The sequence below is a fragment of the Papio anubis genome, chromosome 2, assembly GCF_008728515.1.
Source record: "Papio anubis isolate 15944 chromosome 2, Panubis1.0, whole genome shotgun sequence".
NCBI classification, from domain to species: domain Eukaryota; kingdom Metazoa; phylum Chordata; class Mammalia; order Primates; family Cercopithecidae; genus Papio; species Papio anubis.
The window spans coordinates 141,286,352-141,430,530 of record NC_044977.1 but is presented as its reverse complement, the minus strand read 5'-3'; the positions used below and the strand labels follow the sequence as shown (position 1 = coordinate 141,430,530).

The 144,179-nt window shown below is 39.0% G+C and overlaps 3 protein-coding genes and 1 pseudogene across 4 annotated transcripts; 2 read left to right on the top strand and 2 right to left on the bottom strand.

The window, feature by feature from the left end:
* Positions 1-51,588: 51,588 nt before the first annotated feature.
* Positions 51,589-56,772, bottom strand: SERP1 (stress associated endoplasmic reticulum protein 1). The gene is made up of 3 exons (XM_009201522.3): positions 55,635-56,772; positions 55,293-55,368; positions 51,589-54,083 (listed from the first exon to the last, which is right to left on the bottom strand). Exons 1-3 carry the CDS (start codon positions 55,716-55,718, stop codon positions 54,043-54,045), a joined length of 201 nt encoding a protein of 66 aa, XP_009199786.1. The 5' UTR covers positions 55,719-56,772; the 3' UTR covers positions 51,589-54,042.
* On the top strand, positions 56,292-90,293 carry EIF2A (eukaryotic translation initiation factor 2A). Of its 2 annotated transcripts, XM_003894955.5 has the most exons (14): positions 56,292-56,428; positions 62,298-62,367; positions 65,546-65,620; positions 69,395-69,513; positions 70,662-70,761; positions 71,455-71,537; positions 74,843-74,916; positions 75,049-75,193; positions 75,325-75,441; positions 79,096-79,667; positions 83,111-83,224; positions 87,706-87,834; positions 89,253-89,318; positions 89,900-90,293. In XM_003894955.5, exons 1-14 carry the CDS (start codon positions 56,401-56,403, stop codon positions 89,963-89,965), a joined length of 1,758 nt encoding a protein of 585 aa, XP_003895004.2. In that variant the 5' UTR covers positions 56,292-56,400; the 3' UTR covers positions 89,966-90,293. The 2 variants fall into 2 exon arrangements, with proteins under 2 accessions (XP_003895004.2, XP_017811282.1); XM_017955793.3 differs by lacking the exons at positions 56,292-56,428; positions 62,298-62,367 and adding an exon at positions 63,424-63,467.
* A 19,466-nt stretch (positions 90,294-109,759) lies between these two features.
* On the top strand, positions 109,760-143,311 carry SELENOT (selenoprotein T). Its single transcript, XM_009201521.4, has 6 exons — positions 109,760-109,998; positions 134,275-134,385; positions 135,243-135,369; positions 136,976-137,063; positions 139,466-139,619; positions 140,542-143,311. Exons 1-5 carry the CDS (start codon positions 109,862-109,864, stop codon positions 139,588-139,590), a joined length of 588 nt encoding a protein of 195 aa, XP_009199785.3. The 5' UTR covers positions 109,760-109,861; the 3' UTR covers positions 139,591-139,619; positions 140,542-143,311.
* On the bottom strand, positions 125,551-126,063 carry LOC103882275 (annotated as a pseudogene).
* Positions 143,312-144,179: the final 868 nt, after the last annotated feature.

The following is a 144,179-nucleotide window of genomic DNA, read 5'->3' as shown; positions in this document are numbered from 1 at the left end:
TCTCCAACCACAATGGAATAAAACTAGAAATCAAAAACAAAAGAAAAAATTCACAAATACATAGAAATGAATATGCACAACCATTGGGTCAAAAAAATCCAAAAAGAAATTAGAATATATCTCAAGACAAATAAAAATGAAAACACAACATATGAAAACTTAGGAGATGCAGCAAAAGCAGTACTAAGGGGAATTTCATAGCACCACCATCAATACTTCTATTCAACATAGTACTTAAGTCCTAGCCAGAGCAATCAGGTAAGAAAAAAATAAAAGTCATCCAAGTCAGAAAGGAAGAAGTAAAATTATCTCTGTAGATGACATGATTTTATATGCAGAAAATCCCAAAAATTACACACACACACACACACACACACACACACACACACGAACTGTCAGAACTAATAAACAAATGCAGTAAAGTTGCAGGATACAAAATCAACATACAAAAATTAGTTGAGTGTTTTTTTTTTTTTTGAGATGGAGTCTCGCTCTGTCACCCAGGCTGGAGTGCAATGGTATGATCTCAGCTCACTGCAACCTCCAGCTCCCAGGTTCAAGCAATTCTCCTGCCTCAGCCTCCCGAGTAGCTGGGATTACAGGTGCATACCACCACACCGAGCTAATTTTTGTATTTTTAGTAGAGACAGGGTTTTGCCATGTTGGCCAGGCTAATCTCAAACTCCTGACTTCAGGTGATCCTCCCGCCTCAGCCTCCCAAAGTGCTGGGATTACAGGCATGAGCCACCATACCCAGCCAATTAGTTGAGTTTTTATACACTAACAATGAGCTATCTGAAAAGGAAATAAGTAAACAATCCCATTTGTCATAGCATTAAAAATAATTAAATATTTAGGAATAAGCTTTTCCAAAGAAATGAAAGAATCATATACTGAAAACTACAATTCATTGATTAAAGAAATGTTAAAAGACAGAAATAAATGGAAAGATACACCATGTTCATGAATTGAACCAAAAGTGATCTACAGATTCAGTGCAATTTCTATTAAAATCCTAATGACAGTTTTTACAGAGATAAATAAAAAAATCCTAAAATTTATATAGCACCATAGAAGACACCAAGTAGCCAAACCAATCTTGAGAAAGAAGAACAAAGCTGGAGGCATCATACTTCCTGATTTCAAAATACATGTCAATTTGACACCTAAATGTCCATCAACAGATGAATGGATAAAGAAAGTGTGGCATATACATATAATGTAATATTATTCAGTCTTAAAAAACAAGTAAAATTTGCCATATGTGACAACATGCATGAAACTAGAGGACATTGTGCTAAGTGTAATAAGCCAGTCACAGAAGAAAAACACTGCATGATTTGTTTATATGAGGTATCTAAGATAGTCAAACTCATAGAAACAGAGAGTAGAATGATGGTTGCCTGGGGATGGGTGGAGGCGGAAATAAGTATAAAGTTTCAGTTATGCAAGATGAATAAGTTTTAGAGATCTGCTGTACAACATTGTGTTTATAGTTAACAATAATGTATTGCACACTTAAAAATCTGTTAAGAGGGTAGATCTCACTTTAAGTATTTTTACCACAATAAAGATAAACAAAAATAAATAAATTAAAATAATGGCTAGGTGTCAAATATGTCATTAAATGCAGATAAAAATACAAGGTAAAAATAGTACTGAGATTAACAGAAGATATCATAAATGTAAACTTTCATTATACAATGTTTTTATTATTTATTTATTTATTTTTTGAGCTTTGTCACCAAGGCTGGAGTGCAGTGGTGTGATCTCAGCTCAGTACAACCTCCACCTCCTGGGTTCAAGTGATTCTCCTGCCTCAACCTCCCAAGTAGCTGGGATTACAGGCACCTCCACACCCCCAACATTCAACTAATTTTTTTGTATTTTTAGTAGACATGAGGTTTCACCCTGCTGGCCAGTCTGGTTTTGAACTCCTGACCTCAAGTGATCTGCCCACCTTGGCCTCCCAAAGTGCTAAGATTACAGGTGTGAGCCACGGCACCCGGCCTATTTTTTTTTTATTTTAATTTTAGAGGTGAAAATAGTTGACTAAAATAAAAAAAGAACTACACCAAAAAAAAAAAAAAATTACCTAAGCATTAAATAGCTGTGGACTGATACAGTAAACCTTAGATGGTCCTAGAGATTTGCATTTCTCATAATCTGTTTCTGACACAGTAAATCTTAGATGGTCCTAGAGAATTTGCATTTCTAATAAATGCCCAGGTGATGCTGCTGATAGTCTGAGGACTACACTCTGAGAAACACCGCTCTCATCAATTGCTTTCAATTTTTCAAAAGATAACCCACAATGGGAGATATACTTTACATCAGAACCCAAAGCTCACACATGTGTTCATCTGTAAATTTTCACAGATAACACCTAATTCTTACTATGAGCAATGACATTGATATTTTATTTCACTCTTTAAAAATTCACTAAATTGTTTGCACAACCCATCAAGCAGGTTGTAACTAGCAATCTGAAAAAACACTGAATCAGCTGGGTGCAGTGGCTCATGCCTGTAATCCCAGCACTTTGGAAAGCTGGGGCAGGTGGATCACTTGAGGTCAGAAGTTCGAGACCAGCCTGGCCAACATGGTGAAACCCCGTCTGTACTAAAAAAAATACAAAAATTAGCCAGGTGTGGTGGTGTGTGCCTGTAATCCCAGCTTCTTGGGAGGCCAAGGCATGAGAATCACTTGAACCTGAGAAGTGGAGGTTGCACTGAGCTGAGATTGTACCACTGTACTCCAGCCTGGGCTACAAAGTGAGACTCTGTCTAAAAAAGAAGAAAAAGAAAAAAGAAAGAAAAACACCAAATCTGGCTTAATCTTTGAACGATATAGGTCAGTAATCTCCATATATTTTGGAATCATACACCAGTAACGGGAAAGCATGTTTGAACACACATCCCCTAATGTGTACATGTACAAATTATATACTTGTACTCAGTCAATCCATATATCAAATATTAGTAAACCTTAACATTTTCCCTTACATTTTCGATGGAAAATTATAAGTAAATTCTAACATTTCCTCCAGCTCCTCAGTGGGTCATCTTACCCATGTCCCCGGGACTGCATGCTCCACCTTTGAGACTCAGACACCCAGCGAGGTTGAGTGAGTAGCCCAAGGTCACACAGTGGCTTCCAGTGAGGCAATTTTAATGCTCTTAAAAAGTAAGTAGGTACTTGTTAAATAACAAGACAGTGTTGATTTTATTTTTTTGCTCCAGTTTTTTTTTTTTTTTTGAGACAGAGTCTTGCTGTGTCACCAGGCTGGAGTGCAGTGGTGCAATCTTGGCTCACCACAACCTCCACCTCCCAGGTTCAAGCAATTCCCCTGCCTCAGCCTCCCAAGTATTGGGACTACAGGCACACACCACCACACCCGGCTATTTTTTTGTATTTTAGTAGAGATGGGATTACACCATGTTGGCCAGGATGGTCTCAATCTCCTGACCTCATGATCCGCCTGCCTTGGGCTCCCAAAGTGCTGGGATTACAGGCATGAGCCATGCACCCGGCCTTTGCTCCAATTTTTTAAAAATCCCCAAGTGTTATAGGAAGAAATGTGACATTTTTGTCAAAAGGCTACCAACTTTCATATAATTTTACCAAAGTCTCAAATGTGGTAAATTGTAATGATTCACAATGCCTATGAGATGAGTTTTTCTAAAACAGGCTCGTTCCAATACCCCCCCATTAGTTTGTAGGTACCATGACAAACTGTGCCAGACATTTCATCTGAACAATGAGACTCATGGAGAAGTTCAGCTCCTTACTGGGACCTTGCTCCTAACTTCATTGCATCCAGTTCCTAGTAAATAATGAGAAGTGAGCTGCAAACCCAGGGCCATTTCCTCCTCTTTGTGGTGAGCTATGGAGACTGAAACTCTTGGATCCTTCAATAGGCAGAAAGAAGGGTCTGCTGTTACCTCATCTTCCTGGAGAGGAAATTTTGTCTTTGTTCCTATGGTAGAACATCTTCACAGGGCTCTAATTAGGCACACAGGCATGTGACTGCTAGCATACACACACATGCACACAATAGGTTTGATTGCCAATAAGGTTCAGAACAAGTATATGGCCACTAGAATTATAACTTCCAACTACTAGGAAATGAAAAACCTCTAAATATAAAATAACAGAAATAAAGCTACCTGACCACCTGTGAATATTAACTATATCACCCCCAAATTTCTAAAGTTACAAAGAGGGAACTTTTAGAAACTCGAGTTTTTAAAGGGGTTTTCCTACCCCCTTTACATAGGGTGGGAAAAATCTTTCACTTTTGGTGGAAAGAGAAATCTTCATTTTGAAATTAAACTTTGAAGTTTGAAAATAAAAGCAGAACCAATTCCCAGTTCAGAAAGGGGATGATTGGAGGTTAATCAGCCTTTTAAAGAACTCTGTGGGACTGTTGACCCAGATACCCTCAGTACACTTGGAGAAGAAGGATCAAAACCATGCTGGCCCCATAACAGGCATAGGCCTTGGCCACCTCTGTGTGTCAATCTCACACTCTAGGCCAGCTTCGGCCACTCAGTGTTTCACTCTGTGTGTGCCTGTCTGTGTCTGTGTCTGCTTTTTGCTCTTCCTCTTTCTTTCTTCTCCTCGTTGTTTTGTTTTTTCCTATTTTTCTCTACTTCATCATTCACATTCTCTAACTGGCCATAGTGTCACCTGGAAATTTTATTTTTTATTTTATTTTTTTATCTGGCTCCTGCAGGATGAAAATATATTTACTTTTTAAAAACTTATTTAAAATATACGTATTTCCCAATTTTAATTTTAACAGACTGATTTGAACACATTATGACTCTCTTCAAAAATTGTGCTTGTTTTGAATTTGTATGTGATCTTTGACCTATGAAGTTTTTGGCCCTATGAGGTCAGTGGCTTATTCACAAGAGAAAAGAAAAAAACAAAATTCTCCTTACTCCTGATTTAAAGAATTGCTCAAATTCAATATAAAGCACAAAATATGGGAAATACTTTAGTTTTGTTTTGTCTCCACCTGGTGGTTGTAAATCAGAACACAAGCCCTTAATGGAACTGGAAAAATAATCACTTTAGTGCCTCCCTTATGTACATGAGATCAAATTATTTAATTAGAAAATGTTTTCAAACTGGAAAAAAAGGTAATTATCACAAAAACTTTAAAAACTGATCTACGCTTTTCTTTCTTTGTTTTGCTTCCTCGTAAGAACCAAGAATAGAGAAAGCTTCTCTTTTTTTTTTTTTTTTTTTGAGACGGAGTCTCTCTCTGTTGCCCAGGCTGGAGTGCAGCGGCGCGATCTCGGCTCACTGCAAACTCCGCCTCCTGGGTTCACACCATTCTCCTGCCTCAGCCTCCGGAGTAGCTGGGACTACAGGCGCCCGCCACCGCGGCCAGCTAATTTTTTGTATTTTTAGTACAGACGGGGTTTCACCGTGGTCTTGATCTCCTGACCTTGTGATCCGCCCGCCTCCGCCTCCCAAAGTGCTGGGATTACAGGCATGAGCCACTGCGCCCAGCCTAATATATGTTGTTGATTCATTAGCAATGAAATCATGGCCAGCTCATGCCTGAATGAAGCTTATCTAACATATGTTTTATCTGTAAGACACATCGCACTCTTCTGCTTAGGAACACTAGACAGCACTTCAGCACGATGTTTGGGGCCATTTTAAACAGTGAAATCATCAATAAAAAGCACAAAAATGAGAAAAATATGGGACTAATAGACCACAAAAAGAATACTTGTTTACAATATGGGAGCCGAAATAAGAAGTCAGGGAGTCGCCTCGTTCAGCCTCAGCTAGGAATGTGTGCAATGGACAACACAAATCTCTTGCTGCTCTGCACATGTCTATAAATGACCACAAAGTGCTGCAAGTATTGATTTGGGGGTTACAAGCAAATTTTAGCAGGCAGGCTGTTATAGACTGTCCTGTATCCTCCCAAAATTCATATGTTAAAGCCCTAACCCCCAATGTGACTGTGTTTGGAGATAGGCCTTTAAGAAGGCGATTAAAGTTAAATGCAGTCTTATATAAGAATGGTCCCTAATTTGATAGAACTGGTGCCCTTATAAGAAGATAAAGAGATACCAGAGAGCCCTCCTTCCCTCCTGCTTCCTCTCTTCTCCTGTCTATCTCCCCTGCCTCCATCTCTTTCCTTCCCTCTTCACAATATGACCAATAGTGAGAAGGCAGCCACCTGCAAGCCAGGAAAAGAGGCCTCACTGGAAACCAAATTTTCTAGCACCTCAGTCTTGGATTTATAGCCCCCAGAACTGTGAGAAAATACTTTTCTGTTACTCAAGCGCCCAGTCTGTGGTATTTTGTTATGGCAGCCCTAGTAGACTGACCCAAAGGCGAATTCACAAATATAGAATCCACAAATAATGAGGATTGACTCTATTTCCTTAATGTCAGTCTCCCTGCTGAATTGTAAGGTATCTGAGGGCAGGAGCTGTGGAAGTGCTGTTCATCACTATTATCTCAGCGTGTACTGCCTTACCTATGGTCAATAATCAATAAATATAACATGAATGAACAAATAAATGCAAAGCACTTCATGTAGTTTTGTTTCTTATATCTTTTCTTGCCCTCTTATTGTCTTGCTCTTTTAAATATACTGTCTTTGACAATTCTACTGTCTTCTTATTTTAATACTGCAGAGAAATTGGGATGAGTCATATAATCTGATGGTATCTTGTGTTTGCTGTTAGCCAGGCAGTAGCTGTGATAGAGATGTCATTGCCTGTGATTCATGAACCTGGCCATAGTTGTTTATATTCTATTCATTTTACTATTTTTCTTTTTCTTTTTTGGTTTTAGAGACAAGGGTCTTGCTATGTTGCTCAGGCTGGTCTCAAACTCCTGGCCTCCTGCCTCAGCCTCCCAGTAGCTGGGATTACGGGTGTGAGCCACTGCACCTGACATATTACCTTCACTTCTGTTGAGTCATGTGCATTGTTCCTATTGGATATGTTCAGCTTAATTGCTCTTTAAAATGTCTTCAAAAATTTTACAGTATAATTCAATGCTAAAACAAAAAGGCATACAAAGAAAGACCTAGTAGCAAAGGTGGAAAGTAAGTTTGATTATTTGTAAAGGAAATATTTGTTGTTGGAGGAATTACCATAACCCTGTTTTTCTGTGAAGCAACAAGCAAGTAGTTTATGAGATCTAAGAAAGGAAGAGACCCACAAGTAGATGAAGAGGAGCTACATTTGGTTAGGGAGATGTATGTAAAAGATCACCTGTCACCTTGCTACTCAATGATTGGTCTGCAACCAGCAGCATCCATGTCACCTGGAAACATGTCGGACATGCAGAATTTCAGGTCTATCCCCAGACCTACTCAGTCAGAACCTAACATTTTTTAACAAGACACTCAGGTGATTTATCTGCCCTGTCAAATGTGAGAAACATTGGCATAGCACATGCTATGAAATGCATCCTGAATATATTTGGAGATCTTGTCAAATCCTTCAGAATAGATGAAAGAATTGTTAAAGCAATGAGAGGTTAGTATAATCAATTACTGCATAAGTATTACAGCTAAGACACTGCATCCTAGTTTAATCGGCAACATTCCCTTTTGTTCTTAGTGACATATAAAATAATGGTCCTTCCTACAATCAGTGTCATCTTAGAATTGATGAAATACCATGGTATGGGTTCAAGACCTTTCTTCTGTTCTAAATTGTCATGGTCACAGGTGTGGAGATCCAAGAGGAGCTCGTTTTGTGTCAATGTATACTCATTTAAGCAGCAACCTCTCAATATTTTAGTTTCTGCTCTTGGAAAAGCCTAGATTACAACAGCGGTGGAGCAGAGAAAGAGACAAAGGGCCCTTCTTCAGAGAGAAAAAATAGTAATAAACCACATCTTCATGGGTGATCAGAGTGCATGAAGTAGATACTACTTTGACTGAAGATTGATGGAGGATTCAAAAGAAAGGGAAGTAGAAGATGAAAATATGCAAGAATACTCCTCATGTTGAGAGATGAGTCTTCTTTAAATTTTTTAGTTGAAAAAACTTAGTGATATTCTTCATAATTCTGATCTTCAATGGGGGCCAGTAAATGAAAATAGACATGGGGGTAAAATGCACAATTGGCTTAATATTAACATTTCTTTTTTTCTTAAGCATTCTGAGTTTTTATAACTACAAGAAAATGCAAAATGTATGCAAGCCTACTCACTTCAAATTCTCAAACACATTACTTCATATTATAAACGTTGATTTAAACCCATGGGCTCTGAAATTGACTGCCAAAGTTCATAACCCAGCACCAGCACTTAGTTCCAATGTTACTTTGAGAAAGATACTTAACCTCTCTGTATTAGCCCATTCTCACACTGCTATGAAGAAATACCCAAGACTGGGTAATGTAGAAAGAAAAGAGGTTTAATTGACTCACAGTTCCACATGGCTGGGGAAACCTCAGGAACCTTACAATCATGGCGGAAGGCACCTCTTTACAGGGTGGCAGGAGACAGATTGAGTACCAGCAGGGGGAAATGCCAGACACATAAAACCATCAGATCTTGTGAGAACTCACTCACTACCACCATGAGAACAGCATGGGGAAAACTGCCCTCATGATTCAATTACCTCCCACTGGATCCCTCCCACGATATGTCAGGATTATGGGGATTAAAATTCAAGGTGAGATTAGGGTGGGAACAAAGCCAAACCATATCTTTTGGCCCCTGGCCCCTCCCAAATCTCTTTCTCACATTTCAAAACACAATCATGCCTTTCGAATAGACCCCCAAAGTCTTAACTCATTCTGGCATTAACCCAAAAGTCCAAGTTCCAAAATCTCATCTGAGACAAGGCAAGTCGCTTGCGCTTATGAGCCTGTGAAATCAAAAGCAAGTTAGTTACTTCCTAGATTCAGTGGGGATATAGGCACTGGGTTAATACGCCCATTCAAAATGGGAGAAATTGGCTGGGCATGGCAGCTTACACCTGTAATCCCAGCACTTTGGGAGGTCGAGGTGGGTGGATCACCTGAGGTCAGGAGTTCAAGATCAGCATGGCCAACATGGTGAAACCCTGTCTCTACTAAAAATACAAAAATTAGCTGGGCATGGTGTCAGGTGCCTGTAATCCCAGCTACTTGGGAGGCTGGGGCATGAGAATCGCTTGAACCCAGAGGCAGAGGTTGCAGTGAGCTGAGATTGAGCCACTGCACTCCAGCTTGGGTGACAAAGTAAGACTCTGTCTCAAAAAAAAAAAAAAAAAATTGGTAGAAATTAGCCAAAACAAAGGGGGCTACAGGCCCCATGCAAGTCCAAAATCCAAGAGCACATTCATTAAATCTTAAAGTTCCAAAAAGATCTCCTTTGACTCCATGTCTCACATCCAGGGCATGCTGATGCAAGAGGTGGGCTTCCACAGCCTTGGGCAGCTCCACTTCTGTGACTTTGCAGTGTACAGCCCCCGTCCCAGCTGCTTTCATGGGCTGGCATTGAGTGTCTGCAGCTTTTCCAGATGCACAATGCAAGCTATTGGTGGACCTACCATTCTGGGGTCTGGAGGACAGTGGTCTTCTTCTCACAGCTCCACTAGGCAGGGCTCCTGTGGGGGTACTCTGTGTAGGGGCTCCAACCCAACATTTCTCTTCCTCACTGCCCTAGCAGAGGTTCTCCATGAGAGCTTCCCCCTCATCAGCAAGCTTCTGCCTGGACATCCAGGTGTTTCCATATATCCTCGGAAATCTAGGCAGAGGTTCCCAAACCTCAATTCTCGACATCTCTGCATCCACAGGCTGAATATCATGTGGAAGCTGCCTAGGCTTGGGGCTTGCACCCTGTGAAGCAGTGGTCCAAGCTGTGCCTTGGCCTCTTTTAGCCATGGTTGGGATGTAGGACGGCAAGTCCCAAGGCTGCACAGAGCAGCAGTGGGGCCCTGGGCCGGACCTACAAAACCATTTTTCCCTCCTAGGACTCTGGGCCTGTGATGGGAGGGGCTGTTGTGAAGTTCTCTGACATGTCCTGGAGACATTTTCCCCATTGTCTTGGTGATTAACATTCAGCTCCTCATTATTTATGCAGATTTCTGAAGCTGGCTTGAATTTCTCCCCAGAAAATGGGTTTTCCTTTTCTATTGCTACATTGGGCTGCAAAATTTCCAAACTATTGTGCTCTGCTTCCTCTTGAACGCTTTGTCACTTAGAAATTTCTTTCACCAAATACCCTAAATCATCTCCCTCAAGTTCAAAGTTCCACAGATCTCTAAGGCAGGAGCAAAATGCCACCAGTGTCTTTGCAAAAGCATAGCAAGAGTAACTTTTACTCCAGTTCCCGGCAAGTTCCTCATCTCCATCTGAGAACACCTCAGCCTGGACTTCATTGTCCATGTCACTATCAGCATTTTAGCCAAAGGCATTCAACAAGTCTCTAGGAAGTTCCAAACTTTCCATCTTCCTATCTTCTTCTGAGCCCTCTGAACTGTTCCAACCTCTGCCTGTTGCAGAGTTCCAAATTCACTTCCACATTTTCAGGTATCTTTATAGCAGCACCTCACTCTCTGCAGTACTGTTCTCATATATTAGTCCATTCTCATGCGGCTATGAAGAAATACCCAAGACTGGATAATTTACAAAGAAAAGAGGTTTAATTGACTCACAGATCTGCATGGCTGTGGAGGCCTCAGGAAACTTACAATCATGGCAGAAGGCATCTCTTCACAGGGTGTCAGGAGAGAGAATGAATGCAAGCAGGGGAAATGCCAGACACTTATAAAAGCATCAGATCTTGTGAGACTCACTCACTGCCATGAGAACAGCATAGGAGAAACACCCCCATGATTCAATTACCTCCCACCAGGTCCCTCCCACGAAACGTGGGGATAATGGGGATTACAATTGTGGGTAACACAAGTGATCAGAGTGTCACAAAGACTAACACAATGTACTAGGAGAGACTTTCTTCTAAGACTGTGTAGATGCTTAGAATAAATAAATACCATGAAGTGGCACATAATTCTTTTTTTTTTTTTTTTTTTGAGACAGAGTTTTGCTCTTGTCGCCCAGGCTGGAGTGCAATGGTGTGATCTCGGCTCACTGCAACTTCCGCCTCCCAGGTTCAAGCGATTCTCTTGCCTCAGCCTTCTGAGTAGCTGGGATTACAGGCATGTGCCACCACGCCCAGCAAATTTTGTATTTTTAGTAGAGACATGTTGGTCTCCATGTTGGTCAGGCTGGTCTCAAACTCCCAACCTCAGGTGATCTGCCCGCCTCTGCCTCCCAAAGTGCTGGGATTACAGGTGTGAGCCACCTGCACCCGGCGAAGTCGCCCATAATTCTTTTTCCATGTACTTTTCCTTCAAATGAATGTTGTCCTCAAATCACAAAAGTATTCCTTATAGCAAAAATTATTAAAAAAAAAACAAAAGTATAAGCAACCCTATTATCCATCAATGGATAAATAAAATGTGGTATGTACATGCAATGGAATATGATGTCTTAATATTTTACATATATATAATGTAATATTATTTAGCCATTAAGAAGGAAGGAAATTCTGACACATGCTACGTCACAGGTAAAACCTAAAGACATTATCTACGTTAAACAAGCCAATCACAGAAAGACAAATACTGTATAATTCCACTTACAGGTGATACCTAAAGTATTCAAGTTCACCAAAACAAGGTAGAATGGTGGTTACTAGAGGCTGGGGAGTGGGGAAAGAAGTTGTTTAATGGGTTTCAGTTTGCAAAATGAAAACGTTTTGGAGATCTGTTTCATAATTATGAATATACTTAACCTTACTGAGCAGTACACTTAAAAATGATTATAATGGTACTTTTTTTTTTTGAGATGGAGTCTCACTCTGTGGCCCAGGCTGAAGTTCAGTGGCACGATCTCAGTTCACTGTAACCTCCGCCTCCCGGGTTCAAGCAATTCTCCTGCCTCAGCCTCCTAAGCTGGGATTACAGGTGTCTGCCACCATGCCTGACTAATTTTTTATATTTTTAGTAGAGACGGGGTTTCGCTATGTTGGCCAGGCTGATCTTGAACGCCTGACCTTGTGATCCACCCGCCTCGGCCTCCCAAAGTGTTCGGATTACAGGCGTGAGCCACCATGCCCAGCCTTGTGTGTGTGTGTGTGTGTGTGTTTTAACCACAATTTTTTAAAAATTAGGCTTCCCCTGAAAAATAGTTAAAATGGGATAAAATAGAGTGAAATCCTGACACTCATCCCCACCACAAAGACAGCCAAAATAATGAACAAACAACTACATTTTAGCAATAATAAATAAAGAATAGCACCAGAGAACATCGAAGGAGTGACAAAAACCCAAGTTAGCACTTAAACTGAGGGTAGCCACATACAGAATAGAAGGAAACAAAGGGACTCCACCCTTTGTTTGTATGTACCTCAGGCTGCATCAGCAGAGAACCAGGAGAAACTTCTCCCTATGGCAAAAAGGTAAGCAGGAGGATGCCAGCAGCCCCCATCAACACCCTGGACATGGAAAGTCTTCACCATTGGGATCCCCTGCAGTTCTCACAAGCACTAAGACCAGCTGAGGGAGCCACGTGGAGTCCCCACAGCTGTGCTTCCCACTGAGACAAGGAGTTGACACCGTGCCCTGCCCCTAGTAACCCTCAGGGCTACTGCACTACCTTATCTTGGAGCAAATGAACAAACGTTGGAGTGTGTCTTGCTCTGGGTACAAGTAGCCATGGCACGCCTTCATCCCTGAGACTAAGCCACCAAACCACCTTCACCTGGTGGCCTCACATCCCCAAGTTGAACTGCAAGCAGCTATTACACCCTTTCCTCTGGGGCCAAAGCTGTACAATCCTTCCTGGGAAAACAGTACTTTGTCAGAACCCTCTATCTACCTCTCATAATTGTAGCGGAGCCTGCCCCCTCAGGCTGGAGCTGAAGTAGCACACCCTCTCCTGGAGGAAGGGCGTCTTGGTGGAGCTACTCCAGCCACCCTTCACAGTCACTGCTGCTGCTGCTGCTGCTGCTGCTGCTGCTGCGCCCTACACCTAGGGACCAGAGCTAAAACAACATATGTCCTCCTGGAGAAAAGGTGCTGAGGCAGAGCTGTTTCATCCACCTCCCCTAGTCACTGCTGTGCCCGGCCCCTCAGGGCCAGACCTAAAGCTGAGTCCCCACTCCTGGTGAAATGGTATCTTGGCAGAGTTGTTCCACCTGCCCTTCCCAGTTGATGCTGCACCCTATCCCTAGGGGCATGAGCTGAAGCCATGAACCTCCGCCTGAGAAAATGGTAGATTAGCAGAGCTCCTCCAAAAACTCCTAGTTGCTGCTGTGCCTTGCCCCACAGGATTCAAACTGCAGCTGCGCACTACCTCCTAAGAAATAGTGCTTTGGCAGAGCCACTTCACATAACCCTCCTAGTCACTGCTGCACCCTTCCCCCTTGTACTAGAGCTAAAGCAACACCAGGCAACCCGGGAAAAATGGTGCCTTAGCTTCCCAGAACAGCCACACCTCCCTGGTGCCTAAGTTGAAGCAGCACACTGCCTCTCAAAAAATGGTGCCACCCAGCACAGTCATGTACCCTGGTACCTAAGCTGGGACAGTGCCCTGCATTCCAGGGAAATGGTGCCTGGGCCACCCAGAACAGTCACACTCTCAGGCCTGAGCTGCAGTGGCATATCACTCCCAGAGAATTAGTGCCTTACCTGAACTGAGCAGATGCACATCCTGGAGCTGACCTGACACAGTACCCCATGTTCCAAGGAAATGAAGCAGCGGCTGTGCTGAGACACAGTGCCATCCAGGAAAACCAAATCTAGTAATCTGCTTTTCTGAAGCTGGACTAGCCCCCTAGAGAATGAGTTGCTGAGACACTTCTTTCCCTAGGGAGTGGAGTCCTTGTGATGGTCCCTGGCCCCCAGAGCCCAAAAAACAGCTGTGCTCCACCATTCTGGGGATACTTGTTGCTACTGCACTTGGCCTCATAGAGTCTGGGGTACTGCCAAGCCTTACCACCCCAGGGCCTAGCATCACACCACATGGTGCCTCATCCCCTGGGACCCAAGTTGCTACTGAACCCTATTGGCTCAGGTTCTCAAATTGTTGCTTACCTTATTCCCCAGGCCCAAACCTTCAGAGCACATCTCTCCCAGAAATAGGCCAGTGCTGTGTCCTTCCCTCCAGTGATAGAATCACAGCTATAACCTGGCCCCCTGAACCTGAGCTACTAGGGGGTGTCCCAGAGTCATAGATCCTGGCTCTGTGGGTAACCTATATCCAACACAGCCACAGAGAGAAAACTTGCACCCGAAGACCCACGTACCAGAATAGTTTTGTGAGACTCTGAGCCTAGGACCCTGGCCCCACAGTTCTTCCAAACACCTGCACCTGGAACCCAACACCACTGTGGCTGTTTGTAGGCCACGTCAGACCTGACACCAAGAAGGATCATCTTGGCTATGTCTTTCCATTGTGTCCCCATGAAAAGAGAAAGATTCCCCAAACTCCTTGCTACTAAGGGCATCAACAACCTACACCACCATGGTCTCTGCAACAAACTTCTACAGCCTAGACAACTGAGGTGGCTATAGTTATTGCTGATGTTGCACAGAGCTAAAGAAGTTGAACGGAGTCTATACCACTGCACCTACCTGGATACAAAGTCACCACACCCTTCCCAACCAGCACACTAAGACTCAACTGCAGGTGAAAGTCTTTCTGTATAAAAGCCACTCTAAAAAGTTTGGAAGAGGTGATTGTTCTACCAGATGCATAGGCACTAATGCAAAAAGGCAAGAGACATGAAAAAGGAAATACGACACACCAAAGGAACATAACAACTCTCTAGTAACAGACCCCAAGGAAAAGGAAATCATGAATTTCCAGAAAATGAATTCAACATAATGACTTTTTTGTTTGTTTTAAGACGGGGTCTCACTCTGTTGGTCAGGGTCAGGCTGGAGTGCAAAAATAATGATCTTAAGGAAACTTAACAAGACACAAGAAAATACAGATACAAAATTTAATGAAACCAAGAAAACAATTCACAATATGAATGAGAAATTCAACAAAGATAAATCATAAAAGAGAACTAAAGAAATTGTGTGTCTGAAAAACTTAATAAAATAAAAAACAAAACAGAGAGTTTCAATAACAAACTTGATTATGAAAAAAAAAAAAAATCTCTGAACTTGGTAAGTCATTTGAAATTATCCAGTCAGAAACAAAAGAACAGAAATGAAAAACAGTGAAGAAAGTCTACAGGACTTAAGGGACAACATTAAGTGAACAAATATTCACATTATAGGAATACCAGCAGGAAAAGAAATACAAAAAGTGTAGAAAACATATTTAATGAAATAATAGCTGAGAATTTCCCAAGCCTTGGGAGGGGTATGGACACATAGATTCAGGAAACTCAAAAGTTTCCAAATAGATTCAATCTGAAAATGTCCTCCCCAATGCATATTATAGTCAAAGACAAAGAGACAAAGAGAATTGTTTGTTTCTAAATATTTTTTTAATTATGCTTTAAGTTCTGGGATACATGTGCAGAACGTGCAGATTTGTTACATAAGTATACATGTGCCATGGTGATTTGCTGCACCCATCAACCCATTGTCTACATTAGGTATTTCTCCTACTTCTATCCCTCCCATGGTCCCCCACTCCCTGACAGGCCCCAGTGTGTGATGTTCCTCTCCCTGTGTACGTGTGTTTTCATTGTTCAACTCCCACTGAGTGAGAACATGCGGTGTTTGGTTTTCTGTTCTTGTGTTAGTTTGCTGAGAATTATGGTTTCCAGCTTCATCCGTGTCCCTGCAAAGGAAATGAACTCATCCTTTTTTGTGGCTGCATGGTATTCCATGGTGTATATGTGCCACATTTTCTTTATCCAGTCTATCATTGATGAGCATTTGGGTTGGTTCCAAGTCTTTGCTGTTGTGAACAGTGCTGCAATAAACATACGTGTGCATGTGTCTTTATAGTAGAATGATTTATAATCCTTTGGGTATATACCCAGTAATGGGATTGTTAGGTCAAATGGTATTTCTGGCTCTAGATCCTTGAGAAATTGCCACACTGTCTTCTACAATAGTTGAACTAATTTACACTCCCACCAACAGTGTAAAAGTGTTCCTATTTCCACACATTCTCTCTAGCATCTGTTGTTTCCTTTTTAACGATTGCCATTCTAACTGGCATGAGATGGCATCTCATTGTGGTTTTGATTTGCATTTCTCTAATGATCAGTGATGATGAGCTTTTTTTCATGTTTGTTGCCACATAAATGTCTTCTTTTGAGAAGCATCTGTTCATATCCTTCACCCACTTTTTGATGGGGTTGTTTTTTTCTTGTAAATTTGTTTAAGTTCTTTGTAGATTCTGGATATTAGCCCTTTGTCAGATGGATAGATTGCAAAAATTTTCTCCCATTTTATAGGTTGCCTGTTCACTCTGATGATAGTTTATTTTGCTGTGCAGAAACTCTTTCGTTTAATTAGATCCCTTTGAGACAAACAGAATTCTAAGAACAGCAAGAGAAAAGTGAAAAGTTACACATAAGGGACTCCCCATTGAACTTGTAGCAGATTTCTCAGCAGAAACCTTACAGGCCAGAAGAGAATTGGGATGATATATTCAAAGTACTGAAAGAAAAAAAAATTGCCAGTCAAGAACATTATACCCAGCAAAGCTATCTTTCAGAAAGGAGAAATAAAGTCCTTGCCAGACAAGGGAAAACTGAGGAAATGTATCACCTCTAGACTAGCCTTCCAAGAAATGCTCAAGGGATTCCTATACTTGTAAGCAAAAAGACAATAATCACCATCATGAAAACATTCAAAAGTATAAAACTCCCTGGTAGAGCAGATACGCAAAGGAGAAAGAGAAAAGAATCAAACCTTATCACTACAGAAAACCACTAAACCACAATCATAAATAGTAGGAGAGGAAGAAAGAAATAAAGAATATACAAAACAACCAGAAAACAATTTTTTAATTAAACAAGTAAATCTTCATCTATCAGTAATAACCTTGAATGTAAACCAATTAAATTCTCCACTTAAAAGATATAGACTGACTAAATGGATTAAAAAACATGACCCAACAATATGTTGCCTACCAGAAGCTCACTTCACCTGTAAAAATACATATAGATTGAAAGTTAAGGGATGGAAAAAGATATTCCACGCAAATAGAAATCAAAAACTAGCAGATGTAGCTATACCTATATCAGATAAAATAGACTAAGTCAAAAATTGTTTAAAGAGACAAAGAAAGTCATCATATAATGATAAAAGGATCAAATCAGCAAGAGGATATAACTGTAAATCTATATGCACTCAACATTTGAGCACCCAGATACAAAAACCAAATATTGTTAGATCTACTAGGGGAGAGAGACTCTACTACAGTATTAGTTGAGGACATCAATACCCCATTCTCAGCATTGGACAGATCATCTAGACAGAAAGTCAACAAAGAAACTTTGGATTTAAACTTCACTTTAGACCAAATGAACCTAATAGACACTTATGGAACATTTCATTCAACAGCTGCAGAATATACTTTTTTAAAAAATCAGCACGTGATATATTCCCAAGGATAGACTACATGTTAGGCTACAAAACAAGTCTGAACAAATTTAAAACAACTGAAAGTATATCAAGTATCTTTTCTTACCACAATAGAATAAAACTAGAAATCAATCACAAGTGGAACTTCCAAAATTTTACAAACACATGGAAATTAAACATGCTCCTGAACAACCAAATGGGTCAACAAAGAAACTAAGAAAGGAATTTAAAAATGTCTTGAAACAAATGAAAATAGAAACACAATATACCGAAGCCTATAGGATATAGCAAAGGCAGTATTAAGAGGAAAGTTTACAGCAGTAAATGCCTAAGTCAAAAAAATAGAAAGATTTCAAATAAACCACCTAATTATATATCTCAAAGAACTAGAAAAGCAAGAATAAACCAAACCCCAAACTAGTAGAGAGAATTTAAAAAGAGCAGAAACAAATGAAATTGAGGCTTAAAAAATACAAAAGATCAACAAAACAAAAAGTTCATTTTTTGAAAAGATAACACTGGTAAACAACTAGCTAGATTAACCAAGAAAAAAGAGAAAGAACACAAATAAAATCAGAACTGAAAAAGAGGCATTACAACTGGTACCATGAAATACAAAAAATTATTAGAGACTATTATGAACACTTATATACCAACAAATTGGAAAAATCTAATGGAAATGGATAAATTGTTGAACATGTACAAGATTGAACCAAGAAGGAACAGAAAACCTGAACAGACCAATTATGAGCAATCAGTATTACTAAATCAGTAATAACAACTCTCCTCTCAAAGAAAATTCCAGGACTGGATAGCCTTACTGCTGAATTCTGCCAGAAGTATAAAGAACTAAAACCAATTTTTCTCAAACTATTCCAGAAAATTAAAGAGGAAGAAATTCTTCCTAACACATTCTATAAGCCCAGTATTTCTCTGATACCCAACCAGACAAGGACACAACAAAAAAAGAAAACTACAGGCCAATATCCCTGATGAAAATAGATGCAAAAATTCTCAACAAGATTCTAGCAAACTATATACAACATATCATGTCTCCATGATCACAAGTGATTCATCCCAAGGATGCAAGAATTGTTCAACATATGCAGATAAATAAATATGATACATCACATCAACAAAATAAAAAACAAAAATGATATGGCCATTTCAATAGATGCAGAAAAAAACAAAATTATAAAATTTAACATCCCTTCATAAAAATTCTTCAACAAATTAGGCATAAAAGGAACATACCTAAACACAATAAAGGTCATATATGCGGAAAACCTGAACACCTTTCCCCTAAGAATGGGAACAAACGAAGACACCTGTTTTCAACACTATTATTCAAGACAGTACTGGGAGGCCTAGCCAGAACAATTAGGCAGGAGAAAGATATAGAAGGCATTCACATTGGAAAAGAGGAAGTCAAATTTTCCATCATTGCTAATGACATGATCTTATTTATAGAAAAACCTAAAGACTCCACACATACATACACACACACAAAAAAACGTTTAGAACTGATAAATTCAGTTGCAGGATACAAAAATCAACATGCAACAATCAGGATCTTCTATATACCAATAATGAACTAGCAGAAAAAGAAATCAAGAAAACAATCCCATTTACAATAGCTACAAAAATTAAAATGTCTAGGAATAAATTTGAGCAAGAAGGTGAATGCCTTCTACAATAAAAACTACAGAATACTGACGAAATAAATTTAAGGGAACACAAAAAATGGACAGACATTTCATGTTCATTAATTGGAAGAATTAATATGACCATACGACCAAAAGCAATCTACAGATTCAGTGCAATCTTTAAGAAAATACCAGTAACATTATTCACCAAAATAGAAAAAAAATCCTAAAATTCATATGGAGTTATAAAGACCTCAAATAGCCAAAGCAATACTGAGCAAAAATAACAAAGCAGAGGCATCAAACTACCTGTCTTCAAAAGATACTACAAATCTATAGTAACCAAAACAACGTGCTACTGGCATAAAAATATACATATAGATCAAAGGAACTCAAGAATAAGTTCATGTATTAACAGCCAATTCATTTTCAACAAAGGCACCAAGAACATTCATCAGAGAAAGGACAGTCTCTTCAATAAATCATGCTGGGCAAACTAGATATTGATAGGCAGAAAAATGAAACTAGACTCCTCTGTCTCTCATCATATACAAAAATCGGCACAAAATGGATTACAGACTTAAATGTAAGGCCCAAAACTATGAAAATATTCTAAGAAAACAGGGGAAATATTTCAAGACATTGGTCTAGGCAAAAATCTTATGGAGAAGACCTCACAAACATAGACAACAAAAGCAAAAATAGACAAATGGGGTATCAAACTAAAAACCTCCACCCAGCAAACAGTCAACAAAGTGAAGAGGCAACCTGTAGAATGGGAGAAAACATTTGGACATTATTTATCTAACAAGGGATTAATATCCAGAAAATATAAGGAACTTAATAGCAAAGTAGAAGTAATCTTAATTAAAAAATGAACAAAAGAGCTGAATAAACATTTCTCAAAAAGATGTACAAATGGCCATAGCTATATGAAAAAATGCTCAATGTTACTAATTATCACGGAAATGCAAATCAAAACCACAATGAGATACTATCTCACCCCAGTTAAGGTGGCTAAAAAATAACAAATGCTGGTGAGGATGAGGAGAAATGAGAACTTTTTTTTTTTTTTTTTTTTTTGTGACGGAGTCTCGCTCTGTGGCCCAGGCTGGAGTGCAGTGGCCGGATCTCAGCTCACTGCAAGCTCCGCCTCCCGGGTTCACGCCATTCTCCTGCCTCAGCCTCCCGAGTAGCTGGGACTACAGGCGCCCGCCACCTCGCCCGGCTAGTTTTTTGTATTTTTTAGTAGAGACGGAGTTTCACCGTGTTAGCCAGGATGGTCTCGATCTCCTGACCTCGTGATCCGCCTGTCTCGGCCTCCCAAAGTGCTGGGATTACAGGCGTGAGCCACCGTGCCTGGCGAGAACTCTTAAATACACTGTTGGTGGGAATGTAAATCAGTACAGCCATTATGGAAAAGAGTACAGCGGTTTCTGAAAAAACTAAAAATAGAACTACTATATGATTCAGCAATTCCACTACTGGGTATTTATCCAAAGAAAGGGAAATTAGTATGTCAAAGAGTCTGCATTCCCATGTTAATTACAGCAGTATTCACAATAACCAAGATTTGGAATCCACCTAAGTGTCCATCAACAGATGAATAGGTAAAGAAAATGTAGTATATATACACAACGGAATACTACTTAGTGATTTTTCAGAAAGGAATAATATTCCATTATTCATGGCAACATGGATAACCCTGGAAGGCTTTATGTTAAGCAAAATAAGTCAGGCACAGAAAGATAAATACTGCATGTGCTCACTCTTATGTGGAAGCCAAAAGAGTTGATCTCATACAAGTAGAGGTAGAGGAATGGTTACTAGAGGCCAAGAGCAGGGAAGGAGTAGAGTTGCTTTGTGTAATGGAAACGAAAGTACATATAGATAGGAGGAATAAGATCTAGTGTTTTTATTGCACTATAGGGTGACTACTGTAAAACAACAACTTATATATTTTCAAATAGCTAGAAGGACAGATTTTAAATCTTCTCAACACAAATAAATGATAAATGTTTGAGGGGATGGATATGATAAGTATCCTGGGTCATTCATTACACATTGTACACATGTACGGAAATATCACACTGTACCCCATAAATGTGTATAATTATTACATGTCAATTAAAAATAGTAACAATGACTAATAAAAAGAAAAAATGGTTAAAATGATAAATTTGTGTTATATATTTACCATAATTTTTAAAATGCAAAAAAAATTAATTCAAAAAGCCAAAGTGCCACATAAGAACCCTACACTTTTTTTCTTTATGCTTGGGTCTAAAAACAGTCCTATACCGGCCAGATATCATGGCTCACACCTGTAATCTCAGCACTTGGGGAGGCAGAAGCAGGCAGATCACTTGAAGTCAGGAGTTCAAGACCAGCCGGGCCAACATGATGAAACCCCATCCCTACTAAAAATACAAAAATTAGTCAGGCATGGTGGCTTGTGCCTGTAATCTTAGCTACTTGGGAGGCTGAGGCAGGAGAATCACTTGCATGTGTGAAGTAGAGGTTACAGAGAGCTGAGATCGTGCCACTGCACTCCAGCCTGGGCAACAGAGTGAGACTCTGTCTCAAAATAAATAAATAAAAAATAAAAACAATCCTATTGGACAGTAGATATTAATAATTTTTTATTTTTTATTTTTTCTTCTTTTTTGTTCTGTTTTGTTGTTGAGACAGGGTCTCATTCTGCCGCCCAGGCTGAGGTATGCAGTGCTGCAATCGTGACTCACTGCAGCCTCGACCTCCCAGGCCCAGGTGATTCTCGCACCTCAGCCTCCCAAGTAGCTGAGAGTAGAGGCGCAAGCCACCACGCCTGGCTAATTTTTTCTATTTTTTTGTAGAGGTGGGGTTTTGCCACATTGCCCAGGCTGGTCTCGAACTCCTGGGTTCAAGTGATCCACCTGCCTCAGTCTACCAAAGTGCTAGGATTACAGATGCAAGCCACTGCACCAGGTCAGCAATAATAACTTTTTTATTTTTGTTCAGAGAAAAAAGCCCAGAAAGAGTGGTTGACCGGCCTGAGGCCACGCAAAAATAAAACCTAGATAGTCTGCCTCAGCATCTGCTTTCATAAATGCCAAACTAAATAACATTCTTTCAACAAGGAGAGATGAATTCAATAAGAAAATGCTCCTTGTCAATTCAGGACACCACTGCTGTCTTACAGATAGGAAGATACTCTGCCTCTCTCTGACCCTGTGAATACAGCTAAAGTCTTGAAATACATGCAAGAATGTCCCATGAGAGATAATGAGCAGTGGCTGTGTGTTCGATCTGAGAAAGGGACGAACAATGATAAGCTTACATTTCATCTAAGAAATTTGGGGTGAATGCAAAAGCTCAGAATGAAAGTTTTCTGGAATGTTGTTGATATCATCCTGCACAAGGCCAAAAGGATGAATAGAAAAAAATCATCAAGATCTCCTTTGACTCCATGATTCTTTTGTTAACTAAGATTAGTCACATTCTCAGGAACTTAAACTGAGGTTGGCAGGAGCCCCTGGGGTTACCAATTCACCTGATAACAGGAAAGAAGAGATGAAATTGTGGTCATGGAAAACTACCACAGTGTGCACGTGGAGTACACAGGAGTGGAGCCAGGACTGAGACAAGACTGAAGTAGAGGCAAGTATCATTACCTCATTTTGATGTTAGGTTTTAGATATTTTTATGGTTTCCAAATTTTCTACAATGAACAAATATCGCCACTTTATTCAGGAAAAAAAGCACAACTTCTCTTTTCAAATCTGTAGTAATTATCTCTTAATCAATTTAGTGCAAAGATGCACAGTTCCTGTTAAAGGTAATGAAAACTCACAGACTATTGTATATTTTTTCCATATTAAAGAAAAATAAAACTAAATCCCCAATTCGCACCATGCATTAAAATAAATTTCAGATACATTAAAGAATAAATGTTTAGGCCGGGCACGGTGGCTCACACCTATAATCTCAGCACTTTTGGAGGCTGAGGTGGGCAGATCACTTGAGGTCAGGAGTTTGAGATCAGCCTGGCCAACATGGTGAAGCTCCATCTCTACAAAAAAATACAAAAATTAGCCTGGCATGGTGGCATGTGCCTATAAGTCCAGCTACTCAGGAAGCTGAGGTACGAGAATTGCTTGAGCCCAGGAGGTGGAGGTTGCAGTGAGCCGAGATGAGCCATTGCACTCCACCCTGGGCGACACAGCGAGACTCCTTCTCAAAAAACAGAGAAGAATACTAAGATAAAGATAGAATATTTGTATATTTCTAGATGAGAAAACCTTTCTTAACGTGATACCAATGCCAAAAATCATACAGAGTTGGCAATTTACTGGCAGTTCTACATCCATAAAATAAAACCACCAAAATAAACAAAAGTTCTGGAAAAATATTAATAAAAATGTATAAATGTTACAGATAATAGAACAATGACTTTATTAATAAAGAAGGCTTAAAACCCAATAAAAAATCAAGTATCTTATTTTTTAAAGGCAAGGAACATGAACAAAAAAACTACAGAATACAAAGGACCAAGAAAGCTATGAAAATTTGTTTCATATCATTAATAGTTTTAAAAAATTGGAAAACAAAAATGTGTTATTTTTCACACCTTATATTGGCAAAAGTTAAAACCCTTCATTTTCCCCACCCTACTAACCACTCCCACCAAAGGGCCCATGGAAGTGGTGACTCTGCTACTCCTGCATTTGTGAAAGTATAGGAACCACTGCTCACAGCCATAGTGCTGGCTGCGCATGCAGTTGTCCCCTATTTTTTATGGCAAAGGTGAGCAGATGGTGCCCTTAGCGAGTAGTTTAATAAAGCAGCAACCTGCAAAAACAACTGGAGTCCTCATAAGATGCTGGTAGGAGTGTTCATTAGTACAAGCACTTTAGAAAACTGACAGGTGTGGTGGCTCACACCTGTAATCCCAAGCACTTTGGGAGGCTGAGGTGGGCAGAACACCTGAGCTCAGGAGTTTGAGACCAGCTTGGGCAATATGGTGAAACCACGTCTCTACAAAAAATACAAAAATTAGCTGGGCATGGTGGTGCGTGCCTGTAGTCACATCTACTTGGGAGGCTGAGGTGGGAGGTTGGCTCGAGCTCCAGAGGCAGAGATTGAAGTGAGCCATGATCGAGCCACTGCACTACAGCCTGGGTGACAGATCCCTGTCTCAAAACAAACAAACAAACAAAAACCTGTTTGACAATGTCTGCTAAAGCTAAACTTATTCATACCCTATGACTCAGCATTTCCAGTCCTTGTTATAGCTACAACAGAAATGAGTACTTAATATGTACCCAAAAAGGAATGTACAAGAATATTTACAACTTCAACAGCTCTTCATGGTAAAATCACTCAACAGACTAGGAATAGAAGTGGACTTTCTTCAGCAAGCTAAAGCTGATTATAAACAAAAACAACAACAAACATGAACTTCGTCAACCTGATAAAGGACGTCTACAAAATACCCACAGCTAATATCATTCTTAATGGTGAAGGACAAATGCTGTTTTCCTAAAATCAGGAACAAGACAGAGATGTCCACTCTCAACACTTCTATTCAACACTACACAGAAAGTTCTAGCCAGAGCAGTGAGACAAGAAGTAAAAGGAAGTAAAAGGCATACAGATTGGAAAGAAGTAAACCTCTCTCTATTTGTAGACAATACGATTCTGTAGATAGAAAATGCTACAGATTCCACTAAAAAACTACTGGAACTAATTAAAATTTTCAGTAAAGTAGCAGGACACAAAATCAATATACAAAATCAATTGTATTTCTACAGAGTAGCACTGAGCCAACAGAAAATGAAATTGAGAAAACAATTCCATTTACAAGTACATCAAAAAGAATAAAATACTTGGGAGTAAATTTAACAAAAATATACACTCAACACAAACATTGTTGAAAGAAATTAAAGACTTAGTTAAATGGAAAGTATCCTATTTTCATAGATTGGAAGATTTAATATTTAATTTAAAAGAGCAATGTTTCCACAAACTAATCTATGGATTCAATGCAATCACTGTCAAAATACAAGATGGCTTCTTTGTAGAAACTGAAAAATTCGTATGGAATTACAAGGGACCCAGAATAGCCAAAACAATCTTGATGAAAAGTAAAGTTCGGCCAGCATTTTGGGAGGCTGAGGCGGACAGATCATTTGAGTTCAGGAGTTCAAGACCAGCATGGCTAACATGGTGAAACCCCATCTCTCCTAAAAATACAAAAATTCGCCGTGCGTGGTGGCATGCACTGTAATCCCAGCTACTCAGGAAGCTGAGGCAGGAAAATTACTGAATCCAGGAGACGGAGGTTGCAGTGAGCCAAGATTGTGTCACTGCACTCCAGGCTGGGTGACAGAGCGAGCCTCTGTCTCAAAAAAAAAAAAAAAAAAAAAAAAAAAGTTGGACAACTCAAACTTCCTGATTTCAAAACTTACAACAAAGCTACAAAACTACAGAAATCAAGATAGTGGTACTGGCATAAAACTAGACAGACAGATCGATGGAATTGAAGTCAGAGTCCAGAAACAAACTCTCTCAACTGATTTTGACAGGGTGCCAAGACAATTCAATGGGAAAAGAATAGTCTTCAACAAATGATAAGACAACTGGATAGCCACATGAAGAAGAATGAAATTTTACCCCTACCTTACAATATATACAAAAATTAACTCAAAAATGGAACAAAGATCTAAATGTAAGAACTAAAACTATAAAACTCTTAGAAAAAAAGGCATAAATCTTATCACTTTGGGTTTGTTAGATATGATGCCAAAAGTACAAACAACAAAAGAAAAATTAGAGAAGGTGAACATTATCAAAATTTTAAAATTTGGGGCATCAAAGAACACTATCGAAAAAGTGAAAAGTTAGCCAGGGGTGGTGGTACACACCTGTAGTTCCAGCTACTTGGGAGGCTAAGGCAGGAGGGATCACTTGAGCCCAGGAGTTTGTGGTTGCAGTGAGCTATGATTGTGCCACTGCACTACAGCCTGGGCAACAGAGCAAGACGCTGTCTCTAAATTAATTAATTTAAGTTAAAATAAAATAAAGTGAAGAGAAAATCCACAGAATGAGATAAAAACTTGACAAATTGTATATTTGATAAGGGACTTATATCTAGAATATATAAGAAACTATTACAATTCAATAATAAAAAGGCAAACAACCCATTTTTAAAAAAATAGGCAAATGATCTAAAGAGACATTCTCCAAAGAAAATATGCAAATAACCAATGAGCACACAAAAAGATGCTCAATAGCATTAGCCATCAGGAAAATGTACATCAAAACCACAGAAAGATACCACTCACATCTACTAGGCTGGCTAAAATAGAAAAGACAGATAACAAGCTTTGGTGAAGATGTGGGAAAATTGGAATCCTCATACACTGCTGGTGGGAATGTAAAATGGTGCAGTTGCTTTGGAAAATGGTTTGACAACTCCTGAACCAGTTAAATATAGAGTTACCATATGATCTAGCAATTTCACTCTTACATACATATCCAAGAGAAATGAAAACGTATTTCCACTCTCCACACAAAACCTTGTATACAAATGTCCATTGCAGCCGGGCGCGGTGGCTCACGCCTGTAATCCCAGCACTTTGGGAGGCCGAGGCAGGTGGATCACGAAGTCAGGAGATTGAGACCACCCTGGCTAACACGGTGAAACCCCGTCTCTACTAAAAATACAAAAAATTACCCCAGCGTGGTGGCGGCGCCTGTAGTCCCAGTTACTCAGGAGGCTGAGGCAGGAGAATGGCGTGAACCCGGGAGGCGGAGCTTGCAGTGAGCCGAGATTAAGCCATTGCACTCCATCCAGCCTGGGCGACAGAGGGAGAATCCGTCTCAAAAAAAAAAAAAAAGAAAAGAAAAGTCCATTGCAGCATTATTCATAATTGCCAAAAGGTGGAAACAACCCAAAAGTCCATCAGCTGATGAATGGATAAATAAAATGTGGTATACTCAATATTTTTCAGCAATAAAAGGAAATGAGCTACTAATGTATGCTACAACATGAATGAACCTTGAAAACACGCCAAGAAGCCAGTGACAAGGACAAAATATCGTGGTTCCATTTATACGAAAATTTCAGAATAGGCAAATCTATACAGACAAAGTAGATTAATAGTTTCCTAGGGCTGGGGAAATGGGTGATCAGGGTGGGGGTGAAAAAGAACAAACTCTTGCTACATCCAACAGTATAGATGAATTTAACAGACATAGTGTTGAGTGAAAGAATCCAGACACAAAATAGTACATACTGTATGATTCCATTTATACAAAGTTCAAGAACAGGTAAAATCATTCAATGGCAATAGAGTCAGCAGCTGTTACCTCTGGGGGTAGGAATAAAGCAGCCTTTTGAGGTATTGGGAATGCTCTACTATCTTGATCTTGAAGGTGGGTACAAGAGTGAGTGTGAGTACGTATGTTTGTGAACACATACATGTTAAAGAATTCATTTAGTTGTATACTGAATATTTGTTCACTTTACTATGTAAGTTCAAGCACAGTAACAAAAATTGTGTAGATAAAATAAAAAGCGCTATCCCACCAATCTAGTTAGCTTGGGAACTTCCCTATAACCGAAGCAAACTGGATCAAAATGCTTCTCTCCTCTTCTACAGGGCCACATAGTCCGTATATTTTTAACTTTTCCCCTTCATGGCTGCCTTCGATAGTCACTAACTGATTTCAGAGAAACCTTGAGGCAGAGAAACCTTGCGGCTTCAGGGATTGCCGGAATTTGGACCTTTAGGTCTCAGAACCCCTCTAAGAAAGGTTTTCCTTTATGGCTGAGGCCTCTTTCTCTTTCCAATTGAAGGCTTATCAGGAAGGAGGGTTCCCAGGAAGCAAGCTGGGCAGGCTACATTATTTGAAGTCCCAAAGAGTCATATAATTAACAGTCCTTTGTATTGCCTGGGGTTTCCTCTCATTATTCAGTAACCACACCCTTTTTATCACACCTGTGATGTTACCTGCACTTATACTCACTGGGAAACAATGTGAAGTTAAGCCTAGATCTGTGACTAACACCGTAAAAGCAAAACAAATGCTCTACCTCATGGGAGTGCTGCTAAAAAGACCCAAAGACATATTTTAAAATATTTACATTAAGAGAAATACCATAACCAGATAACACAGATATGAAAGAGGTCACACAAATGACCGAGACATAGTTTTAATTATATCATGGAAATCTCCAAAAATTACGGTCATCTATAAAGTAAGTGAAAGCACTGGAACAGCTTCCTCCAAATGAGCCTTGTAAATGCATCTATTAATAACACACTCTAAATGTTCCACTCTTAAATCTGAAAGTAAACCAAGCCAATATAAAGTGAAAAGTAACCTCTGGTGAAACTGACACACCACTTTAGGTAGCTGCAGCCATGCAAACGTTTGATATCAAATTATCTGAAAAGCATAGCATTCACCAGTTGTGAAAGCACCGTCTCGGGACTTGCAGCATCGGCTTCACTTGAGAACCTGTTAGAGATGCACATTCTCGGGCCCCAACCCAGGCCCACTGAATCAGAAACTCTGGGGATGGGGTCCCCAGCACTCCAGGTGTTTTTTTGTTTGTTTGTTTGTTTTGTTTTTTGAGACGAAGTCTCACTCTGTTGCCCAGGCTGGATCTGGGCTCACTGCAACCTCCGCCTCCCGGGTTCACGCCATTCTCCTGCCTCAGCCTCCGGAGTAGCTGGGACTACAGGCGCCCGCTACCACGCTGGGGTAATTTTTTGTATTTTTAGTAGAGACGGGGTTTCACCGTGTTAGCCAGGATGGTCTCGATCTCCTGACCTCGTGATCCGCCCACCTCGGCCTCCCAAAGTGCACTCCAGGTTTTAATTACTCCTCGGGTGATTGCGGTGCACGCTCGAATTTGAGAACCTCAGCTGCACCCAATTACTTTAGGTGGGCAAGGACTTTCTAGAAGATCAAACATATCAAACACCTGGCTTCAGCTCACTAGCGTGGGACAAAAGCTCTCGGTCCTCCCCCTCGTTCTCCTCGGGGTTTGTTGTATGAATCTCAGGTCACAAACTCGGACTTATTATTACCTTAATTCAGACCCTCCCTCCTGGTGTCATCTAGGTCGTGTGTCATCTCTCCTCCGCTGTTGCAGCACAGATAGAACTGGGTGGGTCTCGCTTGCAGTCTGTCACGACCTCCACTGACTTCTTCAGGGTCGTCGCTCGCGGTGGTCCTAAGGGCGCTCTCATCCTCCACACCTCGCTGGAGGACCGGCGATCTCGTCCAAACGGTCGCCCCAAACCCCGCCGGGCCACCCCCAGCCCCAGGGGACCCGCAGCTCCGCTCTCCCACCCTCCACAACGCCGGGTTTCCTCGCTTCTCCGGCTTTTACAAGAGGTCGGGAGAACGTTTGGATTGTGGTTGCTTCTGCTTTTAATCCTGCAACATTCCTGAAAGCCCTACGGAACCGAAATTTGGAGAGAACACAAATTACCAAGTCCCAAAATCATCTTGCTGCAGGATAGTGGGTGCTTCCTACCATTACCTAAGTAACCTGACATCATATGTTATTTAATACACTTCAGGGTTATACATAAGGGTAAAATGTGAAAGCTTGCAACAAATTACAGCAATAAGCAAACACATGTTTTTCCTCTTTAGTTTTGCTTTTTAAAATTATCAAATTATGGACACAGTAATCAAAATATAAACAATTTAGCCTAGGAAATTTAGCAAGACCCCATCTCTACAAAAAGTAAAACAATTAGCTGGGTGTGGTGGCTGGTCCCTGTAGTCCCAGCTACTCCCAAGGCTGAGGTGGGAAAATTGCTGGAGCCGGGGAGGTAGAGGTTGCAGTGAGCTGATCACACCACTGCACTACAGCCTGGGCAACAGAGACCTTGTCTCAAAACAAGCAAGCAAACAAATGTATTATACATTTTTTAAAAACACCCACATAACCCTATCACAAAAAAATCCACCAAGCTAATGTTTTCCATATTCCTTTCCCATTTTAGTATGTATATATCAGTACACATTTTATGTCCTGCCCTTCTCACTTATTATTGATTTCCATGTTACCAAGTCACCTTGTTGCCACATAAGCTTTATGAAATTAATTTACAGGGTCTACATGACACTGATTATAATATGCACATATCCTTCAACCTATTAATTCCACTCCTCAGACTCTACTTAAGTATTCAGAGCAAAATTACCAGTCTTTTCTCCCCTGTAAGTTTTTCATTTCTTCCCACATTCAGAGGAAACAGAATGCTTTCCACATTTTACTGTACCCCTGGCTCTCTTTTGCTCAGTTAACAGCAACTGTCTCAGTCAAGCGCCTCTCTGTGGAACACTGTTGTTGCTTCACAGACAAAGCCATAAAATCAGTGAAAAGCAGAGCCAGCTGCTTGCCCACTGCTAGAGAAAGAGGTCATCTCTCTTGCCTTTTATCCCACCTCAAAACAAGTTATCCCTCAACGCCTTTAGAGTGCCCTGGGCTGGGCACACAGAGGTGTCCACAAAGTGTTTTCAGAACTCTGATAATAATATAGGAGCAAAATCTGCTGAATCTTCCTTCCTAGAAACAAAAGTGATAAGGCCTAACCTTGAAATCTGGATGAAAATCCTGAATGCAACTTCATCTTTCAAGCTTCTGCAGTGGCTTCCAAAATGCGTTTCACAGGGAACTGTTTGGCATAGGTCAATGGTGAATGGATTTTCTGTTCCCAGAACCTTAAAATATGTATACTCTGTGCATATTCCATAAATCAACAATAGCTCCATACTGCCCATCACCAATTCTCCCATAAACAGATAAAGCACCTGATAGGTAACTCCCTGACAGTGGCTAGAATCAAGTGTTCATTTAATGGACCCTTAGAGTTTCTCAGAAGTTTCTGGAGAAAATGGGAATAATGATGTTAAAGTGTAGTCAGGTGTCAACAACAGGAACATCTGAGAACTATGTCACAATTTCACAGTTATGGGAACATCTTATACTGTACTAAACCTAGATAACATAGCCTACTACACACTTAGGCTGCATGGTATAGCCTATTGCTTCTAGCCGATAAACCCATACAGCATGTTGCTGGCAATATATGGTAGGCAATTGTAACACAATGTTAAGTATTTGTGTATCTAAATATATATAAACATAGAAAAGTAAGTGCATTGCATTATGACATTACGATGGCTTATGACATCTATGATGTCACTAGGAAATAGGAATTTTTCAATTTCATTATAATTTTATAGGACCACCGTCATATATGTGGTCAAATGTTGACTAAAACATTACTATACAGTACCTGACTATAATTCCTTTTCTTTCTTTATCCCCGGCTCCTACTCCAAAGTTTGGCTCTATCAACTGAGCAAAAGATACAGGAAAAAATACTGTTTTCTTTCACTATGAAGGTAAAAAAGTATAAGAAAGTCTTCTCTGAAAAATTCCTATAAAATCCAGGGTTAGAGCATTTGGAAATAGCAAAAAAGATTATTGGGGATCTCAAATGGAAAACTAAGCACTATTTAGAACCCACCTATCAGGTTATCTGATTGTACCTTTCCATTGCTTTTGAATTATTTTACAACTCTGTAAATTGTCAATAAATGATAACAGTGCTAAGTTAGTGTTGTTTACAAAGACATTTTGTTAGAGATCCAATTTTCTGCTCCTTGTTGAAAAAGTCAGTTTCTCTATCCATTTGTAAATTCATTGCAGTATTGCTTTGCTCCATAAATCTGTGCTTCTTTGACTTTTTCTTTGAACTCGTTGTTTAACATCTTACTATTTCTTCATTTACAATGACTTAAATAAAATCTTTAACACTTTCATTTTGTAACTGTATAGAGTCATAATTTTACCTCTTTTTGAAAATCATCCTTGGCCAGGCACAGTGACTCATGCCTATAATTCCAGCACTTTGGAAGGCCAAGGCAGGAGGATCACTTAAGCCCAGGAGTTTGAGACCACCTGGACAACATAGTGAAACCCCATGTCTACAAAAAATAAAAATAAAAAATTAGCCAGATGTGATGGCACACGTAGTCCCCAGCTACTTGAGAGGCTGAAGGGGGAGAATTGCTTGAGTCCAGGAGGTCAGGGCTGCAGTGAGCTGTGATTGTGCCACTGCATTCCTGCCTGAGTGACAGAGACTTGGTCTCAAAAAAAAAAAAAAAATAGTGAAAACCATCCTTTAACAAGGTCAAGCCTTCCAATTTCAATAAGAGGACTAGGAAAATCGACCCTTACATTCAAAGAACTGCTAAATAAAATACAAAAATCCTCTTGAGTAGCTAAACCCACAAGTTATAAAGGAGAATCTCCAAGTGCCAGAGTGAAGAAAGAATGGAAAACTGAGCACAGCAGATAATCCTGTGGCTGTCCTAGAAGCTACAAAGGGACTAGAGATAAACTCTTGAATCCACAAAGGTTAGGGAGGTGAAGGTGAATAAATTGAGATCTTTGAGTAAAAAAGTGGAGCAGCATGAAATGTATCTACCAAGTCAGAAAGATGCTTAATTAGGAAGCTTATCTTTCTCTTTTCTGGACTATGGAGTCCAGTAAACAAAATTTATTTATTTGTTTGAACTTTAAAATCTTGGGCCTAATTACCTCACCCCAGATTTGGTGTAAAATTATTGTTATTATTATTATTTGAGACAGTCTTGCTCTGTTGCCCAGGCTGGAGTGCAGTGGCACAATCTCGGCTCACTGCAACCTCTGCCTCCCAGGTTCAAGTGATTCTCCTGCCTCAGCCCCCCGAGTAGCTGGGATTACAGGTGCCTGCCATCACGCCCGGCTAATTTTTGTATTTTTAGTAGAGATGGGGTTTCTCCATGTTGGCCAGACTGGTCTCAAACTCCTGACCTCGGGTGATCCGCCCACCTAAACCTTCCAAAGTGCTGGGATTACAGGCGTGAGCCACCGCACCTAGTCTAGTGTAAAATTTTAGAATCCAAGAACTTTAACCCCCAAACCTTGGCTGAAAAATTAACATAAAATAATGTGAGATTAACAATATCCTTGGGTCCCGTGGCTCTTTGCAAAGCCGATGCCCTTTTGTGAAAGAATATTTCTACAACTCAAGCCACTGATAATTTTCAAGGAAAACAGAGCCCCCACTAAAGATGTCCTACTGTAAAAAATTGTTAAAGCACAATGAATTATTCCACCAGAAGTGAGAGTCAGTAAACACAAGTACCAAAACTTGAGACAATAAAAAAAAAGAATAATTATGTTTAAAATTATTAAAAATATGTTTTTTAAAAAATCAAAACCTCTGGTCTGAAGAAAGCCAAATTAAAAAAAGAAAAAAGAAAAAGAAAAACCAAGGAAAATAAGACCTTATTTAAAAAACAAGCACGATCGCAGAAAAAATCTTAAAATAAATCAATAGAAATTTTAGAAGTTGGCTGGGCATGATGGTTCACGCCTGTAATTCCAGCACTTTGGGAGGCCGAGGTGGGTGGATCACTTGAGGTCAGGAGTTTGAGACCAGCCTGGCCAACCTGGGAAAACTCCGTCTCTACTAAAAATACAAAAATTAGCCAGGTGTGGAGGCAGGCACCTGTAATCCCAGCTACTCGGGAGGCTGAGGCAGGAGAATTGCTTGAACCCGAGAGGAGGAGGTTGCAGTGTGCCAAGACAGTGCCATTGTACTCCAACCTGGGCAACAAAGCAAGATCCTGTCTCAAAAAAAAAAAGAAAGGAAAAGAAAAAGAAAAGAAAAAGAAAGAAAGAAAAAAGAAAAAGAAAAAAAAAGTAATTTTAGAAGCGAAAAGGAATTATTGGAACTTCAAAGCCACAAAGGATGAGCAAAACAATCCATTAGACCAAATTAAAGAGATCGTTATCAAGCTAGGAGGTAGATATGAGAAAATGATCCAAAATATTGCTGAGAGATAAAAAGAAAGGATTGTAACAAAGACAATATGAGAAGGTTAAACATATTTTAATAGGAATTCTGGAGGGAGAGAGAAATTTGAAGAGATGAGCTAGGCACACAGTGGCTTGCATCTGTGGATCACTTGAGGCCAGGACTTCAAGACCAGCCTAGGCAACATAATGAGACTCTCGTCTCTACAAAAAATATTTTTTTAAATTAACCAGGAGTGGTGGCACAAGCCTGTAGTCCTAGCTACTTGAGAAGCTAAGGTGGGACGATGGCCTGAGCCTGGGAGGTCTAGGCCACAGTAAGCCCTGATGGTGCCAATACACTCCAGCCACAGCAACAGAGAGAGACTTTGTCTCTGAAAAATAAAATTAAACAAAGAAATAAAAACAAAGAAATTTGAAAAGATAAAGGGCAGAAAAGTTTCTAGCCTTGGTCAAAAACATAAACCCCAGATTCAGAGATCACTATGTTCACGAAGTCAGAAAAGAAAAAATAGAACTACTGTTCCACGTACCTTAGTGAAACTTCAAAACACCAAAATCAAAGATAAAGTATTTTTAAGACTTAAAGACCCTGAGAAAAAATATATATTACAAAGAAGGACAATCAACTGGCTAGGCACAGTGGCTCACACCTGTAATCCCAGCACTTTGGGAGGCCCAGATGGGCAGATCACTTGAGGTCATAAGTTCGAGACCAGCCTGGCCAACATAGTGAAAACCCATCTCTACTAAAAACACAAAAATGAGCAGGGTGTGGTGGCACACGCCTGTAGTCCCAGCTACTCCGGAGGCCGTGGTGGGAGGATCACTGAGTCCAGGGGGGTTGAGGCTGCAGTGAACCGTGATTGTGCCACTGCACTCCAGCCTGGAGCGAGAGAGCAAGACTCTGTCTCAAAAAAAAAAAACCAAAAGACAATAAAACTGATAACTGACTTTATAACAGTAATAATAGAGAGGCCAGGAAATAATCTGATTGGTGACCATGGTGACTTAAGACCAGCCTGAGCAACATGACGAAATCCTATCTCTACAAAAAATGCAAAAATTAGCCGAGTGTGGTGGCATGCACCTGTAGTCCCAGCTACTAGGAAGGCTGAGGTGGGAGGATCACTGAGTCCAAGGAGGTTGAGGCTGCAGTGAGCCACAATCATGCCACTACCCTCCAGCTTGGGCAGCAGAGTGAGACCTTGTCTGTAAACACATACATAAATAAATAGAATAACATCTAATGGCTGAGGGAAAATTACTGTCAACCTAGAAGAGAATACCCAACTCATTCAAGAGAGAAGGCAAATCAAAACATTTTCATACAAAGAGATTAAAGAACTTGTCCTTGATGGTTGCTGAAAAAACACTAAAGAATGTACTTCAGGAAAAAGAAAATGGAACCCAGAAAGAATAAGATGCAAGAAGGAACGATAAGCAATGTAAAAACAAAAAAAGTGCATGCTTATAAAAATAATAATAATAATAGCTAATTTGGGCAAAAATACTAGATGACATTAATGTAAAATATGGAAGAGATAATTGAAATCAAAGTATTTTACAGGCTTTGTTCAAGAAGAAAGTAGAAACAAAGATTCATTTTAGACTTCATCAAACATACCTGATTATGTTTAAAAGGTGTTTTTGAGAGAATAGAGATAGAGCGTGTAACTATGAAAAACACAGAGAGGAGAATATAATAAGGAAATCTCAAATGGACGCTCTCCCACATGCGCCAGCGTTCTCCCACACACAGTACCAGGCCTCCTGTAACTGCTGTGCCCCACACACCACGGAGGGAGATAAAGACCCAGCCCTCCATCCAGCTCTGCCCAGAACAAAGGTAAAAATAGGTATGGTGGTAAGAATGAGAATGAATCTGAAATGAGAATGAATCTGAAAAGGAGAATGGACCAGTAAGCTCAGTTAATGTACATGTTGGCAAATTGACAGTTAGAAAAAACGTTTGTTTGTTTGTTTGTTTGTTTGAGATGGAATTTCACTCTTGTCACCCAGGCTGGAGGGCAATGGCACAATCTCAACTCACTGCAACCTCCACCTCCCGGGTTCAAGCGATTCTCCTGTCTCAGCCAGGCTGGTCTCGAACTCCTGACCTCAGGTGGTCTGCCTGCCTCAGCCTCCCACAGTGCTGGGATTACCTGCATGAGCCACTGCACCCGACTGAAACAACATATTTTGTTGGTCAAAAGAAATGGAAAGAAAAGGTTTGGATAAAGACTTTGGACATTATATGGCTGGGCTTGCAAGACTACTAGACAACAAAGTTACATAATTTCACATACATTTCACATACATTTCACATTACATAATTTCACATTACATTACTAATAAAGCTGGACATCTAAAGGTCCAGGACAAACCACTGTCAAAAGCAGGTTACGTCTGTTCCAGGAGATGACGCCTAAATCCAGTCAATGACACAGGAAATGATGAAGATACCAGGGATATTTAAATTGAACTCAACATTTTACATTCCGGTTTTTCAGAGAATCGCTGCACAATTTGGATGATAGCCACAATCCATGAAGAAGACTTAGAAGATCATCAGAATGAGTGAAGTTTGTTAAAGCAGACTGATTTTTGATGTTTGTTTTAAAATTGTATGCTTCTTTCACAACTTACGATACTGATTTACCTTAAGACAAATGTTAAACCTACTTGTTCTTTTGTCGTAAGGAATTTATTTGGATGAAAGACAATAACATCTGCTGTTCAAAGAAAAAAGGAGAAAATGTGTTGCTAGTTTTCCTGCTGTGACCACTTCACCTCCAGTAAATGGATGTTTTGAATAATTCTATGCCCTATAATTATCATAGACTATGTAAAAAACCGCAGTTTTAACTAGTTTGTGTACTGATTAAGGTCCTAGGGGAGGCAGAAATCTGCATTTGATATCATAATGCATGGGTCTGGTTTCATATTTTAGTAGCTTGTGGTTATTTTTCTTTTATACAAATGTTGATATTATACATATTCTTCTCATAATCTTATGTTACAGAGCAAGACTGTGTCTCAAGAAAAAAAACAAACATAATCTTATGTTGTCACCACAAAAAAAAAAATCAACAAAAAAGGCATTTCTAAATACAGCTGTAAGAAGTTGGGTTTGAATTTGTAAGATTAGTTGTGAAAATTGAACACTAGGGGGCACCCAATCATTATAAAAAAATACTATCATTCACTTTTTAAAATTTAATGTGAATGAAAAATTTCACAAAGAAGAGATTTTTGTAATCCTTTGATAAATATGGAGTTTAAAACTTTTTATTTGGAAATAATTTCAAAATTATAAAATGCTGCAAAAACTTTGTTACAAGTACCAAAAACAGCCATATACCCTTTACCCAGATTTATCTATTCAACATTTTATACCATTCATTTCATTATTTTCTCTCTTTCTCTCTGGATATAATTATTTTCCTGAACTATTTGTGGGTAAGTTATATACATCATGGGTTTTTACCCCTAAATATTTTGGCGTGTATTTCCCAATAATGGGGTTATTCAAGAGTCTATCTTTTGATAGTAAGCATTACATATATTATTTTTATAGTACAAAAGATTATGATAAAAATGTCATTTTCACCCCAAAAGCTACATGGTAAGCTACAGTTTTCTGTACTTTATGTAAACATAAATTATGATTTCTAAATGGAAAAACAATTTCATATTAATTTCTACAAATTAAGCCTTTCTCAAATTATCCCTAAAGTGGGAGAGAGGAAAGAAATACAACTTAATGAAAAGCTCCCCACCAGTTTCCGAAATAGAAGAGCCACAGGTAAGCATTATAGTAAACAAAATGTTGCTGGGCATGGTGGTTCACACCTGTAATCCCAGCACTTTAGGAGGCTGTGGTGGGTGGATCACTTGAGGTCAGGAGTTCGAGACCAGCCTGGCCAACATGGTGAGAATATCCCTATAAAAATACCTAAAAGTCAGCCTGACATGATGGTGCATGCCTATAAATCCCAATACTTGGGGCTGAAGTGAAGAGAATCAACAGACTCAGGGCCGGAGGTTACGATCGGGCGGATACCTGCTACCTCAGCCTGAATTGACAAACAAATCATCTCAAAGAAAAAGAAAAGAAAGACAAGAAAAGAAAGAAAAGAAAAGAAAAGAAAAGAAAGAAAAGAAAAAGAAAGAAAGAAAAGAAAAGAAAAAGAAAAGAAGAAAGAAAGAAAGAGAAAGGAAGGAAGGAAGGAAGGAAGGAAGGAAGGAAGGAAGGGAGAGAGAAAGAAAGAAAGAAAGAAAGAAAAGAAAGAAAGAAAAGAAAAGAAAAGAAAGAAAGAAAGAAAGAAAGAAAAGAAAGAAAAGAAAGAAAAGAAAGAAAAGAAAGAAAAAAGAATATGCCATGTGGGAAATCCCAAATCCCAATCAATCCAACAGAAGTAACTTAAAAGTAAGCAAAATAATAAAAACTAAAACATACAGTAAACACAAAGGCAATAAATATGATAGTAAAAGTAAGTCCAAAACATTACTAATTTTAATATATGTAGATGAATTAAACAGTATTTTTAAACTACATAAAAACATAATTATAATCCACATATTTATACTAGATACTTAAAACACAAGGACATAGAGGTATTGAACATAAATGAGTAGAAAAAAACTGTGCAAACTGCATCCAAAAGAAAAGTAAATACATACATTTATTACACATATTATTTGAATATATAAATATATATTTGAATATGTATTGTCCAGTATGTTTGAATGTATACAGTTGCCCTAGGTATCCATAGATTGGTTCCAGGACCCTGGCAAATACAAAAATCTGTGGATGCTCAAGTCCCTTATATAAAATGGCACAATATTTGAATATAACCTACTCGCATTCTCTCACATACTTTAAATCATCTTTAGACAACTTATAACATCTAAGACAATGCCTACATATCATTTCATTCGTGTAAATTCAACACAGTACTAGGCATGGCAAGTTCAAGTTTTGCCTTTTGAAACTTTATGGAATTTTGTTCTGAATATTTTCAGTCTTTGGAGGGTTGAATTCACAGATGCACACAGATATGGAAGGCTGACTATGTATTTGAGTATATATATATATGTATATATGTGTATATACATATACTAGTGTGTGTGTGTATATCTATATACTAAAGATTATATGTAACCGTAATATCAAATATAATAGACTGTAAGTGAAAAAGCACTATTAGAGACTTGGATGGATGTTACATAATGAAAAAGAAATAGTCTATCAGAAAGATATCTCTAAATTTGAATATACCTAACAGAGCCTCAAAATATTTAAAGAAAAATTTGCAGAAATATTGGAAGAAATTTACAAGTCCATAAACCTGTATCAAAAAGTGAAAAACTGGTAAGAATCTAGACATAAACAACATAATTAACAACTTGAACAAAGGAACAAACATAGAACTGGCACCAAAAACTAGAGAATACACTTTTAAAATTATTATTATTATTATTATTTTGAGATGGAGTCTCGCTGTGTCACCAGGCTGGAGTGCAGTGGCGCGATCTCAGCTCACTGCAATCTCTGCCTCCCAGGTTCAGGCGATTCTCCTGCCTCAGCCTCCCGAGTAGCTGGGGATTACAGGCGCGTGCCAACACATCCGGCTAATTTTTGTATTTTTAGTAGAGACGGGTTTCACCATGTTGGCCAGGATGGTCTCGATCTCCTGATCTCATGATCTGCCCGTCTCGGCCTCCTAAAGTGCTGGGAGTACAGGTGTGGGCCACCGCGCCCGGCCTATTATTTTTAATAATATATAGTACATTTTTAAAAGTAACCATATAGGGAAACCATCACTCTGATACATTGCTGATAGGAACATAGAACAGAAAAACCTCAATGGAAGGGAATTTGATAATACCGAACTGCATTTATCCTTTGGCTCAGAAATCTTACTCCAAGAATTTATCCTTAAAACACACTTGCACAAATATGAAAAGATATAATACATAAGGTAATTTATTCCCGTTCTATTTGTAATGGCAAGAGACAGTAAAACTAATGTCTATGAATAGTGACTGGTTAAATAAATCATGGCACATCCTGATCATGGAGCTATAAAAAGAAGTGAGGAATATCTCCATACATTTACATGGGCTGATGCCCAGGATATATATTTTTTGCTTTTGGTTTCCAGGATATATTTTAAGTGGAAAAAGTAAGATAAAGAAAAGGGCATCTGTGCAATCCTACCATTTATCTAAGAAAGTGAATATTTATATATCCCTATCTCTATTATCTATCTCTTAATAAAAGCATAAAAGAAAGCCTTTTTTAAAAAGGTTATCTAAAACCCAAGAATTGCTCTCCTAGGTATATACCCAAGAGGAAAAAGAAATCACATATGTCGAACACAAAAACTTGTACGTGAATGTTCATGGCAACATTATTCATAAGAGCCCCCAAATGGAAACAATCCACATGTCCATCAACTGATGAATGGGGAAACAAATCAAAAAGAATGAAGTACTGTTTCATGCTCTAAAATGAATGAGCCTTGAAAACATTATGTTAAGTAAAAGAAGTCAATCACAAAAGGTCGCATACTGTACTATTCCATTTCTATGAAAAGTCCAGAGTAGGCAAATCTAGAGAGAAAGTAGACTCTGGTTGCTAGAGGTTAGAGGAAAGGGGAGGGGCAATGAACATCATAGGTATGGGGAAGGGAGTGACAGATACAAAGTTTATTTCTGGGGAAATGAAGTATTCTGAAATTTGGTAGTAATGATGGTTGCATAGCTTTGTAAAATATACTAAAAACCACTGAAATGTACACTTTAAAAGGGTGAATGTTATGCTATATTAATCTCACAAAATATTGTAGCCTTATCAATAGGAAGAGACAAGAAAGTAGAAAGAACAAAAATAGGAACAGAAGGCAGGCACGGTAGTTCACACCTGTAATCCCAGCAATTTGGGAGGCTGAGGTGGACAGGTTGCTTGAGCCCAGGCGTTCAAGACCAGCCTGGCAATATGGTGAACTCCCCCCATCTCAACACACACACACACACATACACACACACAATTACAAAAAATTAGCCAGACATGGTGGCACACATCTATAATCCCAGCTACCCAAGAGACTGAGCTGGGAGAATCACCTGAACCCAAGAGGTAGAAGCTGCCTGCAGTGAGCTGTGATCACACCACTGCACTCCATCCTGGGCAACAGAGTAAGACCCTGTATCAAAGAAAGAATACAAGAAATAAGAACTAGATTTCTCTGAATATATCTGGCTTAACAGATTTGATATTAAAACAAAGTAAATATAATATATAGTTATTAAATTGAATTAAAAATGTAAAAGCAACCACTGAGATTATCTTTCTGGCATGGCAACCGGAGGACCTCTATGGATCCATTCCACAACGAAACTGGTGAAGATCATTAAAAAACAAAATTTAAGTTCTTTAGAAATTGTCTTAAGGCCATATAGCAAATGAAGAAACATTTATTCAAGAAAACCTACTAAAACTGGTCGGGCATGGTGGCTCATGCCTGTAATCCCAGCCCTTTGGGAGGCCGAGGCAGGCAGATCACCTGAGAGGTCAGATGTTCAAGATCAGTCTAGCTAACATGGTGGAAACCCGTTTCTACTAAAAAATACAAAAATTAGCTGGGTGTTGTGATGCATTCCTGTAGTCCCAGCTACTCGGGAGGCTGAGGCAGGAGAATCACTTGAACCCGGGAGGAGGAGGTTGCAGTGAACCAAGATCATGCCACTGCACTCCAGCCTGGGTGACTCAGTGAGACTCCATCTCAAAAAAGAAAAGAAAAGAAAACCTAACCTACTAAAACTAGTTAGGAATAGTAAGAGTCTATGGCATTTGAGTCATGACCAATTTCCTTACCATTCCATATTCGGAATGATGGGAACCCTACTCCAGGTAGACACAGCCAAGAACACAGGGCTCCCTCTGCCCTCACCTCCCAACTAGAGGGCTGCAGTATCTTCCCATCAGGGCAGCATGTCTCCATTTCTCCTCCTTCCCCATCTACCTGTTGCAAATGCTAAGTTCTGGGTAGTGTAGCTGAAAGGTGGGAGCCCCGTTCTTTTACCCAGCCCCCACTCATGGGATACAGAATCTACTGAGAATACTGGGTCCAATCCCCCTCACTCCAGCCCATTCATACAGCAAAGGTTCCATGCCAGCACAGGCAAGCCTAGAATACCAAGGGCTATAGAACAGAAATTAAAGAAATTGAGTACAGAAAAACAATAGAGAGAATTAATAAACCTGAAAGTTGGTTCTTTTAAAAGAACAACAAAGTTGACAAACCTTTAGCTAGATTGACCAAGAAAAAGAGAGAAGGCTCAAATGAAAGAGGAAATGTTACTATTAATGTTACAAAATAATAATGATTATAAAGGAATATTGTGAACAACTGTACGCCAACCAGATAACAGACAAAACGAACAAATTTCTAAAAAGACATAAACTACTAACACTGAATCAAGAAGAAACAAAAAATCTGAACAGACCTCTAACAAGTAAAGAAATTGGATTTGTGGTGGGCACAGTGGTTCACACCTGTAACCCCAGCACTTTGGGAGTCTGAGGTGGGAGGATCACTTGAGCCCAAGAGTTTGAGACCAGTCCAGGCAACACAGCGAGGCCCCATCTCTACAAAACAAAAAATACATAATTAGCTGGGCATGGTGACATACACTTGTAGTCCCAGGTACTCAGGAGGCTGAGACAGGAGGATTGCTTGAGCCTAGGAGGTCAAGGCTGCAGTGAGTCATGATCGTGCCACTGCACTCCAGCCTAGGTGACAGAGGAAGACCCTGTCTAAAGGGGGGAAGAAAAGAAATTGAATTTGTAACAAAACAACTATCCACAAAGAAAAGCCTAGGCCCAGATGGCTTTATTGGTGAATTCTACAAAACGTTTAAAGAATTAATGCCAATTCTTCACAAACTCTTCCAGGAAACAGAAGAGAATAACTCCTGATTTAATCTACGAGGCCAGTATTACCCTGATAACAAAACCTACACAACAAGAAATGAAAACTACACCAAGATCTCTTATGAACATAAATGTAAAAATTCTACAGAGATACTAGCAAACCAAAACCTCTATCTGAAAAAGCACATCTGGCCAGGCGCAGTGGCTCATGCCTGTAATCCCAGCACTTTGGGAGGCCGAGGTGGGTGGATCACGAGGTCAGGGGTTCGAGACCAGCCTGACCAACATGGTGAAACCCCATCTCTACTAAAAATACAAAAATTAGCTTGGCATGGTAGCTGGCGCCTGTAATCCCAGCTACTCAGGAGGTTGAGGGAGAAGAATTGCTTGAACCCGGGAGGCAGAGGTTGCAGTGAGCCGAGATCATGCCACTGCACTCCAGCCTGGGCAAAAGAGTGAGACTCCATCTAAAAAAAAAAAAAAAGAAAGAAAAAGAAAAAGACATCTACAAAAAACCCACAACTAACATCATAATTAATGGTAAATGACTGAATGTTTTCTTGTTAAGATCCAGAACAAAACAAAGATGTCCACTGTTGCCATTTTTTTTTTTTTTCCTCCCAGGCTGGAGTGCAATGGCTCAATCTTGGGTCACTGCAACCTCTGCCTCCCAGGTACAAGCAATTCTCCCATTGCAGCCTCCCAAATAGCTGGGATTACAGGTGTGCACCACCACGCCCAGCTAATTTTTGTATGTTTAGTGGAGACGGGGTTCACCATGTTGGCCAGGCTGGCCTCGAACTCATGACCTCAGGTGATCCACCCACCTCAACTTCCCAAAGTGCTGGGATTACAAACATGAGCTACTGTGCCCAGCCCACTGTTGCCACTTCTATTCAATATCATACTGGAGGTTAATTCTAACCAGGGTAATTAGACAAGTAAATGAAAAGACATTCAGACTGGAAAGGAAAGAAGTAAAACTCTCTATTTGCAGATCACATAATCTTGTGTGTAGAAAATCGTAAGGAATTCACTAAACAACTATTGGCACTAGTAAATGAGCTCTACAAGGTTGCAGGGTACAAGATCAATATACGAAAACAACTGAGCGTCTACACAGTAGCAGTGAGCAAAAAGAAAATAAAATTAAGGGAAAAATTCCACTTACAATGGAATCAAAAAGAAAAATGTACTTAGAAATAAATTTAACAAGAACAAAATTTATATTCTGAAAACTGCAAAACATTGTTGAAAGACATGAAGGAAAGCTGGGCAAAGTGGCTCTCTGTAATCTCAGCACTTTGGGAGGCCGAGGTGGGAAGATCACTTGAGCCCAGGAGTTTGAGACCAGCCTGGTCAACATAGTGAGACCTTGTCTCTACAACACAATACAAACAATTAGCCAGCCATGGTGGTGAGTACCTGTAGTCCTAGCTATTCAGGAGGCTTATGCGGAAGGATCACTTGAGCCCAGTAGTTTGAGGCTTCAATGAGCTACTCCACTAAACCTGCCTGAGTGACAAAGCAACTCTGTCTCTTAAACAAAATTTTTTTAAGGGATACAAACATAAAATTAAAGACATAAGTGAAAACTATAGTCTTACATTTGAATTGGAAATATCAGTATAAATTATACCAGTATAAATAACCCTCTTAAAAATACATATTTTATAAGCTATGTTCACTAAAAGTCTTAGAAGCAGTGACAACACAGCTGTAATGAGCTCCCCTAGAGTCCAGGTTGCAATCTCTAAATACCATATCCTGATAAAAAGAACCAGAACTCCTGGGGATAAAGGCTGATTCCAAGTTTAGAGAAGGAAATATCTCAGATGAATCCAGGGCATCTTGTTACACCAGTCTCATTTCTATGTGTTTCACATATATAAGCTCATTTAATCTTTATTTTATAGTTGAGAAAACTGAGGCTTAGATTGCCTAAGGTCATATAGATACAAAGTGACAGAAAACAGATACAAATCCAGGCTTCAGAGCCAGCACTTGAAAAGTCACTCAACCTTACTAGTAATCAGAGAATGCATATTAAAACAGGGAGGCAACTTTACCTTCTTATTAGATGGGCAAAAGTTAGTATCTGATAAAACGAAATTTTAGTGAGCACTTGAGGATAGAGGAACTCTTGCACATTGCTAGCGGAAACAATGTTTTGTATACCCTCTTTTGGAGAGCAATTTCACCATACCTCATACATTTGAAGATGTACATACTGCATGCCCAGACGTTCCAAATTCTAGACTAGAGAAATTCTGTGTACAGCTAAACAAGGAGAAAATATATTAATATAAACACCCATATTCATTACAACCCAGATTTCAAACAAGTAGGAACAAGTGGAAGCAACTTCAGTATCCCTCATAAGGAAGTTAGATAAACAAATGTGGCTTATTTATAAATTCTATAAAGCAATTCAAATGAATGAAACAGATCCACTGAAGAAACCTCAAAATGACATTGAGTGTAAAGTTTCATATGACAATGTACAGTTTGATACCACTTATTAAAATCTTAAAAGTATACAAGGGTATGTTTCATTTATAAATTTATACAAGTATTCTAAAAGTACCAGAAAAATATGTAAATAGCCTACATTGACTTTAGGGGGCAAATAAGGGGTATTTTCATCCTAACTGTAACATTTTGTTTATATTTTTAAAAAGAGATTTGAAGCAAATATGGCAAAATTTTAACAACTGTGGTATATTGATAATGACATGTAGACATGTCATGTTATTTTATGTATATTTGAACTTTTTATAATTAAAATATTAAAAAATCTAGTGTACTGAATTTTTATCTGGTATCTGATATGAGGCACAATTTCCTCATTACTAAAAAACAAACAAACAAAAAAGAGGACCAGGTGCAGTGGCTCATGCCTATAATCCCAGCACTTTGGGACACTGAGGCAGGAGGATCACTTGAGGCCAGGAGTTCTAGGCTGCAGTGAGCAATGATCGCACCACTGTACTCCAGCCTGGGTGACAGAAAGAGACACTCTCAAAAAAAATGAAACAAAAAAACAAACAAACAAACAAAAAGACTGAAGGCTACATTGAAGTGTGGTAACTTTCACGAGATCCAGAAACAGAAAAGGGACATTAGTGGAATATTGGTGAAATCCAAATATAGTCCTAAGTTAGTTTAAGTATTCCTGTACTGTTAGTTTCTTGGTTTTGAAGAACGTACCATGGATATAAGATGTTAATGTTAGTGGAAGTGGAGTAAAGGATATACAGGAACTCTCTATGCTATCTTTGCAACCTTTCTGTAAATCTAAGTTTATTTGAAAATGAGGAAGGTATAAAATCAAATTCCATATTGTTTGTTTATTTTGAGACAGAGTCTCACTTTGTGACCCAGGCTGGAGTGCAGTTGTGTGATCTCAGCTCACCGCAGCCTTGACCTCCCAAGCGATCCTTCCACTTCAGCCTTCCAAGTAGCTGGGACTACAAGCATGAGCCACCACATTTGGCTACGTTTTTTATTTTTTATAGAGATGGGGTTTCACTACATTGCCCAGATTGGTCTCAAACTCCTGGGCTTGAGCAATCCTCCCACCTCAGCTCCCAAAGTGCTGGGATCAAAAGCATAAGCCACCACATCCAGTCCAAATTCCATATATTTTCTCTAAACATTTTTCTGTTTTCTTTTAATGGGAATTCAACTTTTCAAGGACAAGTTTTAAGAGCCTATATATTTGCCAAGTGCCTTTTTCATGTCCAGGGTGGCATTACCTGTAGGTACAGTCACCGCACTTCCTAGTTATGGCAATTTTGATGTAAGGTAATAAAAGGGGTGCCATGGGAGCATCTGAAGCAGAGCTAACTAGTGTGGAAGAGTAATCTTTGAGACCAATATGTTCTCAACCTGCTACGTGCAAAACGTTTTTTAGCGGAAGCTAAATAGCAAAATATGATGCACAGTCGTATAAATTTTGAGAAGCCATTTGGAAGGCAAAACTTTGGAAAGGTAAAAGTATAATTTGAGATCTAAAACTAGCTAGTGATCCTAGGATGGTAGGTGACTTTCAGCCAAGCCAAATATCAATATGAAGGCTATGATTTCTTTTTGTTTTCAGTGAGGAAGGTCCTTCAACCTATCAAAGCTCTATTGGTTTTGCAGCTCACAAAGTCAGTGGTATCTTATTTGCATAGAGTATTTCTAATTTTTCAAAGTGATTTTACCATCATTGGACTTCACTGTATGAGGCAGGTGGGTGTTTTGTTTTCCTCAAGTGAAATGAATGAAGCTCAAGGAGGTTTTGGGATGCAAGACTATGGAACTAGTTAGCGCCAGAGCTGGAACCAGAACTCAGGGCCCTTTTCAATACTTCTCAAAGTTTTGTTTGCAGATAGATCACCTGAGAATCCTTTGAAAATGCAGATTCTGATTCAGTGGGCCTTTGGTGGGGTGTCGGAGACACTGCATTTCTATCAGGCTTCCAGGTTACTGCTGGTCCCCAAACTACACTCTGAGTAATAGATTAGATCAGGCTGAGTTTTTGTTTTTGTTTGAGTTTTGTTGTTGTTGTTGTTGTTTTGTTTTTGACAGGTTCTGGCTCCATTGCCCAGGCTGGAGTGTAGTGGTGTGATCTCAGCTCATTGCAATCTCTGCCTCCAGGGCTCAAGCAATCCTCCCATCTCAGCCTCCTGAGTAGCTGGGACCACAGGCACATGCTACCAAGCCCAGCTAATTTTTGTATTTTTTGTAGAGACAGGGTTTCACCATATTGCCCAGGCTAGTCTTGAACTCCTGAGCTCAAGCAACCCGCCTGCCTTGGCCTCCCCAAGTGCTGGGAGTATAGGCTTGAGCCACCGCGGCTGGACAAAACCAGGCTGAGTATTAAACTCTGCTGGGTCAGCTTTCCCTGTGTATGTTTGGCAACATAGATGAATTTTATTGGGATGTTTACAAAAAGAAAGGAATCTGGCCTTGAAAAACATCTTTATACTATTCTCAAGCAAGAACAAATGACTTTCCGGGTGTTGTTCACTGTCTGTGGTACCTTTCTTCTCCACTTCATCCACGAGTAATTGACAGGCAGATTGTGCACTAGTAACTAGGGCTGGAGCTAGGCAGAAACATGCTTGGACACTCCCACTGTAAAATCGACTTTATGATTTAGGCTTTATCTGCAATTACAATCTATCTCAATCCCAGATGCATTTGTGCTTTGGGATCTGCAGTTGTGCGTTTATTGGTGCTGCACATGTCAAACAGAAAACAAAGTCGCAGCGTCTTGGTGGTTTACCCTGGTCTCATGGGTGCCAGAAGCTAAATGTGCTGTGACTAGGGTGCTTTGTGTGGCTCCATGGATGACTTTGCCCAATGTGAGACTTGGTTTGGCAAACACACCACATCCTACATGATAGTCAAAATGGTGTGGACTTACTGTGGGGAATTCCTTTGTGAGGAGAACAAGCTGTCTCTACTCAGGGGCTGGATTTGGTTTGGAGTATACTCGCCTGGTTTGCATGGGTCTGGCACAGAGAAGGGTGCACTGGTGTGGTGTCCTTGTACCGTCCTATACCCTACGATGGGGCTGGGACAGAGGGCAGCTGACAGCCCACAAGCACCTGCTCTAACAGCAAGCATGGCTGTTTGACCCTTTCCTTCTAACCGGACTGACCAGTGTGGTAATGTGTCAACTTTCTTTGATAAAGTGCTTTTTTGTTTTCTCAATGACACATTATGAACCGTTCTCAAATATGACTGTTTAAGTACTTCCAAATATCAAGCCTATCCTGGAGGAGTTTGTTTAAAGGGTAAAGAAACTGAATTCTGGTGTTGAGCCTAGTCATTAACCAGAAGTGACCAGGCTTGGAAGTAGTTGGGATGACTGTTATACCAGGGTTAGAGGATTTTACAAAAAGACCTGCTTCTTAAAGATTATCCTGATATAAGGCATTCATCCATCTTTTTCACTCTATCACTCAACTAATATGTTGAACTCCCACTATATGTGTAAAGCTCTGTACTAGCCAAGGGAGTGATGGCAGTAAATGAAGAAATAAAGATATGGCCTTTGTCCTTGAGTATTCCATGTCTGAGAAACTAAGAAACACACATAATAAACATGTAAACATAATAAATGCTAACTGGTCCAGAGCTGTACGTCCCAAAGAGAGTCATCCTGAATCCCATGGCAAGAGAAAGTTTTACAGGAGAGGTGAAATTAAAGCTGGAAAGGGTAGGTAGTATTTTAATGCAGGAAAAGTGGGCAAAACCATCTAAAGTACAAGGTATCTGCAAAATCAGGGCTAGAACAGTTCTATGGAGGGAAGCTGTGGAGGACAAGGCTGAAACGTAGGTTGTGAAGCCTCCTGAAAACCAAGGCAAAAAGAGTTATTTCTTCCCAATGGCAGTGGGAAGCCATCTGAGGTTAACAAATCTTCAGATTTTATCACCATGGAGAACTCAGAGTTTCGTTAGATTAATATATAATCTTCAAAGGTAAAATGAGACATTACATTCTTAATATAAAAGTGTTTTAAATTGCTAAAAAAAAAAAAAAAGAGGAGACATGCTTAAAGCATAATTCCTTGGCATTCAACATACTAAGTGCCAATTTCATCATTACAAACCCAGTTTTCTAATCCTTGCTCTGTCATTGCTTTATTGGTGTTAGGAAGGACAGTATCTCTAGGCCATATGTCCTCAAATGTAAAATAAAAGGGCCAATCAAGATCATTTCTAAAGCTCCTGAATCAATTATTTCAGTTCAAAATAAATTATTCTCATTCTCCTGTTTGGCAGGCTTTCTCCACAACACACTGTGTTAGAAAATAAAAATTTGTTATTAGTCCATGTAATGATACTGTAATCAGTTTTAATAAATACACAGATTTGTTCTATCTGCATTGCAAAATAGAAATATGCACACTGGAAAATATTCATTAAACCCTTTGATACAAAAAGTATCTCTGGAGAGCACATTGCTTCATTTTTCGGACTACTGGACTGCCTATTAAAAATTTTTATTTTGGCCAAGGTGCGGTGCCTCTTGCCAGTCTTCTCAGCACTTTGGGAGGCTGAGACAGGAGGATCACTTGAGCCCAGGAGTTTAACAGCAGCCTGGGCAACATAGAGAGACCCCACCTCTATTTTTTAAAAAATTAAAGACAAAATAATTTTAGACTTTTCGACATCACAGATGAAAAATGTTTTATTTTTTATTTTTTAGACGGAGTTTCTGCTCTTGTTGCCCAGGCTGGAGAGCAATGGTGCGATCTTGGCTCACTGCAACCTCCGCCTCCCAGGTTCAAGTGATTCTCCTGCCTCAGCCTCCCAAGTAGCTGGGATCACAGGCATGTGCCATCACAGTCGGCTAATTTTGTATTTTTAGTAGAGATGGGGTTTCGCCATGTTGGCCAGGCTGGTCTCGAACTCCTGACTTCAGGTGATCCATCTGCCTCGGCTTCCCAAAGCGCTGGGATTACAGGAGTGAGCCACCGCGCCCGGCCCAGATGAAAACTCATTCAACAAAACTCTAGCAAAATAATTTTTAAAAATGTAACCTTGAATGTATCACAGTGGTAACATTACTGACCCTTGCATTTTTGTGCTGTAGAGGGAGCACCAAAAGTAAATTTGTCACTAATTTTTTTTTTTAATGCACCCATAAAAGGACGGATTCCTTTTTCCTTCTTTGAATTGGCAATTTTAAAAAAATTAAAGAACTTCTGTGAAAGCAGAAGCAAAGAGCTCGTGAAAACAGAAGTGTTCTAAGTGCAAGTTTTGCAATCATTCCTATTACCATAGGGTATAAGAAACTTTGGTTCGTTTCTGCTCTCCCCCAATTAGCTCTGTGATGAAAAAAAACAAAAAACTTTATCTGGTTTTACTTGTCCTTTGAAATACTTACTACGATTGTGGTTATGCTTTCGTTTTATGTCTGTTCCTTCTCTACTGCTCTGAAAGATATTTCAGTGTCAGGACTATGTATTCACAGTTCCATACCTGGCATGTAAGTTATTCATTGACTAAAATGCATGTTTTTGTTAATCTGTGAATTGAAGCAGTTGGATTAAATTTTCCATGTCCCTTCTATGTTTCTGTGATACATTTTAATTTACTTTGAATTACCTAAGCCTAGGCAGTTAATTTTTTCCCTTAATTTGTAGCCTTTTATTGCTCATTAATCCTCTTTCTAAATAAGGACATGTGTCCTAATTCAATTTGAAAATAAAGTAGTACAAGTAGCTAGCGTGGTACTAAGTTTAGACAGGAAATGCTTCTCTGAGGGAGTGCCACAGAGTTTGCTGTTGCAGCCAACCAACTCCTACCTCTTGAAGTTAGGGTTTGCATCTAAAAAATAAATTTAAAAACTAAAAAGCCAGGTAAAGGCAAATCAAACTTAAAAACAATTTCGAAACGGAGAATCTGGTGTTCTAGGTTTTACAGATAATAAAGCACAGTAAAGTTTTGTCGGTGAACCTGCTATTGAGCCCAGGAACATAATCCAGCTCTACATGGTCGTCCTTTGTACCAACAGACTCCAGTAACTTCAGTGAGAAGAGTCATGGCCCTGCAGTTGACTATCCACATTTCTTTAATGTAAGTCAAAGCCCATTACAATGCATCCTGTTACAATGGAAATCTTATTTTTGGAAGTCCACTTATTATTTTGAGCAATATTATATACAACCCAACAGATAAACAGATACAATAATTGACAACTTGTTGAAATGTTAGCGCTAAACCACAAAGAGTAACTGAGTAATGCTGTGCTCAACATTAGATGATCTATAAAATTCAACTGGCAAAGGGAGATCAAAGAATTGTGCTTTATCTTGAGCTTGAATTGGATGACAAGGAGATTAGGAAATCCTAAGTGGAAAAATATTCAAATCATTGTGCTTTCTATATATTTTTCTTACTACCTATTTCCAGTTATAAATCTTACATCTGTGCCTCTGCATACCATTTCTTTTAAGTACAATACTAAACATTCTTTAAAATCATTTTCTACTAACTACAAAAGGTACACTCAGATAACTGTAAAAGCATCTGCTTTTAGAAGAAAAGCATCAAATATTCAGGGAACTTTATTTTTAAAGAATAAATCAAATAAGACACAGCTTTCGTTTACCCAAACATGCATAATCTGACCTAAATATAAAATGCACTTAATTGGTAAATTACACATGAAATACAAAGGGAACGCAATTTTACATATGTAAAATGATTGCCAGCTATAGCAATTTAACAGTCAAATTTATCAGAACATTGTACATTAAAAAACAAAAACAACTTAAAGCCAATTATGTATAGTAAACCAAGGAAAATTCTGATATGGAATGGTTTGACTCAAAGCAAAGAATAAGGCACCTGCTATGAATTTAGCGCAACCATAAAACAGAATTAGTTAACCAAGATACTTGTTTCAAAAAGGGAAACAAGTACAGAAATTGATAACTGGGTGAGAAAGGCAAGTAACAATTTAGTTAAAAACCTGCTGGCCCAAGGTCAGTTGATTAATTTCTTATTCCAGAATAGTTAAGTTCCTGAAAGTCCTTAACCACTCCGCTCCCTTACTGCTCTCCACGTTTGAGGGTATCAGAAGCCCTCTATGAGGTTCACACTGTGTATAGACTAGGTAGCAGATTTCCCTTCTGTTCCTCTTAAAACAGCTTATTTTAAAAGAAATATCCTGAGGCAATTAACAAAGCAAACACAAGCAGCTTTCTTTCCAACGCATTAATACATAGACACTGCTCAGGTTTTTATTCACCAAGTTATGGCTAAGTATACAAACAGCCAGTACTTGCAGTTTTCAACAGTACTAGAAAACCCAAAACCTGCCCTATCACCCTCACCCTTACCATTAGTAAAACGTAAATCTGATCAATCATAACCTATAAAATCATATAACAAAGGGAAGACTAAAGACTGATCATTATCAGTAAATCCATTCAATTCCAGATGCCACTTTAGGCTGATGTGTCTAGGACCCTAACGGCATTTCAATCATTAATCTAGAAAAGCATTTCCAAACTAAGGATAACTTTGTAGTTGATGTGCCTTTTTTTGCTATTAAAAGTGCTATTTAACATGCTAAAATAAAATATCTTATGGCACATTGGACTCAACAACATGTTCTAATGAGGCATCCATGTTTAGTAGTATTTTTCCCTAGAATTTTGTTTGGCATAGTAAACCCCTTTGATACATTAAAATAATTCTGGTGAAATCAATGTAACATAATAAATGTAACATAAACAAACCTTCCCTGATTGACTTCACTCCACCACGGCAGCTTTTAATGAAACCACAGTAACTGATTAGGTCAGAAAATGATCAAGTTTTTTCTACGGCATCTTGGGTTACTATACTCACTCATGCAACATCCAAGGTAGTGTAATGGAAACAATATTGGTAAAATAGATGTTGTGGCTACAAGCATCTCCCTTTATATTAGACATTTAGAAGTTTTTAAAAAGTTTTAGATGCTAAAGGTTGTGGCAAAACTAGGCTGTGTAGTTGTTCGATTTATAAGCACCTTATTACAGGACAGTTACATGACCCTATAAGGGAGTGTGCTTTCAGTTCAAGAGTAATAAAGTGCCTAGCTACATAAAAACCACAAGACTTCAAATTGTAATTTAAGCTAACTGCATTTATACATTAGGGTTAACAAAATCTAGACCCTGTCTATGCAGACTTAGACTAATTGTTCATAGTGTTTTAATAACCACATAAAAAAACTTACTCTTAATTGACTGAATAAGTAGGGTCCACTACTGTATCTTAACAATCAAATTTTATTGCTTTATTCATGTGGTGTTTTTTGCAAGGCACTGTGGTATGGACTAGAAAACTTGGAATGACTCATGAAGAAACCTTGGAATGATACATGAAGCATGATAGGAAAGTCATTCTGAGGCAGGATGCTTTACTGAATTGTTTTCAACCAGGGTATCAAACATCAGGAATGAGTTCAAGTTAAAATTCACAGGAGAATGGAAACATCTTAAGGTCAGTCACTTCACATGCCCATCCTGATACTTTGAATAATCTGGAAAATTGCTGTAAAAAGAAAGAGCAAATATTAAAATAAGCTTTGAATAAAACAGGTCCAGTGACTAACAAATATTAATTAAGGTAGCTGAAGAATCCAAAGGTACTCTTACATTTGCAAATGGTACATAACTTCATTATAATAAGTGACGACAGGCCTATTTGAACAAATAAAACAATGAAATGTCCCTGAGTTATTTTTTTTAATCTTAGCTTCGCTGAATTTTATGTCTAAGTATTACCAAGAGAACTTCCAGATAAGTAATCATTTTACAAAGAACTTAAAGCACCAAAGCAAACAGGTTTTTCCAGCATAGAATTATTTTGGTTTATCCCTAAATAATTAAGCATCCTTTTAAGGCCTGGCCTATAACACAAGCATGTTTCCTCATTCTCACAAAGCTGAAATTCAATAATCTTCGGGTTATATAAACTGCTTGGCTCTCAGCCATTTATCAGGAAAGTTTCCAATTGGTAAGTGCAAAAGAAAGGCAAAGTGAAACGTTAAACAGAAATCTCAGTAACTTTAGAAAGTGGAAAACCAACATCTACTTCAATATTAACAGCTTGCATATTAAGATGATAAACGAAGAGAGGAAAGACCTTTTTTTTGTAATCTATTTGCAAAGGCAAGTGTCTGTTACTCTGACAGCAGGCTGCCCTGACAATTTTTTTTAAACCATATGTCAAACGTTTCTTTTATTAACCTAAAAACATTTGACTCACATTAAAATGCCAATCAGGTACATTTCCTCTACAGTGAATCAATTCTTTGCACAAGCTTTACTTCATAAAATATACTCAATTTTGACATTAAGATATTAAATTCTGGTATATGTTAAATCAAGTGCTAACATCTGTATGTACATATTTATAAGTTCCTTTGCAAAGGCTGATAATGAAGTTAAAAAACATTCTAAATTATCATTCCGTTAGGTTTTGTCCGGTCGTACATTTATTCCAACTCGATCATTACCAAGACTTGACCTCCTTTCTGATCTCCTGTGAGTACAAATTAAGCTAGGAGAAGTTTCTGGAGCACTACCCTCTGTGCATATGTGGAACAAGTAATTTGGTTCAGATGAAACAGAATTATGTGGAGTCCTCGGCAGGTGGGTTGAGAAGTACGCAGGTAGGACTCACTACTGACCGGTCACCACGTCATCCCAAACCCTTTCAACCCAAGACTCTACTGATGGGAGCCCGCAAGACACTTACCAGAGCCACAGACAACAAAAATGAAGAGAGCCAATAACCAGGGTCCTACAGACGCCTTCTCTTCGGGGGCATTTCTCTGCAAAAGCGAAAATCCACCATTTCAGATGCAGACAAACCACTCGGACCCCAGGCTCCCACAGCCCCGATGGCCGGTCCCCTCACCCACAGGTCTCCCCTTCGGTTCCCGAGCCCCTACAGTCTGGCGGCTCGCAGACTCGGGCCCCTACCCCTCCACAGCACAGCCCACAGTCGGCCGGATCCGGGAGAAAACGCGACGCGGCCCCAGGGACCCCGACTGTGCCCCGGCTGCGGAACGCAGAAGGGCGCCCGCTCTTTCCTTACCGAGGTCTTGGCGACGTTGCCGCGCTGGGTGATGTTCTTGCTGTGCTTCTCGTTGGCCATACGGATCCTCTGCTTGGCGACCATCTTCGCGGCGCCACCACCTGCCCCGGCCACCCCTCGGACTCGCTCGCTCGCCTGCCTCCTCTCGAGCCGCTGCGAGGCTCGGCTCGTGGTGCCCGCGCCGCCGGAGCGCCGAGGTTCTCAAGCCAGGCGCTGGCTACGGCCGCTGGGCCTGGGCGCGGCAAGCGCGGGGACTGAGCACAAGCCGGGCGCCGGTCGCCGACTGACTGGCCAAGCCTGGTGGGTGCGCGGGAGGAAGATAACTGGCCGCCGGGTGGTTCTCGCACCGCAGTCGCCGCCGCTTTGGCCGCCGCCGGGAGCGCGGAGTGAAAGAGGAAGGAAACGCAACGCAACAACGGGAATGTGCAGCCCGCCGCCTCGATCTACTTTGGGTTCGGCTGCCAACGTCAGCACTAGGTGGGCTCCGCCCCGCGGAAGTGCGCGCCCCTCCTGCTAGAGAAGGAGGGCGAAAGCAGGCGCACCCGCCCCAGTCCAGCCCTCCCAAGCTCGGTCAAGCGTCGCCCCAGATCTGTGCTTGCGCGTTCGGGCGCCTTTTTCGCGTCACTCCGCAACCGGAAGTGAATTGGCCCCGAGGCTGATGGCTCCGGAAACACCAGCTCGCTGTTTCCACGCAGGAGGAGACGTGTAGGGGCCGGGTTCGGCCCTCGTGAACTCTCACCCGAGCGGTTTCTCTTTCCGGGACAACATGGCGCCGTCCACGCCGCTCTTGACAGGTGAGTTCTGAAGAAGCAAGGGACTCTTTCTTCAGACTTTTCTTATTTTTGTCTTTGAGAACTACCCGAGGAGCCCGAAAAGTCTGATCTGCCTTTTCTTGTGGCTTGCGGAAAGGCCAGACTATCTCTTGGCTTTCTTGATATAGCGTGGCAGTCGGAAGTGAAGTCTCCGCCTCTGGGCTTTCGTATTCCCCCTCCCTTTCACTGATCCATCATTCTTGCCTGCGGATTCATCTTCTACAGGAATAGAAGAAGGGGGAGAAAAACAGAATGTGCTAGTTGAATTTGTGACACCTGGGTCTGCAATACTGGTGTTACACAGGCCTTTGTGAAGTCATTTAGCTCTACAGTAAGGACAAAGACAGAGTTAGTCCACTAGAATGACCACGCACATTAAATACACCTGGACTTAAGTAATTCCAAATTCTGGCCTGCCTTCCTTAATGAGGTTTGTAGGACTGAATAGGGAGAGTGGAGCTGTAATGCAGATTTCAAATGAAGGTGGGGTTGGAAGAGGATATAGCAGTGAGCATGATAGAGATATTCTAGCAACATTTTATTTTGAAATGGTTATGAGCATATTAAAAGTAGAACATTAGAGGACTTTTGAAATTTTGAAGCTGAAGACAGAGTGTGTAGTGTTGAAGAAGATAATAAACTTAGATTGGACAATGCTGGGGAAGTTGCTTTACTAGGTTGTGGCTAGGAGTATTTGCATGTGAGTATTATGTAAGGGAAAGAATTGGGAAGGAAAAGAAGGCTTTGGTTAAGTTCTGGTAACTATATAGAAGGAAAAAAGTCATTAAGAGAAACGTCTGCATTTGAGGAGGAAGGCTATTTCCTCCCTTTTCCCCCATCCCCTGAAAGGAACCTTAAGGGCCGGGCGCAGTGGCTCACGCCTGTAATCCCAGCACTTTGGGAGGTGGAGGTGGGCAGATCACGAGGTCAGGAGATCGAGACCACCCTCGCTAACATGGTGAAACCCCGTCTCTACTAAAAATACAAAAAAAATTAGCCGGACGTGGTGGCGGGCGCTTGTAATCCCAGCTACTTGGGAGGCTGAGGCAGGAGAATTGCTTGAACCCGGGAGGCGGAGGTTGCAATGAGCGGAAATCGCGCCACTGCATTCCAGCCTGGGCGACAGAGCGAGACTGTCTCAAAAAAAAAAAAAAAAAGAAAGAAAGAAACCTTAAAACATTTTTGCACTTTTTGCCAGTCTACGTTTCTATTTCTACATTTTAAAATCTTTATTATTAAGCACCATGCCCACTGATAGTCTGTCTTCTACAGTTTAGTCATCATTTATCAAACGCTGGCTATAATGTGCTAGGTAATATGCTAGGCAGAGACTGTTGGGCAAAGTTACATAATAAATTTTTTTTAGGTTCGTAAAAGTAGCTTGTTATTCACAATTTTTAATACTAAATTCTTATTTGAACTCTAATGAAAAAAATACGACATTTAAAAATCTGATAAATAACCTCTCCTTTAAAAATGCCTACAGTAGTTAGTTCCTCACTGCTTACAGGGTAAATTCCATCCCACGTAGCATAGGGTATGTAACCATTTATAATCCTTGAATTGCTCTTGAGACTCATTTATTTCCTTGCTATCCCATCCTATTTTGTACTCCATCAATACTGAACTGCTTGTGAGTACCTTTGAACAACCTGTTTCTTCAGTCTAGTACTATCCTATGCCTCTAGTTGATTTGGCAAACTCTTTATCATCTGTTGAAATTAAAATTCATTTTAGATATCATTGCTCTGTGAAGCCTTTCCTCACGCTACCCAGATAGAGTCAGTCACTTCCTGGGCTATTTTTGTACCTTAAGTATATTTGAAATTTTGTTTCACTTACTAAGTAGGATAATTAGACATTCACTTGCCTTTCTCCCCTGCTAGACTGTGAGTCCTTCAATGTCAGGGACAGGGTCTTATTCATATCTGTCTTCTCAGTACTAGTGCAGTGCCTGGTAGACAATAGATATTCTAAATCAGGGGTCCCCAACCCCCCGGGGCCAGATTGGTACCGGGCGAACATTACCACTTGAGCTCCCCCTCCTGTCGGATCAGTGGGGGCATTAGAGCCTCATAAGAGCGCAAACCGTATTGTGAACTGTGCATACAAGAGATCTAGGTTAGATTTATCTGTTTAGACTATCCTTCTAAATGAAGGATAGCCACTTTATAGTAAATTAACCAAGGATGACAATTGTCTTACAGTGTTTAAAATGAGGGAATTTGTAAGAGCTTAAATGTTGTCTGTTCAGTGTACTCTTCGTATTCTCATATTCTTAGAGGCCCAGAGAGATTAAGTGGTCAGATTCACACTGCAGATTGGCAGGATTAGGATCATACTTATTCAGATTGCTCAACTCTGTGGTCCATTTTTCTTTCACTAGAACAAACTGTTTAATCTTTTAAGCATTTTCAATGTACATATTTCATTCAACAGTAGATTATTTTACTTCCAAGATCTTTTGTTAAATTTAGACTCATGGGATTTTAGAGCTATGAATAGCTTGCAGATTAGCCAGTAAATTTTGTTAACCCCAACTCTTAATTGGGAATGACAAGCCAAAGCAGGTGAAAAAGGAATTTTTTTTTAAACTCATATAACCTAAAAGCCTCACTGCTGCTAGATCCAGATACTCACATGCTTCAGAAATCTGTTTTTCTTTCTTTCTTTCTTTCTTTTTTTTTGAGACAGAGTTTCACTTTTGTTGCCCAGGCTGGAGTGCAATGGCGTGATCTTGGCTCACTGCAACCTCCACCTCCCAAGTTCAAGCGATTCTTGTGCCTCAGCGTCCTGAGTAGCTGGGATTACAGGCATGCACCACAACACCCAGCTAATTTTGTATTTTTGGTAGAGATGGGGTTTCACTGTGTTGGTCAGGTTGGTCTTGGACCCCTGCCCTCAGGTAATCCACCGGCCTCTGCCTCCCAAAGTGCTGGGATTACAGGCGTGAGCCACCACGCCCGTCCAGAAATCTGTTTTTCTTCATCTCTAGGCTCTTGCTTTCCTCCAGATTAAATTCATCTTTAAACTGACATTCAACCAAACACCCAGCTCCAAAGGAAAGAACACATTTTTGCCAGTAGTCTCAGCAAAAATCTCAAGGCTAACTGCCTTTGACTTTGCTTGGCTCATCTTTGTATCAGTCAACTTTTAATCATGTAGTCAGGACTAAATTATATTCTCACTCCTGGATACTCCTCAAAAGAAAATGAGAGCTTCCTAAAGAAGAGGAGCTGGGTGCTAGGCACATAAAACAGCAATGTCCATTATATGAAATTCACATTGTCTAATCTGCTTGACCGGTTGAAATCACAGAGATAATTTGTTCAAAATTGAGTCATTTTCCTAAACTAATACATAGTTCAGTGAATGTAAGAGTTGGGAAAAGTATCATATTTTAAAGATGACTACACACCTGCCATAGGATCCTTGTTTATTGAAGCCCTGTGTTTTTCTCTCTCTAACGCAGGCCTAGAGCAATAAATAGTATATGAGTGTCTAAAAAGGCTAGTAAGCTTTGAAAAGATTATGTAGATGTTTAATGTATTTCACACAGCTACTGTGTGAATCTCTGGCGTTTATTTGTTGTTTTAATGAAAAGAACTGCTTGCATTGTAGATTTTTCTTTCTGCTAGAACATATTGCCGATCCCATTTGATTGAAGAGGGAAATCTCTGAAAATGGGGAATCACACAAACTCAGAATACACTATATTGAGCTAACTTCACATCGTATTTAGTTTCACGTTCAGATACTTGTAATTAAAAAGGACTCCTTGTTAGAAAGTTACATGTAGAAAAAAATTGTTTCAGTATTGAAAGGTTTTTTAGTCTATATTTATTTTTGGTTTTATTAGTTATAAAACAGTTTATGTTCTGTTATGGACCTGATTTTGTGTTTTTTCTAATAAACTTTGTATCACAGCTTATCAAGAGTAAATTAATTAAACTGTGTATCCTTTTATTAAAATTTATATGAAACTACAAAGTAATTAAATCTAGCAAGGCATCTTAGAAATACAAAATGTCAGTTTGGGCGAGGTAGCTCACAGCTGTAATCCCAGCACTTTGGAAGGCTGAGGAAGGCAGATTGGATTGCTTGAGCTAAGGAGTTTGGACCAGCCTAGGCAATATAGCAAAACCTCGTCTCTGCAAGAAATACAAAACTTAACATGGCTTGGTGGTGTGTGACATGATCATGGTTCACTGTGGCCTTGACTTCCCAGGTCCAAGGGATCCTCCTGCCTCAGCCACTCAAGTAGCTGGGACTACAGGCATGTGCCACCATGCCCAGCTACTTTTTGTAGAGACAGCATCTCCCTATGTTGCCCAGGCTGGTCTCGAACTCCTGGTTTCAAGCCATCTTCGTGCCTTGGCCTCCCAAAGTGCTGGGATTACAGGTGTGAGCCACCACGCCTGGCCTGAGCCCTATTTTGTTTTCCAGCTTCATCATCCTCTAGCCACATAGGCCTTCTTCCCATCCCCTTGATGCTCTGTCATTTTTCTTTCCATGGGGTTTTTGCACTTGTTACTGTTCTCTTTGTTTGTTAACTGCCATTGATCCTTTACATCTCAGGATACAAAACACTTTAAAGGATGCTTTCCTTAACCTTCCATTTTTAGGTCAAAACTCTCTATTATACCCTCAGTGGTACCATATAGCTTTCCTTTGATGCTCTAAACACAGGTATACAGTTCTGTATATTTGGCTAATTATTTGATTACTGTTTGCAAAGTTCAATGACGTCAGAGACAAGGCTGATTTTCTTTCGTATTATATCGCCAGTGTTCAACATAGGGCCTAGGAAGTAGTTTGTTCATTTTTTTTCTTGCTAAGCATTTGTTGACTAAATGAATCTATTTATTTGGTTCAGCTTTAGAAGCATTTAATTCAACCATTTAAAAAAGTATAGTCTAGGCTAGGCGTGGTGGCTCACACCTGTAATCTCAGCACTTTGGGAGGCTGAGGAGGGAGGATTGCCTTAGCCTAGGAGTTCAAGATCAGCCTGGGCAACAGTGAGACTCTGTCTCTATAAAACAAAACAAAACAAAACAAAAGCCAGGCAGGGTGGCACATACCTGTAGTCCCAGCTACTTGGGAGACTGAGCCAGGAGCATCACTTAAGTCCAAGAGTTTGAGATTGCAGTGAGCCTTGATCGTGCCAGTGTACTCCAGCCTGGGTGACAGCAAGACCCTGTCTCAAAAACATAAATAAAATAAAATAATTTAAACATAGAAATAAGAAGTATGGTCTAGTTCTGTAGATGATTATTTAATCTTGAACTTTGTTTCCACTTCATTTTTTAGGCTATTGCTGTCATTGGGGCCTTAGTAAATGAATATGTCTCATTCCACTTGTTCTCTTAGTTTGAGAAATTGTGAATATATTAATAATGCCTTATGTTTCTAAAAAGTTTAAACATATACTATATTTTTTTATTACTTTATGTAAAGCATACAGCTATCCTGTGTTCTGATATTTCCATTTTACAGATTAGGTCACAGATTCAGAGGTGGTAATGTATCCAAGATTCCACAGGCAGTTATAAATTTAGGTCAGCCTCTGAGTTCGTGTCCTCTTTACCATAAGACAGCTGCCTTTCTTTCAGTGATGACAAAGTTTCGAGTTTTTATTTAAAAAGTTACGTATTTCTCAGCAATTATATGATTTTATGTAACAGAGTAAGAAAATATGCCCTTTTGTTGCTAATATTCTATAGTTCAATGAAATATTTAATGATTTCATTAATATTTTTACTAAAGCTATTTTTTTTAAAAAAAAGACATTTGTGTTAACTGAGTCTTTATTAACAAAGTAATTGTTGTTCTTTTTATTTTATTTCTTTAGTCCGAGGATCAGAAGGACTGTACATGGTGAATGGACCACCACATTTTACAGAAAGCACAGTGTTTCCAAGGTACGGTTTATTTTGTTAAGTAATGTTATATGTTACAGGGAACATACAGTACAATCTAAAGTGTTTTGTTGGTGGTGTGTTTTGAACAAGAAAGGAAAAGAAGAGATGAATTCGTTTGTATTGTATAATATTGTATTGTATAATGTTAACCGAAGATGAAGAGAATACATATTCTCTATCAAGGAAAATGATCTTCAGATCTGAAAATAGTAACTTAAGCCTATCTATAAGGTAGGGGGAGCAATACTAAGAAAAAGTGTAGACACTAGTGTGACTGAATACAAGCCTTTAGTTTACAAGAGTTTTAAGGAATGAGAAAAACTTGCAAATTTGATAGCCAGATCGCTGCCAGTAATCTTAGTGAAATCATAATGAAAAAGATATTAAAAAGGGAGGACATATATATACACATAGTATGTAGCTAGCTAGCTGTTTTTTTTTTTCCCAAAAAGACAATGGACAAGTAAACCAAAAACTAGTTAAAAATGCTTATCTATAGGGGGAGAGAGTTACAGGATGCAGGGGACACATCTGTGAAAGAGCTTTGGTATAGTTTTGACTTTGGACCATATAATTGATTTAAATTTAAAAATTAAAGGCTGGGCGCGGCGGCTCACGTCTGTAATCCCAGCACTTTGGGAGGCTGAGGCGGGCCAGATCACCTGAGGTCAGGAGTTTAAGACCAGCCTGGCCAACATGGCGAAACCCCGTCTCTACTAAAAATACAAAAATTAGCCGGGCGTGGTGGTGGGTGCCTGTAGTCCCAGCTACTCTACTCACGAGGCTGATGCAGGAGAATCGCTTGAAACCCGGAGGTGGAGGTTGCTGTGAGCCAAAATCGTGCCACTGCACTCCAGCCTAGGCAAAAAGGTGAGACTCTGTCTCAAAAAAAAATTAAAAATAAAACAATGGGAAACTAAAATAAGTAATTCTAGGTTTATATCAGGCTGGTGGCATAACCATATGAAAATGTGCAAAATTCTTTTATTTGAGACTAAGTTTCGCTCTTGTTGCCCAGGCTAGAGTAAGGTGGTGCAATCTCAGCTTACTGCGACCTCTGCCTCCCGGGTTCAAGTGATTCTCCTGCCTCAGCCTCCCAAGTAGGTGAGATTACAGGTGCCTGCCACCATACCTGGCTAATTTTTTTGTATCTGTAGTAGTGATGGAGTTTCACCATGTTAGCCAGGCTAGTCTCAAACTCCTGACCTCAGGTGATCCATGGGCCTCGTCCTCCCAAAGTGCTGGGATTACAGGCGTGAGCCACCGTGCCAGCCTAATAGTTTTATTTTAACTAAAAGTTGATATTGTCATTTAAATCTACTATAGGATAGAGTAAATTAATTGTATTAATGTCATTAGGCACCAAGATTTTTCAGCATTAGAGTGAAAAGATAGACTTGCCTGTATCAATATGAACTCATGATTTCTTTTCATAAAACATTTGCATTTCCTAGTTCTATCCAATGAAAAGGCCTGGAAGCAGCAATAACACAGTAGCAGTGAATACCCTAGCTCACAGATTGTGATCTCTAAATACAGTTCTTCACTAAAAGGAACCACTTCCTTGGAGAAGTGGTCAACTCGAGGTCTGGGAGAGAAAATGTACAAGTTGCAGTGGGGACTTTTGTGCCAGAAAGCAAAGAAGCTATAAAAGACTTAATGAGATTTTGTTAAAGGGTCGTAGGAATCAACTTGAAGAGATTCACACCAACCTAAGATGGGAACATTGAGAATTATGAATAGAAAGATAAAGCGTGTGAAGTATATAAATGCTTCCCCCAAAAAATCCCCCCTCTATTTAAACCTTACTGGTCAGCATTGATGGTTGATGGAGTCCTCACTCATTACTTTGAAAATTGATAAATAAAGGGAAGGAATCAAGCACTTATCTTGCCTTATACAAACTGTTTATCAGAGTAACCAAATGGTTGATGATTTTGAAAAAGAGCTTTGTAGACGAATTCCAGTTAATAAATACAGAATGGATGCTGGATCAGACAATTACCATTTTGTCATCCTCAAGAAATGAATCTAGGCCACTGGTTCTCAAACTTTACCAAGCATCAGAATCATCTGAAAAGCTCATTAAAATCCAGATTACAGCTCTCTTTCCAAATGTTCTGATTCATTAGATCAGCGGTAGGGCCCAATAATTTGCGTTTTTAACAAATTCCCCAGTGATACTGATGCTGCAAATCTGGGGACCCCACTTAAGAACCACTGATCTAGGCAGATGATCGTCAAAAGATGCTGAAACCTTTAGCTGAACTGTTTGATGACTGTTAATGGGGAACTTTATAATCAGGCTGTTGTTATCTGACTCTACTGACCAGTGACTCTACCACCACTATGCCTGGCTAATTTTTGTATTTTTAGTAGAGACAGGGTTTTGCCACGTTGCCCAGGCTGGTCTCGAACTCCTGACCTCAGGTGATCTGCCTGCCTCGGCCTCCCAAACTGCTGGAATTACAGATGTGAGCCATTGCACCATGGGAAAGAGATTTTAAAAATGTTTTGATATCTATAAACTGAGTGTAAACTGTCATTGTGTGATTGCAGAAGCACAAATGTCATCTTCATTTGTGCCGATGAATTAATGCAAAGATAGTGTAAGGGATGTATTAGTCAGTTCTCAATGCATTTGTTGTTATTTTGCAATTCAAATTATTTTTTAGCCAGGAAGTTTTCATCTCATGTTGTGACTACACTAATGTACATCTACATGTGAATAGATACACATTTCTTTTTGGGTATTCATTATCACTGGGTGATGTATTCATAATAAACATCTTCAGTTCAGAGATACAGTACTTAGAGTTTTGATTACTTGATAGAATATTCCCAAGTAGTTAAGTGAGGAGCCTCTTATTGTTATACTTTCTATCTCGACACATAAGAAATTGATGGAAGGCCTACCACACAAACTTGTTCACCCAAAAGGCTCTATTTTTTTTTTAATCCATCTGTTAGTATGAAATCATTTTCCAGCTTACTTTACAATGTTTGTTAGCATTGCATTTTAAAGTATTTTGGCAGATGAAAGCATTTGGGAATTTTCTTAAATTTGTGCAGGTTCTGAGTTATTAAATTGATAGTGAAATGGTTGACTTTATAATCAGATTTTTTTGAAAAGTATTAATGCTTATTCATTTAAACTTTTTTTTTTTGTCATTTTCAGGGAATCTGGAAAGAATTGCAAAGTCTATACCTTTAGTAAGGATGGGACCTTGTTTGCCTGGGGCAATGGAGAAAAGTTAGTGTTCATTTACATAACATATTTTGTGTATCATGAATATAAACACTGGCATTATTTGAATAACAGATATTTGAGTGTCATTAATAAAATCCATCTTTTAATGTCATGATGTAGTGAGATATTACCTCTCATTACACAGAATACCTTCAAAGTTGTTCGTTTCTATATATATGCCATGACTTGCTTGAGTTATCTAGTTACCTAGAATTAAAAATTAATGTATGAAAAACATAATTTAATGCTAAAGAAACTGAGAAGTTGTTTTAAATAGTGCTCTAAGTTATTGGTTGGAGTTTCTTAAATCTGCACTAACACTGAGAGAATAATTCTCTTTACTCATTTAATCCTAGATGTAGATACTCTTTATCTTTGCTGTTAAATTGCTAACAACTGCCTGCAGTTATTATTATTAATCTTATGTATATAAAAGTGTATGTTATTCAAAAGAATGTTTAGTATAATATATGTTACATAAAATACCAGTTTACAAAATTGGTCTTGCACAAAAAATTATGTTGATTAAATGCTTATATTTTGTTAAGAAAACCAGTCCTTTTTAATTTTTCAAGAGTTACTACAACATTTTATTTCACAGACCATGCAAATGCCCAAATACTTGATTGGCTTAAAGTTATTTACATTGTTTTAAACCACATATAATACTGTTAGGTTTTTCAAAAGGGAGAAAATACATGCATTAGTTTGAAAAGCAAATTTTAAACGTTGTTCTTTACAATGGTAATGTATTCAGAAGTCTTTCAACTACCAGGTGAGATTGGATTAATAGTTGCTTTTTAAAAATTGACTACTAAAGAGAACATGTTGAATTAGTTGATTCACCTTTTTTAAGTAGCTGGCAGAATTAGCTTTTATAATTTAAAAAAATTGGTCTTTTATTCTTTTTCTTTTTTTTTTTTTAATTTTAATAGAAACAGGGTCTTGTTATGTTGACCAGGTTAGGCTCAAACTCCTGGGCCCAAGCAGTCCTCCTGCCTCGGCCTCCCAAAGTGTTGGGATTATAGGTGTTAGCCACTGTGCCCAGCCCTTTTTTTTTTTTTTTTTTTAAGTTATTGAATCTACTACTCTCTCTCTCTCTCTCTCTTTTTTTTTTTTTTTTTTTTTTTGAGACAGGGTCTCACTGTGTCACACTGTGTCACCCAGGCTGGAGTGGTACAGTGGCACCATCTCAGCTCACGGCAACCTCTACCTCCCAGGTTCAAGCGATTCTCCTGCTGCAGCCTCCCCAGTAGCTGAGACTACAAGCTGAGCCCACACCACCACGTCTGGCTAATTTTTGTATTTTTAGTAGAGATGGTGTTTCACCCTGTTGGTCAGGCTGGTCTCTAACTCCTGACCTCAAGTGATCCACCCGCTTCATTCAGCCTCCCAAATCATTAGGATTACAGGCATGAACCACCTCACCCAGCCTGAATCTACTACTCTCAAATCATTAATAATATAATTATAATGAGTCTTATCTACAATGTTAACAGTTTTAATCTCAGCCTCAAAAAATAAGATGTGATCTCAAAATTTCTTATTTTGTGTAACCTATTGTGGGTACTTAAATTTTATTTTTTAATCCATATTTTAGTTTGTATTATTTGAGTAATGAGTCAATCGAAATTTACTACCTAATGGGCTATACTATACTTCTTTTCGTTGTCTTTTTTGTTTTGTTTTTGAGGTATTCCTTGTTCTTCTAGCTTAGAGTTTGTTGAATAAGTCTATTTTTACCTTGGCAGTTATTGTTAATAGTTCACTCGTATCTGCACTTAACCTTCTGTTGGATTCAACTCTGAATCCTTTTAGTATGTCCCCGTATGTCATGTCCATGATTTTAATAGATTTCATCTATATTACGTTCTAGCATTTATTTCATTAAAGTGCTGTGACCACAATGGTACTTATTGTTCTGGGCCAAAAGAACTAGATTTCATGTATTGATTGTGGTCTTTGTTCAGTTTCTGGTTAACTAAGTCAGAAACCATTATGATTCTTCCTTAAATATGTTTTTTCTTAATTAAAATAAACATCCGTCATTAAACTAAGAATAACTATTAAAGACCATCAATTCTGAGGAGGCTGTGGTTGAAAAGCAAAGAAAAAAATGAAGGTTAACAACAGCAACAGCAAGAAAACAAGAAAGCATCTCGTAATTCTAAAATAGGTTATTTGCAGCAAGTTGTAAAGACTTCCATGTAGGTGTCTGTGTTTAAATAATATGTGGTAGTTTTTCATTCTTTTCAGTGACTGCTTATCTTAAACTCAGTTATCTTCCTCAAACCTGAGTAGAACAAAGTTACTTACAGCAACTTCTGGAATAAGATGGAGTGTCTTTTTTTTTTTTTTTTTTTTTTTTAACACCCCAGAGTGTTTAGTACATAAAAGCAAGCCAGGCCAAACTGATTTCAAAGCTTGGCTGTGGCATTTATCAATAGTATGATCTTGAGCAAATTATCAAATCATTTTTCTAAGCCTAAATTTAAGCACATGTAAAACAGAAATGATGACGTTTATAAGATTGTTCTAAGGATTAAATGAGAAAATGTACGTAAAGTGGTTAGGTACATAGAAAACATCCCAAAATGGAACTGCTTTTATCATACAATTATTGTCATTTTTGTCATTGTACTATAATAATTCTTAGAATCATATCTTTTAAAGATTGCTCTTGAGATTGTAGTAGACGTCAAATGTCTCCTTACTGATTTCCCTAGCTGCTATAGCTTCCATTTATTAAAAAAAAAAAAAAAAATTTAATTGAAATGAGATCTTGCTATGTTGCCCAGGCTGGTTTTGAACTCCTGGGCTCAAGTGGTCCTCCCACCTCAGCCTCCCAACGTGCTGGGTTTACAGGCATGAGCCACTGCACCTGGCCCATTTATTCAAATTTAAAAGTATACTTTTGTGGGCCAGACACAGTGGCTCATGCCTGTAATCCCAGCACTTTGGAAGGCCAAGGTGGGTGGATCACCTGAGGTCGGGTGTTCGAGACCAGCCTGGCCAACATGGTGAAACCCCGTCTCCACCAAAAATACAAAAAATTAGCCAGGTGTGGTGGCATGCGCCGGTAGTCCCAGCTACTCGGGAGGCTTAGGCAGGAGAATCACTTAAACCCAGGTTGCAGTGAGTCAGGATTGTGCCTGGTGACAGAGTGAGACTCCATCTCAAATAAAAAATAAAACCAAAGTATACTTTTGCCATTTTCTCTAGCACCTTTGCCTTTCCTTTGATTGACAGACCTCAACTTCTCTGTAGATTAGTTTTGTGTTCACTTATAGGCGTTTTTTTCCTTTTCAGCTGAAATTGGAATCATCCATGTGTCTTCTATTTTATATCGTTTCCCAACACTAGCCTTATATAGGAGGCTTTTGGTAAAATATATACTTTTTTTTTTTTTTGAGACAGAGTCTCACTCTGTTGCCCAGGCTGGAGTGCAGTGGCACGATCTCAGCTCAGTGCAGCCTCTACCTCCCGAGTAGCTGGGATTATAGGTGCCCACCACCGCGCCTGGCTAATTTTTGTAATGTTAATAGAGACAGAGGTTGTGCTGGAATCACAGATGTGAGCCACTGCACCTGGCTTTTTTTTTTTTTTTTTAAGTTAAGGTATTTCCTGGATATTTTCTAGAACCAACTTGAAGTTGCTTTTTATGAAAAATGAACATTTTGGAGTGATCTGTGTTTGAAAAGAGCTATGAATGTTTTGGTTAGTGTTGACTACTATAAAACAGTATTTCATTGTTGAAATAATTTCTTTTGAAACCAGAGTAAATATTATCAGTGTCACTAACAAGGGGCTACTGCACTCCTTCGACCTCCCAAAGGCAGTTTGCCTTGAATTCTCGCCCAAAAATACTGTCCTGGCAACGTGGCAGCCTTATACTAGTAAGTATTTTCTCAGTGTAAAAATACTCTGACAGGATCAATTACGTTTAGTCAGGGGAAAAAGTTATAAAGTTTATAACCTCATAAGAAAGTAATTTGTCTTTACGATACTTTTGTGTTTGTGAATATTTATGATCAACAGTGAATCTTGTACTCTCCAAATAAACAATGTATTGAAAGTAATTTCAAGGTCTATGGTAAGTTAGTGTAAAGAGCCCTTATGAGCTAAAGGAAAAGAAAAAGCTCAAGGGAAAATTCAGAAAGTAAATAACTGCTGGATAGAGATTTCTGAAGATTAAGAATAATAATGACTTTTAAAATCAAGACATTTTAAATAATTATTACGTGAAAGGAAGTACAGTAGACAGAACATCTAAGGGATGTGTATGGTATAAGTAGAAAATGTGCCATTTTCCAATATATTTAAAGGGATACCTAATGATAATATATGAACATTTTATATAGCTGTGTTTCATGTAATAAAATAGTTATAAGGGCTTATTTTAAGAAACATTTTCTAATAATGTTGATATGATTGAATAAGTAAATGATAATAGGTCATTGGGTTACAAACATCCTGAGTTTTTGTTCTTTCATTTTTTTTTTTTTTTTTTTTTTTGAGACGGAGTCTCGCTCTGTCGCCCAGGCTGGAGTGCAGTGGCGCGATCTCGGCTCACTGCAAGCTCTGCCTCTCGGGTTCACGCCATTCTCCTGCCTCAGCCTCCCGAGTAGCTGGGACTACAGGCGCCCACAACCGCGCCCGGCTAATTTTTTGTATTTTTAGTAGAGACGGGGTTTCACCGTGGTCTCGATCTCCTGACCTTGTGATCCGCCCGCCTCGGCCTCCCAAAGTGCTGGGATTACAGGCGTGAGCCACCGTGCCCGGCCAGAGTTTTTGTTCTTTCAAAAGGCATGAACTCTAATGAATCTTATTTTTCCAAGTGAATGAAAGAGATACTGAGAATCAGTGTAGAATCATGAATGGTTTATGTAACCTTTTTTTTTTTTTTTTTTGGTAACACAGAGGCAAGCTTTCATGATTTAACCCATTTGATAGTAATCCATGTCAAACTTAATAAATAAGAAAAATAATCTTTTTACAAATGTTACAAGGCAATTACTGAAAAAAAAAAAAAATTTTATTGCAGCTTCTAAAGATGGCACAGCTGGGATACCCAACCTACAACTTTATGATGTGAAAACTGGGACATGTTTGAAATCTTTCATCCAGAAAAAAACGCAAAATTGGTAAATAAATGGTTTAAAATACTAATTTTTTACATAGTGTTTTTAATGTCATCACTGTATAATATTTGTTTTCCTGATATTGATTTAAAAAAATAACTTATCAGACAAAAATCTACATTTTTAAGGATTTTGTATGTAGGAATGTAATAGAGCAAAAACTTGATCTTTCTTTCCTTTAGTATTAAGTGGAAAGGAACAATACTTCTTTTTTTTTTTTTTTTTTTTTTTTCTTTTTGAGACGGAGGCTCGCTCTGTCGCCCAGGCTGGAGTGCAGTGATGTGATCTTGGCTCACTGCAACCTCCACCTCCTAGGTTCAAGCGATTTCACCAGCCTCAGCCTCCCAAGTAGCTGGGACTACAGGCGCGTGCCACCATGCCAGGCTAATTTTTGTATTTTTAGTAGAAACGGGGTTTCACCATTTGTCCAGGCTGGTCTTGGAACTCCTGACCTTAGGTGATCCACCCGCCTAGGCCTCCCAAAGTGCTGGGATTACAGGTATGAGCCACTGTGCCCAGACTTTTCTATTAACATATATTGACTAAAACTATTAGTAACTGACTTGATATCATATTTATAAGTGTTTATAAGTGTTTTTCCTTAAATAGTAACCAGTATCATAAATTACTTTAACATGTTAATGTGATGTTACATTCCGTCTGAATGTTTTTTATACTTTTTTTTTTTTGACATAGGTGTCCATCCTGGTCAGAAGATGAAACTCTTTGTGCCCGCAATGTTAACAATGAAGTTCACTTCTTTGAAAACAACAATTTTAGTATGGAAAGATATATGACATAATTTTATTACTTACTGTAATCATATACAGTTTTCATTAACTTTTATGATACCATAGGGTTTTCCTAAATACTGTTAATTTATTAATCAATAATTGCTATTACATTCATTTTCATAATTTTTTATAAGTCTGAATTCAGTGAAAATCTATAACACAAAGGTTTTCTTTTACAATAACTTTTTATTATCTGATAATTGCTATTAAGACATTTGAATATCTTTTCCTGAAAGTAATTGCTATTGAAATTCTGTGACACAAATTTTTTAGATATTTTATACTGTAGAATTTTAAACATAAAACTTCAGACACCTAGTCCTAACATCAGCTTATGGCCAGTCTTATCCATGCATCTCTCCAGCTACCATCTCTCTTACTAAGTGAAAGCAAATCCCAGACATGGTATAATTTTATATACTTGTTAAATATATAATTGTAAATATTTCAGGGTAGATTTCTGAAGATTGGGGCCTTTCATTTTTTAAACTTAGCCACAAAACCATTATCACAAATTATTAAATATGTGTTCAAATTTCTACTACTTGCAAATGTTACAATTTTTTTAAAACTCAGGATCCAAATAAGGTACTGCACATTGTGGTTGGTTGATATATCTTTTATGTTTCTTTTGGTCCTATAAGTTCCCACACCATCTGTTTTTTTTTTTTTTTTAATTCTTCATAATTTATTGTTTAAGAAACAAGGTTATTTGTCTTGCGTATTTTCCCATAGTTTGAATTTTGCTTTTGTATCCCATGGTATAATTTAACATGTTCGTCTGTCCCCTATAAATTGCCAGTTAACTCTAGAGTTGGTCAGCTTCAGGTTCTTTTTTAAATGAGTAAGGGTAAGACTACATTATAAGGTGATGTTCACTTCTTTTATCAAGAAGCACATAATGTCTGGTTGTCTTTAATTTTGTAGGGTTAGCTGACAATGTTTCATGCCTAAATGCATTATTTCATCAGTGGTTGCAAATTGTTGATATTCTGGTGTTTTCTCCCTCCCTTATTTTTCAGCTGTACTGCCTCTATAAAGAAAAATTTCCCCTTCCACTATTTGGTTACCTAGTGCTGCATTTATATAGAAAAGGCAGGATCAATATTCTTGCTTTTATCAGTTTTAATATAATGTATTCTATCTCTAGCAACCTTCATTGTAACCAATTAGCTTTTTCCCCATTCTTGTTTTTTGAGAGTGGGCCTCATTCTTTTGTCCAAGCTGAGTGCAATCATGGCTTGCTGCAACCTCGACTTCCTGGGCTCAAGCAATTCTCCTGCCTCAGCCTCCCAAGTAGCTGGGACTACAGGCTTGCACCACCACGCCCGGCTAATTTTTGATTATTTGTAGAAACAGGATCTCACTGTGTTGCCCAGGCTGTTTTTTAGTTCCATTCTTTTTTTGTTTTGTTTTGTTTTGTTTTGTTTGAGAAGGAGTTTCACTCTTGTTGCCCAGGCTAGAGTGCAAAGGTGCGATCTCGGCTCACTGCAACCTCTGCCTCCCAGGTTCAAGCGATTCTCCTACCTCAGCCTCCTGAATAGCTGAGATTACAGGCATGTGCCACCACGCCCAGCTAATTTTATATTTTTAGTAGAGATGGGATTTCGCCATGTTGGTCAGACTGGTCTCGAACTCCCGATCTCAGGTGATCCACCTGCCTGAACCTCCCAAAGTACTGGGATTACATGCATGAGCCACCGTGCCTGGCCTTTTTAGTCCCATTCTTAATGTGGATTGAAAATACATGTGTTTCAGTCCATTGTAGTTATTTTTCTTATGGATGCTCAAATTGTCTCATCATTGACCAATTAGTCTTTAGTGACTTCTTTGCTATATGGTAAGAAAAGTCATTCTAGGATTAATTTGTACATTTCTAACCATTACACCTAGAACTGGCTAATTTTTCAGGAAACCCTATCTCCTTTTTGGTGTGCTACTTTTGAATAGCTATTGATCTCTGAAATTGAACAAATAAAAGTATTAGCTCTTGATCTCAGTAAAGGAAACATTAAAAGGAAATGGGGTTTCTTGAAAAATTGGCTGAGTCTAGCAAAAAAAAGTTGTATTTAGGTTCTAGGGATTCTTATTAGCTGTTGCATTGGTCATTGTTTCTAGGCATTTTTTTCTATTTAAAAAATGTAACAATCATAGTTTTTTTAAAATTAAAGTTTTATGCTTATAGTTTTATTTAAATTAAAGACTACAAGGTTTTTATTTAACTTCTTCTATCTTATTTGTATTGCCTTTTGTTACCACCAAGAATCTTGTTTCTCTGGAATACCAGGGATGATAATTCGAGAATATCACATTCACATAAGCGTTCATTTGGTTTGTTCCACATTATCCACAGGGTATTCGTAGAATCTTAATACCAAAAAGTGACACTATTGCTGAAAATAATTTTTTAAAAAGGGTTTGCAGTTATTTTTGTCTTTAGAGCATCCCATTACTGATTGTACAGTTTTGAGTGTATCATAGTTAGAATAGGAATTGGTAACTTTGTTCACACATACCAAAGATGGCATGTAGGCTGATTTTGAGCAATATCCAATCAGTATAATTATGCCTTTCATTTTCCTGTGTTTGAGGCGCACTGTCACCTCACTGTTTCAGGGTTAACTTGCTTTCTTGTCTGATTCGCCTCTTTGTGAGCATGCCAAATGAAGAGGGATCACCACTTTGACAGTTTGGTGCGCTGCGTTTGAAAAGCCATTGATCTCTGAAATCAAACAAAGAAAGTATAGTAGCTCTTGATCTAATTAACTAGGGTAGCAGCTTTATTAATAGCAGCATGGTTTGGACTGCTCTTAATATCAGCCATTGTTACTATGGTTGTGATCATCGTTATCATGCATCTGTTTATCACATTAAGTTATAGAATTTCCATATCCACATTCTGCAGTAGCAGGCCAAGGTTGATCTTTTCCTTCTAATAGGCTCTAAGACCACTTTATTTCAGCGATTGAAGAGAGGATAACTGACATTTATCAAATACCTACCATGTGCCTGGTACTGTTCTCTTAAAACCTTACTGAGAGTTGGGTGGTATAATCGCATTACTTGCCTGAGCTCACACTGCAAGTAAATGACTGAGTAGAAATTGAAGCCTACATTTGTCTTGCTCCTACCCCATGCTTTTTCCACTGTGTTACTGTGTGTCACCAGCAGGAGACTACAGTGAGTACTATTAGTGTGTAGTTATAGTAATCCTTTATAATGTATTCAGAGTTTAACATGTTCCTTTTAGCCTCTCTCATCAATCTGATTTAATTTATTTTTTTTTTTAGACACAATTGCAAATAAATTGCATTTGCAAAAAATTAATGATTTTGTATTATCACCTGGACACCAACCATACAAGGTAATTGCTGTTTTTGTTTAAGTGGAATATTATGTGTTTAAACCTTTTCCTAGTTTTTTGTGACTGTAAAAACATGTCCATCTCAGTTTTTATTCTCAAAAAATTAAGTAATGATTTATGTGTGTATCTTAGGTGGCTGTCTATGTTCCAGGAAGTAAAGGTGCACCTTCATTTGTTAGATTATATCAGTACCCCAACTTTGCTGGACCTCATGCAGCTTTAGCTAATAAAAGTTTCTTTAAGGCAGATAAAGTTACAATGCTGTGGAATAAAAAAGGTATGCTAAGTATATTTTATCCCTCTTGTTTACCAGTTGTTAATTTAGGCTATATTCCTATGCATATAACAGAAGAATCAATGCCCATGTAATTTGTGTTTTAAATCTAATTAAAGTTTTTACTGTTATAGCTACTGCTGTGTTGGTAATAGCTAGCACAGATGTTGACAAGACAGGAGCTTCCTACTATGGAGAGCAAACTCTGCACTATATTGCAACAAATGGCGAAAGTGCTGTAGTGCAATTACGTGAGTATTCCAGCAGTCTTCCTTTGATTAGAAACAATGGTAGTAAAAAATACTATGCCATAAAGATGATATAATCTAAATTCTTGATCAAAAGATAGAATTCAAGTACCTTAATAACCTTTAAGATAAAATTCTTCTTAATTAAGAAACTTAAAATCATCCTCAAACATACCTTATTTTGGCAGAATACAATTAGTTATTTGAGTTATGCCAGCGTTTTAGAAGTAAACTTCCTGAGTGAGGTAATTCCGTTGTAGTAGCTCTTTTGGAGCTTACTTAGCTAATTATGACAGCAAATTGCTTAATACTATCTTTAGAATTGTTAGTAATATCCAAGAGGCCAGGCATGGTGGCTCATGCCTATAATTCCAACACATTTTGGGAGGCTGAGATGGGAAGATCATTTGAGCCCAGGAGTTCAAGACCAGCCTGATCAACATAGTGAGACCCCGCCTCTACAAAAAATAGAAAAACTTAGCCAGGCATGGTGGCATATGGCTGTAGTCCCAGCTCCTCAGGAGACTGAGGCAGGAGGATCACTTGAGCCCAGAAGTTCAAGGCTGCAGTGAGCTATGATCGTGTCACTGTACTTAAGCCTGGGTGAAAGCCCGTCTCAAAATAATAATATCCAAGAATGTTACCACTTCATCTGTTGTTTTAATGAACTAAAACTTTAAAATAATAGTTTTAAAATACTGACAGCTTCCTAATTTTCTCGTTTTGAATTGAACTTATGTAAGTAGGGTAATCTACCTTTTAAAAAACTATATTTCCATTGAAGTCAAAGAAAAAACAAGGATGGCTCCCCTTTTCACTTTATTTTAATAACATTCTGAAATACCTAGTCACTCTAACTAATCAGCAGAAGTAGAATATATACAGTTTTGAAAGAAAACAAAATCATCTCTGCTCATGTAGTTGAAGTCACACTATAACCAACAGCTACTTTAAAAAAATAAAAGATTCCATATATAGCAAAAAAATAATAAGAACAAATATATAGGGCCAATGGGAAGAAAACTTTAAAACTCTTCAGAGAGACAAACTATGGCCTTTACTAAGAAGAATTATTTTTATAAAGATGTCATTTCTCTGCTATCAATCTAAAACTGAATTTAAATGCTGACTAATTTTTTTTTTTTTTAAATAAACTGGCTCTAAGGTTGGTGTTGAAAAATGAACACACAAGAGTATTTTGGAAACTTGTGTAAAAGAAGAGCAGGGCAGGGGAAGTTATCTGGAGTTCTGACACTACCAGATATTAAAATGTACCCAGCACTTTGGGAGGCTGAGGTGGGCGGATCATGAGGTCAGGAGATCAAGACCATCCTGGCTAACATGGTGAAACCCCGTTTCTACTAAAAAGACAAAATTTAGTTGGGTGTGGTGGCACGTGCCTGTAATCCTAGCTACTCAGGAGGCTGAGGCATGAGAATTGCTGAAACCAGGAGTCAGAAGTTGCAGTGTGCCAAGATTGCGCCACTGCACTCCAGCCTGGTGACAAAGCGAGACTCCATCACAAAAAAGAAAAGTAAGGCAATTGTAATTAAGACAGTTTGGTTGTGGTATATGGATATACTGGTAAAACTGATAAATCAGTGGAAGAGAACAGAGTCCAGAAATAGATCCATACTTTTGTAGACATTAATATATGATAAAGTCAGCATTTGAATCAATGAATCAATGGAGGGGAAAATATTGATCATTTAATATATCGTTTGGGACAACTGGCTAGTCATTTGAAACAAAAGGTTATTATCTTCTTCACCAAAATAAATTCTGGTTGGGTCAAAAACTTATACATAAGACTGCAGAGGAACTAGAAGAATATATGGGAGAATTTTTTTTTCTAATCTTAAAGAGTAGAAAAAGACTTTTTAAACAAGACAGAAGTACTAAGGGGCAAAATGATGAATTTGACCATAGAAGAATAATGGGTTATTGCAGTAAGAGAAGAAAAGCATCCATAAATTAAACAAAATGAACAAGAATTTGGGGAAAATATATTTTTTAAATAGTCAAGTGATGTGTTATGAGAAAGGGTAAATGTTCTTAATATATCAAGTAAGCCAAGTAAAAGACCAATAATTGGAGAAAAATAAAATAGGCGTAGGATAGTAAAAATTAGTCCTCAGAGCCAGTGTGGTGGCTCATGCATATAATCCCAACTATCTAGGAGCCTGAGGTGGGAGGATTGTGTGAGCCCAGAAATTTGAGGCTGCAGCGAGCTAAGATCCCACATCTGTACTCCAGCCTTGGTGACAGAATGAGACCATCTCTTTAAAAAAAAGAAAAAAAATCAGCCCTTAGAAAAAGAAATAAAATTACTTATATTAAAAGATGCTTAACTTATAATTAAAAAAATAGAAATGAAAACAAGATAGATATTTTCACTTAATAGGCTGATGAAGATAAAAATATGAAACTACACAGTATGGTTGAAGTATAGTGAGGGGGAAGCCTGCATCATCAAAAACTGCTGATAGAGGCTAGGCACAGTGGCTCTTGCCTATAATCCCAGCACTTTGGGAGGCTGAGGCAGGTAGATCACCTGAAGTCGGGAGTTCACAACCAGCCTGACCAACATGGTGAAACCCCATCTCTGCTAAAAATACAAAATTAGCCCTGCGTGGTAGCTCATGCCCATAATCCCAGCTACTCAGGAGGCTGAGGCAGGAGAATCGTTTGAACCCGGGAGGCAGAGGTTGTGTTGAGCCCAGACCGTGCCACTGCACTCCAGCCTGGGTGATGAGAGTGAAACTCCATCTCAAAAACAAAAAAAAATTCTGAAAGGATATCCAAGAAATACAACATAGGGTTGCCTTTGTGTAAAGTGACCTGTGTTTGTGGCTTTTTTTTTTTTTTTTTTTTTTTTGAGATGGAGTCTCGCTCTGTCGCTGAGGCTGGAGTGCAGGGGCGCGATCTTGGCTCACTGCAACCTCTGCCTCCCAGGTTCAAGTGCTTCTCCTGCCTCAGCCTCCCGAGTAGCTGGGATTACAGGTGCATGCCACCATGCCCCACTAATTTTTCTACTTTTAGTAATGATGGGGTTTCACCATGTTGGCAAGGCTGGTCTCCAACTCCTGACCTCAGGTAATCTGCCCACCTCGGCCTCCCAAAGTCCTGGGATTATAGGCGTGAGCCACTGCACCTGGCCTTTTGTGCCTTTTTAAAAAATATAGGGCACAGTGGCTCATGCCTATAATCCTAGCACTTTGGAATGCCAAGGCAGGAGGATCCCTTGAGCCCAGGAAGTCGAGGCAGCAGTGAGCTTTGATCATGCCACTGCACTCCAGCCTGGGCCACAAAGTAAGATCCCATTTCTATAAATAAATAAAATAGTTTGTATTTTGATTACCGTCTGCACGTATTACCCTTTCCAAAAAAAATGTTTATTAATAGTAACTATTACTATAAGGCCATATTACCAAAATGTTTAAAAGACATTAAGATTCAGTAGGGGTTCTTAAATATAAATTTATGATTATACATTAATCGCCCTAGTATATAATATAAGAGTATTTTAATGTTAACATTCCTTGAAATTTTTTTATCTGTTTGATGTGTTCGTGAGTACTATATGATGGTAACTTTTGCTAACAAATATTTATATAGTTCTTTATTGCTAATTTGGGCTTTATATTCTTTTTCTAGCAAAAAATGGCCCCATTTATGATGTAGTTTGGAATTCTAGTTCTACTGAGTTTTGTGCTGTATATGGTTTTATGCCTGCCAAAGCGACAATTTTCAACTTGAGATGTGATCCTGTATTTGACTTTGGAACTGGTCCTCGTAATGCAGCCTACTATAGCCCTCATGGACATATATTAGTATTAGCTGGATTTGGAAATCTGAGAGGACAAATGGAAGTGTGGGATGTGAAAAACTACAAACTTATTTCTAAACCAGTGGCTTCTGATTCTACATATTTTGCTTGGTGCCCAGATGGTGAGCATATTTTAACAGCCACATGTGCTCCCAGGTTACGGGTTAATAATGGATACAAAATTTGGCATTATACTGGCTCTATCTTGCACAAGTATGATGTGCCATCAAATGCAGAATTATGGCAGGTTTCTTGGCAGCCATTTTTGGATGGAGTATTTCCAGCAAAAACAATAACTTACCAAGCAGTTCCAAGTGAAGTACCCAGTGAGGAACCTAAAGTTGCAACAGCTTATAGACCCCCAGCTTTAAGAAATAAACCAATCACCAATTCCAAATTGGTAAGTAAAGTTTTACTACTTTTATAGAAAAGTTTTATTTTGGGCTAGGAGTGGTGGTTCACATCTGTAATGCCGGCACTTTGGGAGGCCGAGGTGGGAGGATCACTTGAGGTCAGGAGTTTAAGACTAGACTGGCCAACATGTTGAAACCCCGTCTCTACTAAAAATAACAAAAATTAGCTGGGCATAGTGGCGCATGCCTGTACTCCCAGCTCCTCAGGAAGCTGAGGCAAGAGAATCGCTTGAACCCTGGAGGCGGAGGTTGTGAACGGAGATCACACCACTGCACTCCATCCAGCCTGAGGAACAGAGCGGGACTCCGTCTCAAAAACAACCACCACCACCTTTCTCTTGGACTGGACAAAATGTATCAGTGGTCTGAAACTTCTTAATTTCCATCGAAATGTTTACTATTTCGGCCGGGCGCGGTGGCTCAAGCCTGTAATCCCAGCACTTTGGGAGGCCGAGACGGGCGGATCACGAGGTCAGGAGATCGAGACCATCCTGGCTAACACAGTGAAACCCCATCTCTACTAAAAAATACAAAAAAAAAAAAAAACTAGCCAGGCGATGTATCGGGCGCCTGTAGTCCCAGCTACTCGGGAGGCTGAGGCAGGAGAATGGCGTAAACCCAGGAGGCGGAGCTTGCAGTGAGCTGAGATCCGGCCACTGCACTCCAGCCTGGGCGACAGAGCCAGACTCCGTCTCAAAAAAAAAAAGTTTACTGTTTAAACAGTATTGTTTTATTTATGTAAAATTATATAAAAACAACACATGGTATTTGTATTTATCATATTTATTTAGATTTAAAAAGAAAATATATAGTAGATTTTGGATTTGTCCTATTTCTGTATTGGAATTTTCCTTACCTCAGATAAATACAAAAGTAACTCCAATCCATCCTGCTTTCTTTATCTGTGCATGATGGCACAATTCTTTGATCCATAAAACTAGTAGGTTTATTTTGGTGAGGGGGAGAAATTGATACAGAAAATAATACTTTGGAAATGGTGATGAAATTAGGTAAGAACTTAAAATCAGGATTTTTGTTTGTTTGTTTTGTTTTTGAGACACAGTCTCACTCTGTCACCTAGGCTGGAGTGCGGTGGCACTATCTCTGCTCACTGCAACCTCTGCCTCCCGGGTTCAAGCAATTCCCCTGCCTCAGCCTTTTGAGTAGCTGGGATTACAGGTGCCTGCCACCACGTCCAGCTAATTTTATTTTTAGTAGAGATGGGGTTTTGCCCTGTTGGCCAGGCTGGTCTGGAACTCCCTACCTTAGGTGATCCACCCACGTTGGCCTCCCAAAGTGCTGGAATTACAGGCATGAGCCACTGTACCCGGCCGGGATTTTTTTTTAACATTCAAGATTTCTACTAAATTGTTGCTTTTTTATGTGGCATGATGATTGTGTGGTCCTGTCAAATCATTTTAGTTGAAGTAGCTATATGCCCAGTAATTAGACATTTTTACATGTATCTAATTCCAGAAATGAGCTAAATTACAAAGAAAATACTGTCAAGAAATTACTAGAAACAAAGACAGCGTGGTAGATAACTTTACAAAGGAGGAGGGTTACACAGCAGTGGAAAAAAGGTGTTGGGTTATTCCCCCGCAGAAAAAAAATTTTATAAGTACAAATTTATATATAAATTATACTTAAAGAATATTTATTAGCTTTCCAAAAAACCTTCACCTTTTAAAGTGTGTTTGTTGGTCTGGCGCAGGGTTTCCATCTGTAATCTCAGCACTTTGGGAGACTGAGGCGGATGGATCACCTGAGCTTAGGGGTTTGAGACCAGCCAGGGCAACATGGCGAGGCCCCATCACTACTAAAAATTTTTAAAAAATAGTTGGGCATGGTGGTGTCTGCCTGTGGTCCCAGCAACTCGGGGAGGTTGAGGTGGGAAAATCACTTGAGCTCTGGAGGAGGAGGTTGCATTGAGCTGAGAAATTAAAATGTGTTCATCAAAAACAGTCCCATAATAACTGATATAACTGAATAAACAAAGTTTATTAATAAGAATGAAATTATGCATAATGAGCACATAGTACCAAAACCAGAAAAAACTCATGATTTATAGTAGTTGTGTGGACTTTTTCGTCTCAAGTGAAAGGCTCTCAGTGGCTTACATGATGCTCGTAAGTGTGGAAGAGACTTGTAACTTACCTTTTCTTCTTGCATCATTTTTACTCAAAGTTCTCCTGAGCAGAAACTTTTTAGCCAAAGCAAACTACTACAGAAGAGCCCGCTATTGAAAGGATTTTCATATTATGTATAAAACAAATGTTCAGCAAATATTATATAACTTAAGTAGCATTTTATGCAACATGGGTAAACATGAAATGAAAAAGCCTTGCACTCTAAATGTGTCTGCTGTTCTACAAATGTGGGTTCTCATAATATTCAGTTTGTTTCAAGTAGAATATGAACATGGCCAGAACTTTGATGACCTGAAATAGTTGATGGAATTGCTAAGATAAGGTCACTCTATGGTTTCTTATTTATTATTCTGCATCTTAAGTGTTTGAGCTCTGCTCATTTCCACATAGGACTTATAAATAAAATGCAGATCTGAGACCTAGTACTCATGAAACTTCATGGAGAGCTGATACTTTTGATGTGCTGAGTTATGATAGAGTCTAAGAGTTAACATTAAAATAATAGCAATACAGATAGAAATCAGTAAGTACATGAATCTGATAGGGAGTTGTAGTGCCATCACTTGTACTGTATGTTGTCTAAAACTATTCTGGAGATACATTGAACCTATAATTCACTATATTTTCTATTGTGGAATATAGTTGTTACATGGTTACATAAATATCTGATGTTGGAAATTATTATCTTCATTGTGTAATCTGACAAACCATGTACTTTTTTTTTTTTTTGGCCTCTTCATTATGTCAGTCCCAGATTTATAATTATCTAGTTAATTATTCCTTTCTATTTCACTTATTTTCTTATAATCTATTCTTGGTTTTCCATTTGCTTTTATTTTTAATCTTCTAATCTCTGATTTTACAAGTAAAGATCTAGCAAGTAATTCTTTGTGTGAAGAAAATAAGCGAGGCAACTGGATTTCTGTTGACAGTAGTTAGAACCAAAAAGGCCTCAGAAGAAGCTGTTGTTGGTATCTAGTTTTCATAAGACTCATGTGTCTGTAGTAGTGCTAAGAAAAATTCTGTTGTTTGAACAAAACTAAAGTGAATTTTGCAAGCTCTGATATGACTGAAAGATATAGCAACTAATAGGAAGATCCTGATTAAATCCATCCTGACAGTTGGAGTGTGCCACTACCAATGAGTTTTGAAATAATCTTTGCTAATGATCCTAAATTTGATAAAATAAGTTTATCCTATATTAGCAGAAGTGTGTAATTTGTTGTTGTAGGTGTTTACAACATGGACTCCATTTCAAAATTATTTTATATTTTCCATAGCATGAAGAGGAACCACCTCAGAATATGAAATCACAATCAGGAAATGATAAGCCATTATCAAAAACAGCTCTTAAAAATCAAAGGAAGCATGAAGCTAAGAAAGCCGCAAAGCAGGTATTTGGGGCACTAATTTCCTCATAACAAAACAAACAAATAGTTATGGCCTGGAGCAGTCGCTCACGCTTGTAATCCCAGCACTTTGGGAGGCTGAGGCGGGTGGATCATTTGAGGTTAGGAGTTCAAGACCAGACTGGCCAACGTGGTGAAACCCTGTCTCTACTAAAAATTCAAAAATTAGTTTGGCATGGCTTATAATCTCAGCTACTCAGGAGGCTGAGGCAGGAGAATTGCTTGAACCTGGGAGGTGGAGGTTGCAGTGACCAGTGATCGCGTCACTGCACTCTAGCCTTCCAGCCTGGGCGACAGAGCAAGACTCCATCTCCAAAAAAAAAAAAAAAAGGCAGTTAAGTTAGCGCTAAGCCTTAAAATTTAAAGAATTGTGGTCCTAAATACTTGACTGTGGCCAAGTGTGGTGGCTCATGCCTGTAACCCAGCATTTTGGGAGGCCAACGTGGGAGAATTGCTCGAGCCCAGGAGTTCAAGACCAGCCTGGGCAACATAGTGAGACCCCTGTCTCTACAAAAAATTTTTTGCTGGGCATGATGGCATGTACCCCATAGTCCCAGCTACTTGGGAAGCTGAGATGGTAGGATCACTTGAGTTTGGGAGGTTGAGGCTGCAGTGAGCTGTGATTGTACCACTCCAGCCTGAATGACAGAGCAAGACCATGACTCAAAAAAAGAAAACACAAAAAACCTTGGCTCTTACATTATAAAATGTAGTTGTAGTTAGACTTAAATAGGCAGAATATCTTTCGTTTGTGTTTGCCTATGAATTTCTAAGTAATCCTGTCTATATTATGGGTGACAAAAGAAACGGAACCTGACATCATAACCTGGGATACTAATAGTATTATGTAGCATGTTATTTGCTGTAGACCCTTTTGGTGGCACTTGTGTAAAGTAGTGTAGTTTGTTTTCCTTGAAGCATATATTTACTAAGAGAAGCTGGAAATTACATGACTAGAAAGCCATTTGGGCACTCAGTATTATAGTACTATATGAAATTATTTAACTGGGAATCAAAATACCAGAAGTACCCAAATAATGGGATATTTCCAGAATATTTTTTATTTAATGTAGTTGAAAAGCCACACCAGTATAAATAATTGCAAATTGTGATATTGTATAGCTCATGGTGACAATGTGATCAGCTGGGCTGGGGATGTCTGGTTAGTGAAGTTATGGTGATCACATTTTTGCAATTCAGGCAGAGTACATATCTCAATCCATTCAGGCTGCTACCTTAGACTGGGTAATTTATAAACAAATTTATTGCTCACAGTTCTAGAAGCTGGGGTGCTGGCAGATTTGGTATCTGGTGAGAACCCGTTCCTCATAGATGGCACCTTCTTTCTGTGTGTCCTCCCATGGTGGAAGGGGCAGTGGAGCTCTCGCTGGTCTCTTTTATAAAGCTACTCCTCATGACTTAATCATTTTCCAAATGCCCCACCTTTTAATACTATCATATTGGGTATTAGGTCCCAAACTATGAATTTGGGGAAACACCAATATGTCAGACGGTAGCAGTGGGGTAGGGTTTTTGGTTTTTTTGTTTTTGTTTCTTTTCAAGACACTCTCTGTCTCACTCTGTTATCCAGGCTGGAGTGCAGAGGCATGATCACGGCTCACTGCAACCCCAAACCCTTAGCTCAAGTAATCCTGCCTCAGCTTCCCAAGTAACTAGGACTATACATGTACACCACCATTCCCAACTAACTTTTTCATTTTTGTAAAGACAGGTTTTCGCTATGTTTTTCAAGCTGGAAATGGGGGTAGGTTTTTTTGGTTTGGTTTTGTTTTGGGGTTTTTTTTGAGACCGAGTTTTGCCATGTTGCTGTAGTCTCAAACTCCTGAGCTCAAGTGGTCCATCCACCTCGGCCTCCCAAAGTGCTTGGATTACAGGCGTGAGCCACTGTGGCCATCCTAGAAAGAGCAGATTTTTAACAGCTGATTGCTATATCACCAGTACAGTCTTGCTGATAATTCTTGAATTTTGACAGGTCTAGGCTAGTTATGTGTTTTGGGAGGCAGTTACTATTTTAAGGTGTAGAATTGTCTTATGCAACCATATTCTGCTAAAATCTGGACTTTTAGAAAAACCATTCTGCTCATTTGTAGTTAATATATTTCATCCCCAGAAGTATCTTAATTGGTCAGCTTTAGGATATTCCAAGTAAAAATGATCTGTTTCATGCATTTGATATTAGATTTGTATAAAAGCGAGTCTTGTCCCTTCATCAGTACAAGTAGGGACCTCTACTGGCCCTGGATATTACAACACATTAGTAGTATCCTTACAACTTGATAACTAAGATGCCCTTTGAGTTTTAGGGCCTCTCTGAAACCCACTCAACTTAGAATTCTATTTTTATAAGCAAAGTTTCTTCCACTTTATCAAAAGATATTTTTAATATGACCACTGGTGATACTGAACAAAGATTCCTTTATAATTATTATATAAATAATTACATAATGACATGATTATAATTATTAATAATTATAACAACCATTAATATACTAAATTATATTAATTATATAAATAATATACAAATTATATTTATATGTTTTATAATATAAATTATTTAATATTTCACAGTAATATAATGAAATTATGATTATTAAAAATAATGGTTATAACTCTCAGTTATAAATGTGTAACTCTTTATAGCTCATGGTAATAGTGTGATCACTGTCGGGCATGGTGGCTCACGCCTGTAATCCCAGCACTTTGGGAGGCCGAGGCGGGTGGATCACCTGAGGTCAGAAGTTCAAGACCAGCCTGCTCAACATGGTGAAATCCTGTCTCTACTAAATATACAAAAATTAGCTGGGTGTGGTGGCGGACGCCTGTAATCCCAGCTACTCAGGAAGCTGGGGCAAGAGAATCGCTTGAACCGGGAGGCAGAGGTTGCAGTGAGCCGAGATTGTGCCACTGCACTCCAGCCTGGCAACAAGAGCGAAACTTCGTTCCAAAAAAAAAAAAAAAAAGTATGATCACCTGGGCTGATCAGTTATAAATTTATAACTCTCAGTTACAAGTTTATACAAACTGTCAGTTTTTTTTTTAAAAGAGCCAATACAGTCATCAAGCACCTACACACGTTTTTTTACTAAAGATGATACCAAAGGTGATACCGGTAATCCCTCATTGCAGAGTTGCTTTTTGAGTTGTTTTTCCAGTAATAGCAAAGGTTTTCAACTTGCAAGATAAACTATTCAGTATGTATTTTGGGGACGACTGGCTGAAGTTAGTAAAAGTTATGGCTGTGTGATGGAACAAAGCTAAATGGCCCTTGACAGAATCTCACCTTATCCAGGCCTTCTTAGTCCTGACTCTGAAGTAAGTAGCCAAAGATAGAGAAAGAGAAGATAGAGAAGATAGAGAGTTCAAGGTGCAACTGCAAAACTAGCACTAATTTCTTTTTTCTTCTTCCCAAGTTCATGGATAGGTTTATTCTTACTGTAAATCTTAGCAAATCAGCATACAATATTTTTTATTCCTGATTAAGAACTTTCACCTTTTCACTTAAAGGAGCACTTTACAGCTTCTCTTTGGCGTATCCGAATTGCCGGCATCACTACCCTGCACTTTGGGACCATTATTAAGTAAAGTAAGGGTTACTTAAACACAAGTACTGTTGATACTGTGACAGTCGATCTGATAACAAAGACAGCTACTAGTGAAAAATAGGTGGGGGGCGAATACACTGTGGATACACTGGATAAAAGAATGATTCTTGTCTTAGGCTGGATGCTAAGAGATTTCATCACACAGCTTAAAACTGATGAATTGTTTATTCCTGGCATTTTCCATGTAATATTTTTGGGCTGCAGTTGACCCTTAGTTACTGAAATCATGGTTAAGGGAGACGTACACAAAAGCCAGGGGCAAGAGTATAGAGCATCTTAGCAGAAATAAAAGTGATTCAGAATCAGTAAGGAGGGACAAGAAAAGTTATCAGAGGTTTGATCATATTGGAAGCAATATAGCATCCCTTTAAGGGGAAAAAAGTTTTGTGGTACTTTGTTGCAGAGCTGAATTGATCTGATTATGAATTAATATCTGTAGGATTCTTATTCTTGTAGCATAATCCATTACATATACTTGATCATACATATTCTTTATAGTTTTGGAGAGAGCCTTGTAAGAGTGAAACTTGAAACACGTTAAATAGAAAAGCCCTCTCATATATTCAGACCATCTATCTGCTGGCACATCTCAGAATATCCAAAAGTTTGAAATGCTTGTTTGCTGGTATAGAAACCCTCTAGTTTACTCTGATAAGGTCATTTTATTTCTAATATGGGAGTATGTAGCATACTTCATGAGACCTTTAATTCAGATTTTTTATATAAAATGTGGATAAAATCACATATTTAGTTTCTGTATTTCATATACCAAAGCTATGTTGATTTAAATACTGTAATGTTTTTGGTTTTTTTAAATTGAATTTTTAAAAATATTTCCTGCAGGAAGCAAGAAGTGACAAGAGTCCAGATTTGGCACCTACTCCTGCCCCACAGAGCACACCACGAAACACTATCTCTCAGTCAATTTCTGGGGACCCTGAGATAGACAAAAAAATCAAGAACCTAAAGAAGGTGAGAGACTTAAATGAAAAATAGACATGCGTATTGAAAGGTATACATGAAAATTATATAAATAAGGTAGTACTTAGATGTCTAAAGACAGGTATCTAAGAAGTTGGTATTAGCAGTTCTCATTGTTTTTTTCTCACTAGAAGCACTGTCACTTAGAAATGGTATTGATTTTAGTTCTATTCACAAATGTCTGAAGACTCTTAATACTTTGATTTTTGGAGTAATAAAATTCAGTGTGCATTAGCATAGAAATATACTGAACAATTTTTTTTTTTTTTTTTTCTTTAATTGAGACGGAGTCTCACCCTGTCACCCAGGCTGGAGTGCAGTGGCACAACCTCGGCTTACTGCAAGCTCTGCCTCCCAGGTTCAAGTGATTCTCCTGCCTCAGTCTCCCGAGTAGCTGGGACTACAGGTGTGCGCCACCACACCCGGCTAATTTTTGTATTTTTAATAGAGACAGGGTTTCACCATGTTGGCCAGGCTGGCCTCGAACTCCTGACCTTACGTAATCCACGTGCCTTGGCCTCCCAAAGTGCTGGGATTACAGGCGTGAGCCTCCATGCCTGGCCACTGAACACTTTTATACTCAGTGTTTCATTAGAAACCTTGTGATAAGTAGGGGCAGATATTCTAGTTTTGAAGATCAAGAGACAGAGATGAAAAAGAAGTGTATTGACTTGTGATATTGCAGCCAGTGTGCTGGGGTGGCCCTGGGGATAAAACAAGCTGCTTCACAGCTGCATTATGAGGTTTCTCTTTCATTCTTTTTAATTGGGTAGGACTTTGGACCAACAGTCTTTCAGAATGCTCTCAGTGAGATTTCTCTCAAAGCCAGAAACATCACCCAGGTCCAATGGGGCATTGAAATGTGCCATTACTGATACATTTACATATACACATACATACATGATAACATTAATTAAAAGCCTGAGAAAAATATTTTTCGAAATTTCATGTTTTTAACATTTACAATTTTGTATTTAACTTATTATTATTATTATTATTATTATTATTTTTATTTTTTGAGACGGAGTCTCGCACTGTCACCCAGGTTGGAGTGCAGTGGCGTGATCTGGGCTTACTGCAAGCTCCGCCTCCCAGGTTCATGCCATTCTCCTGCCTCAGCCTCCCGAGTAGTTGGGACTACAGGCGGCCACCACCATGCCTGGCTAATTTTTTGTATTTTTAGTAGAGATGGGGTTTCACCATGGTCTCAATCTCCTGACCTCGTGATCTGCCCGCCTTGGCCTCCCAAAGCATTTAACTTTAAAAATAGTGTATCCTAGCATTTTAACAGACCATTCTTGATACAAATGTAAGATTATTAATCTCCTTATTTGAGTTTCACATTCTTAATAAGGAAATTTGCATTTGAAGTGACTTCCTTCCACTTGACTCATATTTGATGTTTCCAGAAACTGAAAGCAATTGAACAACTGAAAGAACAAGCAGCAACTGGAAAACAGCTAGAAAAAAATCAGGTACTTTCTGCATTTTCCATTTAGGCTTGTGGTGACCACCAGCCTTCCCCCTTTTATTATAAACAAGTATTTAGTCAGGTAAAAGAGCACATAGATTTTAAAAACTTATTTTGAAAACCATATGCCATATTCTTTTTAATGTTTTTACTTTTAAATAGCTTTACTCTTAAATAGAGGAGATATGGTTCATGTGAATGAAAAAGTCAATATTCCTAAGAGGCATACTATGCTATTACTGTTGAAAATAATAGCAATTTGTTGTATTAGACAAATATAAGATTATTATCTCAAGTTGTATTGCCCTGTTTGCCTTTTCCCTCCTCCTTTCAACAATTTTAATCCCAAATATAGAATTGAAAATGTTTTGGGCCCAAAGGGATGCAATAAAACAGTGTCTGTTCTTTTCACTCTTGATTCATACCAGATAACAAATCAGAATTTGTTTCTAACCTGTGTTTTAAAATCTGTGTTTACTAGTGAACATAATAAATTGTCAGAAATATCATGTTTTTTTCTGTATTATTTTGGTTACATATCCACTAACTATTTCATAATAACTTCATTGTTTTAAACTTTTCTAGTTGGAGAAAATTCAGAAAGAAACAGCCCTTCTTCAGGAGCTGGAAGATTTGGAATTGGGTATTTAAAGATTCACAGAAAGCAAGTTGATGACCAGAAATCAGTGCAAACACATCTTCTGTTAAACCCATTGGTATACACAGAATATTCCTGTTCCCACACTTAATGTCAATCTATAATTTTAACCACTTATCTAAGATTCTACATAAGTAAAATTATTTAATAATGTCTATTGAATTGATATTTATATCTTGCATCCTATATCATGTCAATATGTGATATAGAAAAGAGATACATGAATTTTTTAGCTAAGCTTGACAGATTGAAAGACAAGTGTCATTTTTTTGTGGAGTGTGATATATACCATATAAATGAATAAAGACATTTTAAATTTAATCACTTTGTTTTTATTGTAAGTTCCTTAGTTCAGATATCCTTTATTAATTTATAAGACATGTAAAACTACTTAATCCTCACAAGACTCTATGAAGTAATTATTATAATCTCTATTTTGTAAATGAAAAAACTAAGGCCATAAAATTAAGAAATTTGCCAGTGTCTCAAAGCTAGGAAATGGCCATCTAATCCCAGAGCCTATGCTTTAGGTTACTATGATATACTACTCCTATATCCTCAGGTAATGTATCATTTAGTAACACTAAGCACCCTGCTTAGTTTTCATGGATACTGCCAAATTGCCCTATCTCAAGCTTTGTACTTGCGCCATTTAAAGTTTTCCACACTGTTGTCAATATCAGAAGTGATAAGGCTTTCAAATGTTTCCTACATTGATAAAGGAGAAATGATAGTTTGTTACTGTTACATACATTTATTTTTGTTAGAGATGGATTATGTACTTTTCCATGTTTGATACTTGGTTGTATTTCTTTAGTGAATTTATTTTTCTTTTCCTTTGCCCATTTCTCTGTTTGGATGTTTGACACTCTTCTTAATTTGTAAGAGTATCCTATGTAGTAACATAAAATCCTTTTTTTCTTTTCTTTTCTTTTTTTGAGATGGAGTCTCACTTTGTTACCCAGGCTGGAGTGCAGTGGCATGATCTTGGCTCACCACAACCTCCGCCTCCTGGGATCAAGTGATTCTCCTGCCTCAGCCTCCCCAGTAGCTGGGACTACAGGCGTGTGCCACCATGCCCAGCTAATTTTTTGTATTTTTAGTAGAGACGGGGTTTTACCATGTTGGCCAGGCTGGTCTCGAACTCCTGACCTCGTGATCCACCTGCCTCAGCCTCATAAAGTGCTGGGATTACAGGCGTGAGCCACCGTGCCTGGCCCATAAAGTCCTTTATTTAAAAAAAATTTTTTTTTAAGTATACATGCGGGATTTTTATTTTTTATTTTTTTTTTTGATTCAAACAATACAAAGGCATGCAATGAAAATTAAGTCTGTTCCACTACCACATTTTCCAGTTTTTTGTGTATCTTTCTAATGATAGATACCATATGGGTATTCAAGTATACATATACATACACTTAAAAAAAAAATGATGGCATATACTCACTGTTCTGTTTGGGGTTTTTTGGTGGTGGTGTTTGTTTTTAGAGACAGGGTCTCACTCTGTCTCCCAGGCTGTAGTGCACCTTGAACTCCTGGACTCAAGTGATCCTTCACCTCAGCCTCCCAATTATCTGACACTACAGGCTTGCATCACCATGCCCAGCTTATACTCAACATAGTGGTTCTGTACTGCCTTAAAATATTTTGGAGGCCAGGTGTGGTGGTTCACATTTGTAATCCCAGCACTTTGGGAGGCCAAGGTGGGTGGATCACCTGAGGTCAGGAGTTCACCAGCTGACAAACATGGTGAAACCCCATCTCTACTAAAAATACAAAATTAGCCGGGTATGGTGGCACATGCCTATAATCCCACTACTTGGGAGGCTGAGGTAGGAGAATTCCTTGAACCTGGCAGGCAGAGGTTGCAGTGAGCCGAGATTGTGCCATTGCACTCCAGCCTGGGCAACAAGAGTGAAACTCCTGCTCAAAAAAAAATATATATATATATATACACACACACACACACACACTATAGTATATAGATATTTACACTATATACTATATATACTATATATAAAAATATATATACACTGTATGTATACTATATAATTTATACAAATATATATATACACACACACACTAGCTTCACAGTGATGCACATTAATGTTAACAAAAGTCACTGAAGTGGCCAGGTATAGTGGCTCATGTCTGTAATTCCAGCACTTTGGGAGGCTGAGGCAGGCAGATCGCTTGAGCCCAGGAGTTCGAGACCAGCCTGGGCAACATGGTGAAACTGTGTCTCTACTAAAAATAGAAAAATTAGCTGGGCATGATGGCAGGCCCCTGTAATCCCAGCTACTCAGGAGGCTGAGGGGGGAGAATCGCTTGAGCCCAGGAGGCGGAGGTTGCAGTGAGCCCAGACCACGCGGCTGCACTCCAGCCTGGGCAACAAAGCAGGACTCTGTCTCAAAAAAAAAAAAATCAAATTATTTGTAGATATACTTACTCGTAGACTTATAAGTTGGTTTTTGAAATGAAATAAAAGACAATTTAAGATTCAAGACCTGGTACCAAAAGATGTGGCATGGGGAAATTATAAAAACAATCATTGGCTGGGTGTGGTGGCTCACACCTGTAATCCCAGCACTTTAGGAGGCTGAGGTGGGCAGATCACGAGGTCAGGAGTTGGAGATCAACCTGGCCAATATGATGAAACCCTGTATCTACTAAAAATACAAAAATTAGCCAGGTGTGGCACGCACCTATAGTTCCAGCTACTCGGGAGGCTGAGGCCAAAGAATCACTTGAAGCCAGGAGGTGGAGGTTGCAGTGGGCCAAGATCGCACCACTGCACTCCAGCCTGGGTGACAGAGCGAGACTCTGTCTCAAAGAAAAAAAAAAGCATTGATATAAAACTGTGGGATATAGGGCTGGATGCGTTGGCTCACACGTGTAATCCCAGCACTTTACGGGGCCGAGGCAGGCAGATTGCTTGAGCTCAGGAGTTCAAGACCAGCCTGGGCAACATGGCAAAACCTTATCTCTACCAAAAATAAAAAAATAGGTCCCAGCTACTGGGGATGCTGAGGTAGGAGGATCACCCGGAAGGCAGAGGTTGCAGTGAGCCCACACCACTGCACTCCAGGCTGGCTGACAGAGTGAGACCCCATCTCAAAAAAAGGGAGAGGTGGGGTGGAGACATTACTGTCCTCAACAATGTTTCTAGTTGTTCTTATCTCCTGATCATGTGGGAGAATTACACTTCCCCATCTCCTTGAAATTAGGCATGACTAAGTGACTTGCTTCAGCTAATGAAATGTTAGGGAGAAGCGAGGTGAATTGTTTCTGCATAAAATCATTTACAAGGCAGTACATGATTCTTCATTCCTTCTCCCCTGGTGTGATGGACCCTGAGGCCTGGGTTGAGATGGCAAAGAAGGAGGATAAGCAAAATCCCCCTTCTGACTCAGTTTGAACTTGTAGCATGAGTGAGAAATAGACTTGTTTTTTAAACCATTGAGATTTTGGAGATGCTTTTCATCCTCAGGATAACTTACGCCAGTGATTCCCAAATTCTGTTGCACATTAAAATCACTTGGGGAACTTTTACAATTCAAATGCCTAAGTTCCCCTTCATTCCAATTAAATAAGAATATTGGGCCAGGTGCAGTGGCTCACGCCTGTAATCCCAGCACTTTGGGAGGCTGAGGCAGGCAGATCATGAGGTCAGGAGATCGAGACCATCCTGGCTAACATGGTGAAACCCCGTCTCTACTAAAAATACAAAAAGCCGGGTGTGGTGGCGGGCGCCTGTAATCCCAGCTACTTGGGAGGCTGAAGCAAAATGGCATGGACCTGGGAGGTGGAGCTTGCAGTGAGCCAAGACCACACCATTGCACTTCAGCCTGGGCAACAGAGCAAGACTCCATCTCAAAAAAAAAAAAAAAAAAAAAAATCTAGTGATAGAAATCAGGTATCAGTATTTTTCAAAGATTTCCCAGGCTGTTCCAATATGTTAGCAAAGTTTGAGAAACAGACCTAGCCTATGCTATTCAGTTTCCTACAGTATTAATACATTCCTGAAAATGTGTAAGAGTAAAGTGATCTTTTTTCTTCTGTAGAATATGTTCATCACTAGAAAGCTTAAAATATAAATATTTTACAGCTTGCTTTATGGACATATTATTCAGTATATTGATAATATTTCATACGATTTTATTCTTTGTTTACATTTGAACAAAATCCTGTGGGTATGTGGTAGTAATATTCTCTTTTGGCACACCTAATTAATTCCATCTTTTCTCAGAATTAAGTTTGTAAGACTAAAGGTTTTTATTCTAAGTATTACCACTTTTTTTCATTGTTGATTCATGTGGTTAAAATAATGAGATATTAGATATAAATAGATTATTGCACACATACCGATGAGGAGACCAAGAAGGCAACATATGTTGGTGGTCAGGAAGCACCATGTGATTGCTTAAAATGTTCGTTTATCCATCAGGGTACTTAAGTCTGAAATTGGCATGACAAAGGTGAGTTGGGGGCCAAGTGCAGTGACTCACACCTGTTAACTCAGCACTTTGGGAGGCTGAGGCAAAAGGATCACTAGATCCCAGGAGTTGCAGACCAGATTGGACAACATAGTGAGACCCTGTCTCTAAAAAAAAATAAATAAATAAATAGGTGAGTTGGGTGTGTTATGGACTGAATGTTTGTATCCTCCCAAAATTCGTGTTAAAGCCCAACCCCCCACTATGATGCTATTTGGAGGTGGGTCCTTTGGGAGGTAATCAGGGTTAGATGAGGTCATGATCCCTCTGTCTCTCTCTCTCTCTCTCTCTCTCTCGGGGGGTGTGTGTGTGTGTGTTTCTCTGGAAAACCCTGACTAATACAGATTGGTTATGCATTAGGTAATACATAATACCTAATACATAACTAATATATGGACAGGAAGTTATAGACTGAATGTGCCACCTTAAAACTCATATGTTGAAGCCCTAACCTCCAATGTGATGGTATTGGGAGATGGGCCTTTTGGAAGGTAAGTGTGTTTAAATGAGGTGAAGAGTTTGGGGCCTTCATGATTGGGATTAGTGTCCTTACAAGAAAAGACACCAGAGAGCTTGTTCTGTCTCTTTCTGCCATGTGAAGACATGGTGAGAAAGCAGCTGACTATAAGCCAGAGAGTCCTCACCAGAACCTAACCATGCTGTTGATATCCTCATCTCAGACTTCTAACCTCCAGAACTGTGAGAAAATAAACTTCCTTTGTTTAAACCACCTAGTCTGGTATTTAGTTATGGCAACCTGAGGAGACCAATATAGAGTATAAATTTCAGTTTGTTTAAAAGTAAAGGACAACTAATGAATCAAGGAAGACGTTATGGGAAAAACTAAGATTTAACATGCTCTAAATAGGAAAATGGTTGGTTTGTTTTTTTAAGGTTTAAAGTGTTTATCATGGTTGGCAGCTGAATAGAGGAAGAGCCAAGTCCAGAATCTAACATTTGGACTTCCCCCCATTTAAACAGCGGCGTTTTGCCATGTTGCCCAGACTGGTTTCAAACTCCTCAGCTCAAACAATCTGCCCATCTCAGCCTCCCAAAATGCTGGGATTATAGTCATGAGCCACTGCAGCTGGCCTACATTTTTAAATGGTTGGAAAATCAAAAGATTATTTGATGACATGTGAAAATGGTATAAAACTATGTGAAATCTATTGTCCATAAGTAAAGTTTTCTTTGAACATAGCCATGCTCACTCATTAACTTGTTTTCCATGGCTGCTTTCATGCTGCAACTGCAGAGTTGAATATTTACAACAGGTCATGTTTTTGCAATGTCTAAAACATCCACTCTCTGGCATTTTACAGAAAAATATTACTGATTCCTTCTGTAGAAGAATACAAAATAACACGGAAATAACCATGTAATTATGTTGCTTCTTGTATTCTTGACTGTGTAAACTCCTGGAAGTGGAATTCTTGAGTCATGTCTGTCACATTAGAAAATTTAGGCCAGGCACTAATTTAGGCTCATGCCTGTGATCCCAGTACATTATAAGGCTGAGGCTGGAGGATCACTTGAGCCCAGAAGACTGAGGCTGGAGTGATCACGCCACTGCACTCCAGCTTGGGTGACAGAGAAAGACCCTGCCTCCAAAACAAACAACAACAAAATGTAAATACTTTTTGTTATTACTATTATCATCATCTTTATTTTACTTGCTGATTTTCTCCTTCACTATGTTTGGGGTTTTTTTACTTGATTTATTTTCACATTTGGTACTGTTATTACTCTGAGACTGTTGTTTTCATTTAGTGGAAGCATGATCAAGTTACTTAAGTGAATCAGATGTGACTCTGCAATTGGCATTTTAACATCTAATTTTGAGACAGAGTCTTGCTTTGTTACCCAGGCTGGAGTGCAGTGGCTTGATCTCAGCTCACTGCAACCTCTGCCTCCTGGGCTCAAGCAATTCTTGCGCCTCAGCCTCCGAGTAGCTGAGATTTTTACAGGCACGTACCACCATGCCTGGCTAATTTTTGTATTTTTAGTAGTAGAGATGGGATTTCGCCATGTTGGCCAGACTGGTCTCCAACTCCTGGCCTCAAGTTATCCGCCTGCCTTGGCCTCCCAAGTTTTGGGATTACAGGCATGAGCCACTGCTCCTGGCCTTAAACTTTGTTTAAAAAAAGAAATAAAGCAATGGGCCAGATTGGTTTTGACACAGATTGAACAATTTAAACATTTATTGCCCAAAAGATTAATGAAGATCATGGGCCACTAATCCGCTTCAGACAAACTGTTAAACCAGATTTTAAAAAACTAAATTGAACATTTCCTAAATTTATACCCCTTGCCAAGTAAAAAAGAATACAACATACATTCCAAAATAAATTTAATATCAGAAATTCTGTGATGTGTTTGTTGCAATCCAAAAAGGCGAAAAGGTAAGATGTTGAGTTTTCCAAAAGTAAATTGTAAGGTGAGCATTTTATTCTTGGCTCTTCAGCTCTCTGTGGAAAGACACAGTCCATTAACAGCCATAGATCTGCTAACTGTCTGTAACCCCTGCATCAGATCAGTGGTCAGTCGTAGGCCCAGCCATAAGATTACACGTCTTCACGGACAGTTCAGCCCTGCAGAGTCAATGAGGTTAAGTGGTAGGCATGGACACGGTGGCGGTTGTAAAGAGCTGCTTACACCAAAGGCTTGCCCTGAATGCGGGGCTGAGTGCCTGCTCACAGTTGGTCTTGTGACTGGCAAGTGTCCTGTTAGTGTGGTTGTAGGATGACAGGGGCCTCACAATTTCCAAAAAAAAAAATTATTCTGTAGGGGAGGAGCATTTTCTACTCTTCAGGACTTTGAGGAGGTCTACATCATCTGAGGTTCAGTACTGTCTTTGGTGAGCAGTTTGCAGGACTACGACCAGAGGAAATGCTACAACCATTTGTTCTCTGCACCTGGGGGAAGAAAGTCTTTGCCCTGAAGTGTAGTAGCTAGTGATCTAATCAGCTACAGTTATGTGTCACATAAAGATGTTTTTGTCACTGACAAACTGCAACTATGATAGTGGTCCCATAAGCTTATAATGGAGCTGAAAAATTCCTATTGCCCAGTGGCATGATAGCCTTGTAACATCCTAGCACAACACATTACTCACTTGTTTGTAGTGATGCTGTTTGTAAACAAACCTACTGTGCTGCCAGTCCTATAAAAGTCTAGCACAAAAGGCCAGGCACACTGACTCACGCCTGTAATCCCAGCACTTTGGGAGGCCACGGTGGGCGGATCACAAGGTCAGGAGATCGAGACCATCCTGGCTAACACGGCAAAACCCCGTCTCTACTAAAAATACAAAAAATTAGCCGGGCGTGGTGGTGGGCGCCTGTAGTCCCAGCTACTCAGGAGGCTAAGGCAGGAGAATGGTGTGAACCTGGGAGGCGGAGCTTGCAGTGAGCCAAGATCGCGCCACTGCACTCCAGCCTGGGCGACAGAGCGAGACTCTGTCTTAAAAAAAAAAAAAAAAGTCTAGCACATACAATTATGTATAGTACATAATACTGGATAATTATAAATGACTGTTACTGGTTTATGTATTTACTATACTATACTTGTTATTTTAGAGTGTACCCCTACTTTAGAAAGTTAACTGTAAAACAGCCTCAGGCATGCCCTTCAGGAGGAGTTCCAGAAGGCACTGTTACTGTAGGAGATGACAGCTCCACGTGTGTTATTGCCCCTGAACACCTTCCAGTGAGACAAGATGTGAAAGTGAAGACAGTGATATTGATGACCCTGATCCTGTGTAGGCTGGGGCTAATGTGTGGGTTTGTGTCTTTAAAAGTTAAAAAAAAATTAAATAGAGGAAAGCTTTTAAAGCAAGGATATAAAGAAAAAATATTTTTGTACAGCTGTACAATGTGTGTGAATGTGTTTTTTGTGTGTTGTTTTGAGACAGGGTCTCATTCTGTCACCCAGACTGGAGTGCAGTGGCACAATCTTGGCTCACTGCAACCTCTGCCTCCCAAGCTCAAGTGATCCTCCCACCTCAGCCTCCCAAGTACCTGGGACTACAGGCATGCACCACTGCACTCAGCTAATTTTTTTTACTTTTTGTAGAGACGGGGTCTCACTATGTTGCTCAGGTCTTGAACTCCTGGGCTCAAGGGATCATCCCACCTCAACCTCCCAAAATGTTAGGATTATAGGCTTGTTCCTGGCCAATGTGTATTTTAAGCTAAGTGTTACTGTGAGTCAAAAAGTTATATAAAATTAAAAGTTTATAAATTTAAAAAGTTACAGTAAGCTAAGGTTAATTGATTATTAAAACAAGAAAAATATTTTTAGCACAGCCTAAGTGTAAAGTCCATAGTAGTGTATACTAATGCCCCTGGCCTTCATGTTCACTCACCACTCACTCATTGACTTGCCCAGAGCAACTTCCAGTCCCACAAACTCCATTCAAGTTAAGTATCCTATATGGGTGTACCATTTTTTATCTTTTATGCCATATTTTTACTGTACCTTTTTTATGTTACATATGTTTAGATAGACAAATACTTACCATTGCTTAGAGTATCAATACAGTAACATACTGTACAGGTTTGTAGCTTAGGAGCAATAGGCTATACCATCTAAGTTTGTGTAAGTACACTCTATGTTCACACAGTGAGGAAATCATCTAGTGATACATTTCTCAGAACTTATCCCTGTTATGTGACACATGGCTGTTCTTGAGCTGCTGCTTTATAGGCCACTCCTTCCCTCTATAATGCTCCATTTTGTTCTTGGAACCTCTCTAGTACTTCGCCAGCCCCAAACTTCATTTTACCGCTGGTATGTTGTGGAAATGATAAGTAAACCAGTTATTATGAATCCATCTTTCTGTTTTCTAGAGTTTTTAATACAGTTTCTGAACCACTGGTCCTTCCTTCTTTCCTGGAGGATTGCAGTTTCTGGACCACTGGTCCTTCTTTCTTTTCAATGTTGCTACAAAATTATTGCTTATACCACTTTCCTGTCATGTCACTCAGATCCTAAGAAGAGGGAGGCAGATGCATGTGCTTAGTCTGTTATCTTAAATTGAAAGTTAGACAAGCACACTTCTAAAGGTTTTTTGTATTTTATAATATATGTATACATTTTGAGACAGGGTCTTGCCTTGTTGCCTAGGCTGGAGTGCAATGACATGATCACTGCTCAAGTGATCCCTGACCTCAGCCTCCCCAGTAGCTGGGACTATAGGCATGCACCACTATGCCCACCTAATTTTTGTATTTTTTGTAGAGACAAGATTTTGCCATGTTGCCCAAGCTGGTCTCAAACTCCTGGGCTCAAGCAATCCACCTATCTCAGCCTCCTGAAGTGCTGGGACTACAGGCATGAGTCACTGCATCCAGCATATGTATGTGTGTATATATATATAACATGAATGTACAAATTAAAAGCATTTTACTTGGTTCACCTAAACCAGTTCCTCACATGGACACTAGAGGGTTCTAAAGATCTGGAGTATAGGGAAATTAATGAGGAATTCAAAATTTTAGAACATAACTGGAAAATATGTTCACTCATTTAAAACTTGCCATTTTAATAGCCTAGATTACTGCTATTTATTTTATTTAGAGACAGGATCTTACACTGTTGTCCAGTCTGTCTTTTCTCATTGTCAAACTTAACCCTCTTTAGCCTTTTTCCATTAGACTTACTGCCACTGTCCTCCTAAACTTGTTCTGTGATAGTGATCTCTTATTGGTGCAAATGAATCACGTTCCAACAGTTTGTTTATAAGTCAACTATTTGCAAAGAGGACTGTGTTTTCCCATTGAAAGAATATTGTAAATTGTCATTGGTGTTGAGGTGAGCCTGTGAAACCCTTAAATGCAAAAACTGAGTATAGGCTCATTTAAAAAAAAAAAAAAAAAAAGTTTAACTTAAATTTTCAAGAGACTGAGAAGCCACAGAAAATGTTTGCAAAAGATGTATCTGATAAAGAGGGATTATCGAAAATATACAAAGAAATCTTAAAACTCCACAGTAAGCAAACAACTTTATATATTAAAGTTGAAAATTCATTTAAAAATATGTAAAAGTTGTTTAATATATGAAGTTAAGTTTGATTAAAAAATGGGCAAAAGACCTTAACAGACATCTCACCAAAGATGATATACAGATGGAAAATAACCACATGAAAAGATGCTCCACATCACACATCATCAGGGAAATGCAAATTAAAACGATAGTCAAATACCTCTTTACACCTATTAGAATGGCCAAAACCAAAAACACTGACAACATTAAATGCTAATGAGGATTGGGAGCAACAGGAACTCTCATTTATTGCTGGTGGGAATGCAAAATGGTACAGCCACTTTGGAAGACAGTTTGGCAGTTTCTTACTAAACTAAGTATAGTTTATTACTATACTTTTAGCATACAATCCAGCATGTCACTCCTTCGTATTTACCTAAAGGAGTGGAAAACTTAAGTCTACACAAAAACCTGCATACATTGATAGCAAACTTATTTGTAATTGCCAAAACTTGGAAGCAACTAAGATGTCCTTTAATGAGTGAATAAACTGTGATACATCCAGACAATGGAATATATTTAGGATTTAAAAAACTGCGCCAACAAGCCATGAAAAGACAGAAAAAACTTAAATACATATTACTAACGGAAAGAAGCCAATCTGAAAAGGCTTCATACTGTATGGTTTCAACTACATAATATTCTGAAAAAGACAAAACTATGGAGACAATGAAAAGATCAGTAGCTGCCAGGTATTAGTGGGGAGCATAAATATTTTAGGACAGGGAAAATATTCTGTATGATGCTGTAATGATGGATATGTGTCATTAAGCATGTTTCCAAATCCATAGACTATAAAACACCAAGGGTGAACCCTAATGTAACCTATGGACTTTGATTATGATGTGTCAAGCCAGGTTCATCCTTTATAACAAATGTCACATTCTGGTCGGGGATGTTGATAGTAAGGGAGGCTATACATGCAGGGGGTATGTGTGAAATGTGTACTTTCTGCTCAATTTTGCTGTGGACCTACAACTCCCAAAAATTGTCTTTAAAAAACTATGTAGTATTTAAAAATTAATGCCAGAATAAGAAATAAGAAAATAGAATGAAAGTTCTTGTTGAAAGTTTGAATACTTTTTTTATTTTAGAAAAACCAGATTAAAATGAAGGAAAAAGTATGGGAAAATAATTTTTAGGAGATTCCCAAGGATGCTTTTTGTGCTTTAGATACTGATTCTTTATATAAGCTTATCTTCTCTTTTCCCTGGTATAAAATTCACCATTCTCAAGTTTAACCATGACTGAAGTAATCCAGCATTTACAAACAAAATGATGGAAGGGAAAGAAAGAAAACAGATTTTTCTAAGATCATTAAGCAAAAACTGGAGATGAGGAGCGAAAGAGAGAAAGGCATTATGGAGAAAGAGATATACATAAGAGGGACAGAGAAAGAGAGAAGGAAAGGGGGCAGTGAGGGAGAGACCTTGCAATTAAGTGGGAGCCATCATCCAGGACACCACCTCAGTTTCTTTTTTGAGGACTGAGTGGGAGAGTTGGGAATAAGTACTCTTGAAGTGAGAGGAACGGGTAACCAGGAATGGGTAACCCAGGGATTCACCCCAGAAGTAGTTGCAAATCAGGCACTATATGATTGGGAATACATCCACAAACCTTTTAGGACTTAAATTCTTTTTTAAAGTAAAGTCAGCTGTATTTTTTAGAGTCTCAGGCCTGGCAAAGCAGAGGTTTTTGCCTTTACACTATTCGGCAAAATTACTTCCAGGCACAGTTTTGTTTGACTATGTTCATTGAAACTAAAGAGCAAATCCTAGAATTGTGATTTCACTGGAGAGAATCTTTGTGCCCACTCTGTTTTGTTTTTGCATCTTCTTCCCTCTTCCCAGCAGGGACATCTGGTCCCCATTTAGGGAAACTGAAGTCCCTAACTTGTGGCTCTTCTCCCACTCCCCTAGTCATATCTGAGACAATACATTCACACTTTTTTTTTTTGCAACAGGGTCTTAGTTTGTCATCCAGGCTAGAGTGCAGTGGCATGATCATGGCTTAGTACAGCCTCAACCTCCTGGGTTCAAGCGATTCTCCCACCTCAGCACCCTGAGTAGCTGGAACTACAGGTACATGCCACCATGCCTGATTAAATTTAGAAAAAAGTTATACACCAGGTGTGGTGGCTCATGCCTGTAATCCCAGCATTCTGGGAGGCCGGGGGAGGTGGATCACTTGAGGCTAGCTGTTGGGGACCAGCTCGGCCAACATGGCGAAACTCTCTCTCTCCTACGAAGCACAAAAAAAATTAGCTGGGCATGGTGATGCGGATCTGTAATTCCAGCTATTTGGGAGGCTGAGGCAAGAAAATCACTTCAGCCTAGGAAACGGAGGTTGCAGTGAGCCGAGATCGTGCCATTGCACTCCAGCCTGGGCAACGAGCAAGACTGTCTCAAAAAATAACCTTTTTTTTTTTTAAAGACACAGGGTCTCATGTTGCTCAGGCTGCTCTTAAACTCCTTGGTTCAAGTGATCCTCCCTTCTCTGGCTCCCAAAGTGCTGTGATTACAGGTGTGAGCCACCATGCCTGGCTCATAGTTTATTGATTGAAATAACACATTTAGATCACAAAGTTCAAGCAGACATTTGGATTTTAAACACTGCAGTGAAAAACTTTTTCAAGGAATTTCAAATGGACAGTTTGGTAATATTAATGGTGGTAGAGTAGCGATCAGCCTTGGGCATAGAAGTAGGACCAGCTTCATAATTTGCAGCGCCCAATGCAAAATGAAAATGTGAAGTTCTTTGTTCAAAATTATTAAGAATGTCAAAGCTGTGACAACAGAGCATTAAACCAACTACAGGGTCCTGTGTGACTGCATAGGTCACATACCCATAATGCCAACCCTGCATAGAAGGTACTAAAATTCCACCTCCCTCTGACCTATAAGCAGCTCTTTAGTTTGTTTCTGGACATCCCCCTGTTCCCTAGAAGAGGAAGAGGTAGTGGCCAATCACACCAAGACTGCTGGCTCTGGGTTAGGAGCCACCAAGAACTGAGGAGATTTTTGTTTTCCACTTCTCTATTTTTCCTTTGTAAATTTTTCTTATTTAATTTTTTTTTTTTTTTTTGAGACAGAGTCTCTCTCTGTTGCCCAGGCAGGAGTGCAGTGGTGCGATCTCCACTCACTGCAAGCTCCGCCTCCCGGGTTTACGCCATTCTCCTACCTCAGCCTCCCGTGTAGCTGGGACTACAGGCGCCCGCCACCTCGCCCGGCTAATTTTTGTATTTTTAGTAGAGACGGGGTTTCACCATGTTAGCCAGGGTGGTCTCGATCTCCTGACCTCGTGATCCGCCCGTCTCGGCCTCCCAAAGTGCTGGGATTACAAGCGTGAGCCACCGTGCCTGGCCTTTTTTTTTTTTTTCTTTTTTTTTTTTTAAGACAAGGTCTTGCACTGTAACCCAGGCTGGAATGCAGTGGTGTGATCATGGCTCACTGCGGCTTCGAACTCCCTGACTCAAACGATCCTCTTGCCTCAACCTCCTCAGTAGCTGAGACTACAGGTGTGCACCACCATGCCTGGCTAATTTTTGTATTTTTTGTAGAGACAGGGTTTCATCATGTTGCCCAAGCTGGCCTTGAACTCCTGGACTCAAGTGATCCTCCGCTCTGCAGTATTCCAAAGTGCTGCGATTATAGGCATGAGCTACTGCACCTGACCTATTTGGTATTTTTTTTAAGATGGGGTCTTGCTCTGTCACCCAGGCTTGAGTGCAGTGGTACAGTCATGGCTCACTGTGGCCTCAAACACCTGGGCTCAAGCAATTCTGCCACCTCAGCCTCCCAAGTAGCTGGGACCACAGGTGCGTGCCGCCATGCTCAACTATCTTTTTTTCCTTATTACCAAAATAACATATGTTTAACAGGAAATATATCCAAGCAAAACATTTTGATCCATGTCTTCCTTTTTATGTACTTTAAAAAATACACAAATAATAATGTGATAACACTTTACTGTTTCATAATTCAATTTTTTAACACTATGTTAAGGACTTTATTTTTCATTGAATTCTAAAACATTGATTTACTTTTTGAATAAGTATTACATGACAACAGCACAAAATTTTAAAATGCAAAAGTTACTTATGCAGTAAGAATAACTTCTCTCCCGTTTTTGTTCCTGAGCCACTCTGTTCCCTGTTCTCCTCTCAGGAATCAACCAAGATGATACAGGGCTCTAAGTCAGGGTTCTTGGTTTGCAAACAAAATGTGTGGTAGCTCATAGAGTAAAAGGAAAAGATGAAGAATGAGGCCCTGGAGAAGATAATACCCAGAGTAGTTTGGGGTCTAGAACTTTCCTTAGGGTTCTTCTGAAGGGGTGGCCTGCCCCTCCACACCTGTGGGTGTTTCTCGTAAGGTGGAACGAGAGACTTGAGAAAAGAAATAAGACACAGAGACAAAGTATAGAGAAAGAAAAGCGGGGGCCCAGGGGACCGGCGCTCAGCTTACAGAGGACCCACGCCGGCACCGGCCTCTGAGTTCCCTTAGTATTTATTGATAATTATCTTTACCATCTTAAAGACAGGGGAGTGGCAGGACAATAGGATCATTTTTAGGGAGGAAATTAGCAGTAAGACATAAGAACAAAAACCTCTGTGATATGAATAAGTTCAAAGGAAAATCCTGTGCCTTGAGATAAACCTTTTAGCAACATTGTTTCATCCTATCACATGGGGATAAACCTTGGACAATACCTAGCTTTCCTCGGCAGAGGTCCCTGCGACCTTTGGCCATGTACGTGTCTCTAGGTAGTTGAGATTAAGAGAATGGTGATAACTTTTAACCAGCAAGCTACCTTCAGGCATTTGTTTAACAAAGACACATCCTGCACAGCCCAAAATCCATTAAACCTTGAGTCACCGCAACACATGTCTCTTGCAAGGACAAGGTTGGGGGTAGGGTCACAGATTAACAGCATCTCAGATACAGAACACAATGGAGTCTCTTATGTCTACTTCTTTCTATATAGACACAGTAACAGGCTGATCTCTCTTCCTTTTCCCCACATTCTTCTATTAGAATTAATCAGCTTCAATACCTTTTGGCTTTGGACACAGGTACACCTCTGGTGGGAATGTTTTGAGTACCTCAAGTGGTAGTCCCAAGACTGTGTGCAATAGGGTCTTGCTGGTCCCCTGAAGAGAAACTGAGGTACCATTACCAGAAGAAGGAATAGATGCTGAGAAAAACATGTATCCACTGTATTATTATTATTATTATATTTTTATTATGAAGAAGCCACCACAAGATAATTGAGCTTGCTAATCAAATTTTGTATGGGGTATCTTATTTCTTACTTTTGATACTGAAATGGACACACTCAGCCTCCCAAAGTGCTGGGTTTACAGGCATGAGCTACCACTCCCAACCACTTTCACTATTTTCTGACTTGTTGAATTCCTTCCCGAGATGGCATCAAGAGCCTGGACAACAACCAGGGTAAGGGTCCCACCAGTGTTTTGAGATCTTCCCTAGCTCACCAGTATCAATACTACCATGCCATCTTAGTGCCAGAGTTTTGCTTTTTGTTTATAATCATGTTGGTACCAATTTACCATCTGTTATTTGCAAGGGTTATGTTAAATGGCAATAATCATTCTGTGTCTGTTCTTGTACTTACGTCTAATTTTTAAAATAAGTTATGAAGATAAAAACCTTCTTTATAGTCTTGCCAAAAGGATTAAACTTAAAAGTGTCTAGTCCTCTAGATGTAACTACTAATTTACAGAGAATACACAGGACAGAGATATATATTAATGTACACCATGGCAGGATACGGTGGCTCATGCCTGTATTCCTAGAACTTTGGGAGGCCAAGGTGGGAGCATCACTTGAGGTCAAGAATTTGAGAACAGCCTAGGCAACATAGCGAGACTCCATCTTTATTTAAAAAAAAAAAAAAGGCAGGTCGTGGTGGTTCCAGCTACTTAGGTGGCTAAGGTGGGAGAATCCCTTGAGCCCAGGTGGTAGAGGTTGCAGTGAGCCAAGATGGCGCTACTGCACTCTAGCCTGGGCAACAGAGCGAGACCCTGTCTCAAAAAAAAAAAAAAAAAAAAAGGACAGTATATGAGTTTGTAATCAGCAGCAAAACCCACAAACACATGGTTTCTTCAGCAAATAAGTCGCAAGGGAAAAAGAGACAAAGAGGCAGGGCAGGTTGGGAGATATATAGATAAAAGAAATTGCAAAAGGAAAAAAAAAAGATATTTAATTTTGTTAAGCTCAGACCAAAAACAGGTCACTGTGCTACCCACAAAACACCAAACATTCCTTTTCTTGGTCACGAAGAGGGACTGCTGCTGCTTTAACAATTCGACCCGAGGAAAGGAAAATACCTGAGTAGCCTGAGCTATATAAGGTATGCAAATTTTTTTTTTTTTTTTTAGAGACAGAGTCTCGCTCTGTCACCCAGGTTGGCGTGCCATGGCACAATCTCGGCTCACTGCAAGCTTCGCCTCCTGGGTTCACGCCATTCTCCTGCCTCAGCCTCCTGAGCAGCTGGGACTATAGGTGCCCGCCACCACGCCTGGCTAATTTTTTGTATTTTTAGTAGAGATGGGGTTTCACCGTGTTAGCCAGGATGGTCTCGATCTCCTGACCTTGTGATCTGCCTGCCTCGGCCTCCCAAAGTGCTGGGATTACAGGCGTGAGCCACTGTGCCTGGCAAGGTATGCAAAATTTATGAGGTCCAGGGAAACAGGAGTATGGAACTTCAGTCACACCACTCCTGATGCCTGGGGGCAATTGTTTAAATACATTTTATGGCTAGCTGTACCACCCATTATCTTATTTTTTTTGAGACGAGGTCTCACTCTGTCACTCAGGCTGAAGTGCAGTGGAGCCATCAGGGTTCACTGCAGCCTCGACCTTCCTGGCTCAGGTGATCCTCCCACCTCAGTCTCCTAACTGGGACTACAGGTGTGTGCCACCATGCCCAGCTAATGTTTAAATTTTTTGTAGAGGCAGGGTTTCATCATGTTGCCCAGGCTGGTTTCCTAGGCAGACAGAGTGAGACTATGTCTCAAAAAAAAAAAAAAAAAAAAAAAAATCTAATTTTACTGGAAAGGGGTTCTGATCCAGACCCCAAGAGACAGTTTTTGGATCTCACTCAAGAAAGGATTGGGGGCAAGTCTATGGAGTAAAGTGAAAGCAAGTTTATTAAGAAAGTAAAGGAATACAAGTATGGCTACTGCATATACAGAGCAGCCCTGAGGGCTGCTGATTGGCTATTTTTATGGTTATTTCTTGATTATATGCTAAACAAGGGGTGAATTATTCAAGAGTTTTCTGGGGAGAAGGGCAAGAATTTCCCAGAATAAAGAGTTCCTCTTCCTTTTCAACCATATAGGGTAGTTTCCAGACGTTGCCATGGCATTTGTAAACTATCACCGTGCTGGTGGGGGTGTCCTTTAGCATGCTAGTGTGTTAAATTAGCATATAATAAGCAGTAAAGGAGATAGCATGCAAATATATTATAATTAGTATATAATGAGCAGTGAGGACGACCAGAGGTCACTTTTGTCGCTATCTTGGTTTTGGCTTCTTTACTGTATCTTGTTTTATCAGCTGGGTCTTTGTGACCTGAATCTTGTGCTGACCTCCTATCTCATCCTGTGACTAAGAATGCCTAACCTCCTGGGAATGCAGCCCAGCAGGTATCCACCTCATTTTACTTAGTCCCTACTCAAGGTGAAGTCACTCTGGATTGAACACCTCTGATAAAAGAACCACTCAGCACCCCAGCTCCATTTTCCAAATCATCCAATCAAGCCTCAGATCCTAACACCTCCTTATTGAGTCTTCTCATGGTTTCCCGTGGTGTGCGTTCCCCTGTCTTAGTCCATCTGGGCTGCTATAACAGAATAACTGAGATTGGGTAATTAATAAAGATACAGATTTATTTCTTACAGTTCTAGAGGCTGAAAATTCCAAGATCAAGCGCTCCACATCTTATGGGGACTTTGTGTTCTGTCGTCCAATGGAGGAAGGTAAATGTGCAGGAGAGTGCAAAAGTGAAAGAGCAATAGACAGAAATCGAAACCTTAAGCCCTTTCATAATTGGCATTAATCCATTCAAGCCCTTTCATAATTGGCATTAATCCATTCATGAGGGTGGACCCCTCCCATAGGCCCCATCTCCCAACACTGTTACATTGGGCATTAAATTTCCAACACATGCTTTTCGGGGGATATATTCAAACCATAGCATCCCTCTTGCTGCAATTAATAATAAACAAAATTGTTCAATTACTGGTGTGTTCCTGGTCTTAAAAGTTTTTGACTTGTCCTAAAAGACACATCAACCAATGACAATGTAAAAATTTAATTTTGATTCTTATTTTAACAAATGAACAGTAGGAAAATAAGTAGTTATTGAGACATTTGAACACTATTTAATACTAAGCAATTACTATTTTTTAAAGGTGAGATAATGATACTGTGGTCATTTTTTTTTTCAAATAATAGTTCTTTTTTAGAGATATGTGCTTAAATAATTGTAACCCAGGCATAGTTGCCTGCGCCTGTATTCCTAACCACTTGGGAAGCTGAGGCAGGATTGCTTGAGCCCAGGGGTGTGAGGCTGCAGTGAGCTATCATCATGCTACTGCACTTCAGACAGTGAGACCGTGTTTAAATATATAGAGATGAAATGATATGACGTCTGAGATTTGCTTCCAAATATGCCCAGGAAGGGAAGAAGTGTTTAGAGATATAGACAAATCAAGAACGTCAAAATGTTAGTAACTGTTAAAGCTTGCTAAGGTAGTTACTCTATTTTTGTATAATATACGTTTGGAATTGTTCAAAGGTTTCTTAAAACTTATGTTTAATATTCTTTTAGGAGAAAGCAATATCGTAAGATCAAAGAAAAGGCCATAAACAGGACACCCCAAAAATTTCAGCATTACCATTCTGAGGGTCAGGAGTCTCCTCCCTCCTATCCGCCAACACTTGAATCAGGGCTGTCAAGTAGGTGTTTCCAAGTGTCTCAGGCAGATAAATGGATAAATTGCAAAACTGGATATAGAACTCAAATCTGCCTCATACATGGGCCCTGTGACACCCCACCAGCTCCTTTGCTCCCCTCTCTTCCTTTCTCATGCCGTCCCAGAGTCTTGCACACTACCAAGATGGTGGCGAGTCAGGACAGCGAAACAGGTCGGCTCTTCACTCCAGGAGTGTGCGCAGGCGCCGGGCCGCGCAGGCGCATTACTGCTCCCCTCCCCCCGACCTTGGCTGATCGCGCCTGCGCAGTGGGGAGCAGCTAGCGCCTGGGCTTTGGGCTGGCTGCAGTCTCAGTCTGAGGGCGGCCGAAGCGGCTGGCTCAATTAAGATGAGGCTTCTGCTGCTTCTCCTAGTGGCGGCGTCGGCGATGGTCCGGAGCGAGGCCTCGGCCAATCTGGGCGGCGTGCCCAGCAAGAGATTAAAGATGCAGTACGCCACGGGGCCGCTGCTCAAGTTCCAGATTTGGTGAGTATGTGCAGTGGGCCCCGGCCACCCCGCCGCGCCTGTGCTCGGCGCCGCTGGGTACGCGAGGCCCCGGCTTCGCGGCCTAGCTGGCTGCATCTTCGCTGGCCTCGCAGAACGGTGCGGGCGCCCTTCCACAGCCAGCCTTCTCGCGGGCCCTTTTAGAGCGGTCAGGCCGCCCTCCTTTTCCAGGTACAACTGCTCACTTGATTTTTGCCTCCTAGAACAGTGGGAGTGGGGAAAGAGGGCGCAAGAAGGTTAAACGCTGAAAGGCGAAGACGGGGGGACACCTGTTAGTACGGAGGACCTGTCGGCGGCGTCACGCCATAGCCACCCCGACTGCCTGCGGAGATGGGGATGAGTAGGCGCCGCGTCAGCGGAGGAGCGCCAAGCATTTGTCACTCAGTTCACTTTTCCTGCCTTCTTTTCCGGGGTTATGTTGGGCGGCCTCGCTCCCTGGCTAGGTGAAGGTTAATTCGGGTCGTTGGAGAGGATCCGGGAGTGACAGACGCCGTTTTTCTCCAGGACTTGCTGGGGGGACTGTTGAGTTTGCGAATGGGGCGTCTGACAGCTGGAGGGCGTGGAGGGGAGGTCTGGGGATGCTGGTTCTGTTTGCCATTTCCAAAGTGTCAGAAAAGGAGCACGTTGTTCTTCTAAACTTTGACAGTTCGCTCGCATTCACCCCTCACCTGCCTCCCAGGAGTTGCCTGCTCTGGCATCTCGTTCTACCTTTCAGTTGTCTTGTGTATTCACAGAAAAGATCTCGGCAGTTTTCGACAGTGTTCTTTAAATGATTTTGTTTTTAACCTAATCGTTAGGAACAGGGCAATGATGCCTTTTATACGGTAAGGGAGGTTGCGGGTGGGGATTGAAAAGCTCCAAAGATTGGGGGAAAAAACACCAAAATTGTAAAATTATAGAAATGAGAATCTTAAACCCCCAAAGATGACATTTTCTCAGGATAAACTGACCATCCCAGGATAGCCAGATTAGTAAATAATCAGAGTCCTGATACATCCGAATGCTGGTGTTGGCCATCATTCACTTAAACCCTTCTTTTAAGAACTTCATGTATTAGTATATTAAAGTTTAGATTTTCTACTTCTCCAACTAGCTTTTTGCTTACTCACTGAAGACCAAGCAAATCTTTAAAATAATGTTAAAAAAATCAGTTTAAGGTGATGTTTGAGTTAGAAAATAAGATGGTGAGACTTTATTTTTGGAGTAAAAACTAAAAACATTGCAATTTCTTCTGAGTAAAAACAAACAAGGCCTGGCGCGCTGGCTCATGCCTGTAATCCCAGCACTTGGGGAGGCCGAAGCTGGCGGATCACCTGAGGTCGGGAGTTCGAGACCACGGGAGTTCGAGACCAGCCTGACCAACATGGAGAAACCGCGTCTCTACTAAAAATATAAAAATTAGCCTGGCGTGGTGGCGCATGCCTGTAATCCCAGCCACTTGGGAGGCTGAGGCAGGAGAATCGCTAGAACCCGGGAAGCGGAGGTTGCAGTGAGCCGAGATCGCACCATTGCACTCCAGCCTGGGCAACAAGAGCGAAACTCCGTCTCAAAAAAAGAAGCAAAAAACCTCCCTGTACGGTGTACTATGTGCCTGAAATATGTCATCTTTCATGTAATACTGCAAATGGGAGGATGGTTTAACCATTAACTTTTTTCCTTAATTTTTAAATTAGAAGGTAGTAATCATTTTACCAACCTAAAGATTGTTAAGTGTTGTGATACTTACAGATTTAAGTAGTTTAAAAACTGCAGTTTTCAAATTAATATAATTTTTCTGTATCCTACTTTATCTCTTGGTTGCATTTTTGCTTTTCCAAAATTCACTTTTACATTTGCTTGTTTTGGAACACTTGTCACAATGATTTACCAGGTGTATCTTCCACCAACGCTATTCATAGCAAGGTTTTCAAAATGTGTAAACAAACGTAGGGAAGGGCATTCAGTCCTTCAAATAAACGTAAAAAAAAAAAAGTAGTAGGTACTTCACTTGAACTTTTGATACTTTGTTTTTCTTTGTTTTTAAGTACAGACCTGTCCCAAAAGCCTAATAATTTTCTTTTACAGTCACCCTGAGCATGTTACATAACAAAAATACTTCCATTTTAAAAATTATTTTTATTTTTATTTTTCTGACACTATCCACCAGAGATCATTTTTTAAAATCTGTAGATGGGAAATAACTTTATTAATATGAGCCACCAAATACATATCACCTTAGCTTGTTGCTTTTTCTCCCATAGATTAATCTGTTTGTGGTAAAGTGAATATTGGATTTCTGGTTTTGCTAGAATCTTTTGACATTAATTTGCAAGTTTGTTTGAGAAAGGACAGGAAGCTAATACATTTGAGGATAAACATGAGAATTTTAAAATTCCATTTGAAGTCAGCATTATAAAATGCAGTTTTTCATTAATTACCACTGCTAACAGTCAAAAGAGAACTATTTTACCTTCATTTCAACTGACTGTTTCCCCTCATATTGATCATGAGTACTTTATCAAAAATAACTATACCTCAATATCTCACCTGGTAATTGTACCACTTTTGCAATTGTTAGTCAACAAAATAGCAACACAGTGCTGAGAGATCAAGCTTGTAGAGTAACTTACCTATTCTCGTTTTTTTTTCCTTTCTTCCTTTTTTTTTTTTTTTCTGAGACAGAGTCTCTCTGTGTCACCCAGGCTGGACTGCAGTGGCATGATCACAGAGCCTTGACTTCCTGAGCTCTGATGATCCACCACAGCCTCCCAAGTAGCTGGGACTGCAGACGCGCACCACCACCACGCCCGGCTAATTTTCGTATTTTTTGTAGAGACCTGGTCTTGCCATGTTGCCCAGGCTGTGTGTAATACCTGCTGTATGCCAGGAACTAAATATGCTAAAGATGTGACCATCTCAAGAACCTATCAGACTGGCATAGTATTACTTGTGTATCTGAGTCTTTGGTTTATTATATCGATTGAGCAATATAATTAGATACTTTTGATTATATTGGCTTCATACTTGGAAAAAATTTATTCCACTTATTTGGACGTTTAACATTTAACATAGAAAAAGGAAGTTCTCTAATCAGAGCTTAAAATTCCGTTGTTTTTGAGACAGAGTGTTGCTCTATCGCCCAGGCTGGAGTGCAGTGGTTGGATTTCAGCTCACTGCAACCTCTGCCTCCCGGGCTCAAGCGATTCTCCTGCCTCAGCCTCACAAGTAGCTGTGATTTAACATGTAATCAAATCTATATCATTGAATTAGTTGCAGTTTAAAGAGATTATTGGCTACAACCCATTGCAGTTAATATTTACTTGAACATTTGACAATTGATTTGCTGAGAATAGTAGATTAAATGAAATTGAGATTTCAAAACATAAGTAGAATATGGCAGGATTTTCAAAGTTTTGTTAATTTGAGAATCTACTGCTGTAATTTTAGGACAGCCAACTTCTAAATATAGTTTTAAGAGGTAAATGAAAAACTGTTACAAAAACAGATTTTTATTTAAATTTACAACTACTCAGCCTTGGCTTTCATAGTATGACAGCAAGAAAATAAAGACCAAAGGCTGATTTGGATGTTGATACTCATCAAGATTAGTAGTAAAATGCTGAATTGGAGAAATTGTGAGTTACAGAGATCATGTTGGTTACTTTACTGTAGACTTGATATTTGCATATTCAACAGATATTGGAGCACTTACTCTGTGCAGGCACTTTGCTTCCTGCAGAGAATTCAATTCAGTACTCTCATGGACTTCACAGCAAGAGCAGATGCAGCCATTAATCCATGTACTGACCACACACATAAAATTCAATTTGTGTTAAGTGCTGTGAATAAAGATTATGTATGTGGTGGTATGAGAGATAGCTAGTCGGGATCAGGGAAGGTTTCCGTGAGGAAATGAACTTTGAACTGAGATTAGAAGGATAGGATTTATTTGGCGAGAACTTTCCAGGCAATGGGAGTAACACGTGCAGTGTTCTTATAGTAGGAAAGACCACAGTTTTACCAGAGAAGCCTAAGCCTACTGACCTCAGAGACCTAAAAGAAGGTGCCGTTAAGAGCTTGAGGGTCTGGCAGGCCATGCTTAACAAAGACCGTTTGGTTTCCTTGTGGAAAAGACATTCCAGGAGTCAAAGAATAGATGGGAAACCATTTAGGGTGGCTTTTGGAGTTGTCCAGGCAAGAGATGATGGAACTTGGAAAAGAAAGGAGGTGGTAGAAATAGAAAGAGACGTATTTGAAAGATCTTTATGTGGTAAATTTAACAGCTCTTAATGATGAATTATATGTTTGTGGGGAAAAAGAGGTGGCATGAAGTGAGAGATGTCAAAGATGATTCCTGAGTTCTGTGGTGACGCTACACCATTCACTGGAGTGATAATTAAAATAAATGAGTTCTATGAATGTTTTTGGTGGAAGGGAAGGAATATTGACAAGCAGCCTGGAATTGGTGAGGAAAAAATTTTGTTGCGTAGGTTTTAGCATGAACTGCTGATAAATCAAGTCCTGTAGTGATGGGGACATATTTTAAATTTTTGTTTATGCCTTTTTTTTTTTTTTAATGCCACTTGGAAATCTTTTTTTTTTTTTGGCTACTTGTCATTCACCTCAAAGGTTAGAGAGAACTCCACCAAGAGATACGGAGAAGCTTTACAAACTAAGGGAAGAGCATATGCAAATGAAGCCTGATTTATCATATGGGGGTGGGGACAGGAAATGAGGAAAGCTGAAGTCCCCTGATCAGTTTAAACACCTAGCTCAGTTTATATGTTGCTGTTTGTCAATTAATTGCTTATTATTGTTATTTTCATTATTGTCTTTTTTTTTTTTTTTTTAAAGACGGAGTCTCCCCTCTGTCTCCCAGGCTGGAGTGCAGTGGTGTGGTCTTGGCTCACTGCAAGCTCCGCCTGCTGGGTTCACTCCATTCTCCTGCCTCACCCTCCCGAGTAGCTGGGTCTACAGGCGCCCACCACCACGCCCGGCTAATTTTTTGTATTTTTAGTAGAGATGGGGTTTCACCGTGTTAGCCAGAATGGTCTCAATGTCCTGACCTCGTGATCCGCCTGCTTCGGCCTCGCAAAGTGCCGGGATTACAGGCGTGAACCACTGCACCCGGCCTCATTAATAGTGTTTAATGCTATGATGAGATATTTGTTAAATAAGCCTTTGAAACTTTCCTCTCAGCTTTAAAATACGTGAAAATAGCTGGTTATGAAAATAATACATTTTAGTTATAAAAATAAGTAAAAGGAAGACAGTTAAAAATCCTGTATAATACAGTAGTATGTGTCTATATAGTCTTCTTCAAAATGATTCTATATAGGCACGTACTATATGAAATAATTTTACATAATTCATAGTTGTATGCTTTTTAAAAAATTTGCCTCTCACCCTCACTTATGTTTTCATGTCAGTAAATACAGATTTGCATCAACAGGCATAATATTTATTGGTTAACATTTATGTTGGCCCAATTTTTTTACAAAATTTCTTTGCCAAGATGAATATGGTGTACTTGTCCAACTGTTTCCATAAAATAAATGCATAAAAGCAAAATGTTAATACAAAAGGTATAACATTTTAAATATTGACATAGTTGAATTAGTTAATACTCCTACTGGAAGATCATAAGGTGGGTTGTGTCACACGCATCCATGTGAAGAGACCACCAAACAGGCTTTGTGTGAGCAACAAGGCTGTTTATTTCACCTGGGTGCGGGCAGGCTGAGTCCGAAAAGAGAGTCAGCAAAGGGTGGTGGGATTATCATTAATTCTTACAGGTTTTGGGATAGGCGGTGGAGTTAGGAGCAATGTTTTGCCGGCAGTGGGTAGATCTCACAAAGTACATTCTCAAGGGTGGGGAGAATTACAAAGAACCTTCTTAAGAGTGGGGGAGATTACAAAGTACATTGATCAGTTAGGGTGGGGCGGAAACAAATCACAATGGTGGAATGTCATCAGTTAAGGCTATTTTCACTTCTTCTGTAGATCTTCAGTTGCTTCAGGCCATCTGGATGTATACATGCAGGTCACAGGGGATATGATGGCTTAGCTTGGACTCAGAGGTCTGACAGGTTGAGTTTTTAAAATTTTTCTATTTTGTTCCACTATAATCAGAGAATGACGTTTACTGTTTCTGCTTATTGGGTTTTCTTTGTGACCTAACAAACATGGTCAGTTTTTGTGAATGTTTTGTGGGCTGCAGAGATAAGGTATTTTCTATAGGAAAAAAGCTTTGATCTGTCTATTAAGATTCATCTATAATGATACTATTCAGATCTGTAATTTTAATTTTTTCTACCACATTACTTTTTCTCTTTAAGGCCTCGATAGGTTTTTTAAGAAAACTTTGGTAAAAAACGCATAACATTAAATTTATTATTTTAATCTCTTCTGCGTGCACAGTTCATTAGTGTTAAGCATATTTGTATTATTGTGCAACAGAGCTTTAGAATTTTTTCATCTTGCAACACCTAAACTCTGTATCCACTAAACATTAATTCTCCCTCCTTCCTCCCAGCCCTTGGCAACCACTTTTCTACTCTCACTTTTTATTATTTGGACCACTTTATGAGTGGAATCATACAGTATTTGTCCTTTTGGCACTGGCTTATTTTGCTTAATATAATGTCCTCGAGTTTCATCCATGTTACAGCAAACGACAGGATTTCCTTTTTTAAGGCAGCACAATAGTCCATTCAAATCTATATACCACACTTTGTTTATCCATTCATTGATGGGCATCTGGGTTGCTTCCACCTCTTGATTATTGTGAATAATACTGTGATCAACATGGTGTGCAAATGTATCTTCAAGATCCTGCTTTGAATTATTTTGAATATATACACAGAAGTGGGATTGCTGGGTTATATGGTAATTCCGTTTTCCAGGAACCTCCGTATTGTTTTTCTTTTTTTTTTTTTGAGATGGAGTCTCGCTCTGTCGCCCATTCTGGAGTGCAGTGGCGCAATCTCGGCTCATTGCAAGCTTTGCCTCCTGGGTTCACGCCATTCTCCTGCCTCACCTTCCCAAGTAGCTGGGACTACAGGTGTCCGCCACCACGCTCGGCTAATTTTTTTTTTTTTTTTTTTCATATTTTTAGTAGAGACGGGGTTTCACCGTGTTCGCCAGGATGGTCTCGATCTCCTGACCGCGTGATCCGCCCACCTCGGCCTCCCAAAGTGCTGGGATTACAGGCATGAGCCACCGCGCCTGGCTCCATATTGTTTTTCATAATGGCTGTACCATTTTATATTCCCACCAACAATGTATAAGGGTTTCAGTCTCTCTGAATCACCAATGCTTGTTACTTTCTGTTCTCTTAATAGTGGCCATTCTAATGGCCCTAATTGCGAGGGCCCCAAAATATGTTTTAAATCTGCTTTTTGGTTTTGAGTTTCCTTGTAGTTCTTCCGCATCTCTTTTATCATCCTTTTCTTCTGCCTGTTGCAGAATGTTTTTGGATGTAGGTGCTTATTTTGAATCTTTGATTACTGTTTCTGCTTTTTTTTTTTTTTTTAAAGTGACAGAGGTCTTGCTGTAAGTCCTGGGCTCAAGCAATCGTCTTGCCTCATCCTCCCTAGTAACTAGGACTACAGGTATATACCACTACACCTGGCTAATTTTTTGAACTTTTTGTGGACACTGGAGTCTCACTGTGTTGCTGAGGCTGGTTTCAAACTCCAGGCCTCATGATCCTCCCTCCACTACCTCCCAAACAGCTGGGATTACAGACCTGAACTACTGCTTTTTTGTTTTGTGACATTTTCTCCATAGTCCCTCAGGTTGTTTTTTTTTCTTTTTTCTCCTTTCTCAAGCAAGACAACAGAAACAGCTTTAGGTATTAACTAACTGTACCTTCATTAGAATGTTGCTGGTGCCAAAAAGGCATAGATTTTTGTCTGTTTTGCTTTAGATTGTATCTCTGAGGCCTAGAATAGTAGCTGTCATCAGTTAATATTAAAAAATGAGCACACCCTGTCGTAGTCCACTGTTGTTGGCCTTGTAATAACCTATCCTACACATTCCCTCCCCCACTTACTAAATCCCTAATGCGTATAAATTGATAGTTGCCAATACAGTTTCTTTTTGGTAGGTTTTACCTGGTTTGCCTCTGCTTCAGCTTGGTAGCTGTTATAAAAATTTAGAATGTAAAAATTTGGAAGATACAGATATGTATAAAAGAAGATGAAAATCCTGTCATCCGGCCGGGCGCGGTGGCTCAAGCCTGTAATCCCAGCACTTTAGGAGGCCGAGACGGGCGGATCACGAGGTCAGGAGATCGAGACCATCGTGGCTAACACGGTGAAACCCCGTCTCTACTAAAAAAAATACAAAAAACTCTCCGGGCGTGGTGGCGGGCGCGGTGGTGGGCGCCTGTAGTCCCAGCTACTGGGGAGGCTGAGGCAGGAGAATGGCGTAAACCCGGGAGGCGGAGCTTGCAGTGAGCTGAGATCCGGCCACTGCACTCCAGCCTGGGCGACAAAGCGAGACTCCGTCTCAAAAAAAAAAAAAAGAAAATCCTGTCATCCAATAACTTCGTAGCATTTTATTATATAAAAGCAGTGCATTTAAAAAACTTCTCCGTCTAGGGGTGGTGGCCCATGCCTATAATCCCAGCACTTTGGGAGGTGGGTGGATCACCTCAAGTCAAGAGTTCAAGGCCAGCCTAGCCAACATGGTGAAACCACATCTCTACTAAAAATACAGTTAGCCGGGTGTGGTGGCACACGACTGTAGTCCCAGCCACTTGGGAGGCTGAGGCAGGAGAATCATTTGAATCTGGAAGGCAGAGGTTGCAGTGAGCCAAGATCACACCACTGCACTCCAGTCTGGGTAACAGAGCAAGACTCTGTCTCAAAAAAAAAAAAAAAGAAACTCTTCTCCATTGAGACAAGTTGTATGGACATTGTTTAAGCTATTTGTAGATATTATTAAAGTGTTTTCTGAAGAAGTTGTACCAGTTTATACTGTTCCTACAACTGACAGCATTTGGTGTTTGGTATGATTGGTGTATAAAACCTGTAGATATTTATTTTTTGTTTATGTTTTTTATTCTTGTTTTTGAGACGGAGTCTAGCTCTGTCACCCAGGCTGGAGTGCAGTGGCATGATCTCGGCTCACTGCAACCTCTGCCTCCCGGGTTCAAGTGATTCTCCTGCCTCAGCCTCCCAAGTAGCTGGGACTACAGGCACGTGCCACCACGCCTGGCTAATTTTTGTATTTTTAGTAGAGATGGGGTTTCACTGTGTTGGTCAGGCTGGTCTGAATCTCCTGACCTCATGATCTGCCCGCCTTGGCCTCCCAAAGTGCGGAGATTAGAAGCATGAACCACTGTGCCCAGCCTATTTATTTTTTAAGACAGAGTCTCACTCTGTTACCCAGGCTGGAGTGCAGTGGCATAATCCCGGCTCACTGCAACCTCTCCTTCCCAGGTTCAAGTGATTCTCGTGCCTCAATTTCCTGAGTAGCTGGGACTACAAGCGTACGCCACCATGCCCACCTAATTTTTGTATTTTTAGTAAAGACGGGGTTTCACCATGCTGGCCAGGGTGGTCATGAACTCAGGTGATCTGCCAACCTCATCCTCCCAAAGTGCTGGAATTACAGGCATGAGCGACTCTGCCCAGACAGAGCTGTATATTTAGCATATACAACTTGATGTGTTCGGAGATAATTATACACCATGAAACCATCAAACCAGCATTTGGTGTTATAATAGTACTGATACTACTAATAAAAACATTTGTGGTAAGTGAAAAATAGAGGCCTATAATTACTTTGTGTTTCTTTTATTATTAGTGAGTCTAAATTTATTATTAAATGTGTTCTGATACATGGCTTTTTCTGTGATTTGGCTGGTCATAACTATTGCCTCTTTTTAAAAATTGAGGCGTTTATTCTTTTCGTTTTAGTTAAAACATTTATATGCCAGGTGCAGTGGCTCATGCTTGTAATCCTAGCACTTTGGGAGGCTGAGGAGGGTGGATCCCTTGAGATCAGGTATTTGAGACCAGCCTGTCTAATATGACAAACCCTATCTCTACTAAAAATACAAAAATTAGGCTGGGGCAGTGGCTGACGCCTATAATCCCAGCACTTTGGGAGGCCAAGGCGGGTGGATCACTTGAGGTCAGGAGTTTGAGACCAACCTGACCAACATGGTGAAACCCCTTCTCTACTAAAAGTACAAAATTAACTGGGTGTGGTGGCACACACCTGTAATCCTAACTACTTGGGAGGCTGAGATATGAGAATCGCTTGAACCCAGGAGACGCCCAGTGCGTCAAGATCACACCACTGCACTCCAGCCTGGGTGATGGAATGAGACTCTATCTTTACAAAAAAAAAAAAAATTAGCTGAGCATGGTGGTGCATACCTGTAATCCCAGATACTCTGAAGGCTGAGGCACCAGAATCACTTGAACCCAAAATGTGGAGGCTGCAGTGAGCCACGATCATGCCACTGTACTCCAGCCTGGGAGACACAGAGAGACTGTCTCAAAAAAGAAAAAAGAAAAATTATATACTAACACTATTCATCTTGTGCAATGTATTTTGAATATATTTTTCCTATCTGCCTTTGAATTCAATTTATGGTACTTTTTGTGCTACAGATATTTTTTAATTGATATGCAGTCAGAGATACCAACAATTTTCTTTTAGGATACTTTTTCTCCTTGAAAGGCTTTCCTTACCCTAAGATCAGAAAAATGTTGCCTGTAATTCTTTTTGACATATTGTTTCATTTTTAAACATGAAATACTGTTCTGTATTTCTGTACTTTAATATACCCTGAATTAATTTTTAAAAAAAATTTAGATACAGGGGCTACATGTGCAGGTTTGTTACATGGGTATAATGTGTGATGCCAAGGTTTGAGCTTCTATTAAACCCAAATAGTGAACATAGTGTCCAGTAAATAATTTTTCAACCCTTACCCTCTTCCTTCCCTCCCCTTTTTTGGAGGCTTCAATGTCTGTTTTGTTTCTATCTTTGTTTGTGTGTACTCAATGTTTAGCTCTGATTTATAAGTGAGAATATGATATTTGGTTCTGTTTCTGCATTAATTCACTTAGAATAATGGCCTACAGCTATGTTTGTATTGCTGCAAAGGACATGATTTCTTTTTCTTTTTCTTTTTAATGTTTGCTTAGTATTCCGTGGTATATATGTACCACATATTCTTTATCCAATCCACCATTGATGGGCAACTAAGTTTATTCTGTGTCTTTGCTATTGTGATTAGTGCTGCAGTAAACATACTAATACAGATGTCTTTTTAGTAGAATAATTTATTTTCCTTTGGGTATATGCTCAGTAATGGGATTGCTGAGTCAAATGGTAATTCTGATTTAGTTCTTTGAGAAGTTTCTGCTTTTCGCGTGGGCTGAAGTAATTTGCAGTCCCACCAAGGGGAGAAATAGAGAACCCAAAAATAAAGCCACACGCTTACAACTAACTGATCTTCAACAAAGTCAACAAAAATAAAACGATAGGGAAAGGACATGGTGTATTAGGTGTTACCTTTTTTTCTTCATCCTCACCTACATTTGTTATTTTTTGACTTTCAAATAGGAGTCATTCTGATTGTTGTGAGGTGGTATCTCATTGTGTTTTTAATTAGCAGTTCTCTGATGATTAGTGATGAGAATTTTTTTCATGTTTGTTGGCTGCTCGTATGTCTTCTTTTGAGAAGTGTGTGTTCCTGTCCTTTGCTTGTTATTTGTTTTTTTCCTGTTGATTTAACTTCCTTGTAGATTCTGCGTATTAGTCCTTCGTCGGATCCATAGTTTGCAAATAATTTCTCCCATTCTGTACCTTGTCTGTTTACTCTGTTGATAGTTTCTTTTGCTGTGCAGAAGCTCTTCAGTTTAATTAGGTCCCACTTGTCGATTTTTGGTTTTGTTACAGTTGCTTTTGAGGATTTAGTCATAAATTCTTTGCCTAGGCCAATGTCCAGAAGAGTATTTCCTAGGTTTTCTTCTAAGATTTTCATAGTTTGAGGTCTTACATTTAAGTCTTTAATCCATCTTGAGTTGATTTTGGTATATGGTGAGAGGTAGGGGTCCAGTTTCATTCTTTGCATATGATTAGCCAGTTTCCCCAGCATCATTTATTGATTAGGAGGTCCTTTCCCCATTGTTGGTTGTAGGTGTGTGGCTTTATTTCTGGGTTCTCTGTTCTGTTCCATTGTTCTATGTGTCTATTTTTATACCAGTACCATGTTTTGGTTACTGTAGCATTGTAGTATAGGATTGCTTTGGCAGTTTGGGCTCTTTCTTAGTTCTATATGAATTTTATAATAGTTTTTTCTAATTCCATGAAAAATGAGGTTGGTAAGTTGATAAGAATTGTGCTGAGTCTTTAAGATTCCTTTGGGCAGTCTGGACATTTTAATGATGTTGACACTTAGAATCCATGAGCATGGAATGTTTTTCCATTTGTGTCATCTATAATTTCTTTCAGCAGTGTTTTGTAGTTCTCCTTGTAGAGTCTTCCATCTCCTTGATTAGATGTATTCCTAGGTATTTTATGTCTTTTGTGGTTATAAATGGGATTGCATTTTTTATTTGTTTTTTCCGCTTGAATGTTATTGTTGTATAGAAATGCTACTAATTTTTTTTTTTTTTTTTGAGACAGGGTCATGTTCTGTTGCCTAGGCTGGAGTTGCTAGGTTTCATAATGTCAAACTATAACGAAATTAGTTAAGTGGCGCAATCACAGCTTACTGCAGCCTTAACACCTGGGCTCGGTTGATCCTTTGGCCTCACCCCTGGAGTATTAGGACTACAAAGTCCATGCCATCACAACTGGTGCTACTGATTTTCATATGCTGAAACTTGACTGAAGTAATTTATCTGATTTGTGAGCCTTTTGACAGAATCTGTAGGGTTTTCTAGGTATAGAATTATACATGAACAGTAGACTGGTCGCTGTGGCTTACGCCTGTAATCTCCACACTTTGGGAGACCAAAGTGGGAGGATCACTTGAACTCAGGAGTTTGAGACCAGCCTGGGCAACATGGTGAAACCTTGTCTGTACTAAAAATAAAAATACAAAAATTAGCTGGGCATGGTGATGCATGCCTGTAATCCCAGCTACTCGGGAGGTTGAGGCAAGAGAATCGCTTGAACCCAAGAGACAGAGGCTACGGTGAGCCAGGATCATGCCACTGCGTTCCAGCCTGGGTAACAGAGTAAGATTGTCTCAAAAAAAAAAAAAAAAAGAAATAATCAACAAAGACAGATAATTTGATTTCCTCTTTTCCCATTTAGATGACTTTTATTTCTTTCTCTCGCCTGATTGTTCTGCCTAGGACTTTCAGTATTATGTTGAATAGGAGTGGTGAGACAGTAGACATCCTTGTTTTGTTCCAGTTCTTAGGAGGAATGCTTTCAACTTTTGCCCATTCAGTATGATGTTGGTTATGGGTTTGTCATAGATGGCTCTTACTATTTTGAGGTATGTTACTTTAAGTTGTTGAGGGTAAAACTTAAGTTTTGAATACACTGCGCCATGAGTAACTTTTCGGCCTGGCCTCCATGCCTCTACAGATGGGACTATAAATTTCCAGAATTCTCTGTGCTACTGCTAGTCCTTTTCCTGCTGCCCTGATACCCTGACACACCCTCGCTACTTATTCTGTTGATGTTTTCTTTTTCTTTTTTTGAGACTGGGTCTCACTCTGTCACCCAGGCTGGAGTGCAGTGGTGCAGTCATTGCTCACTGTGGCCTCAACTGCCCAGGCTCAAGTCATTCTCCCACCTCAGCCTCCCAAGTAGCTGGAACTACAGGCAGGCACTACATGCCTGGCCAATTTTTGTAATTTTTTGTAAGAGAGGAGGTTTCTCCATGTTGGCAAAACTGGTCTTGAACTCCTGGGCTCAAGCAGTCCTGCCTCAGCCTTCCAAAGTGCCAAGAGTACAGGCAGGAGTCACCTTGCCCAGCCTTGGTGTTTTCTTTCTTTTTAACACATCCTCTGTCAGGATATAGAAAGTTGGGAATGGGAGCATGGATAGTACCTTACTTCACTGAAGCTGACCAGCTATTCGGTTCTTCCTTTGGGATGAGCCTTAGATCTGTGAGCTTTCAGATAGGAATTTTCCTGAAGCAGAGTTTAGGTAATTTTTCTTAATCTTGACCTTTCTGTCTACCTTGTAATTAATATAATTTTCACCTAGATTTTGTCATTAAGTTGTTTGTTAGTGTCAGTGTTTGGTATGATTTATTTTTGTGAATTTTTTGTGATTTCAGAATTTGAGTAAGAATTTGATAGAGGCTATGTACTGAAATTACATTACATTAGAGAATTTCAGTAGTTTAATGTTTTAAAAGGTAATTTTGGCTGGTAGAAAGAAATGAGGAACAGAGTGAATGATATCAAAGGTTCCTAGTAGTTATATGAATGAAAATGAAACCCAACTGTTTTACTTATGATCGGTCTCTATTGTCATATTACAGTGCTTACTTTTGAAGGTAGCTTAACTAATTTTGTTATAGTTTGGTATTATGAAACCTAGCATTTGTACCTCAAGCAAGACAGTCTTTTCGTTAGGTATAAAGGTACCCTTTTCATTTTGACAAGGTGTTCATTTGATAAGTAGTTATGTCATTAAGCAGAACTACTTAAGGTTGATTGATTTGGTTATCTCAGCACTACAAATTCAGGATGTCACTGTGTTTGGTTTTTCTTCAAATTTGCACCTTAGTAACAAAAAACAGTCTTAATATTTCAATTAGGTGGGGTTCATGTTTCATTATTTTCAATTTTGCTGGTAGAGAGAAGAAAAGGATAGAATATACACAATTGATGACCTAAGAGAAGTGTGATAGAAAGATACACCAGTGAAATTATTGTTCTTTCTCTCCTTGCTCTTTAATTTGTGTTTGTAATTTGTGCATTGCTTTCTGGGCTTGCTTCTGCATTACCTTATAATTGTTCCCCAGGGTTTGCTGTGTATTTGTCTCTCTGAAATTAGATTGTGAACTCCTTCAGGAAAGGAGACTAAAAAATGTTTTACTAACATTTAAAGTATCCAAATGCTGTTAACATTTTTCTAATAATGGTGATAACCTACCTACATACATGTATCACTTTTACATGCCTTATCTCTTGAGTACTCTGAGAATTACCTGTGTATTGCAGGTGTCATTCTACTTATTGTACAGGTGTGGATACTGTGACAAAAGCAGGTTAGTGGACTTGACTATTGTCTTGTTTGTCAGTGAGAGAGCTGATTTCCTGACCCTATTTAACGGTCTTGCCACAGTACTGTTGCATCATGAGTCGTGTGTGTGTGTGTGTGTGTGTGTGTGTGTATTTGTTTTCTTTTTTTAATAGTAGTAACCTTTATTTAAAATAGTTTTTAATTTAGGAAAGTGCATTTTACATCAGTTTCCAACTAATTATTAGAGTCAGAAACAAAATTAAATCAGAGAAAATCCTTTGTAGAAAAAATACACAAAGAACATTTCTACATGTGAAAAAGCAGTAAACAGTGTTAACATCCAAGTTTTTAGTCTCAATTCCACATCTTCTAATGAACACCACTGTCAACCTTGAGATCTGATTTGTTCTTGTCATTCTTCACTGATTAGATGAAATATGTTAAGATGTCTTTTTCACTCACTGGAATAGACCTAAAGTGGCAACCAACTATCTCAACAAGTTGTGCTTTATTAAGTCCTGGTTGGTTGCTGGCTTTAAGTGTCTTTTGTATCTCCTAAGTGTATTTACTTGTCATTGGTATAAATCAACCTCTGGGGTATCAATACCTTGAACAAGTGAATCACCTCCATCATCATCACTCCCTTTTCTCTTTCTTCTGTTTCGAATACTCTGAATTAAGTTTTTATGATAATCACATATGTAAAGATGCCTGCGCTCATATCCAGCTCGATCTTCACCTTCTGGGATATGCTCCTCTGGATCCTCTTGCTGAAGCTGGCGTTGCCTGCCACCCGGCCGCACTGCTCACCATCCTCCGCAGGCAGCACAGTTGTCCGGAGCCTGGCCTGGCCGCCTCCGAGGGCCCAGCCGCTGAGACCATAAGAATAAGAATCGAGACCATAATTTCGATTCTTATTCTGGATCTGCCACCTACTAGTTATATGACTAAAACAAGTTAACCTCTCTGAGTCTGTTTGCTCATTTATAAAGTGGGCATGATAGAACTTCAAAGGATTGTCTTGAGGGTTTATTAAGAATTTAGCTAGCTAGCTAGTTTGTTCAAGGACATAGGTATCTGATAAATCTTAATGTTTTTTCCCCTGTTGGCTGAATTAGAACAGAAATAAGAGTTAAAACTGCTGGTAAGCCTATTTTGTCCATCTTCTTATTTTGCCCATAGTTAAAAAGCCACTTTTGTTATATTCTGCACTAATCTCCAAAGTTCATTTTGTTTTAGCTTTTATTATTTTAATTAGCCCAGTTTATTTTTGGTTATGTTCATCTCTAGTGCTTATCCTTTAGACACATTGTCTAAAACCAAAAAGCCATGTTTCTGAAGCAGAGTTTTTAAAAGATACTTTATATTTCTCATTAAGATTGTTTGTGCCGGGCGCGGTGGCTCAAGCCTGTAATCCCAGCACTTTGGGAGGCCGAGGCCGGTGGATCACGAGGTCAGGAGATCGAGACTATCCTGGCTAACATAGTGAAACCCTGTCTCTACTAAAAATACAAAAAACTAGCCGGGCGAGGTCGCGGGCGCCTGTAGTCCCAGCTACTTGGGAGGCTGAGGCGGGAGAGTGGCGTGAACCCGGGAGGCGGAGCTTGCAGTGAGCCGAGATCAGGCCACTGCACTCCAGCCTGGGAGATACAGCGAGACTCCGTCTCAAAAAAAAAAAAAAAAAAAAAAAGATTGTTTGTGACTCTAGACAGAATCCCTCCCCACACACAAACTCCAGCTTATCTATTTTTCAAGATCTAAGTTAGAGTTCTTGGCATTATTCACATTTTTACTGTACCTTCTTGAAGATGAAAGAGTCCGAAAGATTTAAAGGTTTTTGAGCAGAATTATACATAAAAAACTGTCGTAGTTTGGTGTTGCTATAATAGAATATCACAGACAAGGTAATTTATAAAGAAAAATTTCTTTCTCATAGTTCTGGAGGTTGGGAAGTTCACTGTCAAGGTACTGGCATTTGTTGAAGGCCTTCTTGCTGAGTCAGCTCATGGTGGAAGGTCAAAGAGAGGGCAAGCAAAAGCAGGTGATTGAACTTGCAGCCTCACCTTCCATTAGACCCTGCCTCCCAACAGTGTTGCATTAGGATTGTTTTCATCCTATGCTTTTTGTAGGACATATTCAAACCATAGCACAAACACACTTGTTTAAAATTTTAAATCACTGTTAAAGCATGTTTCCTTGTTATATGTAGAAAGCATTGCCTAGTATAACTTAATAGTCTGAAGGTAGTTTTCTGAAAAAAAAGTGGACATAGTGCAAACATCTTAATACATTTTTTGATTTGTTTTGTGGAGTGTTATGTCATATAAATTGCAGTTGCACAAAAGTGAATAAAGGAAGGTAATTGTAAAATTTGATGCATCTAAGGTTAAATACTTTAGGGACATTCTCTTCACTAAACTATGCAGAAGATGGGAACCTTTTTTTTTTTTTTTTTTTTAAGAGAAAAAGACCCAGAGATGATTGAGAGGTTCAGATTAAATTAACGTGACGGTGCATTCATCTCATTAGGTTCCCTAAGATTCTCAACACATGGTGTGTTGGCCACTTGATTGATTCACAGGTTTTTTGGAGAGAGGATCTTTGCAAGATGGCTCTTCTGCTCTTGAAGACTGGCAGTAGTTACAGGTACAGATAGATATGTTACTGGTTTTGTACAAGATGCAAAAGATGAATGGTGATCAAGCCACCCTGGCCACAGGAGAAAGCACATGCAGTTATTCATCAAGAGACAGTACACTTCATGTTTATTTTTTAAAAAATCCAAGGCTTTGGGATCAAGAGAAGGTAAGGTGCTATTGAACAGTTTTGAGTAGTGGCACCACAGAAAAAGATAAATTGGGCTTATAGACGCTGTTATAATAAACGTTATAAATTGAGGATGCTAACAAGTACAAAGGAAACAGATATATAAAACTTTATTCGAGTTAGCTGGGTATTCTGTTGGAGATTCTTAGGAGCTGTGAATGGAGGCAGGTGGGGGATGACTAGTGAGAGGAAGCTCAAGTAAGGCACGTCCTTCCTGCTGGTAATTCTTAGAAGCTACAGATTAGCTTGTCAGATTTTAAATGGTAGTCAAAATAAGTATACCTGAAGTTTATTGCTTGGAAAAGCAGGTCAGATGTGACTAGAAATGGAGGGGTTTTTTTGGGGTTTGTTTTGTTTTGTTTTGTTTTTAATGGAGGATTTTAGAAGGGAGTAGTGTAGAATTTAGAGCTAGAAAGGATCTTACACATGAAAATACGAAAAGTAGACTTTGTAGGTTTATCTAAGATTTTTGTTTAGTGACAGAGCTAGAACTAGGATCCAGGGTTTCTCTTTCATGGTTAGTTCAGCTAGGAAGAATATTTAAAGAAGCCAGGGTAATTCAGATGAACCTTGATAGGTTTAGGAAAGAGGTAAGAGAACAAAAATCCAGTAGGTAAGAAGATGGAAGAATTTTAAAATCATTTTTATAAGAAATAGATATTATTAATTTAGAATTTATGAGTTGTTTCACAGAGGGCTTGAAGTGGGAAAACAATTGAAATTATATAGACCATATAAATACTTCTATAAAACATCTGTTAAAATTGATTCTGTAATTCATTGTCATTTGAATAAAGTGGGCCTGTGTCAATATTAATCAAGTGCTATTTGAATGTCTACTTTCAAGTAGCTGGGACTACAGGTACATACCACTATGCCCAGCTAATTTTTGTATTTCTTGTAGAGACAGGGTTTCACCATGTTACTCAGGCTGGTTTCAAACTCCTGAGCTCAAGCAATACACCTGCCTTGGCCTCCCAAAGTGCTGGGATTACAGGCGTGAGCTACTGCACCCAGCCAAAGTGAGAAATGGTTTTACGCAGGTGAATACTATGATGGAATCTACACTCAGGCAGCTGAATTGATTGGAGGAAGGATAGGTGGAAAGCAGCATACCAATTATTATAATAGTTGAAAGGCAGCTATGGGTATGTGGTGATAAGTCCAGTTGCAATAGAAAAAGCAAATAATGGAGCTGAGTTGGAGGACTGCTTTGAGAGAAGCAGGCTGGATATGTGAGGAATATTACATTCAGAGTACATTTGTTTCTCTCAGTCTGTGTTCCTTTTTTCCCTCTCATCTCTCTCCAACCTGTGTTTCTTATAACTAGTCTTAAATCTTTTCTCTTATTTAGTAATTATGGAAGTGTAAAAAAAAAAAAGTTTGTTTTAACAAATTCAGGAAAGGCATGGTGACTCATGCCTATAATCCTAGCACTTTGGGAGGCCGAAGCGGGAGGATCACTTGAGGCCAGGAGTTTGAAATCACCCTGGGCAACATAGTGAGATCTCATCTCGACAAAAAATTAAAAAATAGCTGGGCATGGTGGCACATGCCAATAGTACCAGTTATTGAGGAGACTGAGGTGGAAGGATTGCTTATTTCCTGTTTGTCTTGTACTTTTACCTGTTGATTGTAGATTGATTTCAGGTGACATTTGAATGAACCCAATAAAGAAGCCAGGACTTTCCACGTCTTAGAAGCCACGTGTTAGGCTCATTTTGTGTGTATTTCTACAGTGGTAGACAGTGTAATGCTCTAAGAGTGCGGCAGCTGTAAGGGAAATCACCTGGTCTCATGTAATGTAGTTCCTTAACCTGATAAGCTACTACTTACTTGTGTAGTGTTGTTTTTGTAACTTAAAAAAAAATAAGTAACTGAGCACGCTTTTTATCTGCATTCAGAGTGTTTGCAGCTGTTTGTTTGTTTGTTTGTTTTTGAGACAGTCTTACTGTCTCCCAGGCTGGAGTGCAGTGGTGCAGTATCGGCTCACTGCAACCTCCACCTCCTGGGTTGAAGTGATTCTCATGCCTCAGCCGCCCGAGTAACTGGGACTACAGGCACGTGCCACCATGCCCTACTAATTTTTGTATTTTTAGTAGAGACAGGATTTTACCATGTTGGCCAGGCTGGTCTCAAACTCCTGATCTCAGGTGATCCACTTGCCTCAGCCTCCCAAAGTGCTAGGATTACAGCACTGCACTGGCTGATAGTCACTTTTTAAAATCCCAATTCTTCGTTTCTAGAGAAGAAACTCTGTTTGGATCTTGTTGTTACAGGTTTGTATTTCTGGAACATCAGCTATGGCAAGGAATGGGGCCTCGTTGTATAAATGGAACTCAACGCTATGCGTGGGTAACTATTGTGAATTAAATGGGAGGGTGAATTGGAGATATTGTGAAAATAGAAAACCACAAACAAATATTTATTTTGTAACAGTAAATATCTGCGATCTTGTTCATGTTGTCTTTTAATGAGGATGCGAGAGACTGGGGTTTATGATTGGCCCAGGTTTGATATAAGTAGGCATTTGACTCCAATTAGCAGCAAATGTAATAGAGAAGGTAAAAGTGGGATGGTTGGCACTATGAATTAGGACACTGAACACATATTGCTCTGTCATCCAGTCTGGAGTGCAGTAGTGTGATCTCAGCTCACTGTAGCCTTCACCTCTTAGACTCAAACGATCCTCCCACCTCAGCCTCCCTAGTAGCTGGTACTTCAGGTATGTGGTACCATACCTGGGTAATTTTTCTTTTCTTTTTTTTTTTTTTTTTTTTTGTAGAGACGGAGTCTCACTGTATTGCCTAGGCTGGTCTTGAACTCCTAGGATCAAGTGATCCTCCTGCCTCAGCCTCCCAAAGTGCTGGGATTACAAATGTGAGCTACCATGCCCAGCCTATGATAGACTTTAAAAAGCACAAAATCAATTTAAAATAGCATGGACAAGAGATTTTGCTGTATTTTCAAAATTTCCTTTCTGTTATGCATAGATCATCTAATATATAAGCAAGATCTTCTTTTAGAAAAGTAGTTTCCAAAATATTTTAAATCAAGCAATTGCAACAGTTGATTTCATATAGTAAGATATCTCTGTATTACTAGAAAGGGATTTGCAAAGTGATAGACTTAAGATTTCATTTCGGCCGGATGTGGTGGCCCACGCCTATAATCCCAGCACTTTGGGAGGCCGAGGCGGGTGGATCATGAGGTCAGGAATTCAAGACCAGCCTGGCCAACATGGTGAAACCCCATCTCTACTAAAAATACAAAAAAAATTTAGCTGGGCATGGTGGCAGGCGCCTGTAATCCCAACTATTCAGGAGACTGAGACAGTTGAATTGCTTGAACGCGGGAGGCAGAGTTTGCAGTGAGCCGAGATCGCGCCACTGCATGCTAGCCTGGACAACAGAGCAAGACTCCATCTCAAAAAAAAAAAAAAAAAAGATTTCTTTTCAGGAGTTAGGTTTGATTACTAAGGACATTTAGCCCAGGGGCAGAAGGATAGGCAGCTGATGCAACATTTTTATGTTCATATATTTCTTTGGAGGTGTACTGGGAGAGGCAGTTTTAACTCATTGACCTAGAAAGAGTGGAATCATTTGAAAGAACTGGGTGAGGTGGTAGAGGTGATGGTTACTAGCTCTTTACCATGTATACCTTTAACATTTGTCCACCTTGGTATGTTACATTTTGGAAAACATCTGTTAGTAGTAGTGATTGCTGCTTCAGAAGAGAAAAATTATTTTAGGGAAAGCAATTATATAGGAAAAAAAGTTCCTTGGTTTTTCTTCACAAGTCTGGAAGCAAATATAAGGAGGAATAAGCATAAGTAAACTTGTCTAAAAATATGTTGTGGCCGTCTCATAAACTGCTTTATTTTTCAGAAGAAAGAAAAGTTCCGTTTTAAAGTCCTTTTTGGAATCTGAGATTATTAGCTAAATTCTATTTGGAGTTTCACACAAAGGTCTAAGACTTAACTGAAGATTTAGGGCCTGATGAACCAAGTAGATTTATGCTTCTAAACACATTAGCCAGAAAAGTGGGTAACTAGGGGGAATCTGACTGTTAGTTCAGCCTGCGCATATGCACATCTCTGGTTGAGTCTCTTAGGGTTTCCCTTAAGGTACTTCTTAGGGCTCATAAGCTTGGTCCTCTCAGAAGAATCTCTGTATCTTCATCATGGAAAAACCCAGGAGGCCAATTTTATGGGTACCCGATGGTGGCATTGTGGACAAAGGGAACTTACTTCCTGGACATATGAAGGATAGCTCTTGAATCATCAAATTGTTAAATTTGGGGTCTCGTGGAAAGGGCCTAGAAACCCAAATCACAAAGACTATGTTCTGGTCCCAGCCCTGGCACTAAGTGAGGACAGGACCGTATCTGTGTTACTCACCACTAAATACTCGCTGCCTACTACAGTGCTTACCATGTAGTAAGCATTCAGTAAATATTTGAGTGAGTGAAATAATACATTGGATGCATAACTTTGGAAAAGTCACTTTATCTCTCTGGGTTTCATTTTCCCCCCTTCATCTATAAAATACAAGTTTTGACTAACCAAGTCTCTAGTTCTCAAATTACTGCATTAAAGGTTAGAAAGATACAGTTATTTTAGATAATCAATTCCATTGTAAACACCAGTGCAAACTTGGGCATTGATATCTGGTGGCATTTCTTGATTTTAAGGTAGTTAGGCTTCTAGGTTATCTAGATTGTTTTTGTAAAAAGCAATATTAAACTTTTTTTATGTTTGCTTTTGCTTTTTTGGTGTAAAGAAAGGATTTATAAAAATTTTTGCAGAGAAAGCAATTGTGGCAGAATATTAATATGTGATGAATCTAGATGAAGTGTTTATGTAAGATCTTTATACTATTCTTGCACCTTTCCTGTAAATTTGAAATTATATTAAATTAGTAATTTGAACTCAGAAAAGCCCAGCATGTAGTGAGACAGAATAAAAAGTACAACAATGGTAATAATAAAACATTAGGTGGATGTTAAGGATAGTATTTGGAGATTTATAAGTTCACTTTAGTATAGAGATTTGCGTCTCTTTGCAAAATATTTAGACTTGTAAGGGACATTCATTCTAAATGTAAAGGAAATATTCACTATAAAGACTGGTGAATTTCTCACTTACCGCTCCCCCACCCCCCCCAAAAAAAACAGGTTTTCTTAAATTGAGATCTACTAATATTTTTTACCATTTTACCCTGTCAGATAGAAACTCCATGCTGTTCCTTTGGGTTGGTAGTAGTGGTTATCGTTTTTTTTCCTTGATTGACAAAGCTGGCACCTCAGGTTTTACTGTAACTTAATTACTGACCCTACTTCCTCTGTACCAAGTGGTACCTTATACTTATCTGTTCCTTAACTTAGAATTTAGTGAACTTTAGTGTTTAACAATATTACCTGAATTTGTAAGCTCTTCTGTTGATATAATGGTACCATCTTCTTTTTTCTCTCATATGCACTCTGGTGGCATATTTCCTTTTTTTTTTTTTTTTTTTTTTTTGCTGGTGCAACATATATCTGAAAGTGAGTTGCTTAAGAGACTTTAGAGACTTTCTTCTCTAGAGTAATGATAAGGATTTTCTGTCCATATTACTGAAAATTATGTTCCCAATCTTCATTTTCCTTTGCAAAGTAGAATCCAATTTTAGAGTTAGAAGGGATCTAGGTCTAAGTTCCTTTTGTTGTGCTTGGGCAAACAAGTTTGCCTGGTTAGGGGCAGAATGGGAATAAGAACCAGAGTTTTATTCTCTCATGCCTTGATTTTTTTTTTTTTTTTTTAAAGTCTTGTGTCCCAAATTTGAAAGTCTCTAGCTCAGATGAATAAGAAGAGTTGTTTTCATTTCACTGTTTATGCAAGTAATTGATACTCCCCCAAAATGGCCAAATCTGTGTGAGAGCTCAAAGTATGCTGAATGTGAATAGGTATTTGCTGTTGTCCAACAGTAACCCAAATCTATAAAGTTTAATGTTCTTTTTTTCTTTTTAACTTAAAAAAAATCAGGCCGCATTACTGGCATATATAGTTTAATGTCTTAATGGAAGGATTTGAGGGGGTGGTAACTGAAATATGTGAAATGTATTATAAAAAAAACTCCATGTATTTGTCATCCTGGTTCAATTATTATGAATTTGTGACTGATTTTGAGAAAAATTTGTCATCTTGATAATTTTTAGGCTTTATCTAACTACAAAATAAATCTAGGTATATGCTAAATGACTTAATAGAAACACTTACTTTTTCTGCAGTGTCTCCTGAGGTTATAGGCGGGTGTTTGAGGAGTACATGCGGGTTATCAGCCAGCGGTACCCAGACATCCGCATTGAAGGAGAGAATTACCTCCCTCAACCAATATATAGGTAAGAAATTTTAATAACTTAAAAGGAAAGTAATTTATTTGATTTTATAAATGTTTGTGAATTGGTTTAATTAGCTGTCCTTAGTTATTGTAATTACTTAGTTGGTTGTAATAATATACAGAGAATGCTGTTTTATATATAACAAGTTTATTTGACCCAATATAGAAGGCTTTTTCTTTAAGAAGAAATAGGGTCATTTCAGAGATGGCAACCCTTCTAAAGATGTATTTTCCTATGTATTTTTAATTGTAGAAATAGAATAACAATCCTAAATTTTTACAGAAACTGGTATTCTGTGTTTCATAAAATAATAGTATTTTTAAAGACCAATTCTATATAAATTTGTGGGTTAATTTTTCAGTTTATTTTAAATATATTAAACTTTTTTGTTTTAAAATTGCACAATAAACTTTAATTGCTTTCTCTTTTTTTTTTTTTTTTTTTTATGAGAGAGTGTTTTTTTCTCTATCCCCGAGTGTGGTGTCCCGTTCCCTGCTCTCTGCTCACTACAACCTCCGCCTCCCGGGTTGACGCCATTCTCCTGCCTCAGCCTCCTGAGTAGCTGGGACTACAAGCGCCCGCCACTACACTCGGCAATTTTTAAAATATTTTTAGTAGAGACGGGGTTTCACCGTGTTAACCAGGATGGTCTCGATCTCCTGACCTCGTGATCCGCCCGCCTCGGCCTCCCAAAGTGCTGGGATTACAGGCTTGAGCCACTGTTCCCAGCCTGCTTTTTCTATAAGTAACTTTTAGATTTGGTGTCTAGAAAATCTTTACATACACTTGAATTACTAAATTTTAAAGTAGGTTTGAAATTGTGGCTTCTGATTATTTTCTTTCTTTTCTTTTGATAGACACATAGCATCTTTCCTATCAGTCTTCAAACTAGTATTAATAGGCTTAATAATTGTTGGCAAGGATCCTTTTGCTTTCTTTGGCATGCAAGCTCCTAGCATCTGGCAGTGGGGCCAAGAAAATAAGGTATGTAACTTAATAGCTTTGGTAACTGTAGGTTTTTACATTGTCAATGAAATATTCTAATAAATTTTCTTATTTTGAATACTTGTTATTGATTCAACTGTTAACATGTATTATATTAATTTATACCCGTTTTATCTCTGGGGAAGTCACTTAACCTCCCTTGACCTTCATTTCCATATTGATATATTAAGAATGATTAGGTCTTATCCTTTTTAATTTTGGGGGACAGGGAGGTGTTAGTTTAGTATAACCTGGGCACAAAATAATTTGTTATCTGATTTTGATTGTATTACTTAGGTCAAATCATATCCGACAAAACATATATACATAATGTAGACCTTTTAAACCAATTAATGTCATATTAGTGGGTTGATTCACATTAAAAAGGGGATTCCCATTAACTTGTTCTTATCAAAACTCATCTGTCTCTTTTTAAATTCTTTGTCCTTTGCCTCTTCTGTTTATGGATCTGTTTGAATAATTGCCTGAAAGAAACAATATAAATATACTTAAGAATTTTGTGCTGTTTCTCTTTTCCTTTGTAGGGTCTTATTGCCGCATACATTCTTTCTAGATTACTCTTATTTTAATTTATTTTACTTAAAATAATTTTTTCTGGAGGGCTTACCATCCTGTCTGAAATGGGTTTAATTTTTATTTTTCTCATGGATTAGATTTTTCTAGGCTTCCTTTTATGAAGTCTTCTTTTTTGGAGTCTTCTATCTGGTCTTGTCCTTTAATTCTAGGCTGAATACCTTTAGCGGACTCCTGCGTAGCTGTACTTCTTTTTCTTTGGTAACCATTTCTTTCTAGTAACAGGCAGGACTTCTTAATGTAAATATCTTCAAGCGGTATCTCTAATGGAAATATATCTCTACCTGGTAGGTTTTATGACATTTCCTTTTGTATTGTTCCCATGAAAATATACTTAACATTCCCAAATGGTAGAGTAATTCCTGTAAAAACAAACCCCACCTAGCTCCTGTGGGGTAGTAGGGAAAGCTCTTTCTCATCTGCTGTGAACATTTGATTTATTTTTCTGAAACAGCTTGCTGTGAATTGGCATTCTCACTGCATCCTACTTTTAGTCCGGTGATTTTGTTAAAGTAAAACTTTGCTGGCCAACAAGAAACACCTCGCCACTTTTAGGAGAGTATAGATTTGCCTTTGAAAGGTGAATGAATGTGCTTTGATATGCCTGTGCTTTCTAGCGGACTTTATTAGTTTGACTTAAAATGATTTGTTTGAAACATATACAGGTTGTATTGAATATTATATGGAGTTACTAATTTTGCATCACAAGTCTCTTATGAATTCATATATTATAAAAATGGTAAAGTGAACTCTTATGCTTGTATATTTTTGTTTAGCTTATTAAGGCTATTATGAAATCTCTTAGAAATTCTGTGTACATTATGAATATCATCTATAAATGCTTCAGCATGTGTAGAGCTGCAAATTAATATTGGTTTACTTTTGCTTTATGTATGTTATCCGAACATACGGAATAGCAGTAATAGTTTTTATGGGAACTTTTAAAGTAGATTGAAAAGAGCATTTGCCAAAAATGACTTTGCCTGTTGTGCTTAATTATATTTTCTTTTAGGTCTATGCATGTATGATGGTTTTCTTCTTGAGCAACATGATTGAGAACCAGTGTATGTCAACAGGTGCATTTGAGATAACTTTAAATGGTAGGTTCTGAATAGTTTGCATTTTGTGATAGATTTTAAATGATTTATAATCAAGTATCAAGCTTTCATCTTTTATAATAAGAGAAACTTCTTTAGTGTTTGTATAAAAATAAGTTTATTTGAAAATTCAGGAGATAGAATAATTTAGAAAATTTTAACTTATTTTTTTTAAAATTTGCTCCCTCAGCTTAATCTCTTTACCTCTACTGGAACTTCACGTCTTTGAATTCCTTGAGGAGTTGGCCCTCTTCTTTTTTTTTTTTTTTTTTTTTGAGACGGAGTTTCGCTCTGTCGCCCGGGCTGGAGTGCAGTGGCGTGATCTCAGCTCACTGCAAGGTCCGCCTCCCGGGTTTACGCCATTCTCCTGCCTCAGCCTCCCAAGTAACTGGGATTACAGGCGCCCGCCATCTCGCCCGGCTAGTTTTTTGTATTTTTTAGTAGAGACGGGGTTTCACCCTGTTCGCCAGGATGGTCTCGATCTCCTGACCTCGTGATCCACCCGTCTCGGCCTCCCAAAGTGCTGGGATTACAGGCTTGAGCCACTGCGCCCGGCCGGCCCTCTTCTTATATCAGATTGTCTCTGTGAACTTTATGTACTCCCATGGCTTTAAAATAACATCTGTATGATGATCCCTAAATGTATATCTGTCAGTCTCTCTCCTAAAATGCTGTGCTCAGGAATCTTAAACATAACCTAGTCTAAAATAAACGCTTGCTTACTTCTCCTTCCTATAATGTCTGTAAACTCTTTTGCTCCTCCTCTGACATTTCTCATTTATTTAATGACACCATCATTTGTCTACTCAGTTGCCCATGCCAGAAACCTATGATAACATCATCATCTTCCCTAGTCCCCCTATTTAATGGATTACCAAGTCTTCTCAATTCCACCTCCTAAATTTTTCAAAAATCTACCTTCTGTTCATCTTAACTGCCACCACCCTAGTCCAGGCCACAATTAACTTATTACCCTTTTCTACATTCTCTAAACCAGGGGTTGGCAAATATGGCCTATGAGCTAACAACGTTTTTTACACTTTTTGGTTAAAAAAATAAAAGTAAAATATTTTGTGACACATGGAAACTATATGAAATTCAAACTTCTGTGCTTATAACTAAAGTTTTGAGTTGCATCAATGAAAAATTCATAGAAATTTATATTATATAAGTACCTATATAATGTTCTTGATTTTTATCTCTTGGTCCACAAAGCGTAAAATATTTAGCATCTGCCTTCTTACAGAAAAATTGACCAATATCTGTTCTAAACAATGAATTTTTTTTTTTTTTTGGGAGACGGAGTCTAGCTGTGTTGCCTAGGCTGGAGTGCAGTGGTGCAATCTCCACTGCAAGCTCTGCCTCCCGGGTTCACACCATTCTCCTGTCTCAGCCTCCCAAGTAGCTGGGACTACAGGCGCCCACCACCACGCCTGGCTAATTTTTTGTATTTTTAGTAGAGACGGAGTTTCACTCTGTCAGCCAGGATGGTCTTGATCTCCTGATGTCATGATCCATCCGCCTAGGCCTCCCAAAGTGCTGGGATTACAGGCAGCTGCGCCCAGCCTAAACAATAACTTTTTTAATGCAAATTTTATCTTGCTGCTTGAGTGTTCCCCATTCATTAAATGACTTGACTTTTTTCTCAAGATAAAGACTAGAACATTTAATGTGGCCAAAAGGCTCTGTATTATCTAGTTTAGCGGTTAGCAAACAAAGGTCTTATGGATCTTATCCTCTGCTGCTTGTTTTGTAAATAAAGATTTATTATTAATAAACCATGTCCATTTGTTTATGCATTGCTACAACTGCATTTTTAGGCTACAAGAGTTGAATAGCTGTGTCAGAGACTGTGTATCTTCCCTAGCCCAAAATGTTTATTCTCTGTCCCTTTACAGTTTATTGACCCCAGTCTAATCCTTTCCACCTTCCCATCTTCCCTTATATCACTCCTCTTCTATATTTCTCTCAGCTATGCTGATTTTCTCTTAATTTCATGTGCCAAGCTCCTTTCTGGTCTTTACATTTCTGTTCTCTCCCTCAAAGGTTTTCTACTCTCATGAATCCCCACTCTGTCATGGTAATTTTTCTTTATCTTTTAGATCTCATTTAAATGATACTCTTTATCTGACTAGACAGGGACAGCCTTGTGTGTATGTCCCTCCTAGTACAGTAGTGCCTTTCAGTTTTAGCTCTGAGTACACAGTTGTAATTTTGTAGCCATTTGTGTAGTTCTTTTGACATTTTCCCTACTGGAATGTAAATTCCCTAAGAGCAAGCAGTGTACTTTTTTGCTTACTTTTGTATCCCCAGTTGTGTACATAGATGATAAATATTTGTGGGATGAATGCATATTATAAAATTATCTTTAATTTTTTGGGGGGCGGTGCCATTTATTTTTATAGATGTACCTGTGTGGTCTAAGCTGGAATCTGGTCATCTTCCATCCATGCAACAACTTGTTCAAATTCTTGACAATGAAATGAAGCTCAATGTGCATATGGATTCAATCCCACACCATCGATCATAGCACCACCTATCAGCACTGAAAACTCTTTTGTAAGTTGTTTAAAATATAGCTAATGTATAGGTTCCTGTTTATTCTTACGACTCAGCAAGTTGGTAAATATTATGTATATTATTGTTATGCGCGTCTGTGTGAAGAGACCACCAAACAGGCTTTGTGTGAGCAATAAAGCTTTTTAATCACCTGGGTGCAGGCGGGCTGAGTCTGAAAAGAGAGTCAGCGAAGGGAGATAAGGGTAGGGCCGTTTTATTGGATTTGAGTAGGTAAAGGAAAATTACAGTCAAAGGAGGGTTGTTCTCTGGCGGGCCGGAGTGGGAGTCACAAGGTGCTCAGTGGAGGGACTTTTTGAGCCAGGATGAGCCAGGAAAAGGACTTTCACAAGGTAATGTCATCAGTTAAGGCGGGGCAGGGCATTTTCACTTCTGTGATTCTTCAGTTACTTCAGGCCATCTGGGCGTATAAGTGCAAGTCACAGGGGATGTGATGGCTTGGCTTGGGCTCAGAGGCCTGACAATTATCACTTGAGTCCTCAATTTAAGATTAAACAGAGGGATGTATTCTTCATTAAAATGTTGAAGTGTATGAAGAGAGTTTGGACCTGCCAAAATAAAGTCAGGTTGTTAGTAATTTTATCTTCAAGGCTTAATAATTGGGTCTGAAAACCTTATTTTCTTTACTCTAAATTCCTAATGGCCAGAGTTGATATATTATGCTAGAGGTGTGTGTACTTCCTGTCCTTACCTTCAAGTAATTAGTTCCTGAGAGTATGCAAATTCTTTGAACATACTCAAGATAAAAAATTTATAGGCTAATGTGTGAACACAGAGAGGTATTAATTAACTTTTGCTTAGCGGAGTTGTTCTCAGTTTCTTTCTGATCAATGAATTGACGTTCTAAAGAGTTTTTATGAGTGATTTTTGAAATAAAATATTCTTTTTTCTGTATATCTTTCAGGCATTAAGAGATCATTGCAAGAGCAGCGTGACTGACATTATGAAGGCCTGTACTGAAGACAGCAAGCTGTTAGTACAGACCAGATGCTTTCTTGGCAGGCTCGTTGTACCTCTTGGAAAACCTCAATGCAAGATAGTTTTTCAGTGCTGGCATATTTTGGAATTCTGCACATTCATGGAGTGCAATAATACTGTATAGTTTTCCCCACCCCCCACAAAATCACCCAGTTAATGTGTGGTGTTGTTTTTTTTTTTTCAGGTAGACATTACTACCTGTAACTTTTTTTCTTAGTCATATTTGAAAAAGTAGAAAATTGAGTTACAATTTGATTTTTTTTCCAAAGATGTCTGTTAAATCTGTTGTGCTTTTATATAAATGTTTGTTTTTTATAGTTTAAAATTGATTCTTTGGGAATCCAGTTGAAGTTCCCAAATACTTTATAAGAGTTTATCAGACATCTCTAATTTGGCCATGTCCGGTTTATATAGTTTACAAAATATAGCAGATGCAAGATTATGGGGGAAATCCTATATTCAGAGTACTCTACAAATTTTTGTGTATGTGTGTATGTGCGTGTGATTACCAGAGAACTACTAAAAAAAACCAACTGCTTTTTAAATCCTATTGTGTAGTTCAAGTGTCATGCCTTGACCAATCTAATGAGTTGATTAATTAACTGGGCCTTTATACTTAACTAAATAAAAAACTAAGCAGATATGAGTTAAATTTAAAAGTTTCAATTTATTGCTCAGTGTACCTGTTAACATTATATTTAACAATTGTCTGCTGAAATTTTTGTTTTTGATTTATGGATAATTTCATAAGAGTACACACACTTTAGATATACAAATAATAGGTTCATTTACCATCTGTAGGATCATTGAAACTCACCTCACTAAAGAAAGTTCACTTGAACCTCTTTACAGCATTGATATTAGGTGAACAGAAATTACCTGACTAATAATTTGTTTAACATCATATATCAGAATTTTATTGTATATGATGAACAAAACTTAAAATTTTTTAAATTTAATTTTTAAATACTGTTTCAGAGTTCTAAAAAGGCAGTTTTTTAAAAAACTCAAATTATTAAAAACTGTAAGAATAACTTAGCAGAAATAGAACCAGAATGTAGAAAAATAGTCATGTAACAGCAGTCATAACATACTTCAGCTTCCATATAGGAATAGAAGTGGTAGAGCCAAAAGTGATTTAGGGAAAAATTATAAAGGTACAGGTTGAGTATCCCTTTTCCAAAAATGCTTGGGACAAGAAATATTTCAGATTTCATAATTTTTTCAAAGTTTGGAATATTTGCATTATACTTCCAGTTGGGCATCCCAAATATGAAATCTGAAATGTTCCATGAGCATTTCCTTTAAGTGTCATGTTGACACTCAGAAAGGTTCAACATTGAGTCCACCTAACACTTAGGTGTTAAAGACCTAACTTTCTGTAACATTTAACCTTATAGTTTGTCATTGAATATTTGTTGAATGCATGTCAGGTAATGGTCTTGATTGTGATAGCTTCAAGGTGGAACATACTGTAATCTCCAGATGCTAGGAAGTTAGTTTAATAATTTACTGCAGAAAATTGATTAAATTACTGTCCTTTTAATTAAGAGTGTGGGGCCATTAACCTCAGTTCTTCATATAGTGACAAGAGTCCTTAGAGATTGTTACTCAACTTCCTTAGAAATTGTTATTCAGGTATAACATCATCTTTGACTAGAGCTTGAAATCTTGTTATCTGATTGTGTACCACTCCAAATTCCCTGCCTTCTGCAAGTTGAATGTCTTGCTGAATGTGTCTAGGGGTTCATCTTCAGTGATCGACATTCCACTAGTGCCACAATTAACTTCATGACATGTAGACATTCAAAACTTGAGCCTTGGATGTTCCTGTGGACCTGACAGTTAAAAATATAAAGAACCTGAGATTCAAATACAACTTTCTCTGTTTGCCTTGGGTTGAATAACTTGTCTTTTGGAGAATAGCTTTAAGTGGCTTAGATACTGATAAAATTCAGCTATATTGTTGACACTCATCTGTTTTGTCTTATGCTTAGCCATATTTAAATCTTGACTTTAATAGAGTCTAGTGAAAAAATGAGTGGGAAGAATGAATATAAAAGTAATAATATAAGGAAAAAGGGAAAGTAAACTATTTAGAATGTAGTTTTGTTATATTTCCAACATTTCAATATTTATTAGTTGTAAATTACTGTGGCAGTGTAGTTTATAAATGTCTGTGCACTATATTAATTAGAAGACCATAGAACATGCCAGCAGGTTGGCTAATGCTGTGGGGGTTTTTAACACAGTTGTCATTGTGGAAGAAATTATTTGGTACATTAATAAAAAAAATTGGTAAAACATGGCTTTATACCTCAGTGTGTAAGAAGTGCAAGACAAATATGCTTATTTCTTTTGCTAGAATATAAGTGATTTATTTGCTTATGATACTAACACTATTAATGACAGGAGTCAGTCAGCCTTTATAGCTATCAAAATATAATGAGATCCCAATGATGATCCTTTCTTACTTTGAATGTTAATTAGTTTGGGACTTTGATTGACTGGCAAACATTTTATCATTGTCAGAATTTAATTTAGGTTTCAAAAATAGCTTACAGGATTTTAAACATGGTGTGGTATTCTAAAGCCTTTTTTTTAAAAAGAGTACTTTTTGAAAGAAACAAATGAGGATTGTAAAGTTTGGGGACTTACCTCTGTAGCATTGTGAAAATAAACTTTTATTAAGCTGATTTGAAAGGAACTCCTACTTTGTGGAATTAAATCTACACTAGAGCACTTTATATGGTAACTATACTTGCAAAATTTTGCATTATAAAAATTATTGTCATTACTTTTTAATGGCTTCTTAACCTGACCAGTGTTTACCACCCACTGTCAGCCTGGCACTCAAGTCTTATCACCCTCTTGGACCTTACACTACTTCTCAAGCCTCACAGTCTACTTGTGCTTCAGTGCTGCTGAACTGTCAATAGCTCTGTGATGTATTCTATGCTGGAGTGGTGCAAAGTGGAACAGTTTCCATCACTGTCCGTCTTTACCCCCAACCTGCAGAATTCCTGAAACACACTAACGTCCTTAAATCTGGAGAGAAACAAAATGAATGCTTTCCCTCTATTAACTGGTATAGACAATTTAACAATCTCAGAAGAAAGAGCAAAGAGCAGACTTTTTAAAAAAATTCAGCTGGATCCTTTTCCCCTAGGCTTCAGAAAAGCAAATAGAAACAAATAGATCCACAGGCCAGGTGCAGTGGCTCCTGGCTGGGAGACCAAGATGGGTGGATTGCTTGAGCCCAGGAGTTCAAGACCAGTCTGGGCAACATGGTGAAATTCCATCTCTACAAAAAAAAAAATTAGCCAAGCATGGTGGCATGCACCTGTAGGCCCAGCTACTTGGGAGACTGAGACAGGAGGATTGCTTAAGCCCAGGAAGTTGAGGCTGCAGTGAGCCAAGATTGTACCACTGCAGGTGACAGAGCAAGACCCTGTCTCAAAACAGAAAACAACAACAAAAAAGAGACAGACCCAGCTCCAAACTGTATCTTGAAGAAAAATATGAACTGGTTTCAGATACAGTAGAAAGCTGTAAAGTCATCCA

What these genes read in the sequence shown, in the direction of transcription:
- SERP1 (XM_009201522.3), bottom strand. Translation starts at nt 55,718, where the DNA reads ATGGTCGCCAAGCAGAGGATCCGTATGGCCAACGAGAAGCACAGCAAG. An exon ending in GCAACGTCGCCAAGACCTCG is followed by an intron (nt 55,369 to 55,634) that starts GTAAGGAAAGAG and finishes TCGCTTTTGCAG; the next exon opens with AGAAATGCCCCCGAAGAGAA. An exon ending in TTTTGTTGTCTGTGGCTCTG is followed by an intron (nt 54,084 to 55,292) that starts GTAAGTGTCTTG and finishes TTCTTTTTACAG; the next exon opens with CAATTTTCCAGATTATTCAA.
- EIF2A (XM_003894955.5), top strand. Translation starts at nt 56,401, where the DNA reads ATGGCGCCGTCCACGCCGCTCTTGACAG. An exon ending in CTAAGAAAGCCGCAAAGCAG is followed by an intron (nt 83,225 to 87,705) that starts GTATTTGGGGCA and finishes TATTTCCTGCAG; the next exon opens with GAAGCAAGAAGTGACAAGAG. An exon ending in AAATCAAGAACCTAAAGAAG is followed by an intron (nt 87,835 to 89,252) that starts GTGAGAGACTTA and finishes TGATGTTTCCAG; the next exon opens with AAACTGAAAGCAATTGAACA.